The sequence below is a fragment of the Cydia amplana genome, chromosome 13 (genome assembly GCF_948474715.1).
Source record: "Cydia amplana chromosome 13, ilCydAmpl1.1, whole genome shotgun sequence".
NCBI classification, from domain to species: Eukaryota; Metazoa; Arthropoda; class Insecta; order Lepidoptera; family Tortricidae; genus Cydia; species Cydia amplana.
Window position 1 is genome coordinate 768,654 of NC_086081.1, and position 144,179 is coordinate 912,832.

Below are 144,179 nucleotides of genomic sequence, written 5' to 3' on the forward strand. Positions count from 1 at the left end.
CTCTCTCTCTCCTCTCTGCTTACGCCCAAAACTGATGTTTCAGCAAGCTCACGGTTTGCTTGCCAAATTTTTCTCCTCCAATTTGCAAGGTCTTCGGTATCCTCTTTTGTGAGACCATTGGCAGGCATATGAAATACAACTACAGACACACAACAACAACACAATTACAAATCTCACAAAAAAAGGAAAATAAAGACAAAAGAAGTAAGAGACAACTACAGAACTGTCGCCCGCCCGAACGGTTATCAAAGTTTATTGTTATAATTGTGTATGGAGATTACTTGTCTCCATTATTAACTAGTCTCTGTCGGTACTGAATGGCCTTGCACCAACTATCTCCACATGAACCACATATGATTAATTAGGCAATGCAAATGAGACTCACAAGCAAAGGCGTTTAGTTTAGCGAATTTAAATCCTGGGGTCGGGTTTCTGAACATAACTTTTTAGGCTTAAGTTTCTAACAACAAAACTTATTAATAATTATGTAACTATATTGGTGCTAATTGATAAAAACTACTTAGTTATTTCCTTCCACGGGCCTAAAACTATATCGATAACAAATTTGATCTAAATCAGTTCAGCATTTAAACGTGAAAAGGTAACAGATAGACGGACAGATAGAGCTACTTTCACATTTACAATTTTACATTAGTAGGGATATAGACTTCTCGTGCACAAATTGTATTATTATACGTACTTTCACAGACTTTCATTATAAAGCCATTTTTATAAGATTTTCTTTGCATTCTAATTTCATAAATATAGGTCTAATAAGTGAGTAAGCATGTAAGTACATAATTAAGTGATCCTGAAAATAAGCTATTATATTGCGGAGTAAAACATTCTAGTGTTAGGTACTTTTCTTTTGATAATATCGCAAATAACCTTCTTATATTCTGTCTTTTTTTTGTCGCTCATTTTAATCATTATGTTAAAGCTAGGTTGTTTATTCATTAAGCTTCATGATTAGACCCGTCCGTCCTAAGCCCTGGACTTTCTATGGCCCAGACGGTACAAAAGCTGACCTCTAGGCCCTTTGTAGGGACCCAGGTTACCTAGATACAGGGGCCTGTGTCTGAGCCTGATTAGATCGTGTGACATACCGCTTTAGAGATAAAAACAGTTTACGAATGAACTAAACAAAGTTATAAGAATTTAAAAAAGATTTACCAAATTAATTTTATTTTTCCACAGTTAAAAAGCATAAGAATTGTTCATTTTTTAGATTTCTGTAGAGAAAATGAATAATTTATGAATTCCCATAATGTTATCATAATAGAATATGATTATTATGTTTTAATTACGAACCGACTTATTTTAAGACAGCGCAGACTAAATTGGATTGTACTTTGTTTTTGTTTCGTTGTTGTTGTTGTTGTTGTTGTTGTTGTTGTTGTTGTTGTTGTTGTTGTTGTTGTTGTTGTTGTTGTTGTACCTAACATTGTTATTTGTTCTGTTGACAAAAACGTGAGGTTTTCTAAATTGAAATTAGAAAAGTCATTAGGTATGTATGTATTATATTTTATAATACAGAACGCGTCTTTCGCGTCCTATAAAGGGTTTTAACATTTAATTTACTAATTCGCGTGTCAGCATTGCTCTTATTCAGTATGCAAAGTACTACAAGTATGACACTCCATAATTCATATCGTTAGACTAGTCGCCAGGAATGGACACGGACAGTGCCTTAAGCGGCATTTTGCAACTCTGTAGGTCTAATGCCGAAAGAGAAAACCCAGTAAGTTGATATATCGAAAATAATCCTTACACAAATAATTACCCTTACAGCGATTTGAACTCATTACCTCCACCACATTGAATAGAATAGAATAGAATCGTTAATTGAATAGTGTAACAATACGACATGCAAATAATTATGGAAACTACCCGAAAGTCTTCTGAAAGAATGGCACATAGTACCACGAACAACAATAATCCAAGTTTCCTGTATTTGCTTCTCTGTCACTCTTCAATATTTGAGCGACAGAGAGGTAAATACGTTCACGGTTTCCATCAGAACATAAGTTATCAGATTTAGCCGCAGATTTCTGTGATTAAAAGCCGCTATTAATTAGAGGTGAGAGATATCTGCCGGCAATTTGTAGCGGGATCCTAAACAGGCGGCATTTGGATTTGAACGCGGTCTGATTAAGCGATGTAGTTATTGGAAGTGGGACAAATGTTAGGTTTTATAAAATATGTCATTTACGCTATTGACCTCTCGTCTATGTGTGTGTTTGCCCATGGACACCTGGGACCCGTTTCTCAAAAGCTTGTAACTTGTAATACAAGCGGATGTCACTTTTTGACAGCTTTTGTTAGAAAGGGACTTCCACTTGTATTACAAGTTACAAGCTTTTGAGAAACGGGCCCCTGCAACACCAAAGGGGTTGCAAGGGCGTTGGCAGCCTTTAAGATGGGAACACACTTATTTCTTGAAGGTTTGAAGGTCGCATCCTTCCGGAAATATCGCAGGCGACAGTTCATTCCACAGTTTAGCTGTGCGAGGCAGGAAGTTTCTGGAGAAACGCACAGTTCGGGACTGCCAATCATATAGCCTCCTAAGGCCCAAGATCCTACCTATAGTGCCTATTCAGTTCGATGTAATTTAAACCATGTTCAATTGGAACAGAGTCGCTTTTGCTTTGTTTCGTTCAATTTTCAAACAAGGCAAAATCAACTCTATTTCCTACGATTTAGGTTCAAATTTCAGTGGCAAATTTTGGATGTTTCGTTTGTATGGCTGGACCTTAGGAGGCTATGTGGCGAAGATGGAAAACTTGTCGCGTAGGCATAGGTAATAGCCCCTGAAAAGGGGATAGCAAATTAAATTGTAGGTAAATATACCTTCCTTATTCGAAAATTATTACCTACCTACCCATGCTCGTAAAATCATAGAAAATACCATTTTCACCTCAGCAGCTCGAACAAGGGTACTTTGATTCTTAAAAACAGTGAGCAAAATGCGATTTTGCTCACTGAGTGAGACAAAATGACATTCAAGTGACCTTTATAGTCAAATGTCATTTCAACATGCGGGGTCTAATAAAAGTTCGAAATACTTGGGTTCTATTATCTCTGTCCCTTTCACACTGTTAGCAAAAAGAAACAGACAAAAAAAAGTTAAAACGACATTCAACAGTATATTCACGGTTTATAATAGACCCCCGAAAAACTTCAGACCGCATCGTTCCAAATGACGTACGAGTATATATGAATTCTTAATAATTAATAAATAAAAATAAAGTTTAAGATTTCATAAAAACTGATAAAATACTATATTTTACGTATTTTATTGTACAATTAAAATAACGAACTCAAAAAATACACAGATCATCACGCAAAATTAATTATTTTACTTTTAAGAATTTCTACCATAGTTGACAAATAGTACGTATGCGCAATTCGGACCGTATCTTACAAATATTTTTTTTGTTGTCAAAGTTGGCGATTGTAGTGTCAGTTAATGTTTGTTATTTCTATATTATTTTACTGGAATTTATTATTACGTTTTGTTTTTGTGTTCCATTGCGGTAATTAAACTTAATTGTTTGTACCTACCTATATCTTAAGAAAACATGAGTGCAGGTATTAAGTGATGAAGAAGGATTACATTTTTCAAGTTGTCTAATAGGTATGTTCTCACTGCGCTGAGGTGAAAAATGTTGTGTACTACACGAGATCAAAGTTATTTACATCTCGTGCGCTTTTGAGTCCCTTACTACGCTCAAGATTCTAACACGGGACTCAAAATAAGCACTCGAAGAAATATCAAACTTTGATCACTTGTTGTACAAATAACTATTTCAAACCTAAAAAGCAAATGCACATCGCCTAGCTCAGTGACGGAAAGGGGGGAGGGTTACATGAGGGGGGGGAGGTGCATCCACGAATAATGAATAGGATTAGGTCTTTGTGCTGCAGGCAGCTGATTACGGGTGTTAGTGGACGATGAATCATTTCAGTTTCAGCTGCTGAAGGAAGAAAATGGTTTGTATTTGATATTGATATGTTACGATCCCTGGCGCTGGTTATGAGATAGTAAAAAGTAATAAATTAATTAAAAATTAAAAAGCACGACTGCAGTTTAAGAGCGAACTGAAAAGCTAAAAATAATTTTTAGTTGTGTTAGGTACTCAACTTAATGAATGTAAAATATAATATATAGGTAAGTGTTCTTTCAGGGTCGTAAACAGCAAACGGAAAAGTTTAGGCTCATTTAGAGTCGTGACTGTACCTGCATATTTTATTTCGATTGCAGTCGGGGACCTTGATATATTGAATTTTTCCTATTCACAGGTCCCCGACTGCATCGAAATAAAATATACAGGTACAGTCACGACTCTAAATGAGCCTAAACTTTTCCGTTTGCTGTTTACGACCCTGAAAGAACACTTACCTATATATTATATTTTACATTCATTAAGTTGAGTACCTAACACAACTAAAAATTATTTTTAGCTTTTCAGTTCGCTCTTAAACTGCAGTCGTGCTTTTTAATTTTTAATTAATTTATTTTATTTTATACATTTTAGTGACCATACAAACCAACCACATTTTTTATATGATTTAAGGCACTTAAGTTGCTTCAAGGAGCTTTCATCATGTTGATATTTGATATGTTAGCATAAAACGTGCTTAAAAACCTAAATAGGTCGGACCCAAAAACCAGACGTATTGAAAAGTGATATGGCTTAATATCTCTGCAACTACATAATTATTTCCCATTAGTTGGCTTTCGGGCTTCGCAATTAAGATACTTAGGGAAGCTGCAGAAAACATGCACCTTTCTTACGTTCCGGGCCTTCGGTCCTACGCGAAGCTCGGCCTTCGGCCTTTGCAATTAAGAATCTTGGGGAAGCTACAGAAAACGTGCATCTTTCTTACGCTCTGGGCCTTCTGCCCTACGCGAAGGTCGGCCTTCGGCCTTCGCAATTAAGAAACTTGGAAAAGCTGCAGAAAGCGTGCACCTTTCTTACGCTCCGGGCCTTCGGCCCTACGCGAAGCTTGGCCTTCGGCCTTCACAATTAAGATACTTCGAGCTGCAGAAAGCGTGCACCTTTCTTACGCTCCGGGCCTTCGGCCCTACGCGAAACTCGGCCTTCGGCCTTCGCAATTAAGATTCTTGTGGAAGCTACAGAAAGCGTGCACCTTTCTTACGCTCTGGGCCTTCGGCCCTACGCGAAGGTCGGCCTTCGGCCTTCGCAGTTAAGAAACTTGGAAAAGCTGCAGAAAGCGTGCACCTTTCTTACGCTCCGGGCCTTCGGCCCTACGCGAAGCTCGGCCTTCGGCCTTCGCAATTAAGATACTTGGGGAAGCTGCAGAAAGCGTGCACCTTTCTTACGCTCCGGGCCTTCGGCCCTATGCGAAGCTCGGCATTCGGCCTTCGCAATTAAGATTCTTGGGGAAGCTGCAAAAAACGTGCACCTTTCTTACGCTCCGGGCCTTCGGCCCTACGCGAACCTTCGGCCTTCGCAATTAAGATACTTGGGGAAGCTGCAGAAGGCATGCACCTCTCTTACGCTCCGAGACTCCGGCCCTACGCGAAGCTCGGCCTTCGGTATTTACAATTAAGAAACTTGGGGAAACTGCAAAAAGCGTGCACCTTTCTTACGCTTCGGGCCTTCGGCCCTACGCAGAGCTCGGCCTTCGGCTTTCGTTATTAAAATACTCGTGGAAGTCACAGGAAGAGCCCATCTGTCTTAAGCTCCCAGTCTTTGCTTCTCGTAAAATATTGTTTCACAACAGTAGCACGTGTGCTCCGGGATTTGCAAAATTTGTCGTGCGAAATTAAAATCATCATCAAAGACCTGCCTTCTACAGTCATGATAATAGTGTCTTCTATTCAAAGTCTCAAGTTAAATCTTATAATAAACAGCACAATATTATGTTTATTCAGAGTACCTGAGCATTTCTCAAATAATTTGTACATTTCGATCACATCTTAGATTTCTATAAAAATTGGTATGCTGGTAAAGTACCTACATGAAGCTGAACAATTTCCACCATATTTCCCAAAATGTCCAAGAAAGTTTGTATGAAACATTCCTTTTTTGTTACCAAATGTGTAAGGAAATCTGGTTACCAGAAAAAATTTTCATGTACGTACTTTACCAGCATACCAATTTTTATAGAAATCTAAGATGTGATCGAAATGTACAAATTATTTGAGAAATGCTCACCTAGTCAATCGTTCAAACCGTTCCTTTCGTATTTGACACTTTCGCAATTGAAAATAACGTAAGCGCCACGTATGACGTTGTCGTATATAGCTGCAAAGAGAAATGTCATTAGCGCGATGTAGAACATTTCGTATTTTCTCTCCAACGATACAATTAAACATATAACTTATATATATTCATATGATCGCCTTAAAAAATCCTTTCTTTTAATATCCCATTCAATAGATTTAGACAATTCATTTATCTTTGCGTTATACTTATATTTTGTAAAATCTTGTCCTACCAAATGAATAGTTTAAACCATATTTTGTGTACAGTTTTAGAATCGTCTTTCAAAATCCTTTATTTTAATACCCAACTCGATAGGTTTATAAGTTTTATTTTTGTTTCGGTTGCACAATTTGCAATGCATAATCCGCCATATTGGTTTTGTGATGACGTCACATAGCCTATGTTACTCGGGATGACGTAAGGATTCCAATGATATCTCAAACACCTAAATCGGTTCAGGCACTTAGCTGTTACGGTGTAACAAAGAAACTTACATACCCACATACAAACATGAACCCTGAAAACAATACACTCTTTTTTTGGGGCAGTCGTGTAAAAACATTACATTTCATTATCACGCTATATGTATAAGCAAGATTTTTTTTTTAATCTGACTAGTATTCAACAACAATTTGGCGATTAAATACAACATTTACTACAAAAACACAACAATACAAAATGTTGAACTGAAGTCACCTACACCTTGTCCCGTTGTCTGGTTAAAAAAAAACAACCTTTTTATACACAAAGGGCATAATGCATATAAGTAGTCCAAAATCTAATCACTCGTCGGCCTTTAACATATAATTTATATTAATCGCCATGTTTAATATTCGCATAAATAATCAAGGGCAATCACTATGCGATCGAGATTTATCGACTTGCGAAATGATCAATCAAGTTCGCGGTCAATGTGAAGATCATCTTTTAATGTAAACAAGGCATTGAATACGGTCTAAGATGACTCACGCTAGACCGGCCCGAGCCCGGGCCGAGGCTTCCGACACGTCATTTTCTATGACGGCTGATCGGTGATCACGTGGTGCTTTCCATAGAAAACGAAGCGCGGGAAGCTCCGATCCGGCCCCGGCCCGGTCTAGCGTAAGTCAACCTTAACTTGTTTATATTGGATTTATTACGATACCCATAGACTAGGAATCCTCTAGACTGAATTTAGAGCAATTATTTCATGAAACCGATGCTACCAAAAATACGGGGGTGCGGGGGGACGAGGTGAGCGAATCCCGTGCCGTGATTGGTCCGTTCAAAGACACGGACCAATCACGGCACGGGATTGACTCGAATTAAGATGGAGTAAAACTACCGTATAAGTGGCAGAGGGGGTAGCGTTACTATGCTCAGTCTAGAGGATTCCTAGTCTATGCCTATACCTATTGAGTCAAATACGGTTCCCTATGACAGTTAATTTTTGTATAGAAAAGCTGTCATGCAAAATGTTTGTAGACATTTTTTGGGAGTTTAGCCCATTCATTTGTTTTGAAATGTAACATTGAAGTAGTAAAATACGGTAAGAACATAAATTTCTTCCATTGTTTTTATAATTTAATGTCATAGGGACCATCATTCGACGCGAGAAATCTTGCAGCAAAGAATTGACAAGTTTCAAATGTAATTTCCAATTACATACTACCAAATTGCTTCAGAAATATGTAGATACTAGCTGTTGCCCGCGACTTCGTACGCGTGGATTTGTATATTGGTGGTTATTTATTCTACATTAGCTTAGAACATTATGCAGCAAAATATTGCAGTAGGACGGTTAATCATTTGTTAATTATTAATATTATACAACGCATGAGACTTGTCTTTCACAACCTACGAAGTTTCTAGCCCCTAACTAAATAAAATTGTTCTCGACATAATCCCTCTCAAACCCCTTAGAAGATTTTCATGTCCTCTATTTACCTAACTACCTATTTACGAAGTTTGAAGTAAATAAAATTTGAACCCTATATAAACTTTCAACCCCTTTTAAACCATTTTAGGGGATGAATTTTAAAAAACGCTGAAATTACTTTTCTTGTATTCTAATAATATGCCTCTGTACAAAGATTCAAGCCCGTTCTCACAAAAATGTTTGAACTCCATACAAACTTTCAACCCCCTTTTCACCACCTTGAGATATAAATTTTCAAAAACGCTGAATTTATTTTTTTTCCGTTTTAAAATAATACCTTTTTATGAAGTTTCAAGTTCCTAGCTTAAAATAAAATTTGTACCCTGTACAAACTTTCAACCCCTTTTTAAACCTGTTAGGGGATGAATTTTACAAAACGCTGAAATTACTTGTATTGTCTTCTAATAATATCCACAAATACAAAGATTCAAGTCCCGCGCTCAAAAAATTTTTTTATATACATACAAAATTTCAACCCCTTTCTCGTCACCTTAGGGGATGAATTTTCAAAAACGCTGAAATTAGTTTTCTTGTGTTTAAATTTAATATCTTTTTGCAAATTTTCAAGTTTCTACCTTAAAATAAAATTTGCACCCCAAGACGAACTTTTATGCCCTTTTTAAATCCCTTAGGGGTTGAATTTCCAAAAACGTTGCAATTACTTTATTTTGTAATCGGCTATTATGCCTTTCTAAGAAGTTTCAAAGCATTTGTTATGGATTCAAACTTTCAACCCCTTTTTAACCCTGTTTGGGGATGAATTTTACAAAACGCTGAAATTACTTTTCCTGTCTTTTAATAATATCCCCAAATACAAAGATTCAAGTCCCGCGTTCGAAAAAATGTTTGATATCCATACAAACTTTCAACCCCTTTTTTACCACCTTACGGGATGAATTTTCAAAAACGCAGAAATTAGTTTTCTTGTATTTTAATATTATATCTTTTTACGAACTTTCAAGTACCTAGCTTAAAATAAAATTTGAACCACATACAAACTTTCAACTTCTTTTTAACCCTGTTAGGGGATGAATTTTACAAAACGCTGAAATTACTTTTCCTGTCTTTTAATAATATCCCCAAATAAAAAGATTCAAGTTCCGCGCTCGAAAAAATGTTTGATATCCATACAAACTTTCAACCCTTTTTTCACCACCTTAGGGGATGAATTTTCAAAAACGCTGAAATTAGTTTTCTTGTATTTAAATTTAATATCTATTTGCAAAGTTTCAAGTTCCTAGCTTAAAATAAAATTTGCACCCCAAGACGAACTTTCATCCCCTTTTTAACCCCCTTAGGGGTTGAATTTCCAAAAACGTCGCAATTACTTTATTTTGTAATCGGCTATTATGCCTTTCTAAGAAGTTTCAAAGCATTTGTAATGGATTCAATCTTTCAACCCCTTTTTAACCCTGTTAGGGGATGAATTTTCAAAAACGCTGAAATTACTTTTCTTGTCTTATAATAATATCCCCATTTACAAAGTTTCAAGTCCCACACTCACAAAAATATTTGATCTCCATACAAACTTTCAACCCCTTTTTCACCACGTTGGGGGATGAATTTTCAAAAACGCTGAAATTAGTTTTCTTGTTTTTTAATATAATACATTTTTACAAAGTTTCAAATTCCTAGCTTAAAATAAAACTTGTACCCCATACAACCTTTCATCCCCTTTTTAACCCCCTTAGGGGTTGAATTTTTCAAAATCGCTTCTTATCTCTTGTACACTTTATAAATGCAACCTAGTGTGCAAATTTCAACTTTCTAGCTTTTGTAGTTTCGGCTCTGCGTTGATGAATCAGTCAGTCAGTCAGTCAGTCAGTCAGGACACTTGCATTTATATATATAGATTACTTGCGGCTTGCATGTACTTAGTCAACAGCAAGCTCATATAGCTAATTCAGGCCTGCAGTAACGCGTTTATGAATAACGCCATTGTTGTAAGAATATAATACCTCATAAATAAATACATTGGTACGGAACATTGAACCGAAACGACAGTTCTCACTGCAAATTTTGAAAAAGACTCTCAAGAAGACTCATTCATTTTAGGTTTCAAAAGAGAAAAAAAACTTTTTCAGCCCCTAGTTTAAGAAATGATTATTTAAGTACGTCATCAGTTGTTGAATAATTACTTATAACTAATAATACGTCGTAATTTTGAATGAAAAAGGAAGCATTTTGCATAATACGCTCGCCTGTAAGAGTAAGGACTCTTAAATGGGATTCATCTCCTCTTTCTAAACCACTGAACCCTAAATAAATGCAATTTAATTAAGCAGATGCAATTACGAATTACGACTACGTTAATTACTACTCCACCTTGTACGTGTAAATTAATCGTCAAATTACGCCGTCACTAAGCAACCTTAATTATAATCACATCGCGGCAATTATAATCACACAGGTGACAGCGTTAATTTGATCGGCGCAAATCCGTGGAACCCATTACTCTCACCCTGATCCGGCCCTTCGGACCGGGACACATTCCCATTACCAGCAGGAACATGGCTGTTTCAATAAACCAGTTTAAATTTAACCACAGAAATTTATAGGATAGGAATCGGGGCATATCATACCATCAGGAGTACATCAGGACCTTCAATCGTGGATGACGAGGGCTTTTTAATGAAATACGGTATTAAACTCACAGTCTTTACTGGACAAGACTGATTACAAATCATAGCACACGTTACACTTCTTATCCAAAGCAAACTAGTGGATTAGACCCAGGAACCGCCACAGACGTCATCTTCTCCCGTTCACTCTCGGCCTGATGCCAGTGCGTTGGTATTACCATCTGTAGAATTCAGGTGAACCATTTCAACCATTTCAACAGACCGGTTTGGTTGTGATCACGGAATCCGTGGAAACTCTCGCCCTGATCCGGCCCTTCGGACCGGGGGCTGCTACTGCCACTTGCAGGATTGAGGATATGGTTGCTTTAAAATACCACTTTAAGTATAACCATGGGAAACATTCCAAATACCATTACCTGGTCTGATCTACTGCGGACCGAAAATTGTTCCTACCACTCGCAAGATTCAGAAAAGTGGATACTTCAATTAGACTAGTTTAAGCTTAAACATGGAAAACCATTGAAGTAGTTACTCTCTGTTTGATGACAACGGGGCCAAGATTTTCCCACCACTTACAGAATTCAAGCAAACGACTTCAACAAAACAGTTTAGATTTTACTACAGGAAAACTCTCAGTCTGTGACGGTAGCGTAGTCATGTTTTTATCCATGGAAACTATTATTTATTAATTAACTATTATTACCCTCACCTCCTTCGGGCCGGGACACATTACCATTACTAGCAGGAAAATAGATGTTTCAATAAAAAAAAGTTTAAATGTAACCAAGGAAAATTATAGTTAGGATATGTACAATTTTGAACTAAAGGTCTCGAAGGGGAAGCAAGAATCAAACACCGTGTTGAATTATAAACCGAAGTGTGTGTGTATTCAAGCTAGGTAATCTCTTCAAAAGCTATGCAGCTTGGCATAACTCTTTGGATGTCTTGAAACAAGGGCCCGCCAAGCTGCTAGAACGTCGCCCGGACTGACATGTCATTACGTCCGACTGCTGACAGATGGGCTCAGCCTGAAATATGAGGCAGGTATGTCACGGCCCTCGTTTGGGGGATAATAGTGGGTTTGATTTCTTGGAGCCACTTGTTTTGACAGGTTTCACTCGTTTTTCTTCAGTTTCATTATAGTTTTGCTATTTCCACGTTTTGAAAGATACAATGAGGGTTGAAATGACAGGTATGCTAGGAGAAAATAATTCATTGCTTTTTCATTTAGTCGTTATCTATTGTAAGCGCATTAAGACGATAGTGGAAGTGGACGAACGCTTCTCCGTATAAACTCCATTTTCCTCCGTGGATATTGACAGTATGGAAAAAATCGTGTAGTAAGCAGAAAAAAATCGTTCGCGGAAAATGCATAAAGATGACTAAAAATTCTGTCAAGATAAGGATCCTAAGGATGATACACAGACAAGAAGATAATTATGAATATTAGGTAAAGTTTCTTATATGAAATAGGTATTCGATATTAAACTTTCGCGAGACATATTTTAAACTGTTTACTAAAATTCAAGTGACTGAAACAGTTGTCGTATAAACAGTTTGAAATAGGTATTTGGGCAGGAGGAGGTTTTTTAGCTGTACCTAGTATAATTTTAGGCATTCGTTTCACCAAACAGAAAAGCTAAATTAGACCTAAATCTCTGACGAAGTAGCATTATCACCTAATTAATCTAAAAAGGAGGCCATTAGGATGATCCTAACTCATCAGCTGCAGCAGGATAAGCAAAGCACTTCGACCATACATTTATTAAGATTGATGACACTTAACGTGATTTGCGACTCAAAGCGGCTTTCGAAATTTATATTTTGTTATAAACTTGCTATTTATTTTATTTATTTTTTATTTTATTTATTTATTCATAAACAATTTTACATTGTGTTTGAATCATAATCTACTTATATCTACATGAACAACAAAAACAACAAACAAACATGCAACTAATATTAACATTAAAACACGAAATTAAATAATGTGAATAATACGAAAAAAAAAACAATAACAATAAAATGTGAATTAGGATTGAATTGCAATGTAAATGTAGGATGTCAAATCGTAAATTAAGAATTTAAAACATGAATTACAATTTTATATGTCAGAATTACGTTCATTTACAAATTCCTCTACCGAATAGTAGCACTTCTCTAGCAAGAAGGACTTCAACTTATTTTTGAAAATGAGGCTATTGGTGTGTGACTTTAATTCAACAGGTACCTTGTTAAACAGTCCAATAGCCTGGAAACATGCTGCGTGCTTGACAACTTTAAGTTTGATATTATTATTTGATATTATTCGCATCTCGCTCGCACCAATGCAAATACAGGCCCCTGGGCAATGGCACTTATTATGGCCACTGGCCCAAAAATAAGTAGTATTTTTTTTTACTACGGTGTGTTATTGATAAATTTAACTAAAACATTTTTGTTTTTGTGTCAAAGCTAAACGTGAATATTTTGGAGAGAATACGTTTTGTTTTATTAAATAAAACTATTTAAACGGATTATATCGTGTATAATGGATTAAAGATACCTACTTCCCGACGTTTCGAAGTCTTCAGCGTTCGTGGTCAACAGGTGACTGAGAAAAAATATTCAGCTTGACAGAGTAACTACAATGTTTTTCACGCACAGAAATAATTAATAAAAAAAATTAAGGCTATCGCAGTAACCGAAGACATAACGTTTTATTTTAGTTGAATTACTGTTTTCATTTTTAGAAAAATATTCCTAAAAAAATTTACTAACGTATTTTTGTCGAGTCTGTTAGCATCTATAAAACTAACCCAACTCTCCTAATATAAGGTACTACACGGACGAGTGATGTCAAAATCAAATTGGCATAAATTAAAGTTGGAATCGGGCTCTCGTTTGGCTCTCGTTAATTACTCGGGTCTCGGAAACTCATTATTAACGGCAGTGTGTGCTTTCTTATGAGAGGAATTAATTATGTTGCTCTGAAAGTTGAACTTTTGAATTTAATTAACTAATATAGATGGCTTGAAGTATAAATATTTTTTTAAGGAAAATTTCACTAAATGTTCGTCCAAATTTAAAAGAACCTTAATTATCTACACGAAATTTAACAATGTTTCTCAGAATCAACATTTTCTTTAACCTTTATATTTAATATTTTTTTTTAGGTGTAAAGTTTTAAGAGAATTTGAATTTATATTTAATTCCATCTTCGGCTGGTAAAATAATTTTACACATAACTAAATAAACTACTTAGAGTCGGACCACGATAACTCTGCATCTCAGTTGCAATGAGAAAGTGTAACAATGTCATCGTTCTCAACAGACTCACTTTGTTCTAGCCAAATCGGTGCATAATGAGCCGACACCAACTCTACCACATCGACTTTTGAACAAATTTTTGGACCCGGATTTTGTACCTACTTAAATTCATGCCTGAACATTAACTTAAAGTATTGTTATAGGTATAGGTAATAAACTATATATACCTATATGATGCTCTCTTTCTTTTTCAGATGTTGCCATATATCATCCTAGTCTTCGCGATCCAGCCAGCCTTCAATCTACCTCAGAAATCAGACTTCCACGATATCAAGAGGGAGCTCCGAAAAAAGAAAGGGATAAACATAGCGTATCCTCTCCCTGTCACTCATCATCTGCTACTACCATCGCAGCTGCACGTACTACCGGCCACGTCAAACGTGCATCACAGTTCCGTGCATACTGGGGTTCAACATATAGTCACTAGTAATGGAAATATTCCCGTGTACTCGCAAACTGTGTCACATTCGTCTACCAACATCACGCATCCGACGCAGCTTCTCCCAATTCTAGTGCCAATCCAACATAATTATGTGCCACAACATAATGTACAACAACAACATAATCTAATACAGCAGCAACTATTGCACGATTTGTCTGTAATACCTTTAAGAGCACAGAAGTTTGGGCATTTAAGAGTAGAGAAGAAGGCGGAAGATAGAGACGACATGAACCATTTTAGAACGTTCTACGGGGGTTTTGGAAATGGTCTGTACTTCGGTGGCCACGGCGCCGGCCACGGGTTCTACGCTTATGGAAAATGAACTCTAATTAAACTGTATAAGGTTGTTAAATGGGATGTGTTAAAAGTACGTTCTAATGCGATTTTAGGTAAAAGCCTTGGCTTTCGCGATCTCTTTGGTTTAGGACGCGGGCGCACTGGAAGCCTAGGTACTTATAAACCATTGTTTTTAGGATTTTAATAATTATATGACTAGGTTGTACAGTCAGCAATGTCAGCATCAAATGTAACGAATTAGAAAGTGATGTCTGAAAACTAAAGTAAACAATGTAAATATTTTTTGCACTAACGGTTGTTCAGTACCAATAATGTAAGATTAAAGGGCTCATTTAGACGATACGAGAACTCGCATGCGAGTTTCATTACATTGCGGGTTTTGATCGGACTGTTGAATTGGACGTAACCAACAGTCCGCAATGTAGCTAAAATCGCATGCGAGTTCGCGCGCCGTCTAAATCAGCCCTAAATTTAATATTTATTACTCAAAGTGGAGAGTAGGTGTACCTATAATAACCTTTTCACACAACGTGACGTATTTCAGTTGTTTTCGAGCTTAATTGATAAAGAAGTCTAAATAGTAGTATAATATTGAACTTTCAGTTCTAACAAGCTTTCTAAATAAATACTCAAGACATTTACAAATTGATACCTATACATTATAGATGAATATCTAGGTATATAAAAATATACCTAGAGAGAAGCTGTAATTTAATTTCATCCATTCCATTCCATTAGTAAATAACTTTTTGTAAGCTAATATTTCATGTTCAATTATTCATATCAATTTTCATTCCAAATATCTGTTATGTATTAGAGAGTAGGTACGTACCTATAATTTATTACTTAAATAAAACTTTGTCATATCATTAAACACATGAAATACCTATATTTTTTTGTATTACAGAAGTATGATGTTACCAACTATATTTTCATTTGTATCCAAACTTAAAAAATCGATTCACAGATTAATTTCGTATAAGATGAAACATTAAAGACATTTAAGTCTACATCTACATTGCGATACAGCGAGGAAATGTCGCCAGCGTCCTTGGCACAATGCCTCAAGGGCCTATTTTAGATTTCAACTAGTTTTTAATTTCTTTTAGTAATACCACTGAATAATATAATAAATATGTTACATACTTATAAATTATACAAGTCTACATCTTGGAAGTTAATTTGACCCATTACCCGATTTCCGACTGAGCTGGAATTTTTCATACGTATGTAAATCGGATAACAATACAATATTATGACAAAATGGAGCTGATCTGATGATGGAGACAGGGACAGGAGGTGGCCATGGGAACTCTGTGGTAAAACAACGCAAACTAATTGTGTTTGGGTTTGTTAGGCTGGTCTCAATGAGCATTAGTTAGCCTGTGGAAAAAAGCGGCCAAGTGCGAGTCGGACTCGCCCATGAAGGGTTCCGTATTCAGGGGATTTATGACGTATTAAAAAAAACTACTTACTAGATCTCGTTCAAACCAATTTTCGGTGGAAGTTTGCATGGTAATGTACATCATATATTTTTTTTAGTTTTATCATTCTCTTATTTTAGAAGTTACAGGGGGGGGGGACACACATTTTACCACTCTGGAAGTGTCTCTCGCGCAAACTATTCAGTTTAGAAAAAAATGATATTAGAAACCTCAATATCATTTTTGAAGACCTATCCATAGATACCCCACACGTATGGGTTTGATGAAAAAAAATTTTTGAGTTTCAGTTCACAGTATGGGGAACCCCAAAATTTACTGTTTTTTTTTTCTATTTTTGTGTGAAAATCTTAATGCGGTTCACAGAATACATCTACTTACCAAGTTTCAACAGTATAGTTCTTATAGTTTCGGAAAAAAGTGGCTGTGACATACGGACGGACAGACAGACGGACCGACGGACGGACAGACAGACATGACGAATCTATAAGGGTTCCGTTTTTTGCCATTTGGCTACGGAACCCTAAAAAGTACAGTCGGCGATAAAATCTTGTACCAAGAATGAATTTTTTGCCTAAAACGTAGCTCGTAGGTATTACGAGTATATGCTCCGTCTACTAGGTGATGTGTGCCTGACCTCAAAGGAATTCACTAAAGGCAGTAAAAATAACTTTGGAACATATTGCTTAACCTCTAGCCGCCCATACGTCAACAAACCTTGCCAAGCAAAATGAAATTTTATTTTGTCAACACAAAGTTCAAATTAGAATGGAACAGGAGACCTTTTTATAGGTCTCTGGGCGGCTAGAGGTTAAAACTAATATCATAGCCGTGTATGCACTAGCCCTTATATGCTCGCTAAATTACAATACCTTTACAGAAAATAATCTGGACGCTAACCCGGGTTTAACGTTTTAGGATTTTACGTTTTTTAAAGCTTAGATTATGCTGTTTTAATTTTTCTTAACCAATAAACTTCGTAGTGGATTTTCGGTACAGATTTTCATGATAAATTTATAGGCACTTACATTTTTAATAAAATTAGTTTTTTTAATGATAGAGGAGGCAAAGAGCAGTCGTAGCGCTTGATGGTAAGCAACTACCGTCTCCCATGGACGCTTGCAACACCAGAGGTCACAAACTACGAAATAATGTAGGTTCAAATTTCGGACTAAATGCCCAATGGCTTTACCTATAGGTATACCTACCTACCAGTCAACTATCGGGTTGAACAGGGACAAGTATTTTTTTTTTTTTGCAAGGAGACAATTTGATTAAGAAAATATGTATTAGACCTATTGCTAACAACTGAAAAACCTGATAAACTACATATAAAATACACAAATAAAAATATATATCAGTACTACGGATGGTCACTCAACTTCACAATTTACTTCCAAAATAGATGTCAGCAAAATGAGACCTCCTCGCGATATCCGAAATCCACTTTTTACCGGAAAGTATATTGACAAATTGGTCCCCTCCATTAAACAGATTTTATCGGAGACGAATGGCGGCCCGTTAGGATGATGAAGTGTTAAATAGAAATAGGTACTATTAACACGGTGCTAATACTTAGAGGCGTTTTAAGACGATTTTTGTCTTGGAATATTTATTTCTGGAAGCGTGTCTCCTAAGTGAACCATAAAGAGTTTATTAGGTACTTAATCTGCGTTATTTGACTCATACTTTGTGATTTAACTTACTAAAAATTACATTTTCAATTAATTTATAATATACCTATTAATTTTGTAAAGTTTAATTAGCCTTCAAATATTGTTCTAAACATCGCATTCACGCATTACAAATAAAGTTTTTCTTAATTTTGCCAAAGTGAATTCTTACTTATTAAGTATTTTTGTTCCTACCAATTGAAAGGAAACATATTTTCCTAAAAATAAGAACAACATATGAAAACATAAGTATATACAGGCACATTTTATTAAACATCTAACTTAAAGCAGTTACTGCTGCCAGGATAAATAAGGAAGCAAGCGGGAAAGTGCTATTTAATTTAATCGCCAGAGTAAAAACAACAATAATTGTAGTTTATCTAATCAAAATATTTTATTTGCTCACGTAACAACCAATTTGTGTATGTTCCACGTATTTTATGGCAATAACTAGGCCTAATCATCATCGTTTAAACCTCGAGGCACGTAAAACAACCCGGATAAATCTCTATCTATGGGAAGACTTCCTAAACAACAAACCATAGACCACTTATCTACTAGACGGATCATACAGGATTACTGATGTCCAAGTCTCGGTAAAACGCCCGTCATTTTGAAAACGTAACCCTGCTCCGTACAACAGGCTTGCTTATACCAATGTGAACGAACATTTTCGACTCATAAATGGATCCTAAATAAAATTATGGTTATGTTTTCAAAATGATGGGCGTTTTTAGGAGCCTTGCAGTGATGCCCGTAGGAGTTTCCAAAATTGCAAAATGTTCACATTGAATAATTTATATTAATGGTGATCGATATTTTACGTTTCCAAAATGAATGTTTCAGAAAATCATGCTAATTGAACTCTAGGAGTTACAGGGCTAGCTCATAGCTGTCTTTATTCACCATTCAGCAAGGTACAGTTAGCTATGTCTAATCTCAATACGGAGTCTAGAATGTAATCTATGCAACAAAGTATCTTAGACGCATGAATAGTCCGACAATATCAAACATGTTAACAAGAATCCTTGACCTGGACCTGTATTCTGCTTGTTTTAATTTTATTCTAATTCAATCCCATAGTCATAGTCGAAAAATCTTTACTACTTACTGTACTTACATATTGTGTAGCAAAGTGGTAATGAGTGTAGCCCGCCTGATGATAATCGGTCACCGTAGCCTATAGAGACCCCAAAGTTATTACAACAATCTAATTCTCATACGTCAGTCAGCGCGTTTTCGAATATCCCCCACAACCGGGGGTGTTGCTACATTGTGTCAAACAATTACAAACTTCTATCCCCAAACATATTGTAACGTGTTGCTATAATTATATTCTGTTTAAACTTGATATTTATAGAACCCTACTCACTCCATTTTACGGTATTTAAGATTCACCTTAGACCAACCCGTACTCTTCCGTTAACCCTTAATTTGGCAGAAAATAGCACAGTTTCGTGAGTTCAAACCCCCTCGGCGCTCAACAGTATCAATGATTCTGGTCAAGAAAGAAATATAAAAATTAGGTTTTTATTTTTGGACGTTGCCAAATTAAGGGTCAATTCCAGTCAGCCTCAAATATACTCAAAATAATTTATTAATAATCTAAATCCATACTTATTAGAGTCTGTGCGGAAAGAGAAGAGTCGTGGAATGTCCCAAAACATTCCACGACTCTTCTCTTTCCGAACAGACTCTACATGTCAACACTTAAATATTTATAAATAATAAATAATAAATAAATAATAAATAAATATTACAGGACTTTCTTACACAGATTGACTAAGTCCCACAGTAAGCTCAAGAAGGCTTGTGTTGTGGGTACTCAGCCAACGATATATATAATATACAAATACATAAGAAAACACCCAAGACTCAGGAACAAATATCTGTGTTAATCACACAAATAAATGCCCTTACCAGGATTCGAACCCAGGACCGCGGCTTAACAGGCAGGGTCACTACCCACTAGGCCAGACCAGTCGGCAAATTTATGTACCTACTTTATCTTAAACATCATTTTATTACTCCATTAATTCGAATTACCTATGTTGAAGCAAAAATAAATTTATAAACTAATTTAATACATTTACGAAAATCTCGTCAACTTTTATAAAATAAATAATAATATTAATAATCAATAACAAAGTAAGACATTTCAGTGTTTGAGATCCAAATTCCCGCGTCAATCCTGGTTACACTTTCATAATTTACAAAACGGCTGAAATTATTAAGACAGTATTTCAGTAAAATTGTAAATTATGTTCCCTCGCTAATTAACCAGTAAATCTTCGGTTAGGTGAGTTACCTTTTTACATCTTGTATTAATTCTCTGGAACAGGAATTAATATAAAAGTAATTATGACTTTATGACTGAAATAGTTAATTATTTGTTTAATAAAATCCGTTGATATTTATAGGTCCGTCTTAGCTTAGCTTAACATTTCACTGATTTGACGATTACCTATAGAAAAAGACACGTGACTTTTTGTAGCATCTGTCACCCCGATCGATACATTACGAGTATTTCTTTCCGTTAGGCGTTTCGGGCCAATTCGAGTTTCAGTTGTTCAATTTGATTCCGGTACGATACTGATCTATCAGTGTCAAAGTGGTCAAAAGTGACATTTCATCAATCAATAACGTCACTTTTGACACTGACAAATCAGTATCGTATGGGAATCAGATCGCATAGGTAACTAAAACTCGAATTGGCCCGTTTGTCGATGTACGACTGTCATCTTGGCTAGGCCCCCAGATTAGTACCTACCTACAGTTTAATTGGCTTCATTGTTCTAGGCTTTATTATTATTTGTACCTATACTTTCTTGGGCATCCCACGTGACTGAAACCAGTAAGGAGACTTTTTGCTTCCTTGCACTCGCTTCGTCGTCTCCAGAGTTTCCTTCCTGTCCACACGAAAGTCATGCTAGCACGTACTCTGCTAATTCCCCTTCTTGATTATGCGGACATTGCTGTTCTTGATCTCACGGAGGAACTACTTGACAAGCTTGAGCGTTTGCAAAATGTTTGCATCAGATACATTTTTGGCTTACGCAAATTTGATCACATTTCATCTTTCCGCTCCCAACTCAAATGGCTGCCCATTCGGCGTCGTAGGGACATACATGTGCTTTCCCTTCTCTTTAACGTCCTTTTCTCTCCTTCTTCTCCCCCTTATCTCTCGGAGAGATTTACATTTTTAGCAGACGGCAGCGGGCACCGGCTCCGCTCCGTGCAGACTCTCTCTGGCTATCCCACCACACAAACACCGATCCTATGACAAGTCTTTTACTGTGTACTCTGTCAAATTATGGAATTCCTTACCGTCTTCTCTTCGAAAGTGTCAATCGGTCGCATCGCTAAAGGCGAAAAAGTTATGGCTTTCTGACGGAACTTGAATCCAAAAGATGTATGCGATTAGGTAGTTTTAGTATATATGTATTATATTATATCGTATAGAATATTATATATTAGGTATATGTATTATATATTTCGAATATGTATATATAGCTGTTTACATATTTGTTATAAATGTCGCTGTCGCTTCGATGTCGATGTCGCTATACGCCACCCCAAAGGCGTGTGCATGAGGGAAGGAATGGAAAAAATTCGCAAGATTCTGGTAGGCTTCCGTAGCTCAATTGGCAGAGCTAACGCACGGATTGCGGAGGTTGCGGGTTCAAGTCCTGCCGGAAGCGTAATTTTTCCATTTTTTCCTTTAATATAAAATTTGGAATATCGCTCGCAGACGTAATCTGCATGTTCAAAATTGATTTAGTACGGGTTAGCACATTGTTACTGGTGAATTCTCAATGCAACTTGAGACTCCGGTGCCGATAAAAAGATGTAATCGTTTTTCGGTAGATGTCGCTATACGCCACCCCAAAGGCGTGTGCATGAGGGAAGGAATGGAAAAAATTCGCAAGATTCTGGTAGGCTTCCGTAGCTATTGAGCCAATTGTGGCAGAGCTAACGCACGGATTGCGGAGGTTGCGGGTTCAAGTCCTGCCGGAAGCGTAATTTTTCCATTTTTTCCTTTAATATAAAATTTGGAATATCGCTCGCAGACGTAATCTGCATGTTCAAAATTGATATTTGTTATATTTCATATCCCATACTTTGTATATACTTATAGTAGGATATTAAATCTTTTATCTTTATGCCGATTAGTACAGCTTTATGTCTACCGTTCTCCAATTACCCCTCAATTGCTCAAGGGTTAACTGGAAGAGATCCCTGAAAGGGATAAGTTCGCCTTTGTACTAATGATGTGTGTTCTTTCATGTTTTATGTTTCATTTTGTACAATAAAGTATTTTACTACTTTACTACTACTACTACTACTACTACTATGAGACGGAATACGACTTTCTATACAAACTATCAGTTTTTATCAATTACTTTTACCTGTCTCTGCAGGCAAAGTTAAAATGATTCGGAAAATTCGGGTTCATGAACAGCCGCCAACGACGGACAACAGGGGAAAACTACTCGACTAAATAACTTTCGGGCAGTCCTAGCTACGGCAGCTACCTTTCCAATTTTTGATTTAACAGTTAGGTAAACAAAAGTGAAATCCCGTTTTCACTTTAGTTTAGGTACCTGTACGGTACGGGATGTATAGAAAGTAAATTACGTTCTCGACGGCGTTTATGTCAGTGACAAACTGATGGTAACCGTACTGTTGTGTTTGTCGAATTAGTTATGTGCTTTCTATAATACTTTTCTAGGTAGGTAAAGTTTTGTTACGACTACTTATTTATATATTATAAAAATTTGCCGATCCCTGGGTCTAGAGAGGGATTACGACGGAAGTTTTATTTTAATCCAACTGCTAAAGCTTTTGCTCGAAATCGTAACTAACAGAAACAAGCTTAACTTTAACTGCTTTGATATTGAATATTTGTATGCATATCCATGAAAAAAAGAGATATTGAAGACACGATTTTTTTAAACATTTCTCGCGTTTTCTAACCACGCCATCTAGTAGGTGATAGAATAACTTAAATCAAAGTTTGATTTTTAACGCCATCTACCATCAAATAGCAGTACGATGACAAAGAAAAGGTTGGAGATTATTTTTATTGTCCTGGCAACTCTAAAAACAGCTGTCACCTACTGTCAAATCATCAAATGTCAGAATTTTATTGAGGTTATAATTTCAATAATAACATAATTTTGTACAAATAATTTTTTTAAGATTATTTTCTGTATCGTATAGTAAGTATCAATATGTTTTTAGGCTAAGGCTAGCTACCCAAGGTACGTTCTAGAAATTTCAAAGTGAATATTGCTTGTTTTAGATGAATCTTATACGAAGAGGGTTATCTCTGGTGTCCGCAGGAATAAGGACTCAATATGCAACAATTACAGGTATTTATCAATTAGACTTCTTAAATGTAGCATTTCGGATTAGAATACTGTACTGTCAAAACAAATTTTATACAGAAACAATTAAAATTGCTACAAACTTAAACCTGGTAAGTGTGAGTAGGCACCCTGTACAGCACAGTTTATTTGAGTAACGGTCTAATCTTATTATAAAAAGATTTCAATAGGAAATCAACTGTATCAAAACTGCCAATTCTAAGTGAAGCCTAGCAAAGGTTCTCACAACCAACTCCAAAACTTTTTAGCCCAATCAGTCCAATCACAGTATAAGTATAAAATAAGATTTTTTAAGAGGACCTTTGCAAAATTGGTTTTTGTATTGAATAATAAACTGAAATAGATATCATACACTAAAGAAAAAGTGACCAAGTCTTCAAGGCCAGCTTACGCTAACATCCTGTTCCTGGCCACTTGACTACCCGGCCACGACAGTATCCGTCCTAAATTCTCTGGTGTATGCTATCTTTGCAAGGCTAGGCGCCTTTGACCTGCTCTAAGGGCAAACAGTGTGGGATTGCTGAAGACGCGGGTTTGATTCCCTCCTCGGCCACCGGTGGACTTGGTTACTTGTTCTTTAGTGTATGATATCTATTTAAGTTTAAAATTTATATATGTATAGTAGTGTGACTACTTAAAAACACAAAATTATATTTAATAATTATGTAGATACATAAAAACTTAATAATGAACTAACAAAAAATTATAAACTTTTTCTGCTTTGCCCTTTACTACATTAAGTTTATCTTTTGTACAAATTTCAAATTTGCCATAGTATATAGTTTCAAAAATATTTTTGGACAAAAAGTACACAAGTATATTGTCAAAATAGAGTTTTACATGGTTTTACATGGTTTAACATTTTAAATAAATAAAAATTAATAACACAAAGCTATTTGCTAACGACTTGTTATATATGTACATAGTCGAAAGTTTTAATTTTTGAACTATTTTGTACCTTGTCACAGTGACAATATATAGTATGAGGTCTCTAGCAACTTTCATATTGATTGTCACTGTGACAAGGTACGAAATTGGTCATAAATTAATACTTTCGACCGTACATTTAGCTAGAATAGTTGCATTTGTCCGATAGTTGCAATGGCCCTGCCTAACATTATATATTTAAGAACATTATTTCCTATGTATAATGTTATTGCTACCTAGTTTCCTATGTATCACTAAAAGCCATTATTTAAATAAAACTTGTCACCAAAATGCAACAACTGCAATTGCTCTAACTGCCCACCACAGCCACATGAACCGCATCTGCACTAAACAAGCAGCTGCCACCCGTACCAATCGAAGCGAAACCTTAATACCAACCAACAAGGTCCACTTCACTTTGTCTTTATCTACTGTTATTAGTACAAGCGAAAATGAATTTTAAGTGTTCAAGTTTAAGGTTGTTTTTAGATTGATAATTGTTATGGTCAATAAGGGTTGTCACACGCCTTGTCATTGGAACCCTTCCGCATGGACAGGATTAATTCTCCAAACCATCATCTCCACAACACATTCAAAGTCCAACCTTAACTGTATAAGTTTAAGGACGATATTGCATTGTTATTGCATTGAAACAATTCGTAATCCGTATTGTCAATATTTGGGAGGTTTCATTAATGTAGTTTTCGGAATAACGGTTTTGGAAACTTGGAAACAAAAGACGCCGCGAGACCTCCGAGTGGACTTTGCCGTTTTTTTTTCTTATATTGCATAGGTTTCGGCTTAAGATAATTTTTATCATAATTTCTAAGTACACCGTTATTCTCACTATGAAGCCGACAAGCCTAGTATTGTTGTTGAAATAACTAGAAGTAAAATAAAACTAAGCTCATTCAGGTTGGTTGCGTTTGAACAATACCTGATATTGGTTGGAATATTATAGTAAACATTTTAATCATTTCCTGAAATAAATACCATTTTAAAATTGATGACTTCATGATATGATTAGATTAGGTTTGACTTTTTCATGATATGGCCAACCGATCATTTCATGAAATGATTGCCACATCATGAAATTATCAATTCTAAGGTCTGGCCACGACATATACAGTCGCCATCAGATATATCGAAGCGACCAAGGTGCTCAAAAATATCTGAACACGTACTCTAATAACGCATGTTGACAACAGAGGCGTGTTCAGATGTTTGTGAGCACCTTGGCCGCTCAGATACATCTGATGGCGACTGTACATATATTATATTTGTCGTCGACGGTATCTAAACGGAGAACAGGCGGTGATGTATAGGTATAATAAATACATAAAATACACACTCAAAAACAAATACCCGCGCGCTCATTGCATAAAAGCATAAAACATGCCGTTCGAATTGAGGGTCCAGCTTCGTAGAGCTAGGGCCCTGATTATTACTGACTAGGCTACGGAGGCCGATAAATTACTTTTACAGTACATATGGGGCTACTTTTCCGCACTAGTGAGCAAAATAGCACTTTTCGTGCGTATGTCGAAACTTTAAAGTGCCATATGTACTGTAAAACGTTGTTCGATACACGTGCGAATAGGTAATTCGCAACTCGCGTCGATTTAAAACACTCCCTTCGGTCGTGTTTTAATTTATCGCCACTCGTTTCGAATTTCCTCTTTTTCGCACTTGTATCGAAAATAACTATTCTAAAATATTCTTAAAAACTATATCGAGCTTCATCACGCCTGATACATAACTTTGAATCCGCAATTTCTAGAATAATTCCAACATTTATATTTAGAAGCAATCTCTTTTTGACATCTCAGTTATGTCATCTAACATCTTTTGTGGCCGACGCACATTTAGAAAGGATTGCAGTACAATTGACACAGTTAGCTGCCCTTATATGAACCTTATGGCATAGACATAAGGGATACCAGTGATCAGTTAAGATGTTGATCTCAGTACAATTGATACAATGCGCTGACCACATTGTCCAAGCCCATTCACACCTCATCTTTGTGCGGGATGACTTGAGGTTTTCATTCGATGTCCATATTTCTGGCTATTTGTGTATTATGTTGACCATATGCCGGTTCGGGATGTTCCATAATTCGATACTGACAGACAACGTACCTACAGCTAGAACCGTTTAAAGGTACGAGGGGCGTTCAATATATAATGAGAATGAGATGTAAACTCTTTAAATATTAGGAAAGTAAATACTGGCCGGTAAAGCTAATCTACCTAGCTGATCGCCATGAAAAAAAAACTAACTGTTTTTTGTTTAAAAAAAAATACGGCGATTTCTTTGCGATGCTATTGAGTACGTTAGCGAAAATGGAGAAAATTGAACTGCGCGCCGTTATCAAATACTTGTGTTTGAAAAATTTTTCTACGGACCAAGTCGATTTAGATTTACGGAACACTTTAAGGTCTAATGCTCCTCCGTATTCGACAGTCGCACGTTGGTGCGCCAAATTTAGACGTGGAAGAACATCGACCATGCATGACCCCCGCTCCGGACGCCCTACTACAGCAGTAACTGAAGAAATTGTGAAAAAAGTCGAAAACTTAGTTTTGGCGGATTGTCGTGTCACGGTTCGTTTTATTGCTGAAAATGTAAAGATTTCAACGGGGAGCGTGCATAATATTTTACATGAACGCTTGGGTATGAAAAAGGTATCAGCGCGTTGGGTACCCAGAATGCTTACTGACACGCAAAAACAAACTAGAGTCGAGATTTGTCAAGAAGGTTTGGACCTGATACAGCAAGACAGGGAACTTTTTTTGGCGCGATTTATAACAATGGACGAAACATGGCTCCATCATTACGACCCTGAAACGAAACCGCAGTCTATGACATGGAAAAGGCCATCATCTCCAACTCCGAAGAAATTCAAGGTGGGCCCATCTGCCGGTAAGGTCATGGGCTCTGTTTTTTGGGATGGTAAAGGGGTCGTAATGATTGAGTATCTCGAGCATGGAGCCACTATTACGGGCACTTTATATGCCAAACAAATAGCAACATTGCGCAATGAGATCCGTGAAAAACGGCGAGGTAAACTCTCGAAAATTGTGTTGTTCCATCAGGACAATGCACCGGCACACAAGTCCGCCGTTGCAATGGCTGCAATACGTGATGCTGGGTTCGATATCCTTAAGCATCCTCCGTATTCACCAGACCTCGCCCCTAGTGATTTCTACCTATTTCCGAGATTGAAGGAATACCTGAGAGGCAAGAAATTTGAAGACGACGACGCGGTAGTCGCTCCAGTACAGGATTTTTTAAGTACTCAAGATGAAACCTTTTTTAGAAATGGAATTTTAAGTTTAGAAAAAAGATATACTAAGTGTATTATGCTAAAAGGTGACTATGTCGAAAAATAAAATAATATTTAATAAAAGTTGTATATAACATACTCATTCTCACTTTTTATTGAACGCCCCTCGTAGAGCCTTGAATTTGAAACAACTCCTTAAATGTTGTAGGGACTGACAAAGATTGTCGTAAATTAAAGTTTGTAACGACTTCTAAATATGCTGAGCACGTGACGAGCGGAGGCTAGATTCGCTAAAATTAATCATCACAGAAAATGTCGATGTCGATAGTCGGTACCAACCTAAAACCAGGGTCGGTTAATTTATTTTGTACAGTCACCATCATAGGTATAGGTATATCGGAGCAGCCGAGGTAGTGTAGGAGCGGACTATGTAATAGAGGCGTGTTCAGATATTTGTGACCACCTTGGCCGCTCCGATATACCTATTTGGAGGCGACAGTAAAATTGTTGAATAATTGGTTAACTAACAAATTGTTAAGTAACAGACCGTGTCAAAATTAAGAATATAAATATATATTTTTTTAACAAATGTTTATTTGAAAGTGGCTTTCACTCGTGACTTCGTGCCCTTAAAAGTCTTCAAAATTTTCAGGCCCCGACCCCTTTTCAACCCGTTAGGGTTAAATATACATAGACATAAATGCAGCCTTCAGATTAATTATAATTTTATATAGCTAAGTTTCATCGTCCCGCTTTATAAATAACATTCACATACGCGGCACAAACTCTAGCAAACATTTCCACATAGGACCGTTACCACCCCCAAACACAATGGCCATACATTTGGCATTAAGCACACCGTATTGTGGCGTGGGACCTCCCCGGGCAGCTTTCTTCCCACGGGAAGAAAGTACTGGCTTCCGGACACCTCACCGCTTCAGTGAGCTAAGAAGGCTATTGGAAAAGGATGCTAATGTAGGTACATGTAAGGATTTTTTATGATGTAGTTGTTGGTTTTATACAAATGATGTCCATGGCGTAATTAGGAATATTCGATAAGTGAACAGAGGGGCTACCGCGAAAACCGTTTATCGCAAATTGCTGGGATCTTTCTCGTTTACTCCAATGAAGGCGTAATTAGTGTGACAGAGAAAAATGCCCGCAATTTGCGAACTCCGATTTTCGCGGTTATATTATAGCCCAGTTTAACTGTTAGGGGACAGTAATCCGCGGCTCGAGAGCCACTTGCGACTCTTCAAGCCACACAAATAGTATTTTATGCAACCGTCAGAACGCTTATGGGTGACGTCATATCGTGGGAAATGACGGGTTAAGAGAGGTCAAAAAAACGGCCAAGTGCGAGTCGGACTCGCCCATGAAGGGTTCCGTAGCAGCAAGTAATTGAATGAAAGGTTAAATTGCGGTTTACGATTTATGACGTATTAAAAAAAACTACTTACTAGATCTCGTTCAAATCAATTTACGGTAGAAGTTTTCATAGTAATGTACATCATATATTTTTTTTAGTTTTATCATTCTTTTATTTTAGAAGTTACAGGGGGGGGGGGGACACACATTTTACCACTTTGGAAGTATCTCTCGCGCAAACTATTCAGTTTAGAAAAAAATGATATGAGAAACCTCAATATAATTTTTGAAGACCTATCCATAGATACCCCACATAGATGGGTTTGATGAAAAAAAATAATTTTGAGTTTCAGTTCTAAGTATGGGGAACCCCAAAAATTTATTGTTTTTTTTCTATTTTTGTGTGAAAATCTTAATGCGGTTCGCAGAATACATCTACTTACCAAGTTTCAACAGTATAGTTCTTATAGTTTCGGAAAAAAGTGGCTGTGACATACGGACGGACAGACAGACAGACAGACAGACAGACATGACGAATCCATAAGGGTTCCGTTTTTTGCCATTTGGCTACGGAACCCTAAAAAGGCGAGTGGCGTGAGTAACAATTTGAGGCGAAGCCGAAAATTGTTAATAAAGACGCCACGAGTATTTTTTGACTCAGTTCAACAACGTCGCATACAATACTTTTTCTACGACCAAGACCACTTACTTTGAAATAAAATTGAAAATTTAACAAATCTTTTTAATTCAAGAAGTAGCAAAAATGGAGGGTACGGGCGGGAAAAGAATGAATGAATGAATGAAATTTAAAAAAAAACATGTCTATGGTTCACTTATTTGTCAGAGATGACATTTAAAATAAGGTTGGCAACACTGTATTTCATTCAATATTTTTTAAGTGGCCATTACACGAAGTATCGTAAAATCGCCAAAAAGATACTGCGTGTATGCACAAATTCTTTTTTGGGGAATAGACTAAAGACTTGTCTTGACAACTATAAGGTAGGGTTTTAAAGGTGTGTGCCCTTTAAATGACAAATAAAAGTACGGGAGTAGAAAAAATAATTTAGAGTTCTTAGAGACCACTGAAAACAACGTTCGCGGCTCTTTGAAATTCTTAGAAGTGGTGATTTCTATTACGGTTGGCTCTTCATATCCCGATTCCAGCACTAAATAATTACATTCCGTTAATTTATTAATCTCAGTGTAGTTTATATTAACTTCACCCTACGTACCTATAGGTATAATACACTTACTATGAGCAGGGTTGGGCAGTATTTCAATTACATGTATTTGAAATACAAATTAGTATTTTGTATTTGTATTTCAAATACTACTTGGAAAAGTATTTTGTATTTGGTATTTCAAATACTACACTCGCATGTATTTAGAATTTTGTATTTCAAATACTTCAAGCTTCAAAATACATTTCCACAAAATACTTACATTTCATTAAATTTATATGAACGTCATGGTAAGTTGGTAACCTTAGACCGTCGAAACATTTCCAACCGTGTGGCCCGTGTGATAGCCCCTTTAGAACACAGTGACATTGACAGCAGCAACACTGAGTGTAAGTGTCAACTTCAAGTGTCATAAGTGTCAAATCACTCTGGGATTTAGTTCGTTACGCTGGTTACGCGGTATTTCTGTTACTTTACTCTAAATTTGATTAAGTTTATGGCGTTGGGGATCGGCGATTATTACCTATTATATGATGAATTCAAATTCAAGTTCATCTTCTGCGAGGTCTGCGGCATCGATATCCAGAGAGGAACAAGGCAGTGGTGTTGACAACAATGACAATGGCGGTGGTTGTAGCTCAACAACGACAACAACTTATCCACTCATTTTAACTGGTGGCAAATATTTCGAAGTGAAAGTGACGATGGACATCAATGCCCCCGGTGGTAGCAAAGATCCAGAAAAAGTTGAAGCAACTTGTATAAAATGTCAAACAGTTATTAAAGGTAGTCTTAAGGCTACCAGCAACTTTAAAGTACATTTGAAGGTAAGTCAGTTAAGAAAAGATTTGAATAATTGAATTTTGTACATGTCTTGTTCTTATCCCCACTTCCAAGGCCATCTCAAACTATGCTAGGAAAGTAAAGCAAGCGAATTAAACTAAAAATTCTTTGATCGGTATATAATTTAATATTTTATGATGAACTTAGACTATATACCTACTATACTTTATACCATGGTTTCGTCTGAATTATCTATAAACCCTATAGATGGAACCCTAATAGGATCACTTATCTGTTGTTTTATATATTATTATTGTCACATGTTTTATATGAACAAGATTTATGTAAACTTAAGAATTATGTACTTACATAATGTATATGATTTTATTTTAGCGAAAACATCCGGATGCATTATTAGAATATGAGAAAGATAAAGAAAACAGCCAGGGCAAAAGGCAAAAAACACAGAAAACCCTCAATGAGAAAAGTCTAAGACAAATGAAATTGAATATTTCAAGTTTCAAATCACAAAAAGAACATTCAGTGCAACAAAAGCTAGATAATAACATACTTAACTATGTTGTCAACAGCATGAAACCACTAAGTACTGTGGATGATCCTAACTTCGTAAAGATGTTTACTGACATATCTGAACAGCTTCAGGTTATGTCCAGAAGAACATTAGGGAGAAAAATTGATACAGCCCAAAAAACTGTTACAGATAAACTTATAAGCATTTTCAGTAAATTGGACTATGTGTCCACAACAGCAGACATATGGTCTACAAAAACCAGAAGCTTTCTTGGTGTAACAGCTCATTGGGTATGTATGTCCAGTATTTATATTTAACATTTATATAATGTGTAAAAATCGTCTAAGTATGTTTAAATCAATTACATTACACCAAGATGTAATAATAATATAATCTATGAAAAGTCTATAGTCCCAAAGATCAGTCTAAAAATATATATTTATTTTTTGTTAAAACTTATGACTAAAATGTTTTGTTTCAGATCAATGAGGCTACACTTGAACGTATGAGCTGTGTCTTGTCATTCAATCGCTTTAAGGGTTCTCACACATACGATAAAATTGCTGAAATGCTATTTGAAGTCCAGTCAGATTTTAGACTAACACATGATCACATGATATCTACAACAACAGACAACGGATCGAATTTCGTTAAAGCATTCAGAGAATTTGGTATTGTTGACTATGTACCAGATTTCTTAGGTCCTGAAGGTGAACATTTAATTTTATTCTTAATCAAATAATTTTCCACATTATATTAACTATGTGACCTATGTTAGATTGACAATTTGACATGTATCCTAATATTTATTTCTTATTTTTAGATACAATGGAATTGGACAATTTTAGCGCAAGTGACACTCTATATGAAGAGGTGCTTTTAGTTAATAATTCTGAAGAACTTGAAACAAGGGAATTGTATTTGCCACGACATCTGAGATGTGCCAGTCACACTCTAAGCCTTTTAGCCACAACAGACTAGAACAATTACATAAAAAATTCTCTCATTAGCAGAATACATTATTCTGCCACTGCTAAATGCACTTTGCTCTGGAACATGTCAAGAAAACCAAAGTCTGCGGAAATAATCAAGGAACATCTTGGGCATCAGTTATTATACCCATGTCCAACAAGGTGGAATTCCCTCTATGACGCTATTCTCCATCTCATGAAAAGCAAAACTAAACTGAATAGTTTATTTGAACAGTTAGGCAAGGCAAACACATTTTCAGCAGTAGAACTCGAATATTTAGAAGAGTTTTTGGAGGTTTTGAAACCTATCGCGTCAGCTCTTGACTACCTTCAGGGTGATAATTGCTATTATGGTAAACTATTACCCACGTTGATGACTATTAAAACCAAACTGGAAAGACTACAAAGCAGTAATCTGCGCCATTTCTCTCGAGTTGTACCAAAACTACTAGAAAGTTTAGAAAAGAGGTTTGACAAATTTCTCCAATTGAGACCTGAAGCCAATGAAGCTATTTTGGCAGCTTGTTTCCATCCAGCGTATAAAATGCGATGGCTACCAGAAACCTGTTCAAACGAGGACAAGCAAAGGTTACAAAATCTTGCGATCACAACGTTGGAATCAGTTCCAGTGCTTCCAAGAAGTGGTAGTGGTAGTTCTAGCATTAGCAAGAATGATGACGATGATTTCATCATCTTCTCTGATTATACACGTGATAGGCCAGTCACATGTATGGAAGTAGAGTTAGTGAGTTTTTTAAATGAGAAGGGGAAAGATCTCGGTGCCCTTGAACGCTACCCAAACATAAAAAAAATGTTTATTAAATTTAATACCAGCCTATGCTCTTCCGGTCCAGTTGAGAGACTGTTTTCATTGGCTGGATACATCCATTCGCCAACTAGACGGAACTTATCTGATAATACGTTTAGGAATTTAGTTTTTATGAAAGGCAATTCCTTCTTCAATTCATAATCATAAAAACATGAATGTTATGTTAAAAGTGTCGAAGTATTTTGTATTTTGTATTTCAAATACATAATTTTGAATACTGTATTTTGTATTTTGTATTTCAAATACCTGTCACCAAAGTATTTTGTATTTTGTAATTCAAATACATTTTTAAATGTATTTTATATTTCTTATTTGAAATACAATGAAGCCAGTATTTTGCCCAACCCTGACTATGAGTAGCTTTTGAAATATTGGACCTCGGCAACCATGAATATTTAGGAAAAAATATAAATTCGTTCATGACGAGTTTTCATCTTGTGTAGGGCATTGACAAGGAGTTTTAAATTTATATGGGTTCTTGTTCGATTAGTAAAAAAATATTCCGAGTTACAGGTTTATAGAACCATACAAATTATAACTTATTTAACAATACCGTAGCGATACAACTATTTGTAACATATGAACAACAAAACCCTTCTGTCCAGTTCCTTTCAATATTTTAATGTCCACGCGTCTGGAGCATTATGTAACTTTTACTGAAAAGATGGATTAAATTTTTCCATTTAACATTCCTTTGGTCAATTCCATAACACTTCACGCCTTCGCGTGAGCCAATTACAAAACTAGCAAATATAATCCTTGCTTCCTAGAAAACATTGAATGGAGCAAACATATACTACGTAATATGCTCTAAGATTTGCATTTGCAAGATTTATCCAGCCCATTGTGGACCACAATTGCGAACGCATAAGAATCATCAGCAAATCAGTTTACTGATAAAGTTACACAATCAATAGACGAAATCAGCTTCAAAATTGAGGCAAAACCGACTTTATTACGTTGGAATACGATTTAATTCACAAGCGCCCGCGGACGATGACTTAACTGTCGCGAGCGCATGTCATAAATTAATCCTATAGCTGTAAAAGCGATCTTAAACGCTGTGTTTAAAGTTGAAATTCGAAGTGAAAGGTGTAAAATATGATTGACGATTCTCGGAACGCCTGGTGGCTCAACTCTTGCCCATTGTGGTTTTTGCCGGAGTCATGCTGTCAAAGACGGGACGATGGACAATGCCCACTATTAGCGGATTATAATCCGCAAAAAGAGCAGGTACTTTCTGGACGAATGCGAACGGTGCAGTGTGTAAGCGACAGCGAGGTTTCTATTGCGTCGTTCGCGATGTTTGATATCTTCTTCACAGAGGGAATAAAAAATATTTTCCTGACTTGTGTGATTAACAATGTGTTAGTACCTAAAGTTGCGCTTAAGATTGTTAATCCTAACTTATTTCTAGTCTACTCAGTGTCATATACAGATATTGAGATATTATACCATTTTAAAAACCTTCCATGCAAAGTGATACCTACTTATATAATTACATTCTGACATTTAAGTAAGTGGCCGACATTTAGGTACCTACCTCAACAAGATTTAGAAGATTCTTTCTTAAAAATATGCGGTTTCTTTCCAGTTTCAGTTTCAGTCCAATTAGGTATACAATCTCATTCGGCAAGCATCCGCCGGCGCCACAGAGGCGTATGCTGTTAATTTCATCTTATTTTATAACCATTCACGCTCATCACTCGCACCACAAAATATTGTTAATATTTGCTTGCGTGAGCAGATGCAAGTGTCCTGCCGATTATCCCACAACAAACTACAAGAAAAACTCCCTAACAATACGCGACAAAACTCATACATTTCTGGACGACGTAGAAACGTGACCCTTATTGCAATGAAGATAAAGTCTACCTAAGGTCATATTTATATGTTGCTGTTATACGTGACTCGAGGTCCCTAAGGAGTCTATTTTGTTGTCCCAGCGCTGGACAAACAGGACTTCTGTACCGTCTTGTAGCGACATGTGCTTCGGATTTCGGGGAACTTATTTGCTTATTTTTCATTTTGGGTTGGTTTCTTGTTAATTTAAATCTTCGTAAAGTTTGATTGTTAATGTAGATGTGGTTTTGGAGACACTTTCAAAAGGGCCTTTTCCGTTTCTGACTTTAGTCTGAAAATTAACGTACTTACCTATTTTCTTGGGTTTTAATTGAGGATATACGTAATACATACTTCCAAATGTTGGTACTAAATGTTAATATCAGCCAGTGCCCTGTTTATCAGAAGCTTGTAACTTGTAATACAAGTGGAAGTCCCTTTTTGACAGCTTTCGTTAGAAAGGGTCTTCCACTTGTATTACAACTATTACAAGTTACAAGCTTTTGATAAACAGGGCACAGGTTTGTAGATATTAATTAAGATTTTACAAGTTCTATTGGTATCAAGATAAAATATATAATTATTGCTCAAGAGTGTATGAACCAGATATATACGACTTATTATATACCTACCTTTAATTCCGCTTGGTACATACCTAAATCAAAAAACTGTAAAGTAACGGTCTCACATCTGCCAATACGCCTCATCCCTTCCATAACATCAATATGTTGCGGACCACACATCGCAATGTCAATCAAACATTATGCCACATTGAGGTGCGCCCGCGCATCGAATCGTTACAATTGACACAATCCGAGGGCGCTGCCGGCAACGCCTACCATCTTGTAACTGTATTCATTTAGTTTTTATTCCTGTTAAATGCTATACTTGTTGCTATAAGGTATATTTTGCTATAGCAGTTGTTCTTTTGGAGATAAAGCGTCACACTGTGTCTTTATTTGGGGATTATCCTTGGAAACGTGGTGTTGGCACCTGCGGAGCTTATCGGTGTGGATAACGGTAGTGATGAGTTTGTCGTTTATTGCTCTTGTCAAGAGATCTATGCATTTTGTGTTGTTTAAAAATGTCTTACTTATTTATAAACCACCATGATTTACAGATATATTATTCATAAACGGCTGCTAACTTAATCAGTTGATGATCGTTGTTTGTTCCTATCTGTCGTTATGCCATGGAAAGGGACAAACGACGATCATCAGCTGATTAACTTAGCAAACGTTTATGAATAACGTCGTAATAATGTAAAAACAGGCTCTGTAAATCTATCTTTTCAGCTCGGTTCGTAATCGATTGAATTCCTAGCACTTTAAGTGATTGTAGATCTTTATATCGTAGGTTAAACTTAAAATCAAACCTATAATCTGTTAGACGAGTTCTAAAATTGCAAAACTTAAGTCAATCTGTGAAGTTGGAAGCCATTTGCACAATTTATCACGATCGAGCGGAACTCGAAGCCGAGATGACGGCGAGTGATGAACGATCGGAAAACTACACTCAAAAGCTATGAAAACGGGCTACGGTATACGGGGATTTCTTTTAAAGTGACCTGTTTTCGTTGCGCGTGAGTGTACCTACTCCGTGTTTTGATGAATCTTAGCTCTATTAGTTCTGAGTCTAGACTTCAGTGTTTTAAATGGATAACGCGGTACTTATTAAAGTTAGTCTTCAGTAAAATTGATTAACAAGCAAAATACTGCTTAAGCTCAATAAACCTGTTGAATATTTGGCTGAGGAGATGATTGTTTGATGTAATTCTGTGACAATTAAATTTTATGGTACCATGGAACTGGTCTAAATGCTGGTGGCTGAAGGTGGCCGTAGGACTGAAATTTTGCCGTAACTACCGTAACTACCGAACCAGTTTTTAGGGTTCCGTACCTCAAAAGGAAAAAAACGGAACCCTTATAGGATCACTCGTGCGTCTGTCTGTCTGTCCGACCATTGCCCCCCTTTATCTCCGAAACTACTGGGTATAAATATTTTGCAAAAAATACACAAAATAGTTCTTTACCTATAGATAACAGAAAAACCTATTAGAAATGTGCAGTCAAGAGTGAGTTGGACTTAATGTACGGAACCCTTGGAACGCGAGTATGACTCGCACTTGGCCGGTTTTTTACTGTTTCTTTTATTTCAGCGCCCACCTCGTCGGCAGTGAAGCCGCCAGCACTACCATCTTTATTTCCAACACCTGGACAGTCCCTGTTATCCAGAACCATGGCGTCGCTAGCACAAATGCACCGCACAGGCCCGCACATCAAACTCAGGAAGTCAAGGAACCCGCTCAATGGAAACCCCTTTGCTAAGGTATTTAAAAGACACCTTTATTACCATAAGAATAAGGATGGGTCCCGATATATTTGGCCACTTTGGCCGTTAGTGTTAGTACCTCTTTGATTCTGACTATACTAGGCACTAGGCACCTAGTATTTTTGGCCATGCGGTGAAATACGGGGTACCTTTGTTTCCCATAATGTTTTAAATCATAATGTATTGTTTGTCATATAATCATTAGTCATAAAACTGAAATCGTTAACTTTTCAGGATTTTCGTCAGGTTATCCTATAGGTGGGTTAGGTTAGGTTAGGTTTGTTTTATGGCAATCCTGAAAAGTGACGCGTTTCTGAACCAAATAAATTATTACTAACGAAAATGCGGGCAAACAATACATTATGACTTACTTACTTACTCCTCTGGCGCAGCGAACCAAAGTGTGTCTTGGCCTCCAACACGACTGATCGCCACTGATCACGGTCCTGTGCTGTTTCTCGCAAGTCTTCAACCAGTACCCCTGGTGTAAATTTCATTCGATGACGTTGACTTGCGTTCGCTTTTGCGTTAAGTATCATTTCGTATGGGATTTTGAGTTTCCAAAACGTCCCGCTTGGCGCGCTGTACAAAATCCCATACAAAAATAGACATAACGTAAATGCGAACGCACGAAACGCCATCGAATGATGAATTTTACGCTAGGGGTTCGGGGGTCACGTAGATCCGCGTCCGCTGCCTCTTTATTTTATAATGTAACTAGCGACCCGCGACTTTGCAAATTATACATAAACCTTCCTCTTGAATCACTCTTGCTATTAAAAAAAAACCGCATCAAAGTCCGTTGCGTAGGTAGTTTTAAAGATCTAACATACCTAGACAGACAGCGGGAAGCGCCTTTGTTTTATACTATGTAGTAATAAACAACGTTAACCTAATGTGTATTAATTTCAGGGTGTCGTCCTAAAGACCCTCATTAAGAAGCCTAAAAAGCCAAACTCAGCCAACCGCAAGTGCGTGCTGGTGCGTCTGTCAAACGGCAAGGAAATGGTCGCCTACGTGCCAGGCATCGGACATAACCTTCAGGAACACAATATTGTTCTGGTTAGGGTGGGGAGGTGAGTTCCATTCTTAAATTTTAAGGAACACACGTACGAGTAGGTATAGCATAGACTAGGAATCCTCTAGACGGAGTTTAGAGCAATTATTTCATGAAACCGATGCTGCCAAAAATACTGGGGTGCGGGGGACGAGGTGAGCGAATCCCGTGCCGTGATTGGTCCGTTCAAAGACACGAACGTCACACAAAGACACTTTGACTCGAAAATGAAGTAAAACTACCGTATATTTGTGGCAGAGGGGGTAGCGCTACTATGCTCAGTCTGGAGGATGTCTTATCTGTGAGGTATAGTTATGTTATTGGCCACTCCTAACAAATCAGAAAGGAACAAGCTAATTGAAGCTTTATTGTTAAGAGTGGCCGATTACTATCGGCCACATGTGAAATGAGTCAAATGAGTTTCACGTCAGTAAGAGTTCAACAAATGGGCACAAAAATCCCGCCCGCCTCCCTATAATTAAAAATTATATATGTAGAAAGGGCACTTTTGCATAGCCCTGAAGCCTAGACTCATCAGGAAGAAATTTAGTTGTCTGTGGTGTTTAACCGGCTTTAAGGTGACGGTCCATTTCCAACCGCAGCTGCACTTCTGTTCATTTTACTATGGAAATTGACAGTAACAGCGACGCGTTCAGTACCAGTAGTGCAGCTGCGGTCAGAAATGGAATGTTACCCTTAGAGTGCCGTCCTTTCCCATTAAGAACAAATACTGCATTGCACTGTACCAATTCCTTACTGTCAATTCAGGAAATGTGGCAATATCCACAGTTTAACGAGTCTCCACGATTGATTAGTCCTATTGTCTACAGATTAAAGGACTGCCCCGGAGTGAAGCTAAAGTGCGTCCGCGGCGTGCACGACCTGCCACACGTGGTCAAACCTAAACCTTAAACCAACCTGTATAGCTTACCTTTAGTTTAGTTCAATAAATATTTTATAAGTCGACATCTTTCTTTTTATTTAAATGCCTTCGCGGCGTCCACGAGCCACACGTCGTGAAACCCAACCTTTAACGAATTCATCCTGTATAACTAAAGCTAACACTAGGATCGCAGTTCAATAAATATTTTTTTCTACTCCCGTATCTTTATTTCTCATTTAAAGGGTCGTGCACACACCTTTAAAGCCCTACCTTATAGTTGTCAAGACAAGTCTTTAGTCTATTCCCCAAAAAAGAATTTGTGCATACACGCAGTATCTTTTTGGCGATTTTACGATACTTCGTGTAATGACCACTTAAAAAATATTGAATGAAATACAGTGTTGCCAACCTTATTTTAAATGTCATCTCTGACAAATAAGTGAACCATAGACATGTTTTTTTTTAATTTCATTCATTCATTCATTCTTTTCCCGTCCGTACCCTTCATTTTTGCTACTTCTTGAATTAAAAATATTTGTTTAATTTACAATTTTATTTCAAAGTAAGTGCTGGGTCGTAGAAAAAGTATTGTATGCAACGTTGTTTAACTGAGTCAAAAAATACTCGTGGCGTCTTTATTAACAATTTTCGGCTTCGCCTCAAATTGTTACTCACGCCACTCGCCTTTTTTGACCTGTCTTAAACAACGGTTGCATAAAATACTATATAAGTCTACTTCTTACTTTTCCTATCCGTAATTTTTCAAGGGATAAAAGATTCAAGAGATGCTTTTTCAAACGGTTTTTAAATCTAATTTTTATGTGGGCCCCGGGCAAAGTATTCAGATAATATTTATATTTATTTATTTAATACAGTGCAAGCGTACAGTACTACACCAATTCACTTACACACTAGAAAAATATATCATGTCAGGAAAATTACAAAAAAAAACATGCAAACAGATAAAATGTCAAGAAAGATAAAACTTACAAATTCAGTCAATTATAATTTTTTTTTTATAGAGTAGGTAAACCTTTCTTAAGTGTCCTATCTTCGTGATAATTATACACACTAGACAACATAGGTATTTTCCCGCGGTAAGTGCCCTGGTGTTATGACTGGATGTTATTTACCTACCTACAAACTTTTTGCAAAAGGTTGTGATCGCCGACGCCCATTGGTCGATCAGCATCGTCGCGTACGCAGTGCCCGCCCCTTGCGCAATAAATAAGGGAGCGATACAAAACCTTTGTACCTGACCTTTATTGTAGTTAAAGAGACTAACAAAGTATACACCACCGGTACGCTATTGTAGTTAATGTATAGGTACACGTTTTTTTCTTAAAAGGTCACATACAAAGGCGCTGTGATTGGTGGAATGACAGACGCTTGCGCAACTCCCCTCGTGCAACGGGGGTCGATTCTAAACATTAGGTACCTGACCTTTATTGTAGGTAGAGACTAACAAAATATACCATCAATACCGAATCGTATTTAATGTAAAACCTTTTTAACCGCCTTCAAAAAAAGGTTCCCAATTTGACTCGTATGTTTTTGTACCTGTGTAGGTATGTTTAGGTACAAGCTTACAATTAAGGATTTCTCCTAGGCAGCACTGGTAACCTTACTCACATCAGGGACACTACGGGTAGAATAGGTACTTACTAGGTTTAAGCGTTGTTTAGGATTTTTAGATTAGGTAGGTATTGTTTTTAGTGTATAAAAAAATATTAGACTTAGTTACTGACTATTAAAGGTTGTTCAGGAGGTAATTTTTTTAAGTAAATTGGTTAGCATATCAGTAAATAGACTTCGCTAGGTATTCCCATGTATCATCACTACATAGTATAAAACAAAGTCGCTTCCCGCTGCCTGTCTGTACTATGTTCTAGGTACCTATGTTTAGATATTTAAACTACGCAACGGATTTTGATGCGGTTTTTTAAGCGGTCCAGATTCCTCTTTAAAACCTTCCGGTTTATGTATAGTTTGTTAACCCGTGCGAAGCCGGGGCGGGTCGCTAGTGTAGTATATTTATAAACAAGAGGGTAAAGGGGTAACCCTCGCATGCGGGTTCAGATGCCCTATGCAGATATTGCACACCTACTGCAGATAGGTATTTACCCCTCTAACATGCATCTTATAGCTACAGGAAAATAATAATGTAGTAAAAACACAAATTAAGTAGGTACTAGGTAATTTAAATTTATGATCCGCTAAAAGTAAATAAAGGCAACTTACCACTACTTAAATATTGGTGTTTTTACTGAATTATTATTTTCCTGTAGCTAATATAAGATGCATGTTAGAGGGGTAAATTAAATTTGTTTTCATATAAGTAATGTTGTAGTGCCTAAGTACTTGTAGGTAGGGACCTAGTGTACACGATCTGTTGAATATTTTTGTTATTTATGTAGTGTTATTACCTAGCAACAGAGATATTTTTAAATAATACAATTACCTATTTATTTATTCTTTTCTACTTATTTTATGTCTCGTTTTTAGGGTTCCGTAGCCAAATGGCAAAAAACGGAACCCTTATAGATTCGTCATGTCTGTCTGTCTGTCTGTCTGTCCGTCTGTCCGTCTGTCTGTCCATCCGTATGTCACAGCCACTTTTCTCCGAAACTATAAGAACTATACTGTTGAAACTTGGTAAGTAGATGTATTCTGTGAACCGCATTAAGATTTTCACACAAAAATAGAAAAAAAAACAATAAATTTTTGGGGTTCCCCATACTTCGAACTGAAACTCAAAATTTTTGTTTTCATCAAACCCATACGTGTGGGGTATCTATGGATAGGTCTTCAAAAATGATATTGAGGTTTCTAATATTATTTTTTTCTAAACTGAATAGTTTGCGCGAGAGACACTTCCAAAGTGGTAAAATGTGTGTCGTCCCCCCCCCCCCCTGTAACTTCTAAAATAAGAGAATGATAAAACTAAAAAATATATATGATGTACATTACAATGTAAACTTCCACCGAAAATTGGTTTGAACGAGATCTAGTAAGTAGTTTTTTTTTAATAGGTCATAAATCGCCTAAATACGGAACCCTTCATGGGCGAGTCCGACTCGCACTTGGCCGCTTTTTTTAAATTTTGACAATTAATTTTACTGGCCGTTTTTCAATTCTAATATAAAAAAAAATAAGTATTAAACGCTTGTGACATTAGGTATGTTTATTGTTAAATAACTAAATCTAACTATATTATAGCTTAATTAACTTAAGGTTTAATACACTTAAGGTTTAATACAATCACAGTCTTATGAGCTAAAAATATAATTCGAGTAGTGGATAATACATAGGTAGTATAGGTGCATGTCGCGTAGGTAATCATTTCATTAATCATTCATACAAAATCGACATATTTATTTACAAACATAAAATCTTAGAAATCACAATTGCACTTTTTACATCTAAATTTCATACAAGAAAATATCATCTAATATTTTTAACCCTTTCACCGCCGATGTTCGTTATATTATATTTGACAACGCGTACAATAAAAAATACATCTTGCTTACGCTTTTTGATAAAATCATTTTTGATCAAACAGTGCTAAAACTGGGACATCAGCATTCGCAGGGATGCTGGCATCTTCCACAACACCGGCCGGCCAGCTGCGCCTTGAGCCTCGCCACTTCGTTACCCAAGTATGTAGCCTTCAAGGCTAAATGGATCTCTCTCAACTTCCTTCGGTCTCTGCTCTGCTTCGCTGCGAAGTTATTCCTCTGACGCTGAGACCTATACGAGTCGTCAGCGGCGTTCTGATTGGTCGAACGCACAGCGCGACGCATTCTAGGATTATTGCCCAATAGGGAACCTCCGTTTTTCTCCGCCATCGCTCGAAGCGCGTCCCGCTCGAACGCTTGGAACTCCGGGTCATCTGACAGCGAATCTTTTAATCTCTCCGACGTTGGTGAATCCGGCGGTGACAGCGTTCCTCGATTCAAATACGCTTCATCGTATGAGCAGGTGCTTCCAGATGCAGGTGACAGCTGAGGTGCAGCGTAGTAAGGGTACTGCGGTACAGGGCTCGGGTAGCGGTACTCGGGTACCGGCGAGGCGCGTTCCGCCTTCACCGGTACCGCTTTCGTCAGATCCAGGGCCGCCTCTTCCGCGTACGGTGTCCATAGAGACATCGACATTGCTGATTTTAACGGTAAATAGGTAAATGACAATCGGGAAACTCAAATTCGAAACAAATGGAGAACAAATGAAGAGTGACAAGTATGATGTGGCTATCGCGAAGTGACAGCTACGAATGAAGGGTTGCCTGGCGTCTGTCGCGATGAGGGCGTGGCCTTGTCATGGTAGGGAAGGGTTGGCTACCTGCCTAACGGGACCGTGTTGATGCAAACCGAAAACATTGCCCGTCGGAATGACCACGCAGGCGCCATAAATTTTGTGAGGATTAATTTTTAGTTTTGTTATTTGACTTGGGTTTTTAGAGCGGATTATGATTTATGCGGGCAGTGGATTTGTTGGATATTTTGTTTGCAATTAGGAAGTAAAATACCAAGTACCTGTTGAATACTACTATAGCTTTTCATTTTTTTAAACTATTTTAACTAATAAATTTAATACTTAATTGCTTACTTGCTTGGAAGCGCTGGTGGCCTAGCGGTAAGAGCGTGCGACTTTCAATCTGAAGGTCGCGGGTTCAAACCCCGGCTCGTACCTACCAGTGAGTTCTTCGGAACTATGTACGAAATATCATTTGATATTTACTAGTCGCTTTTCGGTGACATCGTGAGGAAACCGGACTAATCCCAATAATGCCTAGTTTACCCTATGGGTTGGAAGGTCAGATGGCAGTCGCTTTCGTAAAAACTAGTGCCTACGCCAATTCTTGGGATTAGTTGCCAAGCGGACCCCAGGCTCCCATGAGCCGTGGCAAAATGTTGGGACAACGCAAGGAAGATGATGATGACTTGCCATGCATAAGTGCTTGTAAGTACGTGGAAAGTTTTATTTAACTTTACACTATTAAGTACACCTAGTTACTAAGCTATTAACTAAATTATTATTTTATAAAATGTATCTAGGTAATCTAGGTATGTATACATTTTGTAAAATAGTCTTTAACTTAGTACCTAAACATCTGGCAAAACCGTAATGAAGAAAAAAAATTTTATGTAACTACATACATATTTTCATATAAAATACTTTCTTAAGTATTTGTATTTTATTTACCTATAAATGTAGGATTGATTAAATAAGAACCTAATGGTTTTGTTTTGATCATATTCTACGCAAATGACAGTGAGTCACTTTTAACCGCCTTCATTCATTTTAACCCGTGGAGCGCCCTAGTATCACACGTGTGATACTAACTCAATTTGGGTCGTAGAGACTCAATATCAGACGTGTGTTACTACAGATCAATATAGGTCAAATTGCTTTGCATTAATTTGTTGTATGGTGGTCGTTCCATGGGTTAAAGGTATGTTGTGCTATTTACGGGTATTAATCCCGTAAATAGCATAACGGTTGTCAACATCCTAATAATGTTTATAGATACTCATCCGATTTATTGTTTCATTTGCTCATTAGTATTACTTTAATGCCTTATATAACAATTAACTTAACTAACTTGCGATTTCTAGTTCAAAGTCCTTTACCTACTTAGCTCACATAGACTCTAGAGGCTATTCGAAATTGATAGGTAACATGGTGCGGAGCATTACCTCACGGCGCCCTCCTCTACTGACTACAAGATGATTTTTCAGTAATGCAACATTTTTGTATTTTAAGAAATTTTAATTTATTATTTTAACTTTAAGATATGTACAAAATGAGTATTTTCTATACGTTGGAAACAACGTTACATACCACGTTTGAAGTTGCCGATATTAATAATTCAAAACTTGTGTCAGCATAAAAGACTTCAATTAAACATTGTCATCTTCAGGCAGATGGACACTCAAATGATACAAATTATGTCATCATATCCACTGTCCACTCACTAAAGTCACCCAAGCGTTCATAAGCGACTGTCACAGATGACAGTTCAATTGTGCTTCCGGTCGCCATCTTGATTGTCAATGACGTCACGGTGGTCTCAACCCTTTGTCGCTCGGGTTATTATAAAGGACATTGAATATTACGGTATGTTATAATGGACATCAAAGTAAATGATGTATGGAGTAAGATGCGTTGAAAATGCGCTTATGGTCAAGTGCGGAAAATCGTTCCGGTCGCAAAAAAGAGGCGCGGTGATTAGGCAAAATATACCTATGTATATAATCGTTTTTAGGGTACCTTCCTAGTTCCGAGAGACAGAACCTGAAACTCTCAGATAGATACAGATATATTAATGAAATAATAAGTACCTATAAAGTTGTTGTTTGAGAACCTATAATACCGAGGTATGATGAACTTGATGAAGTTAATAACGACAATGTTTTTAGAAGTTTTAAATAATTATGGAATCTAATAACAAAATATCAACCTGTAAACAATTAATCGGTATATCGGTATTTTAAATAGATAAATTTAAGGTTTTCACAATAGTTTTCAGAAAACACGATGGAAAATAATGAAACACTAAATCTGTACTTAAGTAATATGCGAAATCTCAAACATATTTTGAAAAGACACAAACCTACTATGTATGACTAATTTAAAAACACCACACTTAATCAGTATTCACCGTACCTAATCAGTTTTATTGCACTGGACTAGATTAAATCCAGGACTCAAACTTTCGCCGACGCCATAAAAATACAGGTAGATAGATAAGGTAGCCTGATTGTACGGGTAGCAGATAAGGTAGTATTTTATGGCTACGCAATAAACAATAGGTAGCGGTTGTTAATCTTTTTAGGAGATTTCGGGAGCTTTTAAGGTTGCAACTCAGGCGCAGGTAGAATCGCGCGTGCCGACCGATAGTTTTTGAAGTTTTTGCGTATGTAATACGTTGCTGATATGACACATTTTTTTTAAGAGGAATATTCATATTCACCAACATTTTATCTTTAAAGCGAAAATGCACCCGAAATTGTAATGTTAGAACGTTCTCAAAATATGGCGATGCATAAAATTATAAAAAATTAACTAAATACAAAAGTTACTGATCAATAATTTAATAAGGCAATGAACATGCCAGATTTGTTTTGATTTTATCTTTAGCCGCTCTTATATATACAGAAAAAATAAGAACTACATTTAAAGGCACAAATGCAGAGGAAACCACTTGACTTGTTTCTACTTATTTGATTTTTTTAATAACTGAATAGAAAAGCGGAAAATAGAGTACCTAATTTATCTTCTATCTTGTAAAATATGTTGTCAAAAAAAGGGTTAACGCTATACGGCTGCTAAGTTTTGTTTTTTCTCCATTTTCTCCCAGATGGAACCACACTAACCCACCGCTAAAAATCTCTCCCATACCTTGAATGTTATGTTATACGCTCTCATTTTAAAACAACATGCTAAAATCAGGCCTTTATACGCATAACGCCAAATACGCTTTATGACATAAACGCAGAATACAAAAAAACGCATAATGTCATTAGCTTTTGGCATTATGCGTATTTGGTTTTTATAAAATGTTGACATTATGCGTATTTGGTTTTTATACAGCTTTGGCATTCCACGTGTTTGGCATTAACAGAATTTAGCAATACACGTCTTTGGCGTTTCGCGTATGAATGGCGTTTTGCGTTTTTGGCATTATGCGTCTAAAGGAAATCAGGTATACATACCTTAAACATGACATGAACGTTTACGTAATACTATATTATGTATATCTATGCCTGGTGCTAGTTTTTGTTGCCAAATATTGTTATAGGTACATTAGGTACAAAGAAAATAGAGTGAACACTCACTCTAATTTATTTTTATTAAAATTTTTAGCATCGAAGACCAGACATCTATTATCTTACTTGAATACTAAGGAGCCACATTAAGTTACTTTCCGGCGAAGAAAAAGATTGCAAGGCAAATCGTATTTAGTCCGTACTCAATATTTCGAAGGATTTACTTTGCCCTACCCTATCGCTAATAGAGGGGTATTTATTCCCCCGCATATTTGCGCACGTCCAGCGAGGCTAGGGGTAAATTACATAAAGGCAACTCAATTATCTGGCGCAACGTGGGGACGGAGCTATCCTGAAATGTAACTAAGACTACTACAAATCGAGCACTTCACGTTGTGATTACGAGGCGCAATAAGCACGACGACTTCACAACAGCCCTTAGGGCTCATTTAGACGGTGCGAGAACTCTCACTCGATGCGAGTTCATTACATTGAGTTATTTTATCGATCGGCTGAATTGATGTAACCGCTATGTAACTAAAACCGTATATGAGTTCGCGTTCGCGCGCCGTCTAAATGAGCCCACACCGAGAGGTTTTGGCGTTCAAAGGATTAAAAAAATGCTTGATTACATACTATCATTGTCATCGAAATTTGTTAGGAGTCTCGTTGACAATAAAAAAAAAACTAAACCAAAGTAATTAAAGTCAAAGATCCAAAAATACATATGTATGATATAAAATACATTGCCAAGAAAAGGGTTAACTTCATCTGCTTTACTCTACTCTACTTACATATTTTAGTCTGTAGTTGGATGTTATTTTGCCTAACTAGACTAGTGACTTGATTTTTTTGGTACTTTTGTGGTAAATTTTTAATCTTATTAAAGATTACTGTTAATCCCCCTCAGCTGAGTCAGCAGGCGGTGCTTTGTTTAAATAATTCGCTAAACTGCAAAATGAACTAATCCAGTAGTTAAAATGTACCGCCTCATTCTAGTTTTTAGGGTTCCGTAGCCAAATGGCAAAAAACGGAACCCTTATAGATTCGTCATGTCTGTCTGTCTGTCCGTCTGTCCGTCTGTCTGTCCGTCCGTATGTCACAGCCACTTTTCTCCGAAACTATACCTATACTGTTGAAACTTGGTAAGTAGATGTATTCTGTGAACCGCATTAAGATTTTCACACAAAAATAGAAAAAAAACAATAAATTTTTGGGGTTCCCCATACTTCGAACTGAAACTCAAAAATTTTTTTTTCATCAAACCCATACGTGTGGGGTATCTATGGATAGGTCTTCAAAAATGATATTGAGGTTTCTAAAATCATTTTTTTGTAAACTGAATAGTTTGCGCGAGAGACACTTCCAAAGTGGTAAAATGTGTGTCCCCCCCCCCTGTAACTTCTAAAATAAGAGAATGATAATACTAAAAAAAATATATGATGTACATTACCATGTAAACTTCCACCGAAAATTGGTTTGAACGAGATCTAGTAAGTAGTTTTTTTTTATACGTCATAAATCGCCTAAATACGGAACCCTTCATGGGCGAGTCCGACTCGCACTTGGCCGCTTTTTATAAGTATTAATTTAGTATTTATGTGTTAAAAAATAAGATGTCGCTTTAAATATAGTCATAGGTACAATTTACCAAGCTAGCACTAGTTAAATATTTTACTTGTATGGTTAATACAAAGTCAAATACTATAGGTATGTAGTATAACCTACCTACGAATATATCGCAGGTGCAGTTGTGTCGTTTGTAACGAATTTTTCCATCAAAAGGAAGCTATGAATATAGTAGGTACTTACCTATGGTCAGCTACAACATATAAATATAAAATAATTCAAGTTAATAAGTACAACAAATGAAGTAAAAGCGCTTGCTTTTAGTAAGTCATGTTACACAAACCACGAACAGAGCGACGCAAAGGGACGCAACAGAGTTGGGGTTCCATCCCTCCCATAGGTATATACCCACGTTTATGTAAGTACGATGTTGTGCACATGGTGCAAGGGCCGCCATTTTACGGCGATCTAATCAATATTGGCGGAATTATAAGAAGTGTCTTATCTATATATATATTTCGGGAATCGCGGAAACGGCTCTAGCGATTTCCATGAAATTTGCTATATGGGGGTTTTCTGGGGCGAAAAATCGATCTACGTCTTATCTCTGGGAAAACGCGCATTTTTGAGTTTTTATGTTTTCCGAACAAAGCTCGGTCTCCCAGATATTTATCTACTTATAGGACCAAACGGATCTTGAAACTATTTTGGGCCGTGCCACAATTATTGTATTAGTCATTTGATACACCAATTTAGGGACCTACTTTGGTGTTTTTTATCCTAAGTCAATTCACTACCCATTCATCCTGATTTTGTGCCATTTTTTTACCGCAGGACAAATTGTGGCAATTGTATCGTTTTATAGTACCTATCTCTAAGCACATACTTTTTCAACTTCACGAAGTAGATAAGTATTAACATGAAGCCGGCAGCTGCATCATCTGAAGCCCACATGTCCACGCGCCCAAAGATAACAATCCTTTGACAACTGACATTTAGGTGTTTACATTACATGCGTTCGCGTGCCGAGGTTTTTGCGATGGACAGATAAGAATGTGAGAGGTTTTGTTAATGGCTGAAATCAAAATATTGTGTCGAGGATCAAATCAGTTCAACACCTGCTCTTAAGAAGAGTTTTTAGGGTGCACGGGTGGTAAATTGAGACTTTCTGTTTGTGGCTATGAAATTTTAGTTAAGTAATATCCTATAGTTCAACTAATTATTTTAAGGGTCACACGAACCCGACGCCAAAGAGCCGCTCTCATACAATCGAATAAGTAACGCTCTCATTTTAATACGACATGCTTAAATTACATGAAACTTGGATTGAACATTTACGTAACAAAGATGAAAAAAAATGAAAAAAAAAACCAAGGCTAATTAACAATCTTGACGCTTACCCAATTATTCCTATTGTCCTAATGAAAAAAAAAAACACAAAAAAGGGTAAACAATTACCTATGTTATTTGTAACATACTTATTTAATTATGTACAGTCGACGTCAAAGAGAAATTTACAGCCAAAGTAACAAAAAAATGTTTACACGACCTAAATGCTATGACAATAAAGTCGTGTAAATAATTTTTTGTAACGTTAGTCGTAAAGATCTCTTTGACGTCGACTGTACATAATTAAATAAGGGGTTAAAATAATTAATTCATTTCATTTCATTTCATTTATTTACTGCAATCCATGGTACATATAGGTGTTATATAATCATTCAAATTGTAACAGCATGGACCCTGAATAGGGTATAGCATAATAATCTTAACAACTAAATACTTAAAATTACCTTAAAACATAACATAACATGATTTTGATTTCTACACTGAATAATCCAGATATACTTCCGATGACATTACAATACATTATCAATTAAAATAATAAATATCTGGGTGACCGAGCTTCGCTCGGAAAACATATAATAACTCGGAAATGCGATAAAAAAAACGACTCGTATCACTATTGTCAGATGCCATAAATTCTTGATAAGAATAAAATGATTTAGCAATTAGCCATGATTTCAGTTTATTTCGTAATATAATTATTATAAGTTTCCACGTCTTTAATAGAATCAGGGATTTTGTTATATATTTTTATCGACTGGTAATGGGGCCCTATATTTTGCCAATCAAAGTACAAATGTTATTGTACTCTGATTGGCAAAATATAGATACAAGTTCATCTGTATATAAATTGACAACCACTAAAACCACTTACCTTAGTAAGTTTGTTACGAAACTTTAAAAAATATAAAAATATATTTCTTAGCCAATAGCTGTTTTGACGGAGTACCTATATCATAATATCCATTAGGTAGTCTGTCATAATGATATTGTTCATAAGCCGCCGTAAACAAACAAATTAGTTAACTAATGAGATTGAGCAAAACACATTTGCAATATTAACAATTTTGCAAGATTTATGTATATTAGCATTAGGTAGCATTGTTTTTATCCTGTTGATATAATGTGATTTTTAGGATCAAGGAGGAAAACGCCAAACACATATAGGTACCTACCTAGGCAGGTACGTTTACCTACCAATTTTATGCGTTTAATACTTTTTAAGAAACTCTTAGATGTATATGTATCAGTACATTAATAAGGTACTTATTTTTTATTCTATTAAATCTTATATTATTTATTTAGTACCTAACTAGTCATGTTTCTTGTTTCGGCCTTTTATAATTTTTCATTTAATTAAATGAATGTTAAAAATTATGTCCAGTATTTTGGACGTTGTCAATTTAAGGGTTAAATCATTAGGTTAAAACTGTCAAAAGTAAATAGCAAAATCCGACGCCAATAATTTCGTTCTTGGCATTAGATTTGAAATCAAAAGCTTAATAAAATAATATAAAAACGCGCAGTTTGCGATTTTTACATTACTTGCAAATTTAATAAAATGTACGTTAAAATCATTTATTAGTTTAGGTTGGTTTTTACAAAATAAATATTCAGGACTCACACATATTTGGTCTGAATTTATTTTTAAATTATTAATGTTTGCATTTTGTCTGGAACTTAATAGGTATACCCTTTGACGAACATAGGGAACGCGAGCGTATTTCTCAAATATGTATACATACATGTATATTTTTAAAACATGTGAAAGCTGACTTGTAAACACAAAACGCGACGCGAAATGCGATTGCACAATCATGCGCAGGGGCGGCGTCTGACGCAACGCGTCCACCAATCACAATGCACCGCCTTTTTGCCTACCGGCCGGCCTGAAGAAAATGTGGGTGTTCTGTGTGTATAATGTGTCAAATGTATGACACATGCGACAACAACAAACACAGTAATACCTTGATAGTTTAATTGCATAACAATTAATATTTTAGTTGCATAATTGCATCATATTTGTTTGGTTGTAAATTTTCATTTACACTTTTTTTAATATGACCTATTTGCTAAAGTAAATAATAGTTAATTAATATTTTTACTTTTTTTTTAATTATACATTACATATATTATTTTATGGTATGGGTAACTAAAAAATAGTAGGTATAGGATACAAAAATGTGGGTACAAAATTCCATTTTAATGTGTTTTTTCTTGTCCATTACTTCATTCGATAGTTAGTTATTTTATTTAAATTTGGAACAGGTATTTTGCGCATTTAATTTTAATATATAGGTAACTTACGTTGACTGTGCTATTATCTTTCTTTACCAGATAAAATGAAACGTGGCATTAAAAAATATCGGCAAAATTTTATCAATTCTAATCAACAATTTTACAACCCCGTTAATCCCCTATTGTTTACCCCTTGCATTAATCCCCCTGTTTACCGTGGCCAGCGGTACAACCCCGCCCTCCCCTCCCTTGCACCCTTGCTCTTAAGGGACGCCTGGGCATCGCAATTTTCACTTGTGCTCCGACTTTCAATCGAAATACACGTACTCTTACGACCAACTGCGATCCTTTGCGATCTTCAACTCTTTTGCAATCGTCAACTTTTTTTATAATTGTTGATCGTATTTTGTTTGTGAAATGGCGTTACTGTGGACTCCGTACGCTGACGAAGCCCTGGACTTGAGCAAAGCCGCCTTGAAGACAGAACCGGTGGCACCGAGCCCGCCTTACCTCCCCTACATGCCGGCCACTACCAGCCCTGTGCCTTACTACCCTATGTACCATGGGTACCCTGTGCCGCAAGTGTCTCCTGGTAGCCCAATGTACCATGGATACCCAGTGCCCCAGATGTCTCCAAGCAGCAGCTCAGGACACGAAGAAGCTATGTTGTCTAGGAATAGGATGGCCACGCTCTCGCCTCCTGACTCACCTGAAGCCGACCACAATCGCCAAAGCCTCACCAGACTCTCCAATCACGTCGACATGGAGTTCCTTACCGATGACCCGGACTATCAGGCTTTTGAACGTGACGCTTTAAGAGCTATGGCTGAGAAAAATGGAGGAACTTTACTAGGTAACAATCCTCGTATGCGCCGCTCCGTCCGCTCCACGAAGGAAACAGTCGACGATTCGTACCGACAGCAGAGGGAGAGGAACAACTTTGCCGCCAAACAGAGCAGAGACCGCAGGAAGCTGAGAGAAGTGAGGCTTGCCCTTAAAGTGACTTATCTTGAAAAAGAAGCCGCGAAACTTAGGGCCATGCTTGCTTCAGGACTATGCGTGAGATGCGATTCTTTCCGCGGATAAAATGGGAAGAAAGAAGGACACTTAGGAGTTTCGTGCAATTTTGTAAATAGCTGTAGATATAGTTAGATTAATAATTTATTTTGTGCAATTTAGTATTGTATAACTTACCTATGTTTCTATGTTGTGATAGGCAAGGACTGATATTTGTCTAAGATGAGAAAGATATTTAGGGTTAAGATTTGAGAGTTTTGTCTAGTCTTACAATAAAACAAATTTACTGAAATGCCTTGCTTTTATTGAATACGCTGATAAAATGCCTACCCAAAACAAAATTTAAACAAATTAATTTCAGTCACTCAATCATCGGAATCAGAAATAAATTACATATATGTAATTATATTCGATGATTCCGCATTGATTAGTTGTTGAAAAACTAACGTAGAGATAATAAGTTAAATATTCAAACAAATGAGAGTTAATTTCTTAGTCAGTACCTACATCTATTGAGAACTAAATTACTTATTATTCGCCAGATTCCTTAAATATGGATTAAAGTGGTTGAAAAACTGGTGTAGAAAGTTATACGCAGAACGGGCCCTCTGAATTCTAATTTTATTAAAAAAAGAATTTTTATCCTGAGATTTGAATGACTGAATATGTAAATACATTTAATTTCTAATTTCATACGGTTAAATTTAAATAATTTCAAAGATAGGCCCTGTAAAAGTAGGTACCTTGTATAGACAAAAATGGCAATGTGGTATTTTAGTAAATAAGTAAGTTTTACAGCTGCAGCAACACTAATCCTTCCCAATCTTTCTAAATTGCTGCAGTAAAGATAAAAATATAGCACTTTCAATTTTAAACTAGGCCCAATAAATCATAACTTAATCCTTTTTTAGAATATCGACTATCTTTTGGGCTCTATAGGGAACATTGCGAACCTTTTGTCGCGGGCTTTTGCAAGGCCCGTTATTCTGCTCATTGTCCTTTAGGATGGACAATGACGGTTGCAACTTTTAATCCTTTTCGAAGAACTTTCTTCAAGGTGGAGCGTTGCAAATCAGATTTCGCAAATTGCATGGTTTTACCGATATGTAATAAGTTTCAATAAATGAGAAAAGTCCTTCTTAATTTATCAAATATAGTGAATGGTGATGTTTTAACTTATAAATTATTATAGTTGAATATCAAATAAATGATATTCAACTTTTAGATATTTACCTTAAGAATTAAAATTAGAAAAAATAATTATAGTATAGATCTTAACTTAATCCTAGATAAAAATAAGGTTTATCATTTACGGACCGTTTAGTAACAAAAATCTGTGTTTTTTATCCATTACTTACCCATATTTATTAGTTTTATCTTTGAACATGCTAGTATAATTTTGTAAATAAATGCGGTAATACATATTTAATTATACAAACGGGTCTACCGCGATATAATTTCATTGTTTTTCCTTTGTTTCCCGTTTGTGTAATTAAATATGTGTACAAAACGCGAGAGTTTAGAGTGTTATAAATGCGGTAATATTTTTAATCATAAAATATAGGTAAGTACTTATGTCTAATAAGTAATCGACAATGGTATGAGAGTAATGTTAATGTTTATTTTAGATTATATCTTATGTATTACATACGTAATTAAATATCAATATAAAACAATATTATTAAATAAAAATACCTACCGATGATTTACCGTGAGGGTCAGACGATTTGTAGGAATAGTAGTAGTAGTAGTAAACACTTTATTGCACAAAACAAGTACACAACACAGAGATCATCCAGTAAATGTGTACAAAGGCGAACTTATCCCGTTAAGGGATTTCTTCCAGCTAACCTTTAAGTAACTGAGAGATACATTATGAAATGGTAGTCAAACAATAGTTTTTGTAACTAAAGAAAAAGTGACCATGCCATTCAGTAGCGGAGGCCGGATTGTTTTAAGAGTAATGTCATTCATTTCAGTTTATACTTTATATGAAAACTAGCGACCCGCCCCGGCTTCGCACGGGTTAACAAATTATACATAAATCTTCCTTTTAAATCACTCTATCCAAAATCCGTTGCGTAGTTTTAAAGATCTAAGCATACATACAGACAGACAGCGGGAAGCGACTTTGTTTTATACTATGTAGTAATACTTAACTAATACTGTGTGGTGCTAAACAATAAGTAACAGAATTTAATATTAAGATCTAAAATGTAAGCCAATATTGCTTATTTGCGTCTTTTTTTTACATTTCTTAGGACGCAAGAATTCTCATAACTGTTAAACCTAACCCTTCAGCCGAAAGCTGAAAACCGCCCCTTCATTGCAAACGTTGAATCCCCATATAATAACGGGCACATCGTGTAAAGGATCGAATTACGGAACTGTTTCACACAGCTGCACCACACTTCACAGGATAACAGTCACTATGCCACATGTCATAAATGTCATTTATACATGACAAGGAACGCGGAAAGATAGCAAATCCCCCGCGTGTCACGCGCCTGTCATTTGCGAACCCGTCCAGTGCAACACTTGCCCAAGCGGGCAAAAAATGCATTCATGATATTTGTGCCATATTTTGCCGCATTATCTGGGAATGATTTTCGAATTTCTTTTGCCGTTCTCATGGTTCTGTTTGAGAGTTCTTTGGAAACTCTTTCGGGAAAGTTTTTTTCGTATTTTATTCAAATGGAGTTTAGGTTGTTAGTTGTTACTTATGTTGAATAAAATTATTTCTACAATTTTTTTCATGTTTTAAGATTATCCTACCTACTTATCCTCCTATCCTTATCCTACCTATTATAGACCTACTTACTTTTTAATTTTTAATTATATGTCCCTAATCTTAATATAGGTTGAATAAAAAGGCAAAATGTTTCATGTTAATATGTATTTTCAATAAAATTAGGCATAATATATTTTTATAAACATAAATTATTAGTTTATGAGATAATTGAGTATATAGAAACTTACCTGTCATTAAGTTTTGCCCCCTAGAAACCGATTATGACTTTTTATAAAGAAATAAATGAACAGGTATGTTTGTATTTGTATTACGAGTGCTTGACGGATTCTTTATGATTAAGTACTAGAGTTACTAGGTAGGAACCTATTCGTATATTAACGATTTGTGATTCAATTAAAACTTCCAAAAAGAATAAATGTTATAAAAAGGGCTGAAAAACTTGTTTGTGTAACATCATCATTAGTAACCTCATGACCATTTCCGGACAGTGTGTGGCCTTCTATCATTTTGTCAGTACCTTTGTTGGTCTTATAAATGATCATCCCACTGCATCGTGGGTTTGAATCCCAAGTAAGACGTATTGCGCGTATTGTGTGTCAATATACTGATCCGATCATCAATCAAGATGTCAATATGTGTCTCGTATAAATAATAGGTTAACAGAACTGTTTGAGGTAACGGTAAACATTTCTGATCGCTTAAGACTATTCAAAGCTTATTCGAATCAAACAAAAGAAGGTTCGCAATATCGAAGCTGAGCTGAACAGGAATTTCGTAAGTATAAAGATTTTTTTTAAATAAGTACTCAGGTTCAATGTTAAACTTAATTATTAATTTATTAGAGATGTTAAGGTTGATTTTTGATTTGAATACAAACATATGTTACCTACTAAGTTTTGTTATTATTTTGATTTCGGTATGTATTTGGCACGTAGCCACTAATTCTAAAATTTAAGAAGGTACCTACTAACATTTTTTTGAACCCAGAATCTGAAATCAATAAATTGAAATATTTCTATCACAATGTATTATTGTAAAAATATTTAAGTTTTATTTAAACCCTAATCCTTGCTACTTAACTGACCGTCCAAAATCTACCGCTACGCGATAATAAATTAAACCACGCAAACGTCGGTATCGACAACAAGATCATTATGCTTATTATTTAACGTAATCCTTTACTTTATCATTTCTAGAAACGAAGACCTGCATTGTTCTACAAAAACTCAATATTACACAAAACAAAACAGTTATTATTAATATCAAAACGCCCGCATCGTCATTCTTCCCTTTGCAAGCAAACTCGTTTAATCCGAACCTTCAATGAATTTTGCTCTACTGTTTATTCAAATTAAAGGAAAGCAAATCCTTAAAGAATAACTAAAGGATTACTATATTACTAAAGCGATCCGTCTCACTCCAAACGCCGTTTAACATTATGTCCTTTATAATGGACATTCAAGACCACCGTGACGTCATTATTCAAGATGGCGTGCGGAAGTCGCGATTTTATTGAACCATCAGTGACAGTTGCGGCTTAGTGTGCTCGAATGACTTTCGTGAATGGTTTGGTCAGTAGGAGTTATTGTATGTAAGTGATATTCGGATTGAACAGATGTCATATCCTGTATGTAATAGTTATGTTCCGCCGGTAGAACTTATTTCAAGCTCGGTTGGACCCTCTAAGGTTGGGCCCGTCCTTTTACATTTCATCATACTCATACCACACTCATACTGATAGCGTTTCGTCTGAAAGACTAAGATGACTATTTTTTTAATCATCATTTAACGGCCTCTTAGTTTTTATTGCAGTTCGTGTATTGTTGTGTATTGGTATTATTGGTAATGAGTAATGAGAGGCTACCCCATTACCAATAAACGAAAAAAAAGCCAAGCTAAGTGAAGCTCAAGCCTTCATACATCCAATTATAGTCCTTCGGTCGATTCTGGTTTGGGGATAAATATAAAAAGAGGGTCAAAAGTTATGTTGTTTCTAATAACCTACATTAGGTAAGTACGTAATACCTAAGCGGCAGACCATTAGTTAACTTGAAAAGGCGTATTACATATAGGCTAGGTTCGTAAATCCAATAGTAGGTAGTTTTAATTTTAGGTTACTTTTTATTGTAAGTTTAGTTTATTAATTATGTTTATGGTTTTAATAAATAAATCCAATTTGTACCAAAAAATAGCATCTTCTCTTTTATATTTTCCGAAAATTGTCGTGTAGGTACTGACCTAAGTATATAGGAAATAAAACCCCGTTACATACCCAAGCCTAAACAAACAGCTTGTACCGCAACGATCGAATTGTGATCAAAATCAAATAGCCTTTCTGATCGATCGCACGTCAGCGCCACAAAGACATCGGCATTCAAAGGGTTAACGAGTAGGCGCGTGACCGGTTTTACAAATTGCAAGGGATTTTGACCGTTTTTCCTTGAGTGTTAGGGGTTTTGTGTGAATATAATATATAAGGCAGATGAATTTGATTTCCGCAAAAGGCGCAAAATGGACAATGCAACCGTTAATCGGGTGCAAGTTGCATTTATTTTCATTATTGTGGTTTTGTGGTACCGTTTGAATACATACACAATCGTCCTTATAAATAAGGTGTGTAATTTGTAACTATGTATAACTGAAGAATATATAAACTAGATTGACAAATTGTAAATTAAATTATAACTAACATTTCCAGAGCTTAGTCCGACTGGCACGCCTATTTCAAACCCTTTCAATAGCTTTACGTAAGTAGGTATGTATATGTCTGCCTGCCTAAGATATCTACTAAATACTGACTGAAATTAAGTTAGCAATTAAAAGCTTAAGTATCATTTCATCGTAAATATTGGGCATAACTTTATAAGTTATTAGGAAGACAATACAGCCGTTTGATGATTTCACATAAAATGAGTCCAGACGTAGAGTACCTACGTCTACACAAACGAGACATCACAAACGCCGTGCTCTATAATCTATTGTCTATTTATTTGCGAAACTCTATCACGTTTACCCGTTACTTTTCGAAAATAAAACACTTATTGTGTGAACAAGACACCCCTTTGTGAGGCTTGCAAAAAATCCGCACAAAATATTTGCATACTTCGACATACCTGTAAGGACTTAAACGTGTAATATTCTAGAGGATATACGCCATTTTAAACATAGAACTTAAGTCATTGGGTATACTATACTAGTTGTAAACTTTCTAACTTTCCTCGACTTGTGTCTTTTATTGGATCAATTGTGGAATGCCTAATGTGCCGTGAAACACATTGTCTTGCAAATTGCATAAAATTGTGGAAGTTTCAGTCACGCAGATGTCGTTGGAAGGACAAAGAGGTTATTACGAGTTTAGGGGAAGAAATGATGCAGAAAAAGGCAAAGTCGGGTATTATGTAAGTACCTACCTACTTTGGCCTGAATAAGTAGAGTATATACGAAGCAGGGATGTTGCGGATGCCGATTTTTTGACATCCGCGGATGCGGATGCGGATGCGGATATTTAAAGGCTCACATCCGCGGATGCGGATGCGGATGCGGATGTCAAGATTAGGTACTTAGAAAATGTCAAATATTACATTTTTAGTATTTTTTTATTTAAAAAAAACGAAACGTTTAGTATTTGAGAAAGAATATAGGTGCGTTATATTTAATAAACAGTAACTTGGCCAACTTTTCTGGATCTAGACGATTTCGTTATAGTTAATGACGAAATCACCTAGCACTTATGCCGCCGCTAAGATGTTCCTGTACCCACTTGTCCGACATCCGCATCCGCATAAGCTCCGCATCGATTTTATGCGGATGCGGATGCGGATGCGGATGTTGAAAATAATGCGGAAGTTCCGCGGTTGCGGATGCGGATGCGGATGTTCGCAACATCCCTGATACGAAGCACCAGATGGGCAAGTTGGCGGAAACAGCAGTGTAAGTAGAAAGTAGAAACCATCAGTCACTTTCGGTCTGTGATGAAAAAGTGTTATAAATTAGTAAGCTAATTTTACGGTTTAACTCACTTACTTTTAGTCACTTGCGCCTGCTCACGACCGTTGCACATGCACTGTTAAGTGTTAGTGCCAGGAAATGGAGACCTAGGGTCTCGAAAACATGTCACACACCTAATAGGCCTACCTAATCGACAGTTTAAATTTAAGATATTATAAATCAACTTATTTTAGAATAGAAATGAATAATACCATACACTTAGGTCTATTTAGTCGCAATTGAGCTTAATTATAATATGTATATAGATAGGTATCTATGTTATAAGTACCTACTGGTACATAGTCGTAGGTCTAGGTACTTAGATCTAACTTGGGTACCTACCTACATATTCACGACAGGATTAGTGCATACAATAAATGTTTGATAGATATACGTTGTATACCTAAGTAGATTTCATTACATACCTAGGTAGAATCGGACCAAGCTAACTCTGCATGACATTTGCAATCACAAAGTATGGCAATGTCATCATTCATACCTATCATATCACATTTCTATGAAAATATGTCACTTCCACTTTGTTTTATATTTTTGTTTTCTAGTTGGTGTAAAGTTAGCTTAGACTGCCTCTACATACTTAAAATAAATAATTATTCTATATATTCTAGCTTTCATATAAAATGTAACATTTTAAAACAATATATTTGAACTAGATAAGTTACACCTAACCTTTTCATATACAGTCAAGCTTCATAGCCTTCATAGTTAACTCTTAAGGGAATATTTGGCAGCTTTCTCAAAAGTAATATATCCGGTTTAAACCCGATCTAGGTTGCATTTCCAAGGCACGTGGGCACGTGGCTGCGAGCTACGTGCTCGACACGGCCCGGGGGAAAACACAGGAAAAGCATTGGCAACGTGAATGTTGCGTGGCAAGGATTTTGAGAATATGATTTTTGAATTTTCATTTTTTATATCCATGTAAAACTGATAAAACTCTATAGAGGCGATAAAGGGGTTCGTTTTCATAGAAGTAAATTATGTAGGTACATTATTTACCTACTTAATTAATATAACCTCTGTCTGTGTGTAATAATGATTTTTGTACGTTCAATAATTTTCTTTTTTTCTTTTTGAACTTTAAATAAATCTACTGAACGTAGATCATCGGCCTTCAACAATTTCCGTCCATCAGATAAAAATAAATCGCGCGAAAAACAATCATTCATTGCCGATTTTTAATCCCTCCCTAATCTGCTCTGATATTGTCTTTGCCAAGCTATTGTCTCTGGTTACGCCACTATCTTCGATATACTGTTACTTCGTGTGCTTCAACAAGTATTTTATCTGTTTATGGCAGATTATATAGAATTAGGCAAATGATGAGGGCCGGGTGTCTTTGAATTAAGATCGCGAGTTAACATCTGTTGTCTTAAACTAATCTTTTAGGCATCATTGTGGAGCCATAAACTTGGGGCATAAAGCATTTTATCAGCTCTGTCGGTACAAGACAAGGATCTACATATCTGAATGATTAAAATTAAGCATATTTTTTACCGTGAAATATTTTATGTTTGCCCTGGAGAAATTTGCCCTGAAAAATTCCCTTCTATAAGTAATAATATAATCAACAAGCGACCCGCCCCGGCTTCGCACGGGTTATACAAAACCTTAAGAGTTTGCGTAGGTAAATTGCGAGATCTTTTAGCTGATTCAACGACGTTCTCGATTAGGTCAACGACATTCGCAAGACAGAAAGTCATTTTTGGAACCAACTAACCCAATAGGTACCTACCTACCTATTGTCAAGTTGCCTAAGTAAACTTACATTACATTGCCTAATACCGTTTTAATAATCATTTATTTACAAACAAGATATATACAGTGTATTACTAAAAGAAATTAAAAACTAGCTTAAATCTAAAATAGGCCCTTGAGGCATTGTACCAAGGATGCTGGCGACATTACCTCGCTGTATCGCAATGCTGATACGTTGTGCGAGGTAGCCGCCAGCTCTTCGGTCACCAGTTACGTCAACCAGACGCTTCGCGATTTCTGCGAACAACTTATGCGCGCTGGGACCCCATGGACCTAATACCTAATTAGGAGGTCTAACTAAACTCACCAGTAGGACTTTTAGGCTAAAAGTAATGATGACGATTGATCCAGCAGTCTGCAGTAGGTAGGTACAGTTGATTGAGTAAGAATAGTTTAAGCAGTTCCACAAAATATTAGTATTTTGTTTGCGTCGTCTTCATCTGAGGTACCTTATATCTATAAGGTAGGTTTGGTAAACCTCTACCTGTTTGGTAAGCAGGTATATAAGTGTTAGAACCTAAAATACGAGTATTACCTAACTGACTCTATTTTCACCGTGGCATAGCGGGCAGAAAAAATACTTTAAAAAATATGTCGCCGGGAATTCATGCCTTTCCAGTCTGTTCATCTATGCATAAGAGCCTGTATAGATTAGCTACCTACCGCTTTTCTAAAGTTTTTGTCTGTCTGTCATAGGCGACGCGACACGGTGGTCTCGGATTGTACAAAGATATTGTACAATTTACGGATTATCCCGCTTTCGAGACCTCTTTGATGTTCTTAACATGCTAAACAGAACCTTATTTGCATTATCTTAAAGATTTTCATACTAAACAGCAAAAATAATAAAGGTAAAGACGCAATTCCTTTTTCAAAAGTGTCGAGACAGTGATTGTTTACATGAATGAATACACTTGAAAAGCAACAAAAAGTTATGTTGCTTTTGGAAGGAAGGTTGATTTACTTTTAGGACTTCCCCAATAGAAGCTTTTAGGATTATTTTCCTACTTGTTATTGTCACTTTCAATGGTTTGGTTACGTACAGGCGTTGTCTACTGTCACAGTTAAAAAACAACATTGTTTATTTATTATTCTTCGTTGATAAAGTCACTTTAATTATAAATAACTGGAAGCATTTAAAAATGAAATAGACTTGTAAATACAGATTTAATACTAGACAACGCTTACTGCGCCATCTTGTGTCAGATAGCGGTAGTATTATTATATTGTGAAGATTGATTTTAGTGCCATCTATCGTCAAATAGTAGAACAGAAGATTCAGTACTTTTATTTAATGCGAAAAAAATACTAGTAATGAATGTATCATTTTTAATACAAATACAATACTTTAAATACTTGCAAAAATATTGGTCTTAAGCATCCTGGTTATTAAATATTTGCAAATTGTCTTCAATATTTTACCCGACTATTGGTACTAATTTTCTGTTATGGCAACAACTAGTCAGCCATTTTGGATTTTAGTAGTTAGACGACGGTCCGTCTCAAAAAAACAATTGTTTTCAATCTACCTGTTATTTATACACAAATATAACGCGAGTGCAACGTATCAAACCGCCCGACATTCTAGCAACTTCAGCGTCCGAACCGAGTCTCGACCACTGCTCGTCGCGGCGGGCTCGATCAGCTGTCAGGAACCTTTGACGTGTAGAACACAAACAAATTTGTTAACGTGCTATGCTGTTATCATGAACGCCACTTTTTACGAGCAACTGGGCGGCGTTGCGGGGGTTTTTGAGCAGTGGGGCGCCTGCGAGCGGACGGTGGTCGCCTGTGCCTTGGCGCGGCGAGTGCCTGTGCCGGGGCTGAGGCTTCTTCAGAGGGCTGTGGACGCAGCCCTAAGAGACCACGGGCCTGACGAGAGACTCGAGAGGGACGCTAATGACGAGACGGTCCTCGCCGGCCTTCTTGATGACGATGACGATGAGGGTAAGTCGAGAAAAGTAACGGCGAAATTTGAATATCAGCCCACTCATTTTCAGCGGGTGTTGTTATTGAATCAAATGCGACGTCTCTGCCCTTTTATAATCTCTTATATCGGTGAAATTAGAATAGTTAATGCTCTCACCTGTAACCTTAGTTCCTCCTTTTTAGATGGATTTGATATTACCATGTTGAGCTACCCTCAACTGATAATGTTTCATAGATATTGAACAATAATTCTGGTATTTTGATGCCTTGTGTATCATAAAACATGCAGGGTGTAAGTTTGTTATTGTACTTTCATGCATGTGTATTATTTAATTTCCTGTATGACTCACACACTGCAATAAACTGCTTGGCCAATCTCTCTAAATGTTAATGTGTTGTTACCAAGCAAAAGATAACTTGTTTTTGGTTGTCAATAACTATAAGGCCTATTGCTATGAAGATAAGAGTTAGAAATCACCTTTATCAATTTCTGCTCCCAATTTTGTCTGTGCCGAATTATGATGATGGTTGATACAAAAAAGCGGCTAAGTGCGAGTCGGACTCGCCCATGAAGGGTTCCGTATTTAGGCGATTTATGACGTATAAAAAAAAACTACTTACTAGATCTCGTTCAGACCAATTTTCGGTGGAAGTTTACATGGTAATGTACGAGGGGCGTTCAAAATATTCTCGGTATTGATATCTTACAACCTCTTCTAAAATTTCTTTCGTTACTGGCCGCTAAGGTTTATTCATTGACATTAAAAAAAAGTATAATTCGAACCGAGATGTTCTTTTGTTTTTCTGCAATTGCTGAACAAACATGAACATCATGTGGGAATTGACAATGTTAACTAAATTAGAACATCGATGCGTGATAAAATTCTTGACATAACAGGGTAAAAATCAAAAAACCATAAAAGAGGAAATGGATTGTGTTTACCGTGAGTCTGCTCCTTCTTTATCTACCATTCAAAAGTGGTCAAGCGAGTTTAAACGTGGAAGGGAGAGTGTTGAAGACGACCCTAGACCTGGCCGGCCTGTAGTAGCTACTTCACAAGAAAATATTGATAAAGTGGAAAAACTTATATTGGAAGATGGTCGAGTGAAGGTAAAATCTATAGCACAAGTAACCAATCTCTCTATTGGTACCGTACATGATATTATCCATGACCATCTTAATATGTCAAAAGTAAGTGCAAGATGGGTTCCGCGAATGCTGACTCGGCTTCAAAAAGACATGCGTGTAGCTTGTTGTTCCGATTTTATTGACCTGTGCGGTGAAAATCCTGATGAGGTGCTGCAAAGAATAGTTACTGGAGATGAAACCTGGGTTCATCATTATGACCCAGAGAGTAAACAAGAGTCCATGCAGTGGCACATTAAGGGTTCAGCTCATCCCAAGAAGTTCAAGGTCATCCCTTCAGCTGGCAAGGTCATGGCCACGATATTTTGGGATTGTGAAGGAGTATTACTGATCGATTATAAAGAAAAAGGTGTAAATATCACAGGACAGTACTACGCTAACATTCTACGTCAATTAAAGGATGCAATCAAAGAAAAGAGGCGAGGAAAGTTAACCAAAGGTGTTATGCTTCTGCATGACAACGCCCCCGTCCATACTGCTCATATTGCCAAGGCAGCTATTGTTGAATGTGGGTTTGAAACTGTTACTCACCCACCGTATAGTCCGGACTTAGCCCCCAGCGACTTCTTTTTGTTCCCCAATCTTAAAAAGGATCTGCGTGGAAATAAATTTTCCAATGATGAAGCATTGAAGGCGGCAGTGGAGGAGCATTTTTACACCAAAGATAAAAAATATTTTTATGCAGGATTAAAAAAAAAAATTGATCGATCTTTTAAGTGTATGAACATAGGGGGGGAGTATATTGAAAAATAAAAATATCAAACTTTTCGTACTTGTTTGTTTTCATTCTCATACCGAGAATATTTTGAACACCCCTCGTACATCATATATTTTTTTTAGTTTTATCATTCTCTTATTTTAGAAGTTACAGGGGGGGACACACATTTTACCACTTTGGAAGTGTCTCTCGCGCAAACTATTCAGTTTAGAAAAAAATGATATTAGAAACCTCAATATCATTTTTGAAGACCTATCCATAGATATCCCACACATATGGGTTTGATGAAAAAAAAATTTTTGAGTTACAGTTCGAAGTATGGGGAACCCCAAAAATTTATTGTTTTTTTTCTATTTTTGTGTGAATATCTTAATGCGGTTTACAGAATACATCTGCTTACCAAGTTTCAACAGTATAGTTCTTATAGTTTCGGAGAAAAGTGGCTGTGACATACGGACGGACAGACAGACAGACAGACATGACGAATCTATAAGGGTTCCGTTTTTTGCCATTTGGCTACGGAACCCTAAAAACTACCCTATGTACTTTCCTGGGTCTCAGGCTATCTCCATAAGAAATTTCATCAAAATCAGTTCAGTGGTTTAAGCGTGAAGAGGTTACAGTTACTTTTGCATTTATAATATTAGTAGAGATTGACAGTGTAGTGCAGGGGTCACCAATTATTAGTTTCTTCAGGGGTCCGATTGTTAAAATAAACTGACCATTGCGGTCCTTTTCTCCTAGAGTTTATTAAATAACAAAAAAATTAAATAGGTTAGCTGTCCATATGCGGACCTCGGCCCGCCATTTGGTGACCCGTGGTGTAGTGTATCATTAGATTCATTAGCTTAAAAATGGCACAAATTCAATTTGTCTCAATAGATCCTTGTAATTTTGTTACTATAAATCATGACTTTTGGCTTTATAGGAATCTTATTGGATTCCAATGAAACTGTATATTTATCCTCATACTGAAACCTTTTTAGATTGGAACAGAGTTGCATTTCTTTTCTTTCATTTATTTCATTGTAAATTTCAAATTCTAACACTTTTTTTTGTATGCCCACTATACAGGAGTTTTTAAAATTAAAGTTATAGGTAATAAATAAGTTGCAACAAGCAAAACATTACCTATTTGATTAAATGCTGATAGCTCAGGACTCTTTCATAATAACTTCAGGATGATGTCATCAATATTATTGTATCCTTGCCTTGCTACTAATTACTGAGCATTACAGATGTAAAGTGTTGTTTGCAAGTCTAGATGCTAATATTGCATCATTGTTCACTTATATTTTTTCATGATTTGAGAATTGTATGCATAACTGCACATAGTTAATATGTTATGAATCACACATTTTGAAGGTAAAGAAGAGGAGAATAAACAATTATGTTTATACAAGCTTTTCTTTAACTTGCCCTGTTAATGTATATGTTAGTTAGTGTGGGTCAAATCTCGGAAGCTAAATTTGACCCACTTCCCGATTTCTGATTGAGCTGAAATTGTGCATACATGTGTAAATCGGGTGACAATGCAATATTATGATGACATGGAGCTGATCTGATGATGGAGACATGAGGTGGCTATAGGAACTCTGTGATAACAACGCAAACTAATTGTGTTTGGGGTTGTTACAATTGTCTTCCCTGTGGAAAGTACAGTCAACGATAAAAGCTTGTATTTGCCAAAAACTTAAAGTATTTACAGTAAGCATCAGAAGTGTTAACAGGGCCTGGTGTCCAAAATTACCTGCACACACTCTTAATCTTAATAGGTAAGGTTGTGCTCAGATGATTTTGTTCTCCTGTTCTTAGCTACTTTTGAGTCGGAAACTGAATCGGAGACGCTTTGCTCGCGATTCGCCTTCGGTCGGTCAATTACCTATTATAGTTGCATTGCAGGCGAATGCCTCCGTCGTCTGCTGACGCTACTCCCGCTCCTGCGGACAGACAACGCGGCCGCCAAGGACCTCTACGTGTCGGCGGCGCCGCGGCTGGTGCAGCGGTGTGTGGACTCGCGGCGGCCTCCTGAACTGTGTTTACAGTTGTTAAGATATATGTTGGTGCATCCTGCGCTCACGGCTATGGATCAGAGGTATAGTGTACCTATCTATTGTATGAAATTTGAGCAGCGAAATATTTGTTTGATAATATTGCCACGTCGAGCCCGATAATCGCTTTTAGTTCCCTCGGAGAAAGCGAAAAGTAGAAAATATCTTATCATTTTATATTTAACCATATTATCTAACCATAAAAAATAAATACACAGAATTCAAAATAGGTCAAACCGAACATGCTCTTATTAAGACAAATATTATTATAAGGTATATTATCAAGTCAAAAGTACACCTCGACATTATCTACCTTGAGCGAATCTACCTTGCTAAAATCAGCGTGGAGTAAAAGATATTCTCAAAAAGAATTCCGTTTCAGCTTCAATAAATTTGGTGACACCCTAGGGGTTGTATACTTTGGCATTTCAGAGCTCGCTGCACCTTCCTGAATTTAGAAACTTGACGAAAGGGACGTCGCAATACGTGAGACACGACGGAAATAATATTTCCATCGCACTCCTTAATGCTAAGCGTTTTAGATTGACCAGGCTAAATCCTGATAACTTTACTTTTTGTGACGACTGGTCTGGCCTAGTGGGTAGTGACTAGGGTTTGCTCCCGGGAAATACCGGTACTGAAAGTACCGGGAATTCCCGGGATTTAGAGCCAAGCAAAGAACCGGGATTTCAAAATTAAAATCCCGGTACTCCCGGGATTTTCGGGACTAAAATTTTCGGTACAATATTTGACTGCTTTCTGTTACTTAGCATGAAATATCATGTTTTATAAAGAAAATAAATAAGAAAACTTTTACGGCTGACCACTACATTAAAATAAATTAAAAAAAAAGTCAATGGGTTTGACAATGCCGACAATATAAAATTGCGTAATTTGATACTTTAAGGGCATAAATGTTTGTACGATAAATAATTTTATACGAACAATTAGTTATTTCATATTTGTATACTAACTAGAAGCAAAAATAGAGACAATTTTGTAATTAATAAAATACTACTTTTAATTCAAATTCGAACACGGTATAAGAAACTCACATATGATAATGATATTTTAAATGAATTAATAATTCTGGCTGAATAATTTCTTGATTTGTCGTATTGATAGTTCTGTTATTATATGTTCGAAGGTGCACAGCCCATTTTGAACGCATGCGAAAATTATATATTTTTTTATCCTTTTTCACAAAACGTCTTACATATTAAAAAAAAATGATATTACTGAGCCACAATTCAGTTTTTGCCAATCAACAAAGATAGTAAAAATATCATGTAGTTTAGGAAAAAAAAAAACAAATTATATTAATGACTTAAAGACTGACAGTTTTTTTTTACTGAAAATTGATGTGAAAACTGATTTTTGAAGGCAGTCCCGAAAGTACCGAAAATACCGGGAAATACCGGTTCCATTTTTGCCCGGTACCGAAAATCCCGGTTCTTTTAAACAGTACCGATTCTGCAATCCCTAGTAGTGACCCTGCCTGTGAAGCCGACGGTCCTGGGTTCGAGTCCCGGTAAGGGCATTTATTTGTGTGATGAGCACAGATATTTTGTTCCCGAGTCTTGGGTGTTTCTATGTATTTGTATATTATGTATATCGTTTTCTGAGTACCCACAACACAAACCTTGAGTTTACTGTGGGACTTAGGGCCACTTGCACCATCCCACTAACCCGGGGTTAAGCGGTTAAACCGTTAACTCAGTGTCAAACTGTACTGGTAACCATGGTAACTCCAGGTTACACGAGTTAACCCCAGGTTAGTGGAAGCAAGTGGCGCTTAGTCAATCTGTGTAAGAATGGCCTATAATATAGGTATATTTTTTTTTTTTTTATAAAAATGGGCTTACTCATGGCCACAGACTAGCCGGGGCAAAGACGTGGCCTACGATGGAGCGTTATTTATTTACATTTAACTTTTAATTTCAGAACGCTAACCCAATGGCTCCGCTATCTAGAAAATCACATGTCGGGCGCCAGAGACTCAGTGTGGCAACAGCCGAGTCTCCCCGAACACAACATATGGGGCGCCTCGACCTTCCGACGCACCATCGGCAAAAACGTCGACTTTAGACACCTCACCGACCCCATAGAATTGACCTTCTCTACAGATTTACTACAAGAATCCTTCTCAAAGAACGGAAGAGACGTAGACATAAGTTTAGACGGAGACAAACTGAACTTTGACGCTTGCATATCGCAGCCAAAATCCCAAAGATCTAGCAGCCTCACTCCGCCTTCAACTAACTTCACACACATGTCTTCGTCCGCTGAAAATTTAGCAGACGAACCGTTCGTTCAGAAACCTAGGAGTTTTTCTTTATCGAGCGAACATAGTTTAGGGATAAGGCCTATCATAATGTATGGGACGACGGGGAGCGAGACGAGACTTGATGATTTGAGGTCGAATAAGTTTACAGAGTTCCCGGGGATGTCTACTGTGGCTCAGTGGTTAAAGAGTTTGAGGTTACATAAGTACGTGTGGTTGTTTACTAACATCAGCTATGAGCAGATGATGGCTATAGATGAGGAGTATTTGGAGAAATTAGGTAAGTATTCATAATTATTATAATTATACCCCGCCATTTTTACTGTGCAATAAAGTTTAAATATATTATATTCCAGATACTAAAATCATTTTATTGACTCGAATGAGGCATATTAGTGTAAAATTGATACAAAAGCTAGTCAATTGACCAATAAAACTGTCATTTTTATGTGTGAGATGTACCTACAAACACAGCTGAGTTGCAAACAATAATGCCTATAAGTACTCTACATTAAAAAAAAATTAAATAAGATTTGTAATATGGTTGTGTGAAAAGAAAGTGAAAGCCCCTAAATCCATTCATAATAAAAATTTAAATAGGTAAATGAGATTTCTTTTCTAGTGTAGGTAATATTTAAATAGCCACAGACACATAAATATGATAATTTTTGAGAGAGGTGTCTAATTTGTATAGATACAATATTTAGACGCAATGGAAATCGGTCACTGTTTGGAAATTTCTCTAGAAAGTGCCCAGTTTTTAGGGTTCCGTACCCAAAGGGTAAAAACGGGACCCTATTACTAAGACTCCGCTGTCCGTCCGTCCGTCCGTCCGTCCGTCCGTCCGTCTGTCACCAGGCTGTATCTCACGAACCGTGATAGCTAGACAGTTGAAATTTTCACAGACGATGTATTTCTGTTGCCGCTATAACAACAAATACTAAAAACAGAATAAAATAAAGATTTAAGTGGGGCTCCCATACAACAAACGTGATTTTTGACCGAAGTTAAGCAACGTCGGGCGGGGTCAGTACTTGGATGGGTGACCGTTTTTTTGCTTGTTTTGCTCTATTTTTTGTTGATGGTGCGGAACCCTCCGTGCGCTAGTCCGACTCGCACTTGGCCGGTTTTTTTCTACTGCTGGATTCCCGCTTATCAGAATATTAACTATCACAACAAAGTTTTGTTTCGTCTTTGTTTTTAATTTGCAATCTACCTTATCATTATCACATCATTAGTCATTATGATAATAAAAAGACGTAACATGGTTATTTAATAGTGATTACGGTTATACTTGTTATGACAAACTACACGAATTTAATCGATTAGGAATTATATGGTATGTGATTTTAATAACTTTATTTTCCTTTTTTAATTTCTGTGATAAAATTATTCGAAGTTCACTGAAACACGCCTATAAAAATACTTTAGACGGAAATTTGTTTATTCTATAAATACAATCTTAAGGGCTTTTTTAAGACCGGTTTCATTTTGACTTTAAATTTCATTACCAGAGTGACTAAAACAATAGCTAGTAAATGCTATTAATTGAATTATATCTCTCAAATTATTATTTATGATTTCCTTGAATAGAATTTGACTTTGATTTTACATAGTTTATACAAATCATAAACCTTTGCCTTTACATTCGATAGTAAAACCTTGTATCGAAAATGTTATTAAGGATGGTATTCCATCTGTCCAATATATTGGTTCAATGTGCATTTGCGTCTCACATTTTGCTTAATGCGAGAGTGAGATGCAATGCACATTGGACAAAGAAATTGAACAGGTGGCTTACCACCCTAACAACAGTAACAACCTACAAAAAAGCGGCTAAGTGCGAGTCGGACTCGCCCATGAAGGGTTTCGTATTTAGGCGATTTATGACGTATTAAAAAAAACTACTTACTAGATCTCGTTCAAACCAATTTTCGGTGGAAGTTTACACAGTAATGTACATCATATATTTTTTTTAGTTTTATCATTCTGTTATTTTAGAAGTTACAGGGGGGGGGACACATTTTACCACTTTGGAAGTGTCTCTCGCGCAAACTATTCAGTTTAGAAAAAAATGATATTAGAAACCTCAATATCATTTTTGAAGACCTATCCATAGATACCCCACACGTATAGGTTTGATGAAAAAAAAAATTTTTGAGTTTCAGTTCTAAGTATAGGGAACCCCAAAAATTTATTGTTTTTTTTTTCTATTTTTGTGTGAAAATCTTAATGCGGTTCACAGAATACATCTACTTACCAAGTTTCAACAGTATAGTCCTTATAGTTTCGGAGAAAAGTGACTGTGACATACACGGACAGACGGACAGACAGACAGACATGACGAATCTATAAGGGTTCCGGTTTTTGCCATTTGGCTACGGAACCCTAAAAAAGCAGGAGGTTATCAATTTCTATGAACATTGTAGTTTTAAAGTCACTTACCTTTTTTTCAGGTGTAACAAAAGGCGCTCGCCACAAACTTCTGCTCTCCATAAACAAACTCCACGAGCGGCGCGCCGTCCTGGACGGAGTGGCCGCCGAGCTCGCTAGCGGAGCGCCCGGGGCCGCCGCGAGAGCCCTGGAGCGGCTCAGACAAGTGCTGTTGAGCCCTATGCCTCCGGAGTCACCTCTGCCGGCGCAAATAGTCAGTGTTTTGGAGACAGGTACGGTTAAAGACAAGTAATACTGGATCGGAAGCAGCATGGTCTTTAGAACTGATCAGCGGAGCGCCCGGGGCCGTCGCGAGAGCCCTGGAGCGGCTCAGACAAGTGCTGTTGAGCCCTATGCCTCCGGAGTCACCTCTGCCGGCGCAAATAGTCAGTGTTTTGGAGACAGGTACGGTTAAAGACAAGTAATACTGGATCGGAAGCAGCATGGTCTTTAGAACTGATCAGCGGAGCGCCCGGGGCCGTCGCGAGAGCCCTGGAGCGGCTCAGACAAGTGCTGTTGAGCCCTATGCCTCCGGAGTCACCTCTGCCGGCGCAAATAGTCAGTGTTTTGGAGACAGGTACGGTTAAAGACAAGTAATACTGGATCGGAAGCAGCATGGTCTTTAGAACTGATCAGCGGAGCGCCCGGGGCCGTCGCGAGAGCCCTGGAGCGGCTCAGACAAGTGCTGTTGAGCCCTATGCCTCCGGAGTCACCTCTGCCGGCTCAGATAGTCAGTGTTTTGGAGACAGGTACGGTTAAAGACGAGTAATACTGGATCGGAAGCAGCATGGTCTTTAGAATTGATCAGCGGAGCGCCCAGGGCCGCCGCGAGAGCCCTAGAACGACAGGCACTTGTTTTAGGGCTTGATATTGAGCCCTATGTCTCCGAAGTCACCTCTTCCAGCGCAGATAGTAAGTGTATTGAAGACTGAGGGCTTAAGCTTTGGATTCCTCCGAAAACGGTGCCGTCATATGACGGCCGTCATATAGCGGCCGCAAAAGACGGCCGTCTTTACGGTGGCGACATGTGGAAAGTACCACGGCGTCATAACACACCGTCAGCCACCAAGGTCAAAGCGGCAAATTTGAAAAATGTAGGCGCGATGGGATAACGTCCCATAGAAAATTTGAATTTCGCGCCTTTTCCTACTGACAAGATTTGCTTGATCATCTATAATTTACTTGGAGGATGAAATATCATCAGAAGAGGAAAATAATCGTAGTACGGAATCATTTATTCAAATCTCGTGTCATTTATTCAAAATGGCGTCACCGCTATCTAATAAAACGTTCACGAAACTATCGACACCGTCATGACGGCCGTCATCTTACGTTACGTTGACAATCAACGTAACGCCGTCTAGGAAACCGCGCCATCTTGTTTACATAGACAACGTTCTAGTGACGTCAGTCAACGCTATATAGCGGCCGTAATATGACGGCACCGTTTTCGGAGGAATCCAAAGCTTTACCGGGTTAAATAAAAATTTTGTTAACAGGTATTTCGTGAAAGCATTCAGTCGTCATGTATGTTTGTTTCAGCGTCCACATGTATCCCGGAAACGACAGTGCCGATGCGAGACATAGACGACGATGAACAACGCGACCCCATGTCGTTACATTGTTGGCTCGTCGAAAAGGTATGCGGCATTACATCGAATTTTTCTCAAAAATGGACGGCAAAGTCGACGTTGCCGGTTAAAAAATAGGTCGCGAAGTGCGTAGTTTATGGTCATTCAAAAAATTAAAAAGTTAAAAACATTGCAGTCTCGATTTCGGGACTGCAATGTCGCATACAAATTCCATTATTTAACGAGTTCCAAACTTTTTAAAACTTCAAATGGCCATATCAAATGAAGGCATAGGTCCCTTAAACAGCCAAACAGATGATCAGCACTTATTATTATAAAGCCTATAACAGACTATCGCACCGCACCGCGACCTTGGAGCGTCGCACCCATAAGTGAGAGCGAGAAACAGATATCTCTTTCTCGCTCTCACTTATGGGTGCGACGCTCCAAGGTCGCGGTGCGGTGCGATAGTCTGTTACAGGCTTAATGTTGGTACCGCGACTATTTAGGTGTCTCAAATAGATTGGCGTATTTTCAGCAGAAAAATCAAGAAAAATACACTTCTTTTTTTTTTAAAGGCGGCAAGCAAATTTTTTTAATAGTTGTATTTTTTCTGTGAATATTACAACGTTGCTTCTGTAAGTTCTGTAAAATATTTCTATTTCTTGCACCATTTTTGAGAAAAGCACTATATATGACTCGGCTGGAAGGCTACTTGCTGGCTTCGGATTCAATTAAACGGACTCCCAAGGTCGTCCGTTTAAAACGAATCCTCAGCCTGCAAGTAGCTACTTCCGAACCTCGACAATAATGTACTATAAACTATCTGGAGCCATATTCATATACCTAACTTTAAACTCTCGCGTTTTTTACACATATTTAATCACGCAAACGGGTCTACCGCGATATAGAAACAACTCTCAACTAAATCAATCAATTAAACTATATCGCGGTAGACCCGTTTGTGTAATTAAATGTGTCGTATACGCAGTTAATTTTACGATTTTACTCGCATAGTTTTAGTCATTCGCGTAACATTTTTCAGGGAGCCTAGAGCCTATTTGTAAAACTAGGCCAGTCTCTGTTAATATTTTTTTTTAAATATAAATGCCTAAATCACAGAAATGGACAAACGATTATCAACAGCTTGTTAGATTAACCAGGTCTCCATTCTCAAGCGGCGATCGTGAGCAATCTATTGCATTTTATTTCATTAATTTTATTTTATTTGAAAATCGAACTTTTAGACGCACGGCCGGTTTCCATCCTTACTTGGTAGATATTCCACGAATCCGCACGAAGCGCTTTGCTTCCTCTTTCCTTATGCGCACTGCCATAGAGAAAAAAATATACATAGAGTGCTCACTCCATACATCAGTTTTAGTACCAAAAAGACTATTAGCATCTAGCATCGAGTAGCGGAACTATCAGTACTGCTACTTGACAATAGATGTAGCACCGGCCGGAAAGTCTTATCTCAACAGCATAAGACTTTCCGGTCGCTGCTACATCTATTGTCAAGTAGCAGTACTGATAGTTCCGCTACTCGATGCTAGATGTAGATACTGAAATTAATAGTCTGAACTGATGTATGGAGTTAGCACTCTTGTCTTACTATATTTCTCTATGGCACTGCCAAGGAATGGAATTCCTTGCCGGCGTCTATATTTCCGAGCTCATATAACCCGGCAACCTTCAAATCAAGGGTTAACAGGCACCTTCTGGGCAGACTCGCTCCATCGTAGGCCACGTCTTCGCCTCGGCTAGTCTGTGGCCATGAGTAACCCCATTTTTAATAAAAAAAAAAATGTTAAATAACCTTATACACGAATCCAATGCGCCATGAAACTCAAAATGTGTATAGCAAACGGCATTGCATTGAAAGATTTATTATTTAATCGTATGGCGTAGTATAGTAAACAGAAAACAAACAGTTATAAATTCAAATTAAGTCCAATCAGCCACTCGGTCGCCTCGTCGTTAAGGACGATCAGGTCTTCAGGAGACATAGCAATCGACAATAGCAATAGACATAGCGCGTTATGGGGCAATCCTCTATCTATCTATCTATTAAGCCCTTTTGTTCTGAGTTAGAGTATGTCTCTAAGCTCAGTGTGCCGCTTGGCAAAGGCCTCCCTAGCTCTTTCCATTGGGGTCTGTCGTGGGCCACTCTGCTCCATTTCGGTCCCGCTGTGAGATTGAGTTCATCCTCCCATCTTGTTCGAGGTTTCTTCTGACTCCGTGTGCAACCTCTTGGGTACCAATCCGTTACGATCTTACTCCATTTTTCCTGCTTGTTTCTCAACATGTGGCCAGTCCATCTCCACTTCTGCTGGTCTATTTTAGTGAGTATGTCGGTCACTTTTGTTTTTTGTCTCAGGTCTTCATTTCTCATTTTGCTACTAGACGCAGACTAGACAAAATCCTCTATAATGTGCTGAATTGTTTGTGCAGTCTCGCCACAAATGCAAGCCGGGGATTCCACCCATCCACAGCGGTGTCTGTAGTAAGCACAGCGACCATGGCCAGTGCGAAGTCTGTTGAGGTTGCACCAGTGCCGTCTTGGGTGGTCAGATCCTTTGATTATGGCACCAGGCCCCAATTTCACCACGGTGACAGGTGCGACAATTGTAAAACATCACTGTTGCTGACGTCACAGGCGTCCATGGGCTACGGTTACCGCTTACCATCGGGCGGGCCGTATTCCTGTTTGCCACCATCATTGTATTATTAAAAAAAATATATTATATCGGGAGAAAAACTGATATTTCTCTTGCGAAGTTTCTGACAATTGTCACAAGAAACACGACAATTGTCACGAAATTCCGACACAGAACTCATTTCCTGTCAAGAATTACCGACAATTCTTTTGAATCTTGTGACAATTGTCAGAAACTTCGCAAGAGAAATATCTGTTTTTCTCCCGATATAATAATGTTTTTTTAAATAATACTATGATGGTGGCAAACAGTAATACGGCCCGCCCGATGGTAAGCGGTAACCGTAGCCCATGGACGCCTGTGACGTCAGCAACAGTGATGTTTTACAATTGGCGCACCTGTCACCGTGGTGAAATTGGGGCCTGGAGTGATTCCGGAGCCCAGCAGACTGTGACCAATCATTGTAAGGTTGATTTTGTTTTTGCAGGCGCTGCACCACGGGTCGTTCCGCGCGGCCGCGCTGCAGGCGGCGCTGCGGCGGCTGCGGCACCGCCTGCCGCCGCGCACCTTCTACCGGCACGTCGGCGACCAGCCGCCTAGACGTGCGCCCAAACCACGGTAAGGGATTTTTTTTTTTTTTTTTTTTTTTTTTTTTTTTTTTTTTTTTTTTTTTTTTTGCTTGTATTATTTGATATGGCATTCACTTTTGGGGTAATTAATATGCTTTTTAGGGTTCCGTACCCGAAGGGTAAAAACGGGACCCTATTACTAAGACTCCGCTGTCCGTCCGTCCGTCTGTCACCAGGCCGTATCTCAACCGTGATAGTCTGTGATAGCTAGACAGTTGAAATTTTCACAGATGATGTATATAACAACAAATACTAAAAACAGAATAAAATAAAGATTTAAGTGGGGCTCCCATACAACAAACGTGATTTTTGACCGAAGTTAAGCAACGTCGGGCGGGGTCAGTACTTGGATGGGTGACCGTTTTTTTGCTGTTTTGCTCTATTTTTTGTTGATGGTGCGGAACTCCGACTCGCACTTGGCCGGTTTTTTTTCTACTTGTCGATTTTAATGATTGACTTTGTATACGAAATTGTAATCGTATACTTTTCATTATGGGCTCCCGACTCAATTATAATGAAATGACTTCTTATGAAGCGTTTTACTTGACTGTAATGAATTCGACTAATCACGTGGCGTCAAAGAATAGAATAAAAGACATCAACGCGATACTATTTAATGAATAAAAAGTGCGTTGATGTCTTTTAAAGAAAAAAATTAGGTACTGAGATACTTTTGTTTAATTATTTAGATTTCATAGGAGAAAAAGTATTATTTTAAGTTGAATCGTAGAAAAATTAATTAATAGAGATGCCACGAATATTCGGCAACTATTTTGTATTCGGCCACATTGCCGAATATCCGGTATTCGGCCTATTCAGCCACATTGCCAAATATCCGGTATTCGGCCTATTCAGCCACATTGCCAAATATCCGGTATTCGGCCGAATGTTGCCTACTATTCGGCCGAATACCGAATATCTGTTGCTGCACCTACGTAAAAAGAAAAAAAATAACCAAAAACTAGGTATTTTTAATATTTAGAACGTGTTCTTGGAAAGTTGTTAAATACGAAGATCCTCTTTTGAGCATTTGTTGATTTAAACATTTATTTGTTTAGCTCTAACTGCGTTCATTAATTCTGTTCAACTTATTAACTTAATAAATATATTAGCAAACGTTGTTTTATTGGCTTGGCGATCAGTTTTCATAATACCTTATTGTGATTCAAAATGTTTGCATGTCATGCTGAATATTCGGCGCTTCGGCTAAGAGAGATAAGATAGATAGATAAAAACTTTATTGGAAAACCATATCGTGACAAAAAAAATGAACTTATGATAAGAATAAAACTAAAATTTATGTCAAAGTACTATACTAAACTAATTACTAACTACATACTAGGTTTGTTTTTTGTCACGACTGTGTACTTGTGTAGTCGCGAAAAGGCGCCGACTCAGCATGTGCTGCAGCATTGCTGCCACAGCGCTGGTATTCTGCCGGGACCTAGCAGTGCGCGCGCAGACTCACGGTATCATCAACCACCAGAGACAAAAATTACTAAAAAGTTATAGAGAAGCGTTATACAAAGAAAAATGGAGAAAACATTTGTGAATTAATTTAGATAACATACAATTTAATCAAGTTTGCGTACAAATTAAATCTAATTTTAAAACAAACAAACGGACTTGGGGGCTTTAGGTATTTTCCTGCTTTTGGATTGTTAATAAATACTGTTTGAGCTTACGCTTAAAAGTGTACTTCGACGTTGTAATACGAATTGGTGGGGGAATATTGTTCCAACACTTTGAGGCTAAATACCTAAAGCTTCCTCGAAAAGCAGCTGTCTTGTGTTTGTATGGAACCAGGACACTTGCTCTAGTTGACCGATATTTAATTGCCATGGACGACCAATTTAATTTATCAGATAGATAATTTGGGCTACCAGTCTTAATAATTTTAAACAGTAAACCAGCAAACAAGTATTCTCTGCGATTAGACATATTTAACATGTTACCTTTATTTAAATAGGGAGTAATATGAGAACGTGGAGGTACAGGGAAACAAAATCTCACACAGGAAGAGAAGAGAGGGGCCTAATATTCGGTATTCGGCCAAAATCACTATTCGGGGCATCTCTAGTAATTAAGCTTTTTTATCTCGCGCCTCAGTTAGGTCACTCGGCAAGCTTCGGGGCCTAAACGATTCGACTAAAAATCTCTATTATATCACGTTGTACAAAATACAATTTTATTACTTATACCTACTATAGTCTAATACTATATACTTACCTACTAGTCATTCATTTTGGGGTAATTTATTTGATATAGCTGGTCAACCAAATCTTGTCAGTAAAAAAAGGCGCGAAATTCAAATTTTCTATGATACGATATACCTTCGCGCCTACATTTTTCAAATTTGCCGCCTTTTTCTACTGTCAAGATCTGGTTGACCAAGTATATTTCATACTTTGCTACCACCAATGGTCAGGGTACCGCCAATAAAGATCACTACTCTAAGGGCCACTTGCACCATCCCACTAACCCGAGGTTAAGCGGTTAAACCGTTAACCCAGTGTCAAATTGTACTGATAGCCATGGTAACTCCAGGGTTTAATCGGTTAACCCCGGGTTAGTAAATGGTGCAAGTGGCCCTAAGTAATGTTATTTGAAATTTTTATTCAATATATAGATTGTTGGTTTCAGCTGGCGCGCCGGGCCGCCCTACTCGCGCGCGCCGCGGCCCTGGCTTCCCCCTCCCCCCCCTCCCCCCCCGCCGCGGCCCAAGTCCCACTCCTACCCACCCTTCCCCCCCGCGCTACTCCGACCCACCCCGGGGGACGACTACTCCAGCCTCGACGCCCTGTGTCTGCAGATGACTGAGCAGGCCATCAACTGAAATACTAGGGATTTGACGTTGGTATGAATCACAATAGTACATTATTGTCGAGGTTCGGAAGTGGCCACTTGCTGGCTGGGGATTCGTTTTAAACGGACGACCTTGGGAGTCCGTTTAATTGAATCCGAAGCCAGCAAGTAGCTTTACAGCCGAGTCATATGTAGCAGGGATGTTGCGGATGCCGATTTTTTGACATCCGCGGATGCGGATGCGGATGCGGATATATAATGCCTCACATCCGCGGATGCGGATGCGGATGCGGATGTCAAGATTAGGTACTTAGAAAACGTCAAATATTACATTTTTAGTATTTTTTTTATTAAAAAAAACGAAACGTTTAGTATTTGAGCAAGAATATAGGTGCGTTATATTTAATAAACAGTAACTTGGCCAACTTTTTTGGATCTAGACGATTTCGTTATAGGTAATGACGAAATTACCTAGCACTTACGCCGCCGCTAAGACGTTCCTGTACCGACTTGTTCGACATCCGCATTCGCATAAGCTCCGCATCGATTTTATGCGGATGCGGATGCAGATGCGGATGTTGAAAATAATGCGGAAGTTCCGCGGTTGCGGATGCGGATGTTCGCAACATCCCTAGTTGGTATGAATCACAATAGTACATTATTGTCGAGGTTCGGAAGTAGCTACTTGCTGGCTGAGGATTCGTTTTAAACGGACGACCTTGGGAGTCCGTTTAATTGAATCCGAAGCCAGCAAGTAGCTTTCCAGCCGAGTCATATATAGTGCTTTTCTCAAAAATGGTGCAAGAAATAGAAATTATTTACCGGAGCAACGGTCTAATTATCACAGAAAAAAGTAAAACCATTGAAAATATTTGCTTTGCCGCCTTTAAAAAAAAAGAAGTGTATTTTTCTGCTGAAAATACGCCAACCTATTTGAGACACCTAAATAGTCGCGGTACCAACATTATAATAATAAGTGCTGATCATCTGTTTGGCTGTTTAATTGGACCTATGCCTTCATTTGATATGGCCATTTCAACATTAAAAAAGTTTGGAACTCGTTAAATAATGGAATTTGTATGCAACATTGCAGTCCCAAAATCGAGACTGCAATGTTTTTAACTTTTTAATTTTTTTGACTGACCATAAACTACGCACTTCGCGACCAATTTTTTAACCGGCAACGTCGACTTTGCCGTCCATTTTTGAGAAAAATAATTTCTACTGAAAAGTAGGTCCCGGTCCCCGCCTCTGCCCCGAATGCCGCTTTAGACTAAACGAGCCATCATTTTTACGTTGGTATGAAATACTATTAATTGCGAACGTCCTAGTTAATTTCTACTGAAAAGTGGAAAGGGTTCGCGACCTCTGCCCTGGCGACATAAATCCGACTCCTGACAAGTTTCACCCCGTTTCTTATTCATTCTGTAACTTATTCGATACAAAATATACACAAATGTAAATCAAAATGATGCCAAACGTACCAATGTTCAATATTTATCCAGATAAGGCGGGAACTGTTTTTATTGTATTAAAATTATGGAAGTAAAACACAAAACTCGGTTGCTAGAACGACTTCATTATGAAATTGCCTAAGCTTTATGGGCAGATATTATTGACGTTATATTAAATCATCGGTCGAGACGTGTATAAATTATTATACTTGCATTATTATTAATTATTTTTATTCATTGTCATTAGGACATAAATCGAATTATACGCAATATGATATCTTAGACTAAAATTATTTGCTTTGTAGCAATTTGAATGTATATTTATTATCAATTTTATGGCACAATTCGTATGCATGGACATATAGATTTCTTAGCGGAATCCTTTATTTTTATTATTTATTTCGTTTGACAGTTCGCGACATGTCGCAAGAACTTATTATTAAGTAGGTTAAACACGTTACACACAATCCGATTTTCGATCCAATTTTGTTTGTCGTGAGACAATCTTAACTAGGTACAACTAAGGTACGCGTCGTTTTCGACGCAACTTGTAAGAAAATATTAAATCAAAGCATATGCTATATATACAATATTGTCTCTTTCATCAAATCAGAACGAGATTGGATTGTGTAACTGCGAAATAAATGTATTTTTTGTAAATAAATACTAGAGAAATGATAGGGTATGCTTTAAATTATATATAGGCAATGACGAATAGATGCCTCGGAGAAAATACAAATTATTCATAAGACATAGTACCTTACCGTATATTTATGACCATTTAGCCGCGAGGGACGTTATGCTGTAGCTTTTTTATTACAAATATTTCGTTGAATGTAACAGTAAGCTTTCGATACATTAAATATGGAACTGTAAAGTTTAAAGTGGGAATACATAATTATGCTACACAATATTATACATTAGTTAGTCGAATTTGCTATTGCATAACTCCACTCAGTTGACAGTAAAAACTCTTTAAAAATGCTCGTTAGTGTAAATTTACTGAAAACTAGTTTTAAAGCAGTACAAACAAGCGCAATAAATGGGTCAATATGATGATAAATTTATATCAAAATGACCCGTATTTATTGCCTGTGAGCGTATTTTTGCTGTCAATATTTCTTTAACTTCACTGTTGATATACGTAATAATTCTTAGAAATATCGCTTCCAATAGTATCCTAATAAAATTCGACGACATCGAGCTGTATTCTAAGGGTCTACCGCGAAAAACAATTTCGTTATCTGTCTCTATCGCTCTTACGTATTCGAGCGTTAGAGAGGCAGTTAAAGATATTCCGATTTTAGTTTTTTGCGGTAGAGCCTCTTTTCTCTGGTGCTAGTTTGATTTAGCTTTGTGGCAATGTTTGATATGAGAACTTTATGTTAGTTTTTTTTTCGATTGAATGTTTGTCATATTCTGAATTAAACTTTTCCCAATACGGGAGATGTTTTTTAAAATGGCATTAACTACTCATTAAACTGAAACTTGAATTGAGCGTTTTCATAGCAAATTGTAGTTGTAGGTAACTATTTTAGGCGAAACGGCCTAAATTGTACGTACGCGTGGAAGGGACATCGAATCCGATTTGTCCTTTGTATGAACAGGACAAAAATGTGTGTATGTTGGCTCCCATGGCAACAGTCGAGAGACTTTTCTGCGCGACACTCAAAAATCGGGATCCAATTTATCGTGTAGTGTAATAGCGCTTTAAGTATCGTATAAATAAGCATCCGTCCCTTTGAGAGCTCGAAAGTACGGATGTATGGGGTTTGGCATTTTTTCTAAGAAAATTTTTTTATGCGTGTTTTATACAACATTCTAGAGCACAGAGCAGAGTGAGATTGTAATACCTAAGTATATTACTTTCTCGCTCTATCGTATAGCGTTTAGGTTTCGAAGGGTAAAACGCGCGTAGAAATTATATCGATTAGAAAATATTCTAACTTTAAGAGGTAGCGTGGATTGCCGGAGATGTGAATGTTTGCGTCGACAAATTAAACTTCTAATAATCTGCTTTTTATTCGATTTGGGGTCTACAGGATGTAAGAATTTGTCGTTTTATCTCTTGCGGTCAAAAATTATCTCTATACCGATTGGAACGATCAATTGTCAGTTAAATCAGTTCGTCTGTAGAGCCCATTATCCAGCGCGCTTCTATTAGTCGATTTTTATGGCTTAATTAATATCGTTGGAATCCACCTTTGCTTCGTTTTGTAACTTGTCAGTTTGTGTAGAAAGTCCTATCCAGAATTATAAACGATAAAAACGAACACAATAAGCCCACAGAATGGACAAACCTGCCGTTTTAAGCAAAAGATAATTTACTGTCGGTTGTCATAATTACCTAATGCCTTACTTTTATGTGATGCGATTATTCAAAATTGCACTTATTGACAACCGAAAATTATGAATTAGTTATTATGTTTTATGATAAATTTTGTTAGAAAACGTCATTGATAATTTAATTTGTCGACTGATGTCGTGTTGTCGCTTGTGTCGTGTCGATTGTTGACTTTGTTAAATGTTATATCGCGTAAGCCGTACATCATTACGCGGTTATCACACTGATGACTCCCACGCCGCTCCGGTGTGCGAGCGAGACAGCGTATATATCGATATTATCTTTGTCCCGCTCACACACCAGACCGGCGAACAACGGATCGAATGTGAAGACCGTGTTAATGTAGTTAGACCTAATCGTTGACTGAATGCATAATTTATGTAATTTCAAAAGAATTTTTTTACACATTTTTATTAATTTATCAGCAATATTTATTTTGACTGGATCAAAAGTTTGATGGAACGTGTGCAATTTTGCGTATTTTAAGATTAATTGTAAATATGTTATTTGCGTAAATAAGTTATTGTTTTGTACAAATGAAATACCGTTGACCAGATTTAGGTTAAGCCGATTGCAGTCTGTCTTAGGCCACCAAAATATAGTTTTTTAATAGACAAAGATTCTACTTATATATATGTAGTAGTGAATATATTCCAAGGCTGTACCTTATTGCTTCTTTACTTGATTTCGGAGTTTATTGTTTAGCGGACTGTGATATGTGGTTTGTTTGACGATCATGTTTATCGGCACTAAGTGAATATAGCATAATGTGACAGTTGCTTGATCTTTTATTTAATACTACCCTTCGCCCGTGCCGTGAGTTCCATATCCTGTTCCCAGATTTCAAACTCGTACTGAAATAAAAGCACAATTTGCAAAATTTCATCAAGATCCGTTCAGCCGTTTTTGCATAAACTTTCTTAGAAACAGACTTTTCGTCATTCATTGGAATCATTTATTTTCTACACTTGTATCACAAACTTACCACCAAAATTAAATTGGTACCTATTTAAAAAAAACAGCAATTTAATTGTACTTGTCAAGGAAATAAAGATAAAATGCAAGGTACTAAAATTTTATTGATTTAAAATCTAAAATTATTGGAATTTATAACAGACTAGCATTCATAATTATAATTACACTATGTATAAATTGAATAAATAGAAAATAAATTAGGTACAATGGCATTTTATGTCAGTCTTTCTTTATGGGTTCCTATCTTATGTCTGGCAAGATCATTCTTTCTGTAGAAACCTCTGGAACAGCGGTCACAGGGGAATGGGATCCGAGTATCATGGAGTTTAGCATTGTGGAACGCAAGCATAGGTCGGGACGGGAACGTCATCCCACACCCTTCTACGGGACACTTGTATTTATCTGTGTTCTTGTGTCTAAAGCTCATGTGGTGAGTTAAAGCCTTCAGTTCATAAAAGCTACTGGTACATAGCTCGCATTTCAGAGGACGCTCCCCTGTGTGTCTCCATGTGTGTGTGTCTATGTTTGGCACATTTTTACAACAGATAGTGCAGAAACCGGACTTTTCAGAATGCTGTGTCTTTATATGTAGCTTAAGATTGCCTTTTACATTAAAAGTGCGGCCGCAGTAATTGCAGACAAAGCGGTTTGGCTCCGAATGTAAACGCAAATGTTTCTTGAGATTGTTCTTATACTTAAACGGGGAATTACAAAGTGAACAGCTATACAGTTTCTCATTAGAATGAGACATAAAATGGCGTTTCAGTTTTTCTTTCGTACCAAACATTTTGCCGCATGATTCACAGCCATGGGACTTCTCCGAAGAATGTGTTTTCATGTGACGCAACATGGCACTGCTTTGTGTGAATTTTGAAGGGCATATTGTACAAGCATATGGTGTTTCTCCAGTATGAGTCCTCATATGTACAGCCACGTCAGTTTTCGTATAAAACGCTTTACCACAATTTTCACACATGAATTTTCGCTCCCTCATTTTTCCAAAATGGTTTCGTTCTATATGCCTTTTTAAGCCGCCTCTGTCAGAATACTTTTTGTCACAGGAGGGGCATTGGTAGGGCCTTTCCCCAGAGTGTACTCTGGTGTGTATGAGCAACGCTGACTGACTCGCACAGACCCGACCACATACCTTACATGTGCAAGAGCTTTTTCCTTTGAGTCGTGTTCTCTTCTTATACGCTGATTTCTTTTCTTTCTTAACTTCATCATAATCGAGATACGGATAATCCGTCTCATCTTCGTAAACCGCCAGCTCCTCATCTTCTTGTTTTACTTCGACTTTTGGCTTGCAATCGTCATTTTGATCGATTTCGGAAGTTTTGCTGCGTAATATCTGGTCTGTGGCTTCGCATTTTAGCACAAACTTATACGAGGCGGACAGCTCCACCTCGCAGGAGCCGCAAATACGCTTGGGCAGCCCGTCGTCTTCAGAAACTTTTATGTTCGCGCAACAATATAATATTTTAGCGCAAATGGACACGCCGGTGTCATCAGTAAATATATACGAAGTTCCTTCATTTGTGCAACAGAGTCGACAAATCTTTTGATCCATTTTCTATCAGCATTGAGGTTGAGATGGTAATCGTTTTAATTTCCATTAAATAAATCGATCCAGTAAAGATGGGCGAACTAAACAATATCGGTCATCGGCATCGGTCCCGCAATTTGACATTGACATTTACGAAAGGTATTTCCACGGCTGAAACTAAAATAAGGATACGATTAAAAGCGCTCAGAATATCAATAGTTCTACATAATGTAACGAAACAAATTTTTCATATTCATGAAAAGTGAAGCACATGAAGGCTTAAAATAACTAAGATAATATAAAATGAAAGCTAAAACTTTTCACATAAAGTGACATTTTTCAGATTAAATTATACATATTCCTTCGTTTTATTGCGTAGCTTAAATAATCCTGACTTTCTATTTTCACTCCCATAAGATTCTTTCCACGCAGGTTACAAAAGTGCATTCCTTTAATTGAAAAGCATCTTGAATGTATAAAGACATTTTAGATGTAAATACAATCCATGACATTAATTTTCTTATTTTGTTATTAAATAGAGAATTAAAGTTAAAATGTGTTTTATAGCATTTTTAGTATCATAACCGCTCCAATTTACACAAACTTTTATACTGTATTTCTTTAGTTTGATTGACATTTGATTTGGGTAGAACAAAAAATAAAATAAAGCTTGTTTGTGTTTTTTTAGTCCGATTTTGTGCCATAAAATTTAATCACTATGAAAACATTAATAGTGGAATCTTATTAGACCCCCAATTCCTGTAAGAAGATATAATGGATTCGAAAATTTGTCGAGTTTGTCTCAGCAGACCGGGCGATACATCGCTGTTCGAAAAACACGATGGCTTGCCGTACAGCGACAAAATAATGGGGTTTGTAAAAGTTACTATCACGGAGAACGACGGATTGCCCAGCTCGATATGCCTCGGCTGCATTGCCGAGCTCTCTATGTCATACGAATTCGTGCAAAAGTGTGAAGCGTCAGACCTGGCTTTGAAAAACTTAAAACTAGACAGTCAAAGAGAATCGGCGTTAGACATTAAGAAAGAAGACATAAAAGACGATCCAGATGAACCATACCTTAACTTTAGCTTCCTAGATGATGACTATGATGTAAACTGGGAAGAGCCAGAAAAGAAAATCAAAGAAAAGAAAGGTAAATATGTTAAGAAAAGGAAGAAAGGAAAAATGGAGCCTATACAGTGTGTCACCTGCGGGCAGATGACCACCAGTCCCTCAGCCATGGAGATCCACATGAGAACACATACTGGTGAAAAACCATATTCCTGCACTACATCCTCGTGTGATGCCAAATTTGCCACCAAAGGAGCTTTGAAACGACATTGCGAGACTTTTCACTGTGAACGGGAAAGAAAATACACTTGCGAGCATTGTGGCAGCAGCTTCTTCAGAAAAAACGAGATAATAACACACATTAGAGTCCACACTGATGAGCGTCCATACGCCTGTCCGTTTTGCTCCAGAAAGTTCCGCCAAATAGCTTCACTCATTCGTCACAAGCGGATTCACACCGGAGAGAAACCGTTTGCTTGTTCCATATGTGATAAGAAATTTGCTGATAGAACTGTGGCTCGGAAACACCTGCAGGTTCACACTGACGAAAAACACTATAGCTGTCATCTTTGTCACAAGTCAATGAAAAGCAACAGTGCTCTAAAAGTCCACATGAGTCTGCATGTGAATAAAAAGCAAAATGTTTGCAACTATTGCGGCATGACTTTCTCAATGAAAGGTAACCTCAAAACTCACATAAGACGGAAGCATTCAGAAAAATCTGGACAGTGTAATATTTGCTCAAAGACATTTTCAGACTTAGAAGTCCACATGCGCAAGCATACTGGTGAAAAGCCGTTCATATGTCATGTATGTCAACAGAAATTTGCTACGAAGCGAAGTCTGACACATCATTTAGCATTTAGACATGAGAATGCAGCCAAATTCAAGTGTTCGATTGGGGATTGTACTAAAACATTCCCTACCGCTCCTATGTTAGAGTTCCATTTGCTAAAGCAGCATACGAACCACACTCCGTATGTGTGCCCGCATTGTTCCCGAGGGTTCTTCCGGATGAGTGATCTTTCTCGACACCTTCGGGTCAGCCACATGGAACTGCAACTTAAAGAAGACAAAACCATACTCAGCCTTAGTGGACCTTAGTTTATAGTTACTTTTTGCTAATCTATGCGCCGACTGATATGTTAAAAATTCTAGTCATAGAATTACGTGGAATTACTAAAAACTTAATTAGTATTAATTGTGCATTAAAGACTAGAACTGTAATTTAATTACTGCATTTAAGAAAACTTTATTACCATTTAGTTTAAGTAGATTTTTTTTTCATTTGTTACTTAAGTAATTATATCTAATTATTGTCACAAAACAATTATACCTACTTTTTTGCCAACAATACAATTTTATTTAAATACCTTGGTTATCTAGATTGTGATTGATAGATGCTTTTTATACTTATCTAATAATATCAGAAATCTGGGGGCACGGCAGTGCCCCCGCCAAGTCGAGCAAAACAAAGAGGCACGGCCGTACCTTTTCTCGAAGCGATTCAGGCCATTTTCGTCGTCCTGTAATTTTGTGCAGGCTGAAGCTAGAACCCTGAATTTTTAGTGACATATAGGGCTTAACATGCTTAAGATATATTTTCAAAAACATTAAATCTGAACTTGTAGTTTAAGAATTATTGTACGTCAAAGTTCCTTAGTTTCGACACCGACACACTCACCTACGATCATCATAATTCTAAGGTACTTCTAGCATACCCACAAGCTTCAAATTTTAAACATAAGTCGTTTTCAGCTTATCAAGCCATAGAAAACCTAAAAATATTGCAATATCAGTCACGTTTTAAAGATCTAAGAACTGCATAAGTAAGTTTGTAATCCCATATAAATATATGCTATTACAAAGTTACTGTCTCTGTTCCTAAAAATAGTAGGTAAAGGTACACTACGATGTACGATGTGAGTATGAATGAAGATGTGTTTAGTTATGATATGTGTATATGTTATGGACCAAGTGATTTATAAGGGCATTATGTATAATAATGCCCGGGCACTATGAAAAATGCCCGATTTATCACTTGGTCCATAACATTAGGTATACATAGTATGGGTATGAGACCCTGAAAAGAAGGACTGCCTACAAAATGAGATGAGATCCCGTCAAAAACATTACCTACATGTAAAAAGGTGCAAGTCTCGCAACACTACTACTACAAAAAAGTTTTGAGATGTAATGTGAAACCAATGCTTTACTCGTACCGTACTCGTAAATATGTGTAATGCTCAAACTGCAATTAGCGCTAGCGTTGTGTTCAATTAGAATTATTTTTAATAGTTGACGATGATCCTTATGTCATTATGCAGCCGTGCGATGGCCAAGTCATTATACGTTTTACAAATTAAAGATATCTTATTGATACGCTTTTAACACCCCCTGGCACTGATTAAAATAACCGACTTGGTTTCACATTACATCTCAAAACTTTTTTGTAGTAGTAGCGTTGCGAGTCTTGCACCTTTTTACATGTAATGTTTTTGATGGGATTTCCAAAGGCGGCGCATTTTAATTATAGACTTTATACCGTTTGTATTAAGACTTAAAATTAAATGTATAAAAACCATCTGGCAGCACTTAGCTAAAATTACTGCAACCTAAGTTAAATAAGGTTGGAGGAGGCCTTTTGCCAATAAGTGGCACACAGACAGGAATAAAATATGCAAGAACTGTAGAAAAAATTAAATTTACTTTACTGTCTGAAATAATAAAGGATTATTATTATTTGTATGTCTTACCATATCTCGGGACCATGGGGTCCCGGACCTTTGGGAGGAGTGCGTGGGGCCGAAGCCAACAGCGCAGAGGCCCTTTAAGACAAGTTTGATGTCATGTAGAACGCCTGCTGGAACCCATTCACGGGTACATAAATAGATACCCGTGAACCGGTCTCAGCACTCTCAGCAGGCATTGGGGCTATTGTGTATTGTTATTAATGGAAAGAGTTCAGGGCTATGTATGAAGTTTGGCTGGAGCTTAAGTTTGGGCTGTTGTAAAAGGGTCCGGACACCTGCCATAACAATGCTACCACACGTTATCGAGGCAGGTGTGGTGACTTGCCGCTGACTAGATGGGCCCCTGAAACTGTCGTCGTAAAGACGACCAGGGACAACACCGGTGTGAGCGGCTCAGGGGTGTCGAGAGGTGTGCTGCGCTTTCTCCGAAGTTACTCGCGGCGAGTTACTCGCGGCGTTAGCCGAAGTTACTCCGAAGTTACACTTCCACCCCTGGAGCATATATATAGCTCTCGACTCCTCTCTGGACAGCCAATTAAGGCAAGCCAGAGCCGAGAGTCCTGCGGGTCCCCTTGGGGTCTACTCCGACCGACGAAGACACGCCGGAGACGGAGACCCTGACCGACTCTCTGGAGCACTCGGGTCCGTGGGGTCGTTACTCCCCAACAGCTCGCCATATTATTATTAAGTTAAATTAAGTTTTATTTTTATATTAATATTGGGGTATATAAATTCGAACAGGATAATTTTGAATACCACAAAAAGGTATCTAAATACTAAACCAGAAATCCTCTAAGTATACCTTTGCAATGCTTACGTACTGAAACGCTTATCAAAGCATTCTTGCTTACTGTTGCTACGACAGAAAGTACGACAAATATCTACATAGGTACATAATATATTTGTGATTTTGAAAATTTTCTGTTTTCGAAGTTACCCCAATGCACCTTACTAATTAATACAAAGAGAAAAATCAAAACTGATTTTCTGTTACCAAATAGAACATGCGGGTGAAGCCACCCAACACACTTGCAAGGTTTCCCGTCGCACCAAATTTAATTAAACCAGCTGACCCGATTTAACTTCGAAAACCTTCCAATTCCGACCATCCTGTTTAGTCCAAGAGGGAAACGACCCTTACCACTGGAGCGTAAATCCTTCGAATTCTAAAATGGCGGGAACCGCTGTCGGTAAAACAGCGCGTCGGTAAAGCAGGTGTTGTGAGGTGTTATGCTGTTATGCCCCTTTCTCTTTTCTACAGGTAACGTTATCGGGCCCTCTCACTCTCGCGGCTACGCGTGGCCAGGAGAAGCGCGGGTGCGGAAGACGATGTTTATAGTTTTAGTGTTGTAAACATTCCTATTTTTGTAATTTATAAATTAGAATTTCGCGACAAAAAAAAATACGGCCTTATGTACCTATAGTGTACAAGTATTTTATCATACAAGGTCAATGATATAAGGTAAATTCAGTTAAGAGCACCTACCTACCTTCAAACTCAAAGGCAATGATCTTTATTTTTATTTTTCAGAGACATAATTTCTGAATCGACATTGAAATACTAATTTCCGTCCAGAGTGAATGTTTAATTAGACCGATTTCGGTAAGTACTTACCTATTAATTTTGTTTTCTACGCACGTTTTGAGGAGGCTATTTTTTTAGAACAGAAGAATATCCAGATACAGCAAGAATACGTAAACCAGCTAATACATAACTTCAAAATATGAAGAGACCAGATTCTGCACCACCAAATCGCTCCCGCCTCCGCTCCGCTCACGCCCCCGCTGGTCTCCTGGCCTAGCACACCGGCGAGGCGATACGCGGCACTCGCGAGGACGTTAGCCCGCCGACCGCCGGCCGCCGCACACGCGTCGCGAGCGTTACCATGTCCCGCGTCCGTTCCATGTGTTACTGTTAAACTGTGCCCGGATCGGATCACTACTCTCGTTCACTATGGGTGAAGTAAGTACCGTTGTCTAACATCTCGATTGTAATCTTAAAACTATAAAACTACGGGTCAGCGCTCGCGTTACGTTTAATTAGCAACAGAATAGCAAGTTTGGAAATGTGTGCCGTGTAGAAAGCTTTTGTGAATGCTCGGTGACAGTGATTTATAAAGCTCGGGAAGATTTTCGTGGCCATACGCATTACTTACGCACTGGCCGCTAAGAAAAAAAAGTTTAAAAAAGTGCGAATTCCACACAAATCGATGTTTTGGTTTTAGCCTAGTTTTTAAACGAGGGTAATTTACCATTATACCAGGCGTAAACCCTGTCGAATCGAAATCGTTGATATCCGATAACACTTTATCAGGCGATTGTTCAATTTTATTTATTGAATCTATTGTCTTATCATTCTGAGAATTACCGTTAATATCGATTGTTATAAGTAGGTACCTAATCGTGGACTCGTTTATGAGTGGGTATTGTTTCGCTTGATTAAGCAATACCTATTAAATTACAAGTAACAAGGAACTTTGTTTCATTTCATTCTGGATTCCAATAAGAAACTGGTTCAGAGTCGTGAAGCGAGATTTAATCTGTGAGTTCTGTGACTCGACAGTGACTCGGGGTTAAACCATATAAACTACCTGACAACGCATTTTTATATAAGAGCACCTAGATAAACAGACGCCCTCATAGTGCAGCTGTACTAGGAAAACATTCAGGTAGGTATCTACAAATAATTTGTGTACCATAGACATTCAAGAATTTCAAATGTGTCTGCGGCAGACCTTAAAGATCATTGCGCTATTTTCCGTCCAGCTCTAGGTTTTCGTCAAAACAAACCACAAACAAACCAATAAGCGATACCTAAGATTTGGAGGTACAAACAACGATCTATCGCTTTCGAAGGTTCAAATTCTGATTTGTAGAGTCTGTTCGGAAAGAGAAGAGTCGTGGAATGTATTGGACCCCATACATTCCACGACTCTTTTCTTTCCGCACAGACTTTACGTCTATGGTTCTCTATACTAATCAACTGTCTATGGCCTAGGAAGTCTGTCAGTTCTACAGGTTTCCATTGCCGTGCCTACTAAACTTGCCATAGTCTTTTATGTCTTGATCACACGTACCGAGTACAGTAGCCAGTGGCGAGATAGGCCTCCATGCATGGCCGAGGGCACTCTCTTCTCTCGCCACTGTGATGAAGGCCTTAATATTGCTGATTCAGAACCGTGGACAAGAATTTCAGATCAGCGGGCACTAATATCGAAAAAAATTATGACTCTTTAACGCTCTTGCATATTTGAGCGACAGAGAGATTAGTTTTTCAAAGCGCTGGTAATAGCCTAGCGGTAAGAGCGTGCGACTTGAAATCCGGAGGTCGCGGTTTCAAACCCCGGCTCGTACCAATGAGTTTTTCGGAACTTATGTACGAAATATCCTTTGATATTTACCAGTCGCTTTTCCGTGAAGGAAAAATAAACCCAATAAGGGCCTCGTTTACCCTCTGGGTTGGAAGGTCAGATGGCAGGCGCATTCGTAAAAACTAGTGTCCACGCCAATTCCTGGGATTAGTTGCCAAGTGGACCCCAGGCTCCCATGAGCCGTGGCAAAAAGCCGGGAAAACGCGAGGAAGGTGATGAGAGCGATACGTTTTTCGACGTTGGCGGTAGGCCCTCTCAAGTCCATGTCTACGGTAGCCCTTTAAGATCCCGGATGCCCAGAGGTCAGTGCTCCGGTTCGTTAAAAGCATATCGCGTCCACTTTAGTAATGGGATAGGAGGCATTGTGTCCTGCCTGCTCCAGCCAAAGGGCTTGCGTGCAACGAAACGTAACGGTCGAAAGGTCATAACGCCAACCTACGTCAAGCCACTGTGAAATGATCGAATTTAAATTAAACTGTTGTGAGACATACTAACATTGAATAATTTTACGGTTTTGACTCACTTGTTTTAAGTCACTCGCGCGACATGTTTCGGAGAACCTAATAGGTCTCCTTTCTCAAGCACTAACAGACCGAGCAGCGTTCACGACGGCCGTGTATCGCGTACTACTCGCGTAAAATTATTTACTGTGAACTCACATTTTATAGACGTTTGTTTTATTTTATTTTTTCATACACTTCGTCGGGTAGTTGCACAATTTATCTCTGTTTGACATTTTGCTGGGACATCAGTTAGCCGCGACCAGTGAAACCTATGTCGAAACGTTAAATAAAGGTAATAAAATAAAATCGCGATAGACCCGTCTATAAATGTGAGTTAATAATATTAATATGAGTTCAAAACGCGAAAGTTTTAAATATTGCACTATGAAATTACCCTTCTAGGATTAGCATAACCATTAAGGCCAAGTCATAACCTTTCACACATGCATTAATATAGCAATAATCTCAAACTAGCCAACTAACTAACTAGGAGTATGCTAAATCAATTAAAGCGCGCCATGCATGGGCGCGCGCGCGACATGCGCCGGGCAAAAACCTTGGGAACGCCATTCACGTGCGATTATCGGGCGTAAAATAACATACAAACGTGTGCTCTTTGTATAACTGGCCGAATAATTGTATCAGATCGTGACATTACTAACGTTATACATCAGCACGTCAACCTCAAACTTATGAAGGCCAAAATTAGTGTGATTTCATGTATATTTTGTGTCTTTCTGAAACGCATGACTGCAATGGGTAACGCATGAAATCATGTGACTTTTCGTAGGATAATATCTGTCATCCTGATACCTACATTTTTAATTACGTTTCGTTAACACAAGTGTCAACTAGTTAAATACCTACGAAACATCAAGCGATGTTATTAATAAATCTATCTATCTAATACCTTTAAACGAGCAATTCTTGTATATCTATTTATTTATTTATTTATATGTATACCTACCTATATATTTCGGGGATCTCGGAAACGGCTCTAACGATTTCGATGAAATTTGCTATATGGGGGTTTTTGGGGGCGAAAAATTGATTTAGCTAGGTCTTATCCCTGGGAAAACGTGCATTTTTGAGTTTTTATATGTTTTCTGAGCTTTGCTCGGTCTCCCAGATATTAACTTGTAATCAGCTAAGTCCGATTTGCGGAAAATTTGTAATTTTGCGACGGCAAATGTATGAGAATTATAAGGTTCTGGTGGGGGAAACGGCACCGCTTTTAGCCTGGTAACATCGAAGTGACTGCGATCTAATATTTATGCATTCGACACAGTTCTAGAGGTCCGGTATGCTAGTTTTCGCCAGTAAAATCGATACTTATAATTTACACAGTTGTAATATACTGGGGCCGGGGTCCCGTTGTTTCCCATAAAGTTTTAAGTCATAATGTATTGTTTGTCATATTATCATTAGTCATAAAACTGAAACCGTTAACATTTCAGGATTTTCGTTAGGTTATCCCATAGATAGGTTAGGTTAGGTTTGTTTTATGGCAATCCTGAAAAGTGACGCGTTTCTGAACCTAATGAATTATGAATAACGAAAATTCGGACAAACAATACATTATGGCTTAAAACTATTTGGGAAACAATAGAGACCCTCTGAGGCCTTTCATCCAATAAACGACTTCATAAAATATTAATTCCCCAATAAATCCACCAACAAACTACCTGTATACTGGAACATTTAATGTAAAATTGCAGCTGTTGACCGACTAAATAGTAAATAGCGATCTCATTATGCAAGTCTCATATAAATATGGATGATATTACTTATTTTACTTTATGGCTATAATTTACATATATGGCAGGCGTTCTGGCCATATCTGTCTCATATATATGTGGAATTGGAGCAAAACTTATTAAGTAATGACGCATAACCAGTTCCTATCAATATGTACCTTAAATGTAACCAAGGACCTTAGGGAGGTCGCACACGGCGAATTATGCAGCCATTCTGTATCGATGCATTCGCAAAAAGGCTGCGATACATATTTATTAAATTAAATTAAATATGTCCGGTTAATAAATCCTTACACAAAATGTTAAGCTCCAAAATTCCAATCTGAAGCTTTACTTTCACTGTCCTGTGTGTCACACACACACACGAGATAAGATAACCGTCCCTTGCTACACCGACGTATGCGCATACATCAGTGAAAGTTGCCCCAATTCCTTACTTCCTGGCGCGTTTCATTTCGCCCCGTTCGGACTCTAATTACGTAAATAAACGCTAAATATAGAGGAACACACGCTCCATTATATCAAACACAGGTGTTGGTTGGGTAATCCTTATTACAGAGAGATAAGGTCTGTTGTCTTACCACAGAGTTCCTATGGCCACCTGCTGTCTCCATCATCAGATCGGCTCCATGGCACATAATATTGCAATGACACCTGACTTACACACGTATGCAAATTTTCAGCTTCATCGGCAACCGGGAAGTGGGTCAAATTTAACTTGCAAGATTTGACCCGTACAAACATACATATAGCCGTTACATATATTGCTTACAATATAGGTACATAAAATGCAAGTAAAAACTTGTAAAAACATCTCTTGGAGTTCATCTTCATCGGAAACCGGGAAGTGGGTCAAATTTAACTTGCAAGATTTGGCCCGTACAAACATACATAATTATAGTTACATACATTGCATACAATATAGGTACATAAAATGCAAGTAAAAACTTGTAAAAACATCTCTTGGAGTCAGATCGAGTTTAGAGAAAACTTGACAAGTGAACATTGACGTTCGAACCTGATCGGTTAAATCAACAACACTTTTTTCGATGAGGCACCGTAACCGACCTCAGTTTGATAGCCGTTTTCGTTTAATGTTGTACTCAATATTGAAGTTTTCCTTGATGTTATTATTAAGCCGTGATAACTCTGCGAACAGAAAATCAAATTGGAGATTATATTTCCTCGCTTCAGATTTAACTACTAGATATGGTTTTGATAAGACCTCGACAATCGTCTTGCTTGATGATTGGCGTACATCTCACGAGTTTCACTTCATTTGAGTTATGTTCAAGGTCGTATCAAAATAAGATCAATACCGTAGCACGTTGTGAAATCTGAATCGGCCCCCCTGTCACTTTAGGGCCACCCCACATCTAGCGTCTCCCGAACGTCGACGCCTCACCAACGCCCGCGCGGCGTCGACGCCGGGCTCCCACAGCGGCGACGCGACGCTGCGGCGCCTCTCGAACGTCAACGCCACAACAACGGCCGCGCGGCGCCGACGCCACGCCCGCGCATAGCCTCCGCGACGCCAGCGGCGACCAACGTCCAGTCAGACGCTCCGACGCTCGACAGCCGCCACTGACGTCGAGGAAGCGCGCCGCTAACGCGGCGCCGACGCCGCGCGGACGTCACTGCGACGTCGACGTTCGAAAGGCGCCGCAGCGTCGCGTCGGCGCTGCGGGAGCGCGGCGTCGACGCCGCGCGGGCGTTGGTGAGGCGTCGACGTTCGGGAGACGCTAGATGTGGGGGGGCCCTTAAGGGCCAACAGGACGGGTCATTTCTCCGTACAAACGTACTCGACTGTTTCCTCCGTGGTTTTAGAAGCTAGAGCAATGATTTTTTCAACACAGATTATTATTGTCAATATCTGTGTCGGACTGTTTTGCTTTTTTTTTTGATATTTTTGTTTTTTAAGGCGCTAGAGCCCTTCAAACATGGCCAAAATGGCCTAATTTATTTTGCCGCAATGAGAGGCGTGGTATTCAAAAGTTAGCCAAAAAAGCAAAACAGTCCGACACAAATAATTTCATAATCATTCTTATTTCTAAATTTGGTTACGATTGGTTAAGTTTTAGACGAGGAAACAGTCGAGCACGAAACCTCGTTCTTAAGATTTTACGCGGGATTTTTCGCCTAAGCTGCAGTTGTCCCTATCGCACTAATTTTAGGGGCGGGGTCAAGTTTCTAAATACGTAGAGAGACAGAAAAGTGATGGGCAATAGTCTATATAGATAGATAATCTAGTGATGTGAGAAGTTATCGATAAACCATAACAAAGTCGCGATTTGCCTCTTATTAGTTGGCGAAGTTAGTGAAGTGAGTACCTATTGCACTTTTGCCTCAGGGGATACCGTTTAACACTAGTATTTCTTGGTTCATACAAAGCTGAGTAGACGCACTTTTATTTTATAAATATCTGGGTGACCGAGCTTCGCTCGGAAAACATATAAAAACTCGAAAATGCGCGTTTTCCCAGAGATAAGACCTAGCTAGATCGATTTTTCGCCCCCGAAAACCCCCGTATAGCAAATTTCATCGAAATCGTTAGAGCCATTTCCGAGATCCCCGAAATATATATATGTCGGAGCGAGACACCAGAAAGACGTATTGCAGCATTACAGTTCATAGTTAGACGCCTGTATAAAATCGATTAGCAATGTTTGGCGTATTGTTGAACTAAAATGACAGGTAGAAGGCTTTGGAACGTCAAGATGTGTACCTATCTTGAGTGAACGTAGGCACGGGCAGGCATTTTTGTCGTTATGTTGGTAGACTGGTCAGGCAGGTTTACCAACTTGAATTGGAGGCGGGAGCGGTTGGCTCCGCCGCTGGAACTGGCTGCCTTCTTCTTGATCGGACCGCGCTAGAGATCGGACGTTAGCCAAGCTCGTGCCTAATTCGCTACGTTCCTGAAGGCTTACACCTGAAGGATTATTCTGAAAGCTTATAGATTCTCACGTTGTTTAACCGTTTAGCTAAGTGTTTTATTCCAAGTGTTATTTTGATTTCTTATGTGCCATTAGAAGCTTACTTTTGTAAAATAAAGAAACTATGTGTTGTTTTGAAAAGATGTGTCCCGCCGAGTTTGTTGCCGGGTTAAATCTTCTCGGGTCAGAGGTGTAGGGTTGGAGCCGGTGTAGTTTGACTTAAATAAAGATTTGAACGATTTCATGTGATCTTTTTATTTTTATCGAATCCGATTCCATCGTAAGATCGTTGTTATTTTGATGATTTAGTACTGAAAAAATAGTAGGCACTAGTATGGTTAATGAGTCCGAATGTTTATTTCATGCGTTGGTAGCATACCTACTATTTTGGCTGTGAAGTAATATATCTAGGTACTACCCCCACGCGCCCACCGCCATCGGGACCATCCGTCCCCGACATCAGCAAGTGGGATAGATGCGGAGTTTCATATATTGCTTACACAGCCACCTGGGAGCGTGGTGTATTTCTGGTGACCTACATTCCATAATCTGGACACTTTGTAATGGTAAGCTCACGTGTCTAACCTTGATTGAATGGTGAGTGTAATTCATTGTTATTTGGTGAGAATTATTGTGAAATTGTGAATTATGATTGAGGCAGTCGAGCATAGCGGTCGTTACGTGACGTCATCTCTGGTATCGCCGCGTTTCTTTACAATTAATTTTTGTAATCCATTGAGATCGAGGCGATCTCGAGTTATTTTGATGTGAAATCCATATTGTTAATTAAAATCAAATATTGGCTGTCGCGACGTGATATTATTTCATCGCTCACTTGTGAATCTACCCTCAATTATTGATTTGAAAATACAATTAATTTTTAAAATCCGTTGAAATCTAAGTGATCTTAAGTTATTTTGAAGTGAAATCCATATTGTTAATTAAAATCAAATATTGGCTGTCGCGACGTGATATTATTTCATCGCTCACTTGTGCATCTACCCTCAAAAAATATTTTTTTTTTCATAAAAATACAATGCACCGTTAGAAATTGATCCTGCTGATTTGCCAATGCAAGCATTATGTAATCTTTACCCTGTAATGTTTAGTAATTAATAAAATTGCGACAAATTATTGCTCGTAATGCCGTGATAGATCACAAATCGTGTATACTATGGAAACATGAGCTACGCATATGAAAATTAATGTTACAGTGTCCTGCAGCCGGAGCCGAGCGAGCTTGCGGACGCCATTGCGCCCGTGATACAGAGGCGGCTGTGCAGTATCTTCTGTGCTGGAGATTTGGAAATAAAAGGACAGGTTTCGTTCTAATTGTTTATTAATGAATTTTATTTTGAGTGTAATGGCGAAGCATAACAGTCGAACGTAACTAATAAGCTGTCACTTTTCGTATTGGCCCATTTTACCGTGTTACTTATTTTTGGAACACATGTTTGTTTGTTCATAGAATGAAAGAAAACGCACTCATTGAAGTTTAAATTTTATTCTGAGATTTTTGAAGTCCCGTATACATTGGAAACATGTTTTTTTTGTGTCTGTTACCTTGCATTTCATAAACCTTTTGAGTTTAGCCTGCATACATGATAAACCTGATACCGTGCAAATGATGATTTCAGTAACAGCCAGCTATGTTGAACCACATCGTGTCTCTCGCAATCTGCCGCAGCAACGGCAACGGCAAGCGGAAAGGATCAGCCTCCGTGCTTGGGTTGGACCTCACCACCACCACCTTTGACTTGGTCGCGTGCATCATACTTTATTAAGCTGGTGAGCAGTTCCCATTTCGTTGGGATTATTTTGAGATGTTTTACTTCTGCATAGAAGTCTTGAGCGAGTTTCTGTTGTTAAAGCTAAAGAAGAAAGCTATCTTTAGTGATTTTGATCAGTAAAGTTCAGTTTCAGTTGATCAGTTGACGCTGATAGTACCAATGGTTCTGAGTAACATGATTTAAAGACCTGTTTTTATTTTCTTTTTTTGGAATACACTGTTAAGATTGTTTTGCTTTCGACGGACTGAAAGCTTGTACTTTCGTAGGACTGAAATTACGCCCGATGGACTGGGCACTACTGTTTTGCTTTCGATAGACTGAAGGCGCGCCCGATGGACTGGGCAATACTGTCATGCTTTCGATGGACTGAAGGCACGCCCGATGGACTGGGCAATACTGTTTTGCTTTCGATGGACTGAAAGTATGCCCGATGGACTGGGTATTGTTTAGTGACCGCATCAGAAGTGCCGGAGCATGTAAGAGGTGCACGTGGTCTGCTTTTTATGTGCAGAATGCTCTTTGCGAGGAGTAGCACTTACGCGGCTGAGATGGTTACTTCTGACGAGGGTCTGGTTTCTGCCGAAGGACTGGCAATGCACCGAAGGACTGGTGTTGTTTTGTTAAAAATGAATTCCCGTTTATGTACTGTGTTCATATGAGTAAAATTGGAACTATCAATTCAGAATGTTATTTATTTTAAGATGTCTTACAAAAATTTTGATCACATATGACCAATTTTTTTTTTAATGCCAGATTACTTCCCCGTAAATTGATACTGATGACAATAGTAGTGATACTGTCGAGCAATGAATTAGAGCTGTTGTGATTTGTGTTTTTGCTGTTTGGGATTGTTCTGGTTTCACATAAATTTGAGAGTATCCGCCAGATGGAGGCGATGATTATTGGAGTGTATCCGTTAGATAGCGGCGATGATTACCGACGAGTATTTTTATTTAGTCGTTGCTCGATGGACTATTTTTGACTAGAGAATTGAGGATTGTTAAAGTAATCTAGAACAATTATTTTTTCTGGTTTGATTGAAAACAAAGTTTGATTTTAATAGTAATTTGAGTGAGACCCAAATTGTTGGTCAGGAATGACCGAGCGATGAGATACTGTGCTGTATATTTTGTTTCAGTATCAAATGCATACACCCACACACGAGGACGTGTGTAACGCAGGACGGCCGTGTCGGAGCGAGACACCAGAAAGACGTATTGCAGCATTACAGTTCATAGTTAGACGCCTGTATAAAATCGATTAGCAATGTTTGGCGTATTGTTGAACTAAAATGACAGGTAGAAGGCTTTGGAACGTCAAGATGTGTACCTATCTTGAGTGAACGTAGGCACGGGCAGGCATTTTTGTCGTTATGTTGGTAGACTGGTCAGGCAGGTTTACCAACTTGAATTGGAGGCGGGAGCGGTTGGCTCCGCCGCTGGAACTGGCTGCCTTCTTCTTGATCGGACCGCGCTAGAGATCGGACGTTAGCCAAGCTCGTGCCTAATTCGCTACGTTCCTGAAGGCTTACACCTGAAGGATTATTCTGAAAGCTTATAGATTCTCACGTTGTTTAACCGTTTAGCTAAGTGTTTTATTCCAAGTGTTATTTTGATTTCTTATGTGCCATTAGAAGCTTACTTTTGTAAAATAAAGAAACTATGTGTTGTTTTGAAAAGATGTGTCCCGCCGAGTTTGTTGCCGGGTTAAATCTTCTCGGGTCAGAGGTGTAGGGTTGGAGCCGGTGTAGTTTGACTTAAATAAAGATTTGAACGATTTCATGTGATCTTTTTATTTTTATCGAATCCGATTCCATCGTAAGATCGTTGTTATTTTGATGATTTAGTACTGAAAAAATAGTAGGCACTAGTATGGTTAATGAGTCCGAATGTTTATTTCATGCGTTGGTAGCATACCTACTATTTTGGCTGTGAAGTAATATATCTAGGTACTACCCCCACGCGCCCACCGCCATCGGGACCATCCGTCCCCGACATATATATATAAATAAATAAATAAACAAGAATTGCTCGTTTAAAGGTAAGTATTAGATAGATTAGATAGATTAGATAACCCCTCTGTGACGCAATAGTGATTGACAAAAACTCTATTCGAACTCCGAGTTTCTTGAATATACTCTGGGTAAACAATACAAGCCTCGATCAAAGAAGTGATTCTGGAAAAAACAAATATCTCTAAAATCAATTTAGAAACGGAAACGTTTTATCGTCCGCATCGTATTACGATATTAAACAGCAATTTTAGTAATCGCCTGATAACGTATCGACATGACGGACACACTAGCGTTTAGTCACGTTCCTAGATATATTTCTTGTTTAATTGCACACGAATAGACTTCTAGAGTTCTCTCAGACTCCGCTGGTCCTAAAAATAAATTAATAAACTAAAAAGCAAGTAATTTTTTTCACCATATCGTTGTTCTAGATGGCGCCGCCATGCGCCATTTGACAATGATTTGCCACAATTTTTTTTCTAACAATCTAACGTCACCTAGTGAGTTACTTTAGTGATTTCAAATAAATGGTTTTATGGTCGCGGAGGCCTAAGCCCCTACAAAATATATGGAGCTGAAACCTCGCTAATGTGACTAATTTTACACTAATAATAAGAGATATTCTTAAGATTCCCTAGCGAATGCGCTGCGTGTGCATTTGAGTATTTGCTTCCTAATACACGCCTTATTTGCACAACTCACGCAAGCCTCGCATAAAGCGCGCCATGGAAAACAACATGCGTCGTATTCGCTAGATCTATACGCACCTTTATTTACTAGTATCTGGTTCCACCGAACTAGGCAACACGATTAGCTTGAGCTGAATTGTATCAATAACTCGTTTTCTCGATCGATAACACGTATCTTTTAAGGTCATGCTACCTAGACGCCATAGCGGACTGAGACCGGCTATTATTTATATCGTTCTGTTTTCTTTTGTTAACAAATTACTAACAGCAATTAAAGCATCGGTCTTGTACTTGTACTTTGTAATTAAAAAAGCGGCCAAGTGCGAGTCGGACTCGCCCATGAAGGGTTCCGTATTTTGGGCGATTTATAACGTATAAAAAAAAAACTACTTACTAGATCTCGTTCAAACCAATTTTCGGTGGAAGTTTACATGGTAATGTACATCATATATTTTTTTTAGTTTTATCATTCTCTTATTTTAGAAGTTACAGGGGGGGGGACACACATTTTACCACTTTGGAAGTGTCTCTCGCGCAAACTATTCAGTTTAGAAAAAAATGATATTATAAACCTCAATATCATTTTTGAAGACCTATCCATAGATACCCCACACGTATGGGTTTGATGAAAAAAAAAATTTTGAGTTTCAGTTCGAAGTATGGGGAACCCCAAAAATTTATTGTTTTTTTTCTATTTTTGTGTGAAAATCTTAATGCGGTTCACAGAATACATCTACTTACCAAGTTTCAACAGTATAGTTCTTATAGTTTCGGAGAAAAGTGGCTGTGACATACGGACGGACAGACAGACGGACAGACGGACAGACGGACAGACGGACAGACAGACAGACAGACATGACGAATCTATAAGGGTTCCGTTTTTTGCCATTTGGCTACGGAACCCTAAAAATCAAGCATGCACATAAATAAGGTATATATCTGATGAAAGTAGCGAAACTATTTAGGTTACACAGAAGCTATACCTTCACTAATTTTGCGTTCTCGTTTTTTCCAGTCGCTGCTGAAAGAGGATCCGCTCTCCAGGATCCAGAGGGAGATAATAGAGGTCACAGAAAGAGAGAGAGAATTCAAGGAAGGGCACTTCAGGGTGAACAGAATGATGTCGGAGTCGACGATTGAGATGAACCATCAGAATGGTCACATGAATGGTGACGCGGAGAAACCGCCTCGTACGTTGAACCGTGCTGTATCCACGTCACAACTCCTCGGGCCTATTGCCCCGTCACCCCCCACACCACCGACCTTGCTCAACACAAATGGCTACACCAGACGCTTCACACCTCAGAATGGAACCAAAGGCATCATGCAAAGGTTCATAGCCAACAAAGGGAAACTCCCTACAAACTCACCTATGACGCCTACATCGCCTGCCGCGTTTGCTCCACCTCTAATCTTCACACCTTCCCCTGTAGTGGCCTCTATCAGCCCTACAACGCCTATCATCACACGCACGCCCGAAGGCAAACCCGTGCGAAAAGGCTACGTACCTGTTGAGGAGAAAATCCAGAAAGAGCTTCAAGAGATGAAGGATAGAGAACACGAGCTGAAACGGATGAGGAAGAAGCAGAGGCCTTTTGATTTAGAGTTGAGTGATAATGAGACCAGCTCCGAGTCGGAGGACGAAGAGATCCCGATGCCGGGGAAATTAAAGGCGACTAAATCCATAGGGGAGCTGTATGAGGCTTTAAATGATGAGCTACGGTCACCGTCGCCAAGGAACAGCTCTGGACATGAGTCTATAGGAAGTTTGAAGCCGGCAAAATCCTTGGCTGAGCTGTGTGAACTCAGTCCGGGCCAGGAATTCCTCGCGCCAAGTTCTACAAGACTCATCGCGCAGTGGGAGTCCATCATACAGCAGAAACACGAAACTGGTGCGGCCTAACTGGTGTCACGAGATATCGTATGATAAGTCCAATGTGATCGTCGCTCGGACGCGGCGCTGAAATGTGTGTGGGTTTTGGTAACTTTATGTAGTGCGAAACACGATACGGTACAGCGGACAGTCTAATGAGCAGGTCGTGAGTGTGAGTGAACGCCTGGTGAAGAAATTACAGCGGTTTTTGTCCCGCAGACTTCAGCTGATCGATTTCTTTCATCGATCAGTCGCGGCGCGCAATTAATTTTCTCCCGATCGCGAACAATGCAAATGATGGTTATCCGTAACAGCAATTATCTCGTGCATGCGCTGTTGGAAAGCGGCCGATACATGATCCGAACTCCTCGAAGTGTGAGTAAAGTTTCTTCCTATTGTTTGGTAGCTAAATACTGAAAAACCTGGGTGTTTTGCGTCGCTTTCCCAGTCCGCGGGATACGCCGCCGGCGCCATTGTGCTGGCTTTCTTGGCGCTGTGAGAAAACTTATGATCATAAAAACCGATGATTAGCCGGGAATTCGCTCCCAGTGCCACAATAAAGCGATTAATAACGCTATTCAGCATGACGTGGATTGTTTTCTGTTTCCCGCGTGTCACCGCGGCTCTGTACGTGTGGTCATTGCGTTAACTACGCCAATAATCGTTATATATTCATCTGTCGAGAGATTAGGGAACTTTCTATTTCCACACAGTAGGAGATTGATGGATGAGTGTTTGGCCGAAGCTGGCCTTCGAATGTTTTGATGAGCCGAGCATCTCCATTCGTGATCATATTTCACGATCATTTATAACTCTAATGAGCGTTCACTTGGCCCGTCAATTGGGTCACTAGTATCCCTTTCGATTTCTAGTATTAATGTACTTAACTCTTCACTTTAACGAGTGCCTTTGAAAGTCAGTAGTGTCAAATAGCGTGCCTTATTTACATCTAGTTCTAGTGCACAGAAATTGCTCTTTATTTCTTTCAATTTTATATAATATCCTAATCTAATGCATTTTTTACATTCCATTCTAACTTTTAACTTTATTTAAGGAAGCAGTTCAAACAATAATGTTAATTTGAGGCAGTTACTAATTAATTATTATGATTAATTGGTGCGTTATGTTATGAAGGTAAAGGCATCGACCTTGACTATATTTTCTTGATGTTTCTTTTTCATTTCTTATGCAATGTTGTTGCGTATTTTTATATTCTAGTGCATAGGCAAAACAACCATGTCACTAGCCTTAGATATAGCCATAAAATGCGGTGTGTGCGGAATGGGACAGTGTCATAACACGTGTTTATGTAATTGAATGAAAGCTTGCAAAAGATTATAATATATTGGGTTCTGTGTTTTGCATTTTATACAGTATTTTTTATAAGTGGGACTGTAATTAGGGGTAGTTTTTGTGATTATTCGTTGGTAATATTCGAAACTACGTGATATGGCATTTTCCCGAATGACTGGCAAAATTGTTTTAAAGGCATTCTCAAGTTACTCGCTATCTGTTGACGAGAATATATTTAAAATTGTCTGTTATTCATAATAACTCTTTATTGATGAACTTTAGAATGGTCATACTACATCGTACTACCATAATTGTCTATTTAGAGTTTATAAATACAAATACGCTTAGTGTGCTTGAATAAATATTGACTGTTCTCTTTCTTACAGCAAAAGTATCGTGCGTAAGAAAAAGACGAATGTATTTTTTCAGCTTGGTATTTGACTGTCTCTCAGAAAAGACACCCTCAATTATAGTAGTACAATTGCGGTTTGTCTATTCTATGTCATTCCTCAAAGTGTTAGAGTCGGAACAAGCTAACTCTGCATGGAATTTGCAATAACAAAGTGTGGAAATGACATAAATAATGTTAAATTTCTATAAAAATATAACTCCCTCATTTTGTTCTGTCCAAATCGGTGCAAAGTTATATTAGATGGACTGTAAATGTATCCTGCTGGACTATTTTAGCATAATAATAAATTAGTCAAATTAATTTAATTTTATTAGTTATTAGAGCAAAATAATAATAATTGAGATTGATAGTATTAATTGTTGCAATAAGGCCGATGGTGCCAGCATAGGATCTTGTTGAAATATTTATTGTAATATACAAAATGCTCGTCGAAATATTGCGACAGCTGTTTATAAAAGCCACCTGAATGTTTTTCTATGGGTAAAATAACTGAGAATACAAAGGGTATATAACTTCTATTAAGTACATGCCTGTTTTGTGCAACACGACGTCGAGCCGGAAAAATTGGTGATAGAATTTATATAGTCCGTCTAGTTTTTGTCCTCAGCGCTACCGTAACCGTAATTCTGAAAATATAACGTTGCTGAAAACTTTTAACTTAGCACTTTATGAATACAGGTTTAGTGTATAATTATCATCCGTCGTATTTTCACGGAAACTTACGAACGTGGCTTGCTATTTCAGTCAGTCTCGGTACGAAAAGTACTGACGTTGAACGCTTCCGAGGAAATACGATGGAAAACAATTATGCACTACATCTGCATCTACTAAAGGTCTTTTATTTTGTCATCCGGTAGGAAAACTGTGGATGATAACGGGAGTGTTTCATCTATACACTGTACGTTACTTTGGAAATTTTCCCGACTTTTTCCTAGACAGAAAATTCATATTACGAGGCTAAAATCGTCATTTTTTCGGTACAACGTAGTGTTGCACTTGTGTCTGTTCTATCCAATTATACTATTAAAATATCTTTTGAATATTACTACATGTTGGTCCATAATGGATACTTACTTAATGTTCCGCAAAAATGTGATAATAAATTGCCTTAATATTGTTAACTTTACATTATATTATATACAGTTTTGTAAAATACCGTTCCGACCGTTTACAAATGAAATGAACTACTTATTTATATTGTGCATAGTAGTTAAATTGTTAATTTATAAATATTTAAGTTTTTGAAATAAATACATTGTGAAAAGCACTGACTGTTTTATTCCGTTGCATCGTCCTTGCTCGTTCAAATTCTGTAATTTCCGTTTCATAACGCTTACCTATTGATCCCTGTTTGTAAGGAAAATTATCCTCAATTATTCACAAAAAAATCTTGATGTATTAAGTTTCATGATACCTATGTACAAAACAGTTACCTAGGTAGGTACATATATGGATCATTAAGGTACTAATTCGTCATTGATACCTACTAAAACAACGAAACCTTGGCTGTCAAGTGAGGAGACCCTTTGGCCGCCATCCATGCTGTATGGTTTCCGTTTCCGTCTCTTTATGTGGTTTGGCAATCTCTGCCAGTTGAAGGGTTAAGTAGTTGTTGGGAAATAAATCATAAAATACCCGATAGTCGGGTTTTCGGCACTGAATGTATTAACATAATTGTTTGTTAACAAAACACGAGGAAGATGATGTTGAATTAGGCCACTCTGACATAATATTTCCACAGGGCTTATAGCCTGTTAATAACTCTGTTCTCATATTCTTTATGCCCTCAAAATCAACGTGCAATGTGACTGATGTCGTCATGACTGCAGTCATTGTTCCCGACCCTTAACCTCGATTGTAATATTCGCAAGGTGATCTGACGCTCGTCATGTTATTGTATAGCATATGTAAATATAATTTATAATTAATTGTGTTTTTAACCCTCAGCCGCACTCAGCAAGATGAATGTGTAAGTATAGTAAACAACAATCATGGAAGTTTTTTTTAGAGGAAATGCGGTCCGGGTCAACCAGGAGGGATGACGGACTAACCAGTGGTAGGATTACCGTCTAAGTTTTAGACTATCTAAACCACCAACGAATGCCGGCTCCGCCTTATAAGGTAAACGTACTAATAGTGCTCGACGTGCTAATGCCCAATAGATGACACCCTACTGTCACCTTTATTGACAATGACTTAAGTTTCAAGATGACATGTACTGGGACCGCGTCGAGCACCAGTACGTTTACCTTAGAGAGGCAACAGGAGTGGTTATTTCTCCATACAAACGTACTCAACTGTTTCCTCCGTGGGTTTTGAAGCTACAGCAGTAATTTTTTCAACACAGATTAATATTGTCAATATCTGTGTCGGACCGTTTTGCTTTTTTTGATTTTTAAGTCGCTAGAGCCCTTCAAAAATGGCCTAATTGACTATGCCGCAATGAGAGGCGTGGTATTCAAAACTGATATTAATTAGCCAAAAAAGTAAAACGGTCCAACACAGATAATATCATAATCATTTAGATTTCCAAATTTGGTTACGATTGGTTAAGTTTTGAGGAGGAAACAGTAGAGTTCGAAACCTCGATTTTTGAGATTTTTACGCAGGGTTTTTCGCCTTGTCCTTATCGCACTAGTTTTAGGAGCCGCTTCCGTTAGCGAGACGGGTACTTATATTTACCTAAAATATTTAAATCTCAGCTCCTGTTTCGTCTTAAGATACGTCAAATATTAGATATAGAAATTCGAATATGGCTGTTAGTCTCCTCAGCATTCGCCCGCGCGCATCACGTCTACGGTGGAAGTGAAGTCGATAAATAATAAAAATAATAAAAAATAAATAAAAAGCTTTTATTTCAGGCAGTATGTCTGCTCTGAAAAAAATCGCGGTTCCATAGCCAAGTAGGTACTTGAAGTAGGTACGTAATATGGCGCGACCGTATATTGTCACTGACAAGAATGCCAAGTTGATGATAACGAAAGTAAAATTAGCAATAATTATTGGCTAGTCTAGTACCCATCGTAACAATCTTAATCAACTCAGGCAACTTTGCTTATAGGATGCGACTAGGTCAATCTGTGTAAGATTATTTTTCCCTTTGTAAGTTATAAAGTGGTTATAAATAACCACTCTGTTACCCGGAGGCATGTCGTAATCGGCCATTGTCTTAATTATTGTTATTCAAGGATTTAATAAAGCGGTATTGTGGTGTTAAACAATAATTGTAATTAATTGGCAATGCCTGAACGATTGTTATATCAGTCTCAGTCGGCATTAAGCGTGCCGTATAATGGACAATACCGTTTTTCTTTCTAATCTCTGTTTAAATTAAATAACAGCAGATTATTAGAAAGGTAAGTAATAGGTATTATAGGCTAACAATTTAACTTTGTTGTAAATTAATTATGCGATTGGTATTGAAGGGGGGAAGGGGGTAAGGGGAAGGGTAGGGAAGGGGTAGGGCTGGTAAGTAGGTACCTACTCAATATTAGTCAATATTTTAAGAATCAATAATATTTTAGAAGTATCTGTATTATAATTATGTATATGTACCTACATATACATAATTATAATACAGATACTTCTAAAATATTATTGATTCTTAAAATATTGACTAATATTGAGTAGGTACCTACTTAATCTACTTATTTTATATAAGTAGGTACGTATTATATTCTTTGATAAGTACCTAGTCTGTAATAATATAATGTTGGAAGAAGTTTCTAAATAAACACATAATAATGCAATTTCCAACATTTTTGTACCTACATAAGTACTTAAGATTTTAATGGGGCTTAATTGATTCCAGTGAGATTCCAGTCACTCTATAAATAGTCATCGATTTATTTTTGTCACAAATGATCAAATAAGTAGGTACATTATGGACGAATCAATTACGCTAAGGTTGCACTGACTTGGCAGGCAGTGACCTTATCCCATAGGAGCGCCGTATACCTACCTATTATACCTATACCTACCTGACGTAGCACTTGGTATGAAAACTTGACGTGGTTCGACATTTTCAAAATCCACTATTCTACTATACTGGTTATAAAAGTGCCCCGTATAATGATACGCATGAATGAAATGTGCCTAATAGCTACCGTCTCACACTTTCAACCTGTCTATTGAAACAATGGGCATTCCATGGCGTGTAGGTACTAGGTACACTCCACCACGAAATATCACAACCTATAATTTGGTGAAATAGTTTGACAGCTGATGCATCTCCGTCGGTCATTGTTTTAAGACCAGGGTGCCTAGCCAAGATGACAATCGTTTGCGCTACGACAACGAAACGCTTTGTCTTTCGAACACTTTTCCATATAAGTTCGACAGAGAGGCAGATAGCGTTTTGTTGTCATAGCGCAAACGATTGTCATCTTTGGTTATAGGCCGGCAGAACCTATGAAGAAGAATACAAGAAGGCAGAAGTATGTTTCATGCGTTAAGAAGGGGTACATTTGTTTTCACTTTGCAGGGTATTTAAACATTTATTAAATATATTAAGCTTAGAACTATGTTACATTAACTTACTTAGAAATACTGTTAAATTGCTAATTATTCCCCTGAAGCTCACGTTATAAAGATTAAAGATTAGCTAGAAGTGAAGAATTCCGTCGGTTACTTAATACCAAGTACCTCTACCCTCCATCTACCAAGTTTATTACCAAATTATGCTCAAATGCGCACTTATATTTTATTTTTATTAACTTCAAGTCCTTCCACGAAAAGACTATTTAAACAAATATTCTAAAAATCCCTGGCATTTATCAAAATACTATTTTGCGAAAAATACATAAGAAAGCCGTGGCCTTTCGATTGGTTGCACTCTTTATCAATTTCACGGACTATTGCAACGAACTGTATTCAACACGCAGTTTTAAACTTGACATTGAAACGCATTGTTTTTAAAAACGGTGTCACGTCATAAGGTACTTAACCGTTTGGACACCACGCCTATCGTGTGCATGCATTGTGAACCTTGTCGGAATGCACGAAGGTTGATATTGGTCTGTAGCCGCGCGCGCCATTTGTCATCTTTGGCGGTCAAAGGGTCAAAACGGTCACATTCCAATAGTTATGCGCGTGCGATAGAGATAGAAACAGGTGGGTTAATGTACTAAATTCTTCGTGTATAGCGTCCTTACTTTACATAGTACAGTTAGTTTCGCTAAAAGACGTACTAATTAACCGACGAAAAAAACGGAGGACGTTCTCAAGTCGACGCGTATATTTTTTTTTGTTTTGTTTTTTATGTAGGTATGACCACGCATAACTTTTTACAGAGTAGTTCGATTTTGATAATTATTTTTCTATTGGAAAGGGTATACCCGGAATACCCCGAAGTTGGTCCCATATAAATTTGGAAAAAAAAATCCAACGTTAAGGGTAGGAAAATAGGGGATGATTGATTTTTTCACTCACCGATTGAAACTAAAAATGGAAAAATAAAAACTTTTTACAAAAAAAAAACGACTTCAAAAAGGATGTAATAAAATATTATCCTTTTTGAAGTCTATGCGTTACCAACTGATATGTTTGAATACGAGTCAAAAATGGGATTTATAGCCATAAAGCTGATTTTTGACTGGTATTGTTACTACTTGGCTTGGCACCGACTTCAAACAGATCAGTTGGTAACGCATAGACTTCAAAAAGGATAATATTTTATTTCATCCTTTTTGAAGTCGGTTTTATTTTTTTTGTAAAAAGTTTTATGAAACCATTTTGTCTGCGTTCACACTTCGATTCAGCATAATAAAATTACTATCACATCTAAATCTAAACCAGGTCCCATCAACTATAACGAGATTTCCTACACAAAATACCTACTTCAATTATTAGCTAAAATATATACCTTATAGTCTATGATTTAAGGTACATTTTTAAACACAGAGAGTGTTTCTATATAACTAATACCATTTTAATACGTTACTACAGAATGAGTAGGCAGTAACGGTGAATTTTAGCACAAAAACCATGTCAATGGTCCGTTTCGATGGCTGGCCATTAATACATGAATTAACGACCTTAAAGTTTAGTTGATAAAATTGAATTTCGCCTGGCACAAGGATTTGTCACGCTTAAAAATGATGTGACTAAAGTGTTCGCATTGTTGAAGCTTGTACTTAATTGATTTTGATATTGTTTATATCGACTACAAGTAGTAGGTATGATATTAGTGTTTTGGCCATTTAAATTTGGACTCTATGCGGTTAGAATAGAGTTGATTGTGGTAATATTGAACCAGGAATTTATTAAGTGCTTTAAGTAGTGTAAATATATGTAGGTACATACATGTGTTAATGATAGTTCTTGATTTTATGATACAAGTATAAAAAGTGGTATGAGTATGACAAATTGTTAACCTATTAGCATTTAATTGAATAAGTAATTAATATTTATTTACTGGGGGAAAACTTGTTTTCTAGGCTCATCTAAAAATAAAATCAACGAGAAAATGATTGTATTGTTTTAATTCTAAGGTATTTTTTAAATATATTATTATATATAGCCGAGGTTGACAAACATATGATATAAGACTTTCTTATTTACTGTTCTTTTTCTGTTCGACGAAGCCGGAAACCGGTAACTTCGTGTAGCGCAGCGGGCCGAAAGTATACGCTTTCAGCACGGAGAACAGAATAAACAAAAAAACTTCCTGTATTTTCCAGCAACACACTTTAAAGTACCTATTTATATGTATAAAGTATAAAAATAAATGTGTTGGGGCAGCATCAACAGTCTCCTAAATGCATTTGTCGGCAGAATAGGCTGCCCACTGATGAGGCTTTGGAATCAATTACCTACTTACCTACACTTACACGAACTGAATTAAGTAGTTTTAGATATTTATTCTTTTACATATATATACTACGTACGTACTAACACTAAGTGTAAGGCCTGAGTAGTGAGTGGACGCTCGAAGCGGAGCGTTCGGCGGGGCGTGCAGCGTGGCGTTCGGGGGTCAGGAGTAATTTGAGCAGCGTGCACTAAGGCCGCTCCTATACGCTTTCATTTGTTTAACATGCACGCTGCACGCCCCGCCCCGCTGCACGCCCAACTCGAGCGTCCACTCAGGCCTTACACTAAGTACGTATATGGGATTTGTGCCTGAAATAAATTATTTCAATTTAATTCAATAAATAACTTAATACCTCCTTATAAAGAGCACTCGTTAAGATAACAGCATAAGTCTCGATTATCGCCGATAAAGATGGCGATGGCGCCCACGCTTCCATTGTGGCCGTAACAACAGTGTTGTCACTATATCTGCTACTTTAGACTTACGGCCCGATTCGAACTTTAAGATACGTCAAAAATTTGCAAAAGATACAATATGGATCAGACATGTCCATGTCAGTGTCAAAAGACTCAAAAGTAACATTTCTTCAAACAAAAAAAATAACCTATATTTAAGTTCGTATCAGGCTGTTAACCAATATTCTGCCCAGGTCCCCAGGTCGCGTAGTATTGTAGTCACCTTTCTATCACTCTTCCACACTAGTGCGACAGTGACAGTTTCGTTCGCTATGGAGCGTTATCGATTGCACGTTGGCTACGCGCCCAGGGTGCGTATTGTTTACGCTGCATAGCGAACGAAATGCAACTTTCTGTCACTGTCGCATTAATGTGGAAGAGTGATAGAGAGACATTATACGCGGATTAGACTCTCGTAGGCGGATTATAGTCGATTTAGACTCTCGCGCGAGCCACGAGACGAGCCGCGCCACGAGACGCGAGTCCACCGCTTACACTCGCGTTCGGCTTGTCATAATCCGCCTATAATGCGTTTCGTTGTCGTAGCCCAAGCGATTGTCACCTTGGTTAGGCACCTAGTACTATTTCGGTATGTAGGTACCTTAAAATGCAGAACATTCTCATATTTTCCGAGATTTTCTGGAGAATCATGAATAAATTCTCATGTAAGTTTCCACTTAGAAAGTTCCCGTTCAGATTAGAGATTAATTATATCCAAGCACTTACGCAACAATTAATACTCCTTTTAAAAGACATCAACGGGTTTTTGGCTCTTTCCACTGAGACAGACGGGCCCAATTCGAACAATGCTTATAAAAAACGATTGCTTATAAAATATTCAAAAAGTGAGATTTAAGAACAAAATTGTCTTTTATTGAAGAATGCTAACGTGTGTTGACAATATCTATAAAATAAAAAGCATATAGGACGCGTAATTTAAAAAAAAAGCGGCCAAGTGCGAGTCGGACTCGCCCATGAAGGGTTCCGTATTTAGGCGATTTATGACGTATTAAAAAAAAACTACTTACTAGATCTCGTTAAAACCAATTTTCGGTGGAAGTTTACATGGTAATGTACATCATATATTTTTTATAGTTTTATCATTCTGTTATTTTAGAAGTTACAGGGGGGGGGGGACACATTTTACCACTTTGGAAGTGTCTCTCACGCAAACTATTCAGTTTAGAAAAAAATGATATTAGAAACTCAATATCATATTTAAAGACCTATCCATAGATACCCCACACATATGGGTCTGATGAAAAAAAAATTTTTGAGTTTCAGTTCTAAGTTCTAAGTATGGGGAACCCCAAAAAAATTTTTTTTTTTCTATTTTTGTGTGAAAATCACGGTTCACAGAATACATCTACTTACCAAGTTTCAACAGTATAGTTCTTATAGTTTCGGAGAAAAGTGACTGTGACATACGGCGGACAGACGGACAGACAGACAGACAGACAGACAGACAGACATGACGAATCTATAAGGGTTCCGTTTTTTGCCATTTGGCTACGGAACCCTAAAAAAGGTAATTATCAGAGGCAAATTGTGATAATGCATAGTTAACATCACACCGATAGGATACCGATCCCTCTCATCTTTGTTCATCTCCGCCTCAGTGGAAGGCAGCCTTAAGGGCCCACTGATTACCAGTCCGCCTTTAGGTCACAATACTTTATAAAATAATACTAAATTGCCTACATTCTAGTATAGTCTGTTCGTAGTATAAGCGATCACGGCTATAGGTATAGATTAATTAGTTAGCTATGTGAAAGTAGAAAACAATTAAAAAGTATATTATTTATGTCTTATGATAGTTACCTATGATAAAAATGACATAATTTATTATGTTATGGCGCGCGATTGTCTGAAGTATTTGTGGATTATATATTAAGTACCTATGTATAATATAGATCTGTGCAAAATAATATTATGTTTTCCAAAAAGAAAACAAAAACTGTAACGATAACGAAACCCGAAATTCCTATTATTATTGACTATAAGTCAGCTACTTAAATTAACAACTAGCAACAAATAACAAATATCTAGGTAATAAACTGGAACACTAGGCCTATAGAATCTGCCTACTCAATGCAATATCGCATTGCAGTTGCATGGACAACAATAATAAAACTATATTGTTATGGCGTAATGGTTTCTTGGTGCATAATATTATACCTACACAAAGGTCGTTTTTGTGTAACATAATAGGTACATATCTATAACTTGTTACTATGTAATCTATAAGTACTATAAACATATAGGTACTTACATTATATAGGTGCTTATACATCGTTCAGACGATATAAGTAGAATTGTATTGTATGCTGTGGATTGACAATTTAAATTCAAGGACATTGTTATTTTACGAGTATATCACGTCAGTGGTAAACAAGAATACGGATCGCCTGATAGTAAGGGTCACGTAACCTATGGACGCCGACGCCTGCAACTCCAGAGATGTTAGGGGAAACTTGCCTAATTCGTACCCCTTAAGAGAAAATGCAAATTTCTTGGAAATACAATTAATAAATAAAATACAAATTGTGTGTAAAGAATCTTTATTTAATAACGAATCAACAAAAGTAGAAAGTTAAACTTAAACCTCAACAACTTCTGAGAAAAAAAAGTTTGAAAAAAAAGTGGAAAAGGTACGATTTAGGCCTAATTGTCCCTAAAACGTACCCGTATATTCCTATATCGTACCCGTATATATCCATGTCAAACTATGAGATCTTATAATTTGTATCAGTCTCATAATCACCGCAATTCACATACATAAGTAATATTAATTATAATTGAGTCACTAATCTAAATAATTTGTCCACTTCTGTCATCCAATCAACTCAAATATAGAACGAACATTTTAATTATCTATCGCAGATATAGCTGTATTTTCTAACTCCTTGCAGTCATCAGAAATAAAATTATGAGTATTTTTATCAACTCCAGCACATAGTTCGTGAATCCAGGTTTTACGATATGTGCATTGTATATGTCTTCGAAAGTACGAATTAAAACAAAGTGTTCAGTACGAATAAGGCACATGACAACTAACGATTTAAAATTTGCCGCGTAAAAAAAAGGCTGCCGGGCTGACGTCTGTCGTCCATTATTTCAAACCGTTAAAGAGTATATAATTAAGCATAAAATTTTTAATTTACATATCTCGACATGTACGGAATTGAAAATCTTATAGGTGAATCAGGATCTATTGAGGGTGCGCCATGTTGCGGAATTTCACTGGAACTAATTTTTTCATACTACACTGAATTGTCACCCTATACATGAGAATAACAGCGCCCTCTTGACAATTATCATATATTACTGGTCAGGCTATACGTATCAACCAAAAATAATACTCGAAAACAGCAAAATTACTTATTTTCTAATATTTTCATACGGAGGAGCAGGGTGGAATTGTTATACGGGTGATGAGAGATGGCGAACTAGTAGTTTCATTTTATAGCACAGGCGTCGCCACTGCAGTTTCACAGCTCGAGATCTTGATAGGGTACGTTTTAGGCGCAGGTACGATTAAGGAAAGTTTCCCCTACATGCGCGTTGCCGACCCTTTATAAACCTGCATAAACTCCTTTTCTGAAGAACCGGATAGGTACTGTCCTTCGAGAAAACCTTGGCCGAAAAGAAAAGCTTTCCTCAAGAGCTCGTTCGAACTCGAACCCGCGATCGACATTATGTAAGTCATTGATACTCGTACGATTGAAAAATGAAAAACGAATAAAATACTTACACACACAAAAATGGGTTCAACACGTTCAACATATACATTAAGGTTCCATACATACAGCGAATTTATAAAAGCTGTATGGACAGGGCTCCCCAAAAATAGGCATTACCTGTATTCTGGGCGACCAGTTAATAAATAGTTTAATTTACAGTTTATTTAATCAATTGGTCTGTCGGTATTACATCTGCGGCAACCCGGAACAAGTGTTAAGGGGGTTAATATCGGCTTTCACTTTCGAATGTTTCGGTATGAAACCGAATTCTTTAGTCGTAATTTAAGAACTCCGTTGTCACTTGTCAGGAATAGGTGTTGATTTAGAAATTCGCTTGACATTTGAGACTTTATGGTATTGTTTTCTGTCGACAAGTAAATTTTGACATGACACGTGTCTGTCAGTTCAATATGTTTTTGCAGTGTAACATAAATAGTAAACGTAAATTGTGCCTTTTCATCAGATAAGGGGCATTATTATGGTTCATTTGCATTCTAAGGGTTCTCTGATGGAAAACCACAATTAAAAATAATGTCTTTCACGGTGTTAGTATCTGCTTCACATTTATATGTTTAAGTATAACTTACCCATCATCATTACTTTACGACCGTGCAACAGTAAATGAAAAGACTCGCCACAAAAATGAGGTTATACTTACCGTGATCCAAGATTCCTTGGTAAGCGGGATGACATCTCGGCTAATCGCTATCTTCCCTTTACGAGTCAAAGACCCTTCGTAGGTTAGCTGACCACACATACCATTGCCATACGACATAGGTAAGTATAAGTAACCTAAATGACATAAATGTGATGCCACGTAATATGTCACAACAATGTTCACATTTACATTACTTACCCACTATAGTGTATTTCGATTGCATTAAAATCAACTTCCTTAGCATGAAAACTCTACACGTGCGATGTCTGTTCCGGCACGGAACTCGCTGTGTAATTACTCGTACGACACCTCATTATCGATAAACGCAACTCAACAAACGCCACTGTAATGTTTAAACGAATTGCGAAGATTTAGACCGTATGTCATTGCGATAAGGTTTACCAATTAATATGTATGGTTAAGTAGGCAATTTTCCTTACTAGGTAAATGACAATTTTGAGTTTTCTCTGAACACCTACTTACGTATCAATCCTTGGATACAAAGAAAAGTCAACCGTCACTTTTGTCTCCAAAAATGTATCGATCGATGATATTAGCGTGATAGTCGTTTAGAGGTAGCAAAGTGGTCGGAAGCGCCCTTGCCCCACTGTCGTGTCCCACCCTCGCGCCCTAAAATCACTAGCATGACGCGAATCTATGATAGAAAAGTAGAAACACGACATCATTTTGACATGACATGTCAAAAGATTTTATCGCCGAATGTATTGGCCCCATACATGATGTGTACAATTAATACAAATAAATATATTCTATTCTATTCATACATTCCACGACTCTTCTCTTTCCGCACAGACTCTATATACATATTTTATTTCAAGTACTTCAACTGGCATCTACTCTATACGATTATTACAAATAAAATCACAATGTGTCTATGTATTCATTAAAAGGATACCTACTGCAGGTGGTGGTAATCAGGCACACCAACTTTGTCAGTAGAATCAGGTGGACAGTTTAAAAAATTTAGGCGCGAAGGGTTGACCTCCCGTAGAAAATTGAAATTTCGCACCTTTTTCTAGTGATAAAGCGGGTATGCCAGTTATTGTGGCTGGCTGTCTACCTGCCTAATTTAATAGGCACCCAGCTAATTAGATAAAATTAAGGAGGATACAGCTAAGCTGTCCGGAAACCTAAAAGCCTATTAGGACACTCACGACGCAACGTGATAATGAAACGTGCGTTAGGGCACAACTTGGGAAGCCTATGCTAGCCTTAATAATCTCATTATAAGCTCTGTTTCATCATAAAATCAGGTTTTGTTTTCTATGTATAATTGAAACATACATTACATACATAGGTATGCAATGCACCTTAGTGCGGACGAGATGCAAATGTATCAATCTACATACATATTCTCGTAAGAAAAGATTTTTAATTTATCAATAACAATAGATGTCATGGGTTTGGGTAGGTAAGGTACCTATAACTACATAATAATAATATAATATTGATTTGTTTCCGTTGTTTTAATGAGGTAAAAATCATTTCTGGTATGTATGTTGTGGTTATGCGACTTTCCAATGGACATCATAAAATAAACACACGTCAAATGTGAAAATCATCTATTTATATTTATTATATGACAAAGCATTGCAAGCAATTGTGATATTTAACTTGTTAAGCATATGTGTGCATGTTAGTTTTTAGATTATAATAAGGATTACCTATTGTTTTGTACTAATTGTTTTGTTTAGGTGCATGATTCGATTAGTTAAGTGAGCGCTTCATTCGCCAACAAACTGGTTACAGTTTCGCGATATCATAAATTTTGTTTGTGAGCATGTACCTTTTGTGTAAATAAATAAATATAAATAAAATATAAAACTGCTGGGCAAAGATGGGCCTTTAGCATAGGCATAAAGTTACGTACACGCTAGCGAATATGTCAGTGTCAAACCCGTGGTAAATAAGGCTATAGGACTGAGTAGTTAAACCTGACTGTAGGACTACAAGCGGTTTCGAATAAGGCCATTTCTAAATATTATTTATACAACTGCGTCGTTAAATCGTGTTTACATACATATCGGCGGCATTCCAACGCAGAACCTACTTACACCATCTCTTGAACATAATAGATACCTATGGAATTCTACAATAAGACAAACAAACAGATGTTTTGTCTTTCTTTTCGAATTCCTCGTAGTACTATTAACAAAAGCCCTTTTGACTTGAATATAACAAACCACTAAATGACTTCTTTTGCTTTTGACAGTTTCGCTTAGCCTAAATAGTTACAACTTACATACAACGTTACCTATCGCTTTCCCGATTGAAATCGGCCCCAACTATGGGTGTATTTAGGTACTAGTTACGCCTCATATACAAAAGTGATCGCTGGTATTTGTGCCACTAAAAATAAAAAAAGTCAAGTTTTACAAAAGTACAAGGCACAAAAAAACTAAAAGTCACGACCCCAAAATGGAAATATCACTAGACAATAGCAGTGTTTTTTCACAGAATTCCGTAAGAATTTTGTGTTGGTTGAAGTAGAATGAATGAAGTTATGCAACGGTCCCATCCCATCTTACCTATTGTCCTAACTGCGACCATACATAATTATGAGCAAACACATCTACAAACTTAAGGCCACACGCCACACGAACCCGCCGCTAAAAAGCCGCTCTCATACAATTGAATAGGTATACCTAACATACATCAATTACCTTAGGTACTACTGGTACTGCCTAAGCATCTAGTGGTTAAGATGGAAATGTTTGTCGCGTAGAACCATGGCGGAAAGAAGCGGTAGGGATTCCCCGTTAGAGTACGTACAAAAACTGCAAAATTGCATGGACACGTTATGAAAAACTTCATTTATAAAGCGATTGTGCAATTTTTGCGGTTTACTTTGGACATATATTTCTTCCAGATTTCGGATTGTAACCGACCTAAGCCATTGTATAAAACTGTATAAAGGAACTAAAAAAGTAAGTATGTGCTTGACTAAGTATGTATTACCAATACTAATAGTGGCCGCAATGAATGGAGTTACGCAAGGGTCCCATCTTGCAGTGGCAATGCCAAGCCCAAGGCGAATGCATCGCTACGTACTGCATTGTTGTTGGTCGGCTCTAGGGTTGTCAACATATACTTTTTTAAAGAAAGAAACTGGACTGGAAATAATCATGACCGCAATTTCTTTCCTGAATTGGGTAAGTCATGAGATATTAACACATTTTCTGTGGATGTTAATGATCAAATCGAAACATCAATGAGTATATTATTAGTATAGTGTACACTGTACAGTAACATTACACTGCAAAAGTTATATACCCGCAACAATAGCATCATTTAAACTTGAAATCTGCCCTTGATCAAATATTAATTTGGTAGGTATTGCATTCATTCTAGTGCATCACTGAGAATATCAAATTAATATTGAATCAAGAACGCATTATCATACTTCGATGCGGCTCTATACGATTAATCTAATGACTGCAAAAAAATCATGATTTCTTGACTGACGCAGTTCAGAAATGAATTTTGAGATAGTTAGGTCAGTGCAGAGTTGAGAAACAACCTTATTGTTTCACCTGTCGTACGTATGAAAATGACAGGTCTCAAAAATATTTTCAAAAGACATATTATTGGGCCATCCTCATAGTGCCAACCCTAAGACCGGAAAGGTCGTTCCTCTTGCGCCGGCGCACGACCTCGCACAATACATCCTCTGTACTGCGCCAGAATGTTGTATCTTCATACGATTCACAGCCATATTCGAACTTTAAGATACGTCAAATATTAGATATTGAAACGATATGGATTGGATATGTCAGTGTCAAACAAATGTCAAAAGTGACGTGTTTGTTTGAAGAAACGTCACTTTTGACACTTGTATCTAATAATTGACGTATCTTAAAGTTTAAGTATCTTAAAGTTCGAATATAGCTGTCATACTCACGTACGACTTTCTGCGCTGGGAGTGTACTCATTGGCCAGAAAGTCGTATCTTCATATGTGACGTTATCTATGAAAAGGGACCTTATTATCGATGGCGCTTACACCATAATTAACGACGTTCCGATATAAATACGCGGCCACGCGACGCCGTGCGGCGTAAGCGCCATCGACAATAAGGTCCCTTTTCATAGATAATGCCCCATATGAGACTCATAGTTCCTTCAGGTTACTGACAGTAGACTCTAGGCATAAGTCTAGAAGTCTACTGTTCCTTCTGAACTGCGACATTCAAGTGATATTCACACCAATCACACCTGACCGAAGATATTCGAGTTAGTTTTGGGCCAAAGTTGAGAGCTTCTGGACAATAATCCAGAAGGATTTTACGGTACAGGTTATTAAGGTATTTATCTGTATGCGTGTTCTATATAGTTACTTGGTTAGGTATATAGGTAGGTATATAGGTAGGTATGTACCTACGGGTGTCATTCTGATTCCCTAACAACGTTTGTCCTAAAGTCACTTGCCCTAACTGATTTGTCCTAATGGGCACATGCCCTAACGATCAATTGTCATAACGATTATTTTCCATAATGTAAGGTTCTCAAAAATGGTTAGGTTTTAGAACTTGTTGCCACAAAAGTGGGTTAGGTTAGGGTTAGAACTGCGACCCTCGCAAAGAAAATTAGCTTAATAACATTAGGATAAGCAATCAATAATTAGGGAAACCAAAATTAGGGTTTTTAGTGTTAGGACAACTGATTATTATGAAAAACAATATTAGGGAATGCAAAGATAGGAGAAAAGACTTTAGGTATTCACATATATAGATCCGTACCTACAATGTAGGACGTAGGTACATCCGTTGAAGACAGAGATAGTGATAGACTTGATGAGGTACCTAAGCTAAGACGAACGTAATCCATAATTATAATAGGTATCTCTGAATCATTATCCCTCAATGCAAGGCTCAAGGGAATTTCCTCGAGTCCAAGAAATTGAGTCAAGTCACAATCACAAATGACGCCAAGGCGGAGATCATAAAAAAACTGGTAACCGGAATTGTACGTCGATTCTAATAAGAATATATTACGAGTAATTGAATCGTAATTAACCTTACGTGTTTAATTTGTCAATTTGATAACATAATCGACATTAATTTCACTGACTATCGAATGTAATTGAATAATGATTATTTATGATACGTGGTTAATGCTTAATAGTCTTACATAGTTATTTATACGTTTACTATTTCAGCTACATTTCAGCTACATTTGCCTTCATTAGACTGCGACGTCCAAAATACTGGACTATACTGGGGTTTTCCTGTCGAATTTTGGGGTTACTTATGTACAAACAGTAACCCTGCTAACTTTACATCGGTGGACCTGGACCCTATTACAAAAGGCGTAAGGTCCACCGATGTAAAGTAAATAGTTAACAGTGTGGGCGACGGTACCGAGTCTTAAATTGCCGTGCTTAAAGAGAAAATTTTAAGAATATTGCCGAATCACAAAAAAATGCGCAACGAGCGGAAAAATGTATGAGAGATACGGCAATAGTATAAATAAACCGTGTTTTTGGTCAGAAAGCACGTGAATTATTGTAGGTAAGTACGTCTTACCTCTGCCGGGTGCATCCAGAGCGCTATAGAGCGCTATTATTTACATCTAGGTATCCTTGGCATACGAAGTACTGCATAAATCAGCTGGTCGATAGCGATAACGTATCGCTGATAACTGGTAATATGCGAGTGACTCGACGGTGAGCCAGAAGGCACCTATCATATTTATGAAGATTTATTTTTATACTTTTTTGGCAATAAATTTATACGAGTAAAATGACATTATTTAATTAAAGAACTGAGGAGGAAGGTGACGATTAAACATAAGTATACTTACTAAAATGTATCCAAGAAGTTAGAAACTTTTGTATGAAAGTATTTTTATTTTTTAGTTATTTAGTATTTCTTACATAAGATTCAGTCATCAAAATAATTTTTGCATTTTTTGTCTCAATTATTTGCACATAAGTACTACTACTTACAAATCTTACAATTAAAGTAGGTACCTGTTGTCAATCCAGAACTTTCCATGTACTACATAAACATCTGCAGCACTGCACTAGAGCGCGTTCGACCTTTGAAAATATTATTTTGAGTCGATATTCTTTTTACTCACAAAGTACTTACGTTTCTTCTCATCATCTCTATTACTATGCTTGCATCTATATATACAATAACAATATTTTTATTTACAATAAAAGTTTAACAAGCACGTTACAGTGAACCCCGCACTAGGCATAGCCTGTACCGCGGGGGTCATTATCATCATACCTAAGTACAAGTGCGAATTTACCCGATTCAGATAAATTTAACAACATGTTAGATCTTAGATACGGTTTTCAACGGTGGGTACCTACTCACTGATTGCTCACGCTGATTGGTGCATGCAAAATAAACGGCGTGATACGCACCAATCACCGAGATCGTTGGTCGGATCAAAACCAGTTCAAAACCATACCTAACAAATTCTAAAATTCCTCCAAGATGCATTGAAAGATTTGAAAGCTAATATAAAAATTAAAACCAAAATATTACTTTGCTAATCCCATAATCTGACGCCCAGCAACGGAATGATCTGTCTAGAATTGTCGGCCATATTGTGACCGTCAACATCTCCTGAGGATGCCTCGTAGAGAGGCGAAACACGTGTCGAGTATTGTTCTTTTGGAGGTGGTTTGTTATATTTATCTGTGTATTTATTTATGCGGTGGGAGGGTGGGAACATTATATGCGAGTAAAAAATACGCAAGTATAAGGGTTGGCACTGATTGACAAGCACGTTATCTTTTCGCGGATTAGCAAAGTAATATTTTGGTTTGAATTAATATGGATTTCCGCAAAGAAACGCCTGATTCTATTCATTATTCCAGATAATATTTTAAACTTCGAATGCCCCTCTTATCCGCGAGTACTCGGTCGATAACAATGTCGTTCTGAAACTGCTATTAATGGTCCCACTTTCGCCCCGGGACGAGAAATTCTGATCACAAGATCACAACCCGTTCTTATCTTACTGTCGATAATTTGACAGCCATGATAGTCATGATAAGAATGACGCGTTCATTCGGTTATTGCCCATAATTAGGGTTCCGAACCCAAAAGGTAAAAACGGGGCCCTATTACTAAGACTCCTCTGTCCGTCTGTCTGTCATCAGGCTACAGCCTGAAATATCATGTTCATGAGATACAATACATCTCATGAACATGAATTTTTTACTAAGTACTTAATGTATTTCTGTTACAACAAATACTAAAAAGTACGGAACCTTCGGTGGGCGAGTCCGACTCGCAGTTGTCCGGTTTTTTAATTGATGTTATGTCGTTGCTCGTTGGAAAAAGAGAACATTTTGGATAGAGTAGACAGACACCTCGATTGTAAACCTTCCAATTGATTATTCCGGTTTGCTTATCTGATTTGTGAATAGCAAATCATCTTTCGTATCAAAGTTCCTGATTATATTAGTAAGAGCCGGGGTTCAATTCGAACCTGCGACGTCCAGATTAATTAGCATAATGTAAAGCCTAACTAAGCAAACCGGTAATTCGGTAAATGAAACATCGCTGGGACATACTACTACCTACAGCCAGGGCTCGGAAACCGTTTTATTTTTCAAACCGGTTACGTTCATTCACCCGGGAACGAAAAGGATTTCGTTTCCGTTTGGGATTACCGGTTAAAGAACTGTTCTATTGACATACTGAATTATGTCAAATTCGTTCGCCTTCCGTTTTTGTAGAACGAAATTAACCGGTTAAGTTGAAAATATCGAAGCGAGATAGAAAGAATAAGTATTCCTATCTCTTTCACGTATGTCAACGAGTTTAACCGAGAGTCTCCGAAAGTCAAGGGTAACCGGTATTATATCGTTCCTTGCGAACCATAAAATTCCCTCTTCTTACCGGTTAGGAGAGAGAACGTAAGTTTTTAGTTCGCTTTCCATCAATTAACCGGTTTTTTAATGAACGAAATAATATAACGGTTTTGGAACGATATTAACAGGTTTTTCAATACCGGTTCCGAGCCCTGTCTACAGCCCCTAAATGTTGGCTACGAAGCCAACTTCAAAACTATTTTATACTCTTATATGTAGGTACATATAATTGTGAAGTTATTTCTATTAATTGGGTCACTGATCGTATCACGTAAGATATGAAAGATACATGTCTTTATAAGTACCTTTTTGCTGTTCAAATATTTAAATGTTTATCAAGGTGCTTCAGTGTATAAAGGAAGCATGTATCCTTCGATTGTAATAAAATAAATAAGTAAATATAAACAGCTTATCAATATATTATGTTTGTTGTCCAAAGGCACCGTATATCAGCATATCGAGTGTTATCGAAGATAAGATAAGATATCGCGCAAATTAAACGAATGCGCACAATAACCAATCGACTCCATATGGCGCTATTTATGAGTATGAGTAAATATTTATTTTATAATATATTCATACCTAATAATAGACATATACACAATCATGTGTAGGTATTCTTCAATATGAGTCAAGTTGACACACTGACAGGCTTAGGTACGCTGTGTCCGTTAGTGTGAGCAGTGTGAGGAACACAGTATATCTCTTGTATTATGTTCTTAATGCGTAGGTACAATAAATATTTGTATCATTCAATGCGATTTTATTATGCGATTTTTTAACACGAAATAGAATTCTTTGGTGCAAATGTACGGGAAGACCCGACCCCAGATAAACTGGGATAAGGGTAGGGCAAAGAAGAAGAAGAGGAAATGCGATTTTATTACAATAATAAATTGGTATTTTAGTCAAATCCGAGTAGGCGAGTACTCTTGCTTACTTGGATAGGTAAAGTAGGTAGGTAGGTACTCGCTAAAGTTAGATCGGAGAGCAGGTACCGAATATGCGATATAAAAATTCTGAGTCACATAAAAATAAATAAAACCTTTAAGAGAGTAATCTATAGCAAAGTTGAAGTGAGTATAATATTATCCACATATAGAGTTAGACCAAGAAAAGTCTGCTACGATTTAATAGCATACGCAGTGCAAGTGTTATTTTACGTCATAATTTCATAGAAGTTTGACGTGTAATATAACGCACTGCGAGTGCTATTAAAATCGTTGCAGACTTTTCTTGGTAGTTACCTATAACTCTTGACAGGTGCTGCTTTTAGGTATATTAAACTGTGTGATTAAATCGCTCATATGTCACTCCTGTGTATGTGTATGGCCAAGGATTCCCAGGAATATCTTCCGATATACATATGAGTTTTCTGTTTCTTTTTTCTGAATCTACAACAAAGTTTCATGACCTAATTCCTGTCCCTTTTACCGTTGACCTTGCCGCGACGATGACAAAGCTCAGCTTACTCACAAATGTGACGTTATCTATGAAAAGGGACCTTATTGTCGATGGGGCTTACGCCATTATTAACGATGCTCCGATATAAATACAATGCCGCGCGACGCTGTGCGGCGTAAGCGCCATCGACAATAAGGTCCCTTTTCATAGATAATGCCCCAAATACACACTAATCTCTCAACTCATTTCCAGTTTACAGATACCCTAAATTTACTATAATTAAACGCGATTGTAGCTCATATTATAATGGCACTTTGAAGATGTGCAGGTTATTATGAATTTCAGAGGGCAGGGCATACCGGACATTAGGTCGTTATGATGACATCAATGGATACCGGTATTCTGTAGGCATACCTATACCTACAGGGGATTTTTGTCTACCCTTAACCATTTGCCAAAGAGAATGGGTTATACTGATCAAATTTAATTTCACTAAAACACTGATGCAATTCACACATTTTTGCTTATATCCGATGTCGATGTTTATGTCTCGTACCAATGAGTTTTTCGGAACTTATGTACGAAATATCATTTGATATTTCAATAAGGCCTAATAGTTTCCCCTCTAGGTTGGCAGGTCAGATCCTGGCAGTCGCTTTCGTAAAACTTAGAGCCTATTACTTATGTAGTCTTATTTATTTATACACTGTATTGTATGTTTGTATCGAAATATCTGTAATGTTTTCACTGTTATTTAATGTGTTTTATGCTTGATATGTTCTAGTATTTCTCAACTTGTTTGTTATTTTTAGCACCTTGTACGGCATTGCCTTTTAGCTTATCAGTATCTGTCACACCCGTAGGCCAGATGGCGCTGGCAGCCACCGCAAGTGCGTTCAGTTTTAGGAGGCCGTGCCGTACAGCTGCGATCGTGGCCCACAATAAATGGACTCGCCGGAAGATCAGCGCCGACTCTCGGGTCAGCATTATGCTGAGGCGAGCCCATTTCGTGGTAAACAATATGTAATTATGAATTTCTAACCTTTATCATGTTACTTTTGTATGTTTAACTAGTTTATCACGAAAAATAAATGATTTATGATTACGTCAATTCTTGGGATTAGTTGTCAAGCAGACCCCAGGCTCCCATGAGCCATCCAGGGGCAAAATGCCGGAATAACGCGAGGAAGAAGAAGTTGTTTACGTGATTGTGAGAACAACAGCAGTAGGGGCCTTGAAAGATTTCAATGGTCTTCGTTTTAGATACGGCTTTTATATTCTGCTTAAATAAGTATATGTATTTTTCCAGTCATGATTTACCTTCTAAAATACACTCGCTCAAAAAAAGTTTAATTAATAATTTTGAAATTACTTTAGGTAATCCAGTAATTTAAAAAAAATGACCAGGAGTGTAGCTGTCATTTATTCACTGCCATTTACAGCCCAAATGAGTTCATTTAAAAGTCACTGAAACATCTAAATTCCCAGCATCTAGACTCCCAATGACCTAGGTTCCAAATCAACTAATTCACGCAATTAGAAAACTAACTTAGCGTAATCAGGTGTCTGCTGGTGTTGTGACCATCTAAAATATCCCTTATCACCTCGTACTAAGGTAGGAGTTGTGTAATTTGGGGATCTGTCGATTTGTGACTTGTAACTAAGCGATTAGTTGTGCGACCGAGTTGTTAGAATCGCTTGTGTTAGAACTGTGGCCTAGCGGAGCGGTAAGAGCGTGCGACTTGCAATCCGGAGGTCGCGGGTTCGAACTTCGAACCCCGGCTCTTATGGCTCTCATCGTGTGATGGGCCAACGCCGGCCACTCCAAGGGACGCATTTATGCGTTAGAGGGAGCAAGTTAGCTATTTCATTCTACCGCATGGCTGCGTCCCTTGGAGTGGCCGGCGTTGGCCCATCGTGTAGAGCAGCCATTACCAATGAGTTTTTCGGAACTTATATATACGAAATATCATTTGTTATTTACCAGTCGCTTTTCGTTGAAGGAAAACATCGTGAGGAAACCGGACTAATCCCAATACGGGCCTAGTTTACCCTCTGGGTTGGAAGGTCAGATGGCAGTCGCTTTCGTAAAAACTAGTGCCCACGCCAATTACTGAGATTAGTTGCCAAGCAGACCCCAGGCTCCCATGAGCCGTGACAAAATGCCGGGACAACTCGAGGAAGATGATGATGATTAGGTGTGAAATTAATGGATCGTATCCGGAACACCACGCTGCGCTCCAGAACAAAAGTAGTCGACGTAGCTCGGAAAGCGGCCAAGATAAAGTGGGACCGGGCTGGTCTTTCCACTGAGGAGGGGATGAGCCAACCCATAGCATTAATAGCCCCTGAAAATGTAGGTACTTCAAGAAACTGTGAATTCGGGTTAGTGTCAACCAAAATTCCGTACTTACCTACTCTTAAAGCTATTATTTAGTATGGAACGTTTTGAGCACGCTGCAGAAATGTGCTCTACTTTGACATTATTTTTTGCCCTTTCATTAATATCTAAAAGGATAATTAGACGTCGTAAAAATGTTGACAAACAGGCGAATGTCGCGTTGTGGTGTCGTTTATCTGAGGCGCTGTTCTCGCTAAGTTATGGCAATAATATAGCTATGTTAATCTTCGCAAAGTGTATCGTCGCCATTTGGTTTAACAATATTTGGACATCGTCGGTTTTTGCTGTTACGATTAGGGGTCATTTGCACCGAGAAAATTGTTCAAGGCCGTACCACACGCGTCGACGATCTAGCGAACCTTCAATACCTAGTTATTATAAATACTTTTGATAACGTGGTTATGTTTTATACTTAAACGTATATCTATTTGATAGTAGGTATATATATATTATTTTCTTTAACACATTTGCCTTGCCCTGCTATTTGCTTTGCCATGCCCTGTGTGCGTGGAGGGTCTTCTTCTTGAAACTGTTAATATTAGTAGTATTAATACATTGAATCCTTGTATTCTTAAGAAGTGGCTACGGCAACTTACTTTGTGTCAACCGGGTAAAAAGTCGTTTAACAATTCAGCTTGGTAAATTGTGTAGGCACCTGTTTTTCTAAATCACTGGTGGTTTAAACAAGACTAATAAGTACGTGACGAATTTAGCAGCGCCGGAGCAAACTGTGACCAAACGCCGTTTTCACGCTCAACTGAGATGTGAGAGCTAAATATGAGGTGTATCCTCATATGCCAATTTTGAAATATCAATGAACTGTCGCCTGCGGTATTTCCGGACCGATACGACCTTCAAACCTTCAAGAAAAGAGCGTACTTCCATCTTAAAGGCCGGCAACGCGCTTGCAACTCTTCTGGTGTTGCGGGTGTCCATGGGCGGCGGTAATCGCTTACCATCAGGTGACCCGTCTGCACGTCATAAAAAAAAATATCAGGCATGGATTTGAGAGCTGCATCTTTGCACTCTGATCAACCTCTTCTCACAACTTCCGTACACGCTACAATACAATACAAAAATGTATAGTAACATAAACAAAGTCAATGGATAGAGGTAACAACAGGCGGTCTTATCGCTACGTTGCTCGCTTCGCCAAAACACTGCCACTGAGGCAGTATAGCCATGAATATATTAATTAACTGAATACTACATCTTCTACCACTTCCCAAACGTTCCACTCGCAAAATTAGCATACCACAGCGGGCGCGGGCAACGGTTTGCGACTCGGATTTGGATCACAATATGATATATCCACAGCTACTAAATAGGTAAGTATCACCACCGACTGGTTAGATCATTTACCTACACCAGACGCATTAATTCCTAGGTTAAATTTTTCTCATAATTAATACTTTCCAAGTCGTTTTATTCGCATTCTTTTTATTTCTTAGGCGATAATATTACCATGGTCCCACCGCACTGTTTCTTTTCAAAACAACATTTATTTTACAACTTAGCTAGACGGCTCCTATTTCTGGGCGGTTTGCCCTTCGGGCATCTGAAGCTACTTAACGAACCTAACCTACCTACACTTTTTTCCCCAAAGTGTAATGTTTTCATGGACGTCACACTAAATTAATAGGTTAGGTAGGTCCGTCTATCTAAGTTGTGAACTAAATGTTTTTTGAAAAGAAAGTGGGGTGGGGTAATCGATTTTTTGATTAATAGAAAACGCCGTAAGAAATATTCGTGAGTGGCTAAATTGTCTAATGGGAAAATATGCGAATGGAAAAATCATGTTAGGAATGAATGCGTCTGGTGTAAATTAAGAATAGGAAAAAATGCGAATAGAAAATATGCTACAGGTAAATTATGATTTTGGGAAAAGGATCTAACCAGTCTCACCACCATTATAGTTAATCATCATCATCATTTCAGCCGAAAGACATTCCAATGCAATGCTGGACATATGCCCATTATACAATTATGACGCTCTTATCAACCAAAAACTTTATATGCCGTCTTCCCCACATTGACATTAAATAAGAGTCCGTCCACATTAAGTTTACACTGAGTTGGCCGTGACAATGTGCGCCATACTTGGCGCGAAAACTTAGTGCGATCGGACTCCAGGAATCTAGAATTAAATACGACGGAGAACAGCAAAATCTCAAAATAACCTCGTTGACGAAGCACTTTTATTACGTAAACTTCAACAATAAGAGTAGCCCGAATTCTCGCTGCAAACCATTCGCTGAATTATTGTGCGTTGTTGTAGCAATGTTTGCAGAGGCGCGAGTGGATGACTTCTACGCAATTAGGCGTAATTAAAGAATAGCGTCTCTGCTGAAGCGCGTGCGTGCCAGTGGCAACAGCCTCCTGAGGACGTTGTCCGAACGTCTGGAGTCTGGACTGCCGCCTCACGAAGTACTGGGTAGAGGTGGCGATAGCCAGGGCTAAATAACCCATCTTGTCCCGTGTTCCTCTCTGCACACAGTAATATTAAGGTAGTAAATAGTCAATAGTTATAAGTGTTTTTATGTAAGTACTAACATAGGATATAAGTTTTTCTGGTTAACTAACACAAATATGGATCCCATGGTCTGAAATAAACAATTTTTTTTTTTTTTGTACAAAACTTTGATAGTATTGTAGATCATATTGGCCTTTGATAACTCACAGACCGGACGTGCCGGTTTGATTTTTCGTAAGAACAGGCTTTCGGCGTTTGATACGAGAGTTACTAAGAGGTGCACCTTAATTTCTCTAATCAACTATGGACATCAGACATGCTAACGCGTAACGCGGTAAGCAGTAATTGTCACAGTGACGAGCCCCAGCTCAGCGAGCGACTTGCGCAAGAGCAGGCTTTCTGCGTTTTGATACCCGGACGGTCGGACATTGTCCACAGAAGTGACCTTTCTAAAAAGTTGACCCTTAGGTATAACGGATAACTATTAGCGAAGCTAACTGCACAGGCCCCGTAGACAACATGCCAATCGATAACGCTACGTAGCGAACGAAGCGCAACTGCAGTCACTGTCACACTAATTTGAAAGAATGATAGAGATATAGAGATACACAAAGCGATTCGATGGCGAAGCGATACCTAGCGATTGTCACCTTGGCTAGGCCGCCAGGTATTTATGAATTTTCATAAGCTGTTAATTTTGATATTATGTTTACGGCGCTATTGCTCAAAACTAATGGGCCGTAGAACATGAACATACGAGTTGTTATCAACATGTATCACCGTCGCTTTGATTGGATGCCTCGGGCGCTGACGGCAGAACAACAGAGTTGAAGCTTTAAGGATGACTCACGCTAGACCGGGCCGTGCGCGGGCCGGGGCGTCCGACATGTCATTTCTGTGACAACTGATCCGTAATCACGTGGTGCTTTCCATAGAAAACGAAGCGCCGGAAGCTCCGGCCCGGCCCCGGCCCGGTGTAGCGTGAGTTATCCTTTATGATTTAAACACCACATCGGAAAGTCTGATTAAATACCTTCAGGACCCCATTCTGATTTAGCAATTTGTCATGGTTTTGATACGATTGGTTCATGCGAAGTTTGAAAGAAGTGAAAGTCTTGCGTGAGATGCGCGCCAATCACCAAGACGATCGTCATATCAAAACCAGTTCAAAACCATAAAAATTGTTAAGTAACCAACTGAATCGGGCTCCAGAGTAAATCAAAGTAAGTAGTTGTATAAAAGTAAGTTTTTAGATCATATCTGTAGAATCAACAAAACAACATATCACTTAAGCATCGTTTTTTTTTAATTATCATTGGTATTTATTCGCGTGCTATATGATTAATTATTTTATTTCATCTCAGAACGATTTTGACTTACGTCCTTTTCAATATTACGTCTTTACTTTAAAATACATTAAAATTTATATAATATAGTATTATGTGTTTATTAATGTAGTATTAGTATTAGTGTAGTAGTATTTATTGTAGTTTTAATATTTTATTGACAGTATTAGTGAATGTGTGCTCATCCGGTTTGTCTGTGTTTTGTGACTCTGTATTATTTATTAACAATAGTCTTAAGTTATGCTTTAATTGTAAATATACACTAACACTTTTATGGGCTTTGCCTGAAATAAATGATTTTATTATTATTATTTCCTTTATTCATTTAATTTCTCAGATTAGGCTATTTATAATATGGATATAAAAATAAAATACAAAAACACTTACAAAAACAATACAAAATACTTATAAACATATTATAAAAAAACCTAACCTAGGGTGCCGCCAGCAGCGGGGCAAGGCCCAAGCTGCCGGTGGTCATTATTATTATTATTCCTTTATTTATCTTTCCTCTTACGTTAGGTTATTTATAATATGAATATAAAAGTAAAATATAAAAACACTTACAAAACAATAAAAAATACATATAAACACATTATAAAAAACCTAACCTAGAATGCCGCCGGCAGCGGGGCAGGGCCCAAGCTACCGGTGGTCAGGGCCGCAGAGAGAGGAACCGGCGGACTATCCGCGCCGTGTCCAAGATCACCGCCTTCTGCATCTGGCCCTTGATCCAACCACCTAGCGAGAGTCTCTCAAGATGTTGGTCGAGACTCTTCGCTATTAGACCGTTCGCTGAAACAACTATCGGGACAATGATCGTCGAATCAACATCCCACATGGCGGTTATCTCGTGAGCCAAGTCTAGGTACTTACTGGACTTGTCCTTCTCGGCTTTCACGAGATTCTCATCATGGGGGATGGTGATGTCAACGAGCACGGCCCGGCGTTGCGCTCGATCTATTATCACAATATCAGGCTTATTGGCTACAATAGTCCTGTCAGTGATAATAGATCGATCCCAATAGAGCGTGGCACGACCATTCTCAAGAACTGGCACAGGTGAATACTTGTAGTACGGTACTTCGCGGTCCACAAGACCGTATAGAAGAGCAAGCTGTTGGTGAATAATCCTGGCTACGAGATTATGTCTGTGCAAGTACTCGCCGTTAGCAAGATGAGAATAACCGGAAATGATATGCCTGAGTGACTCTCCGGGACGGCGGCATGCCCGACAAATGTCGACCGTACCGTCCTTCTGGATATATTTCCGATAGTTGTTCGTCATCATTACTTCGTCCGCAATTGCACAGGCAAAACCCTCGGTTTCTCCGAAGAGGTCCCCGAATCGTAGCCAGTTCACCGACGCGAGCAGGTCCACATCGGGTCCCGTGAGGGCCTTGTAGAACCGCCCGTGTAGCACCTTACTCTCCCATGCCGCCTTGCGATCCGCAGTACTTAGTACCACAGGTTTGCGCCAGTTCTCGTTTGCCAAGGAGAGCGGCGTGAGGTTCCTGTCTACTGCCACCACATCACGATGCATCCCACACTCGTTGTTAAGGAAATAATTCCTGAGATTGTACACCTCGCGGTTGTGGAGATCCTTGGCGTTTAGGAAGCCTCGGCCTCCACATTTCCGTGGGATGTACAATCTCATAACTGACGAACGTGGGTGTAGCATGCGATGTGCGGTAAGCAGTGATCGGACCCTCCGATCCAGGGCGTCCAGCTCGGTCTGAGTCCACCTTAGTATGCCAAAGGAGTATGTGAGTAGGGGCATTACCCAGGCGTTGAAGGCGCGCACTTTGTTGCCTCCTGACAAAAGACTGTTAAGGACTTTTGTGAGCCGACTGAAAAAGCGCTCCTTCACCGACCGTCTAATACCCTCGTCCTCAATACCCAACGACTGTGACATACCAAGGTATTTATAGGTTTCTGATTCAGAGATAGATCTGAAAGCCATTGTCTCAGAGAGTTGTAAATTTGTTGAATTTACAACCCTCCCCCGCTCTACATGTATAACCGCACATTTATCGACACCAAACTCCATGTTGATGGCACTACTGAAGACTTCGGTAGTTTTCAGTAGGTCCAACAAGTCTTGGTTATTTGGTGCAAATAATTTGAGGTCATCCATGTACAGAAGGTGAGAAATGACTTCACCCTCTCTCCGAAGCCGGCAACCTAGTCCCAAATCTTTCAGCAGGGTGCTGAGGGGATTCAGAGCTAGGCAGAACCACAGGGGACTCAGACTGTCACCCTTAAAGATTCCTCGCTCAATCCTTATAAAATCCTGCGGACCAGAGCGGTCATTCCCGCCTCCTGGTTGACGAAGGACTGTGGTCCACCGCCCCATACACGCGCTTAGGAAGGCTCTCAAAGTTGCATCAACTTTATACAGCTCTAAGACCCTCCCCAGCCATGAATGAGGCACCGAATCATAGGCCTTCTTGTAGTCAATCCAAGCGGCTGAGAGGGCCCCCTTGTTCCGCCGGATTTGTTGGCATATGGTCATGTCTATGAGGAGGAGCTCTTTAGTACCACGGGACCCAACCCTACATCCATTTTGAGCGGAATTATTATTATTATTATTATATTACAATGATCTCTGGATTATCTAAGTAGTTTGTACGTACACATGTTATTTCAGAGATAATATAATGTTCCACCTTGCACTTTACGTGGGCATATAAGCGATTATCTCTGACACAACTATGAAAAACACTAATTTCATAGCCAAAGGCCACAATTTACACGAACGTAACACTGTAGATATATTTATTCACAAAACATTTTGTACCCGACTTTCATAAATTACCAATATATCTTGACCCCTTCAACTGTAACAAATATTTGCAATTTCAGCTCAAATTGATATTGGACGCCGAATTGGTTTCGTGAATAACGGTTTTCTCAGGCGAAAGTCGATTGAAACCGAAATAACAGAACATTAACAACCGAAGTCAGAGGTCGGGAGAAACACAATGACTTGCATAACATGTATAACAATGTAAATAAACAATTTAAAATTCGCAGTTTTCGTTGCGATTGTGTTGTGTAATGTTTTTTGGACGTGTCTGAAAAAATTGCGGAAGTTTGTAGTTTCGAGAACGTTTATTTATTTATCTTTCATTCTAGCAGTTTCATGCGGATCAGACTTCTTAAGGTCACGTTTGGATAGCCATACTGCGTCGGCAGTGTTGCAGTTGCAGCGTTGACGTAGGCCGCAGGCGATGTACATAACTGCCTGTGCGCTGTACACCCTATGAAAATTCAAAATATGACGCTCATAATGCCACGGTCTCACTTTGATATATACCAATCAGTGCGAAGTTAGCGTAGACGGGCGCTCTTTAATTCACGTTGCATCACCAGTAAACGCTGCTGAAGTCGTTTATTTCGCTTCAAAAAATGTTTCTTCTACTTTTTCCTAATCAGAACACGATAACGATACCGAATATGCCCGAATATGTTTAAAAGGAACTCTGATGATGATGAGGATAAAATAATAAAAATCTCGCATATGGTGAAAAAGGCGGACTTATTTTGTTTTGTGTAATCGAAATGTGTAAGTGTATTCTACTTTAAAGATTATACAGGAATCAGTAGGAACCTTTGAATGACACGTTGTACCTATATTTAAGACATTAAACTTGCGAATATTGCAGAGATTTAGCTTCGCGATCCGGTGGACATTGCCATTATACGGTGACATTTAGAGGTCGCTGCTCCCTGCAACTGGAGCAGTCGAGCAACTTACCCATAGTGGATTAAAGCTATGTCATACCATACATTATACGTAAACAACACAACCTAATTTTATAGAAACCATGACGACATAACGAGGCGAATAGACGGTATCTTGACGGTATCAGTCGGACGAAACGAAGAACGAATAAAATCTGTTAGATTTAGTGAGAAAAGACTTCTAATGAAAACGATTTAGAACAGAAGAGGCATTATTTTGGGGCTCCTGTACGACACAATGACTTCATAAAGGACATAATATAATAGAACGAATAAATAAAGGAAGAAAAGGCCAGTCAAGATACAGACGTGCGTTTAAAGGAACTCTGATGATGATGATATTGATGATGCACTATTAAAAATCTCGCATATGGTGCAAAAGGCGGGCTTGTTTAATACTAGAAAATGTTATCTAATTGAAATTGAAACTCTCGGTCCTCGGTCGTCAGACACCAAAAAACTAGTAAAAGAAATTTCTACCAAACTAGTCTGGGTGTCTGGCGACCTACGAGCTGGCGCATTTTTTGCACAAAAACTCAGCCTCACTGTGCAGAGGGGGAACGCGGCCAGTGTCCTGGGAACAATGCCTCAGGCTAATTTAGGGCTAGATTTATGATTTATTTATTTATTCTGTTATTTAATCTCTGTTTTATTAATAAATCTTTGGTGTTTCTTTTTATTGAAATTGTCAATAAACGTAATTATATACAATTTAATTGAACTCAATTCTCTTTATGTTACAGTTCCCGTTCGTAATGTAACGTAAGTTACAGCCGCACGCAACTTACGAAGCTTAATTAAGGATTACGATAAAAGTAAAATGTAAATAAACGGAGCTGCTGTCGGTTTCACTTTCCACGTAATCTTACATTTGAGTGTCAGGGACCTATCTGTGTGGTTAGCATGATGTTGGTATTGCGATTTTATTTTTGGTATTGCCTCGCTCATCGCGCTTGTTTTTTTCCATGAGCCATGCCAAAATGTACTTTGATAAACTTTACATCATCATGCTAGCTAGACTTAAGTGCTAGGTTCACTAATGATTTGAGCAAAAAACTATAAGCTCGGTCACGCGATGCGTGCGTTTGTCGACACGACACGACATGTGAGTGATGTGAGGCATCTCTTGTGTTACGTAGGTTATGTAAAATAGCTAATACCACTAATACCGTAAAGCCACCTAACCTAACTATATAGTCACGTAATTAAGTACCTATCAATACCAATCCAATCTAAATGTTAACTACAGCTACATTACTGCGGCGGCGTTGATGCCGGTCAATTTTCTTGATAAAACATCGCAGTAGTATTTTGTCTTCTCCACTTTTCAGGTACCTAATTCGAGTATAGGCACAGACACAGAATAAGTAATAGTACTACCGTACAGAAAAAACACTTCCTACAAAACCGAAGTTTGACAGCGATTCAGGGTCGAATCATGATATAGTTCTAACTTATGGCACTATCCCTTTCGGCTATTTAGGGTTGTCAAAATTCAATTGTAATCAATTGTAATCTTATCTGTGGTCGTGCACGCAAAGGGTCAAGTTGTGTCAACCCTAATAATTGCTCAGAGCAATGCTGAGCCGAACGGAGCCGAGTTTGCACGAAGTCAGGAGTGTCTCCCCACTGGTATAGGTATTGACATACCTTTCTGTCTATTTTCTTTTGGCCTGGATTATAAATACAAACATGCTGGCGACCGTTTACTGTCTATTGCAGTGCAGTTAGCGATTACTTAGTGAATAGCGGCGAGTCCCGTTTGGTCAATTTAGCTAAACTGCGTCGTGAGGAAAACTAACACACGATGGTCGCATACCTTTACTCATACAGACGGTTTTTTCAAAGTTTAGACATAGGTACTTTGCGAGGTGAGTAGGTAATATAGGTGCATGTAGCAATTTTATGGAAAAATGATAGTGTTTCCCAAATAATATTTCTCAGAGAGTAAAGAGTATACTACTTTAAATTAGGTTAGTAAGGTTAGGCTAGCTAGACTTATAATAACAGTTTTCAGTTTAATATATTTTTAGTGAATCATTCAAAACTGTTATAGTAAGGTAGGTTTAAATAAAATTAGGCCGTTTTTAGTTTCGTAATTAGTAGTGCAAATCTTTTTTGACAATGTCTTGTATTTCAGGCATGTTCAAATCACAAATTACAGTAGTAAATTAGGTAGGGTAACTTCATCAGAGATGTGAAAAATACTTTATAAAAAGTATTTAAATACAAAATGCAAATACTTCCTTGATATACTATTTTAAATGCAAAATACAAAATAGTTTTTGAGTTTATATTTAAAATACAAAATACGAAATAGGTATTTTCAAAATACTTTTTTTAAATACAAATACTTTGCGATAAAAGGTACTCTGAATAGTGAATACCTAGTCTGAATTAAAAAGTATTACTCGGAATTTCCGAGTTGAAAAGACTCTCTTTATTCTTTGAAAACAGTGTGTCAATCAGTCCTCTATCTAAAGTGCAAATTTCTAGTTGTTTGCTCATATTAACCGGAAGGATGGATGGATGATGGTTTTTAACGGCCAATTTTAAAAGTATTAATTTAGATATGTAATGTTTTACAGCTAGTATAGGTAATACCTCTCGTTAGTGTAATGAAAACGTCACGTTTGTGTTTCACCTGGGCAGAAAAGTTTGTTCTCCTCTCGTGCCTTGAAACCCTCGCAACACTCAAGATTCTTCTTTTTTAACCACTCGCTACTCTGGTGGTCATGTGCGACGTTACTAAACATATTCAACGGTTCCATGTTAAAAGAATGAGAGAGTTGCCAGGATTGTAACATCAGAAGAGATTGTAACTCCTACCTAAATTACCTACTATAAAGTATTTTGTATTTTGAAAATAGAAAATAGGTCCCAAAAACTATTTCAAATAAAATACAAAATAGTTTTCTTCAAAAGGCATTTAAATACAAAATACAAAATAGGTATTTTGCATTTTGTATTTGCATTTTAAATACAAGTATTTCAAATAAGTCACATCTCTGAACTTCATCCAATACCTACAGTGCATCCGCTGTCTTGCGCGGGGCACGCCCGCGGGTACAGTCAGGAGCAGAAGTTGCAGCAGCAGACGCGCTTTTATTCTCTTAAGAATAAAGTCGCGTCAAGATCATTTTGAGCACCTCGCCCGCTTAGCAACTATTGCTGCTGACTGTACCATAGTTGGTAAAATCCGTCGCAAAAGTCCTCGCTAGTTTAACTATTTTTCAATAGGCGTTCACCCGCACCGTGCGCCCGCGAAAGATAGTTGACACACAAACAGATTAAATATATAAAAAACGGGCCACTTAATATGTCTGTGTGATCTGTGGCTCACGAAAGTTTTGTTATTAAAGTTGACACACAAATCTACAACACATCTTTCAACCGCCGTCCTAGTTTCACTTAGCCGCTTCGTGATCTGATCATTAGCACTAAGTTAGCAGTTTAGCACTGTGACTAGTGTGACTGTGTCACTTTGCCTCGGATTCTGTATGGTCTCATGCATTAGCGTCTAGACCGTTTAGTTAATCTAGAAAGACTTCATGCCTATTGAACAAGGCAACTTAGATTAGGGTGACTGCTATTGGCGAGGTTGCGGAAGTTTCGGCGTTGCCGGGACTTCGCCGTATAGCAGCGAGGCGGCAACAGAGGGGTTTTATTTGGTAAACCTGGGGTGCTATTAGCCCACAACAGGGAATCCCACATAACATTTCCCTTCTTAAAAAAAAAGGGTGACTGCTATAGGTAGTTATTGGCCACTCTTAATAATAAGACTTCTTTTCGCTTGTTTCTTTCTGATTTGTTAGGAAAGGCCACAATTACTAGGTAGTGGCTATATAGCAGTTACCCATTAGTCACAAGTTTACAAGATATTAAAACTTGTACAATACGTCTGTACTTCAGTACAGACTATTACAGTATTAATTTCAAATAGTTAACACTTTAGGTTAAGTCACATCATATAAGGTATATGTGAAGCAAAGAGGAAGAAGGGGAGACCAAGGAGAATGTGAATAGATCAAGTAGGTAAAATAACAGCGTGTCGTATCAGGCTGTCAAGGAGAAGGTAGAGGACCAACGGTACATGGGAATCGCTCCACCGGCAAGAGTTTAACCCTTTAAGTAGATGATGATGATTAGGTTAAGTATATGTGACGTTATCTATGAAAAGGGACCTTATTGTCGATGGCGGTTTCGCCATTATTAACGATGCTCCGATAAAAATAAAATACAATGCCGCGCGACGCTGTGCGGCGTAAGCGCCATCGACAATAAGGTAACTTTTCATAGATTATGCGGCGCCCATATTCGGATTGCGACTGTAGCAAACAAGTACGTTTTGTGTTGCTGTACCGCAATTTAATTACCAATTTCCTTGGTATATGTACTCGTAGTTGCTGTCGTTGCCGCCTTGCGATTGGAACGTTCAACTTTGTCAATCAACTTATCATAGAAATTGACAGTTAGTCATCCATCTCTCGCTGTTGTAACGCTGCACCAGCATTGATGCTGCAGTAATCCGAATGTAACATTTAGGTTTAAATCTGAAATGCATATCTATGTAAAATGCGGCCATGTTGATTACTCCTAGGTTCCTACATTTCTAGGATGGCGGCGTATATACGTGGCAATACACTTCACCGCAATCTAGCTCTAAGCATTTACAAGAGCCTGTCTCAAGTTGAGAGGACAATTAAACTTTGTGCGGTGAAGAAATGGAATGATAATTATTTAATTATATTGTTACGTATTAGAAATGCTTTATAATATAATATAATATAATATAATGTAATGTCATATAATATAATATAATATAATATAATATAATATAATATAATATAATATAATATAATATAATATAGGTGCCTAGGAACATTGTAGAAGAGCCGTGTTAAAAACTTTTGATTAGTTGATTTCATGCACCATTTCTCGAGCAAACCATCAGGATGCTAGCCAAGATGACAATCAGGTCAGGTGGGGTAAATATAAGACACGGGTAAGTTTTTGAGTGTTAAAAGCTTAGTCTGTCATTGAGACGATATAATTAATTATGCTACGAAAAGTCTAGTGACAAATTTCCATACATTAACTAAGTATCGATTGGCGTTTTCTAAAGTCTACGACTGTCATATTGGTTAGGATCCAAAAAAAAGTGTATTACATATTGTGACAATCTTAGAATGAATACATTTCCATACTCAAAAATTGAAACACGCGCGAGGAATTAGTTACGGTTGATTCCTATTTCATCGGCATAAGGTCCAGAATATTGGTCGTTTAAATTTGCTTTAGATGGTAAGAAGTCTTTATTTTCAGCTCACAAAAGACCCCTGCATTTGTAATGCATATCAGCCTTCATTCACTAAACTTTTTTCTCGTGTGTCAGTTTTCTGGTCACCACCAATATAATTTGACCCTATACCTATGCACTACTGGAGATAGTCCTTGATGAAACTAGAAACTGATTCCTGCACAGACACAGATCTTGACTGATATAGTCTGTCCGCTTTTCTAAGATAAAGTGCGTCATAGTAAATCTATGGCGAATTTCATCTCAGAAATCGGACAGGCTTTACCACTAGATGAAACGGTCACTTTTCTCCATTACCACACAAATTGGCTCCGCCATGGGCCATACTAATTTCGTGTGAGAGTTCATTCAGCATAGAGTACTAGAAGTAAACAGGCTATCGTAGTTCAAAATGGGCGATACACAGCTAAGTATTCTCTAATAAGCTTCATAAAACAGTTTTCGTTTAAATACTTAGTTGCTAGAGGTAACGAAATAACTTACATTCCTTATTCTTCAAACTTACTCATCTCTCTTCTTCCTCGGTCCCTCATTGCTGAGGATCTCCGTCTCCATAAAGTACGGGTCACGCACTGCATGCTGCCGCCAACCACCCTCTTCACAACATCAAACCATCTCGTGGGTGATTTTCCTCTCGCAAGCTCGCCATCTTTTTGACCCAAGATAATATAACTTACTCATATTGATATGATAAATCCATACTTACCAACCATTTATTTGCAATCGCAGGTTTGAAATATTGGTCCAACAGCCTAACGTAACTTCATGAATCACACACAATTATTTCAGGTCTGGTACAAATGTAAAACAATGAGGTTCACAGCAATCCTGTGAGAATAAACGATCATTCCGCAAACGGTGTTAGACTGCAATGGTGTGTGCACTGTGCAACATGAGGTTAATATTGGTCCTGCTGGTGGCGACGCTGTTAGTGGCAGTAAGTACAGCGTCTTAGTATTACACTTGTTACACTTACAGTCAAGCGATAAAATAAAAGCACCAAAAATGTTTTCTTTTTTGCCAAAAACTTATTTTAAAATGTGTGTTATCCTCATAACTCGTTTATTTTTACAATCAGTTCTGTGCTTCACATCGGATTTTCATCTTGCATGGATAAAGATAGTAGATTTAATTTGTATGTAGCACACATACGCATTGGTACGCGGTTGTTACGATTGTAGCGTACGCACTTTGCGTACGGGCTGCATTTTCAAT

The 144,179-nt window shown here is 37.8% G+C and overlaps 9 protein-coding genes across 9 annotated transcripts; 7 read left to right on the forward strand and 2 right to left on the reverse strand.

Annotated features, from left to right (window-relative positions):
• Nucleotides 1–11,717: 11,717 nt before the first annotated feature.
• LOC134653352 (uncharacterized) lies at nt 11,718–14,900 on the forward strand. The gene is made up of 2 exons (XM_063508689.1): nt 11,718–11,780; nt 14,240–14,900. The coding sequence occupies exons 1-2, from the start codon at nt 11,772–11,774 to the stop codon at nt 14,807–14,809; spliced, it is 579 nt and encodes a 192-aa protein (XP_063364759.1). The 5' UTR covers nt 11,718–11,771; the 3' UTR covers nt 14,810–14,900.
• Nucleotides 14,901–23,023: 8,123 nt separating this feature from the next.
• On the forward strand, nt 23,024–39,331 carry LOC134653361 (small ribosomal subunit protein uS12m). Its single transcript, XM_063508697.1, has 5 exons — nt 23,024–23,121; nt 23,205–23,274; nt 37,171–37,340; nt 38,256–38,419; nt 39,231–39,331. The coding sequence occupies exons 2-5, from the start codon at nt 23,205–23,207 to the stop codon at nt 39,310–39,312; spliced, it is 486 nt and encodes a 161-aa protein (XP_063364767.1). The 5' UTR covers nt 23,024–23,121; the 3' UTR covers nt 39,313–39,331.
• LOC134653354 (uncharacterized) lies at nt 31,447–33,398 on the forward strand. Its single transcript, XM_063508691.1, has 3 exons — nt 31,447–31,660; nt 31,852–32,080; nt 32,194–33,398. The coding sequence occupies exons 1-3, from the start codon at nt 31,472–31,474 to the stop codon at nt 32,349–32,351; spliced, it is 576 nt and encodes a 191-aa protein (XP_063364761.1). The 5' UTR covers nt 31,447–31,471; the 3' UTR covers nt 32,352–33,398.
• A 3,530-nt stretch (nt 39,332–42,861) lies between the features above and the next one.
• LOC134653206 (D site-binding protein-like) lies at nt 42,862–43,432 on the reverse strand. Its single transcript, XM_063508531.1, has one exon. It carries the CDS (start codon nt 43,429–43,431, stop codon nt 42,862–42,864), a length of 570 nt encoding a protein of 189 aa, XP_063364601.1. The 5' UTR covers nt 43,432.
• Nucleotides 43,433–52,575: 9,143 nt separating this feature from the next.
• LOC134653207 (D site-binding protein-like) lies at nt 52,576–53,504 on the forward strand. Its single transcript, XM_063508533.1, has one exon. It carries the CDS (start codon nt 52,624–52,626, stop codon nt 53,290–53,292), a length of 669 nt encoding a protein of 222 aa, XP_063364603.1. The 5' UTR covers nt 52,576–52,623; the 3' UTR covers nt 53,293–53,504.
• A 9,640-nt stretch (nt 53,505–63,144) lies between these two features.
• LOC134653371 (protein Smaug) lies at nt 63,145–79,999 on the forward strand. Its single transcript, XM_063508707.1, has 8 exons — nt 63,145–63,688; nt 67,438–67,630; nt 69,531–70,150; nt 72,327–72,536; nt 73,366–73,373; nt 73,824–73,943; nt 77,022–77,152; nt 79,807–79,999. Exons 1-8 carry the CDS (start codon nt 63,190–63,192, stop codon nt 79,997–79,999), a joined length of 1,974 nt encoding a protein of 657 aa, XP_063364777.1. The 5' UTR covers nt 63,145–63,189.
• Nucleotides 80,000–84,949: 4,950 nt separating this feature from the next.
• Nucleotides 84,950–86,397, reverse strand: LOC134653311 (zinc finger protein 501-like). Its single transcript, XM_063508637.1, has one exon. It carries the CDS (start codon nt 86,309–86,311, stop codon nt 84,956–84,958), a length of 1,356 nt encoding a protein of 451 aa, XP_063364707.1. The 5' UTR covers nt 86,312–86,397; the 3' UTR covers nt 84,950–84,955.
• A 548-nt stretch (nt 86,398–86,945) lies between these two features.
• Nucleotides 86,946–88,726, forward strand: LOC134653312 (zinc finger protein 32-like). Its single transcript, XM_063508638.1, has one exon. The coding sequence runs from the start codon at nt 87,062–87,064 to the stop codon at nt 88,463–88,465; it is 1,404 nt and encodes a 467-aa protein (XP_063364708.1). The 5' UTR covers nt 86,946–87,061; the 3' UTR covers nt 88,466–88,726.
• Nucleotides 88,727–91,932: 3,206 nt separating this feature from the next.
• Nucleotides 91,933–105,300, forward strand: LOC134653313 (uncharacterized). Its single transcript, XM_063508639.1, has 2 exons — nt 91,933–92,077; nt 104,187–105,300. The coding sequence occupies exons 1-2, from the start codon at nt 92,069–92,071 to the stop codon at nt 105,072–105,074; spliced, it is 897 nt and encodes a 298-aa protein (XP_063364709.1). The 5' UTR covers nt 91,933–92,068; the 3' UTR covers nt 105,075–105,300.
• Nucleotides 105,301–144,179: the final 38,879 nt, after the last annotated feature.

Coding starts and splice junctions, on each gene's coding strand:
- LOC134653361 (XM_063508697.1), top strand. CDS start 23,205: ATGAATCTTATACGAAGAGGGTTATCTCTGGTGTCCGCAGGAATAAGG. Junction 23,275..37,170: donor TCAATATGCAACAATTACAG/GTATTTATCAAT, acceptor CTTTTATTTCAG/CGCCCACCTCGTCGGCAGTG. Junction 37,341..38,255: donor ATGGAAACCCCTTTGCTAAG/GTATTTAAAAGA, acceptor TATTAATTTCAG/GGTGTCGTCCTAAAGACCCT.
- LOC134653311 (XM_063508637.1), bottom strand. CDS start 86,311: ATGGATCAAAAGATTTGTCGACTCTGTTGCACAAATGAAGGAACTTCG.
- LOC134653207 (XM_063508533.1), top strand. CDS start 52,624: ATGGCGTTACTGTGGACTCCGTACGCTGACGAAGCCCTGGACTTGAGC.
- LOC134653354 (XM_063508691.1), top strand. CDS start 31,472: ATGTTTACTGACATATCTGAACAGCTTCAGGTTATGTCCAGAAGAACA. Junction 31,661..31,851: donor TTGGTGTAACAGCTCATTGG/GTATGTATGTCC, acceptor GTTTTGTTTCAG/ATCAATGAGGCTACACTTGA. Junction 32,081..32,193: donor AGATTTCTTAGGTCCTGAAG/GTGAACATTTAA, acceptor TCTTATTTTTAG/ATACAATGGAATTGGACAAT.
- LOC134653206 (XM_063508531.1), bottom strand. CDS start 43,431: ATGTCTCTATGGACACCGTACGCGGAAGAGGCGGCCCTGGATCTGACG.
- LOC134653312 (XM_063508638.1), top strand. CDS start 87,062: ATGGATTCGAAAATTTGTCGAGTTTGTCTCAGCAGACCGGGCGATACA.
- LOC134653371 (XM_063508707.1), top strand. CDS start 63,190: ATGGCAACAACTAGTCAGCCATTTTGGATTTTAGTAGTTAGACGACGG. Junction 63,689..67,437: donor TGATGACGATGACGATGAGG/GTAAGTCGAGAA, acceptor GTTGCATTGCAG/GCGAATGCCTCCGTCGTCTG. Junction 77,153..79,806: donor AGACGTGCGCCCAAACCACG/GTAAGGGATTTT, acceptor TGTTGGTTTCAG/CTGGCGCGCCGGGCCGCCCT.